We start from the raw sequence: 115994 nt of genomic DNA, 5'->3' as shown, positions 1-115994 counted from the left end.
CTCTGGACAATTCTTCGTGAAAGTGAGCTACCTTTTTTCTTACCTTTTTTCAGGAAACTGCTTTGCCTATGCTTGTTTCGCAAAGATAGTGCTTCTCACGATAGATCTTAGAAGGCTTTACATTTTTGTATTGGCAGACCTGAGCCCTCACAGAGAACCTCATTTCCATGTATCCATGTCTGAAAGGTCCATGGACTGTTAGTCTCTTCACTGCAATAATATTGTCAAAATGCTAATTTCCATTTCTCACAAAGGCTCCTTCTGCTAAGGCTCACGTGATCGCAGTGGCTTACAGCCTCTTCAGGGTTGCTGTGCACATTGTCGCTGGTACCGCAGGTAAGCACTCCACAGTTCTTAAAACACTCAGAATAGTATTGAACTTGAAGAAGGAGGGAATATTGCGGGGAAAAAAAAATTTACAACATTTCTTTTTTAACTTCTTCAGGCTGTGTTGTCAGTATGTACAGCATGCTCACAGCCCTCTCTTTTAAAGTCCAAATCTTCTGGTTCTTTGGTGAGGAGGATTCTCCAGAAGGGGAGGTGGGTGCTTTGCTCCCTTTATTGTTGCCGCGGTTGCATGCAGGAGGCTTGAAGTAAAATACTGAGGAAACTCTTACGGTAAAACTTACCTGAGTGCTTGCTTACAGATAATCTCAGTGTAACTGTATAAACAGGTAACACATTTTGAAGAAAAGTTCCAGGTAAGTAACCTGTCTTTGTTCATCATTCTGCTAGCCTTTGAGTTCTAACGCAAAAGAAAAATGACAGTTTAGGCTCTTAATGATTTCTTCCTTTGTAATGATGTGTTGCTGCATCCATTTTTCCAGTTTCCTGTAGCCAGATGTATGTTTTGTTGCTTCCTCTTCCAAAGATGTTGCATTCTGCAGCTGAAAATACTTTCAAATTGTTTTAAAAAGAATTTATGCTGAAGGCAGTATATTCAATACACTTATTTTAAATTAAAAACAGGCGGTTTCTTTAGACCATTTGAAACCTGGCTCAAGTTGAAGAAACTTCTTTAATATGTGGTTCTACTGATAAATGTTTAAGTACTACTGTTCTTCATGTCACGTCACTTTCATTTTTAGAAGGTGAATGACAGCTTGGCTCTTTTTTCATCCAGTGGATCTTCTCTGCTGGGAATAATTACATTCATATTTTTGTGTTGCATTTTGTGTGTATTTAGTGTTACAGTATGGAGAAAGATAATTCCAGCTCTCATCTTGCTTGCTTGCTTCCCCCCTCTTTTTTAGCTAATGCAAAATTCTGCTTGCTAGCATGTGTGTTGAGTCACTCATGCTCAGCTCACTCCCTGTCTCCCCACAGAAGAGACGGCACCAGTTGCGTTTCCTGCTCCGTCTGAGAAATCCACTTGGAAAGCTGGGGGGCAGTTAGTTTGTTTCAGTTCACTTGAAAAAGTAATCTTTTTCTGCGATTACTTGAGCAACTGTCTGGCTTTTCTTCCAGCCTGGCTCTTGGAGACTGTCTTCGTAAGCAACCTTTAGTGAGAAATTTTATCCCAGTAGTAGGTCTCCCTCTCCCTGCAGTCCTACTTTTATTGTTGATTGGTTTTGATTGGCATCAGCAGTTGCATTATAAAAGGACTTTGGCCTTTTGGCATAAAAAACAATGCTTTTTTTAAAAATAGAATGTAATTTTTAAAAGTAAATTCTCCCAGCTGAAATAGTCCCAGCTATTTTTCTCCAGGCCTTTTCAACCCAAAGGAAACGTCAGGCTGCACTTTCCAGCTGCCATGAATCTAACTGCTGCTTGCGCTGTTGGATGTTTGGTTAAGAACAGGTAATGTAGTCAATAATCGACACTGCCCTGCATCCGTTTCAGGACAAAATCTGTCCTCGTGTATGACAGCCCTCTAAAAATACGCTATACTGCCTTGGTGATAGTGATAAAGCAATGAAGCAGGGTTGCTTGGCTGCTTGTAAATGGGCATGCCTGTCAGGCTAGAGGGCTTTCCATCTGCCTGGATGCGGGGAGAAGAATTTTCACAAACCATTCATGACATGAGCTCCCTTACTTGTGCTCCCCTTCACACAGAACGCTTCACAGGTGATTGATTTTGCTTTGGCCCCTTACTGCTTGAAATTTACAGGATGAAACGTATGTATTGTGTGCTTGAAGTTTGCAGAATGAAATATCTCTGTTGGTATATACTGTAACACCAGTATCCTTAATGTTCAAAATCTCTCCTAGATTTGTATGCACAAAGCAGTTCAAAAGTATACAGCAAAATAGAGCAAACTTTAATGCTTTATTTCTTCTGTATTAATTTTCTGGTTGAAGTAAGTTGCAATTGCAAGATTTCAATGAGTGACTTACAGAAGTAGACTTCTGTAATGCTTTATGATATCATCCTGGGAAATATGAACTGAAATATGCCGGCTGAACATGAGCCGGCAGTGTGCCCAGGTGGCCAAGAAGGCCAATGGCATCCTGGCCTGTATCAGAAATAGTGTGGCCAGCAGGAGCAGGGAAGTGATTGTGCCCCTGTACTCGGCACTGGTGAGGCCGCACCTCGAATACTGTGTTCAGTTTTGGGCCCCTCACTACAAGAAGGACGTCGAGGTGCTGGAGCGTGTCCAGAGAAGGGCAACGAGGCTGGTGAGGGGTCTGGAGAACAAGTCTGATGAGGAGCAGCTGAGGGAACTGGGGTTGTTTAGCCTGCAGAAAAGGAGGCTGAGGGGAGACCTCATCGCTCTCTACAGCTACCTGAAAGGAGGTTGTAGCGAGATGGGTGTCAGTCTCTTCTCCCAAGTAACTAGCGATAGGACAAGAGGAGATGGCCTCAAGTTGCGCCAGGGGAGGTTCAGATTGGACGTGAGGAAAAATGTCTTTACTGAAAGAGTGGTGAAACATTGGACCAGGCTGCCCAGGGAAGTGGTTGAGTCCCCATCCCTGGAAGTATTTAAAAGACATGTAGATGAGGCGCTTAGGGACAGGGTTTAGTGGGCATGGTGGTGTTGGATTGATGGTTGGACTTGATGATCTTAGAGGTCTTTTCCAACCTTAATGATTCTATGATTCTATATCTAAACACTAGCTAGATATAATTTCTTTAATGAAATTGCTTGGGAGAAAAAGGAAGGAGGGTTACAAGACTAGAGATCGTTCAGTGTTATCTTGAGTGAAAGGACCATTATCATGTCATCTCTATTTTAACTGTAAAAAGATAGAAAGCCGTTCTGGTTGGAATTCTTAAAATCTATGCTTTAAAGAATACTTTGTTTACAACAGTCTTTAAAACCAAAAAGATAGAAAAAGAATCAAATCAAATGACCAGTGATGGCACTTTGAAGTACTAGCTTGTTAGCTTCAATATATATCAACATGAGTTTCCTTCAGTGTCCATCTGTTAGACATGATTAAGAAGGCAGCTGCACCCTGAGGTAAATGTAAAACCTATGAGATACTGTAATCTTTATAGATCTAAATTAGCTTGAGTTTCTCATTTAGAGGTTGATGCAGTCCTGGGTTACAGTAATACTTACACATGGCAACTGAGCTCCTGCAGATTCCGTATTTGATCAGAAGGCCAGGAGATTTAGAAGAAATTTGGAGATTATTTTTTTTTCTATACTGCTGAGGGTTTTAGTTGCATCCACATGCCTTATCTAAGCGGTATTGCAAAAACTAGCTGGTCTGCCCAAGGCATAGACAGACAAGCACTTCTGAAGCAGCAGTAGTGTTTAAGGAGCTTCCAAGACTAGCTCTATGTTACTCATTCCTTTCCTAAGACATAAGTGCTCAGGCAGTGGTCTAGTCACTGGGGTTTTCGTGTGTTTTGGTGTGTTTGTTTTTCCTTTATAGTCTTAAGCACTGTTGGAGGTGATTTATATAGGCCAAAGTTCAGGAAGCTGTCATCTTTTGAGATGATCTGTTTACCATGTCTAAGCTGGAATACAGTAACTTTATAAATGATTACAGATGTTTTACATATGAGTGACTGATGAGGTTATGAATCAGTCCCTCAAATACAGACTTGTGTGCTTTTTCTGGTTCCCTGGCAGCCTCTTTCAAACTGTCTCCCTACATGAATTCTGACACTCGGGAAGTAGGAGCTACAAGTCCTAGCAGTCTATGTGATTGTGGGCCTGAAAGAGGTGGCCAGGCTGAAGGGACTTGGGCTCCTCCAGTTTTCACAAAGGAAATACTTTGAAGAATTGATGGAAGAAATCAAAGCTTATTTTCAAACAAAGTTGTTCATGCCACTCAAAGAAATGCATTGGAAAGTTTCCATAAAAGCAAGGAAAGGGTATTTAAAATCAGAGATGATCACGGAGAGGAAAGGAGGTGAGATAGCTGGCCATCACTTGGTGTTGCTTAGGCACAATTTAGTATGGACCGATGGCTTTTTACCCAGGCAAGTATCTCCAATACCCTGTTCAAAACAACGCTGAGACAGCGACACACACACTGAGAAATGAAGTCATTTTCCTTGAGGAAGGCTTGGGAGTCACCTGACAAGCTAAAAATAATTACAGAAAGAAAAGCATCATAGCAAGGAACATAATGCAGGTATTTTTGAAGCTCTCAATAAAGAAATGGCTGTGCAAGACTACAAACATGATCTTATGCAATAAAAATTCAAAAGATGTGAAAATGATAAGTTAAATCAAGGATGAAAAATCAAGGCTAAGAAAGTGAGAAAGAAAGAAACCAAGCTGTATCTCTAGCAGTTCTCATGCCATCTGTGCATATGAGGAGGTGCTAGACAGAATTTTGCTGACGCATCCTATTTTGAAGGCGATATTGAAGGTAACGCAAGTATTGCATTGTCTGTACTGTTATTTTTGTTCTTTCATACAGAAAATCATCCCAGAATCAGTTTGTTTTCATATGGACTTTGAACAACAACAACGAAAAGATCCCAAAACATGGACTGTTGTAACCTAGGCAGCTAGAACACCGAGATACGGAGAAAGCATAGCTCTTCAGTAGAGAAAAGAGGAGTGAAACGATAACCAATGAAGGAAAACATGCTCCTTATGTAGGAGGAAAACCATGATTCTTTTTATATATCAGCCATCTCCAGTATAGCGAAAGGACATAAAGCAAGCTGGAAAATACTGATGTAGTAGATTATGTTTCTGCTGTGAATGTAGGGGATAAGTTATCCCTGATTATTCCATTCTGCAAAGGCCATCTTGCTGATGGCTTAAGGGAGCCAGAAAAAACAGTGAGCTTTGGCATCCTAGTCTGCGATGAGGCTTCTTCCCTTGCTTTCACAGAAAAGCAACTGATAGCTTTATCTTGTAGGAAGTACTCCCGAGCAGCTCCAACCTTTCTGCTAGCAGACATAGTCCATGTTTTAGTCCCTGACTGCATGCTGTGATTCACCCTGCAGTTACTTGGAAAAGGACCATAGTTAATTCATGTGTTACAAATGCACAGTGCAATTGTAGCCAAATAGCGTATCAGGGAATGTGAAGATCATTTCTGTAGGTAGGACAGAGATTCGCTGCAGTCGGGAAAATTCCAGCATTGCTGATGTTTCCAGACTGCCCACCGTAACAGTTGTATGTTCCTGACTGGAAAAAGTAGGTTTTCCATTCAGGTGTGTCTTTATGCATGTGCAGTCATGTCATGCTGCAGTTAGCAAAGCTACACTTGGATCTCTTGGGAAGGGGGAGCTTTTTCTGCCAGAAGCTCTACAACTACTAGAGTTTCCCTAGGTTTACAGCACAGTACTCTCCCGTCTTGTTCCAAGAGTCCAGGAATGATGATGCATTGAGAAATGGAAGTTTCTTTATTTTTCAGAAACTGTTGTGTTTTACTCATAGTCCCCTAGATTCAGCTGCAGGCATGCCTGATACCTCTTGCACATTTTTGCTCTTGTCTTCAAAGTCACCATTTTGTAAACAACATGGACATTCAGGATATTTTAATATATTCAAGTTCGTTACTGAAGCGATCTTCGAAAGCTAACTCTGGTGTTTCACTGTGACAGGAGAGCGTCTGGATTCTCCTTCCATTTTCAGACATTCATTTTCCACCGTTTCATATAGTTTGAGTCCACTTACAGAATTTAAGTACCGAAGTTATACATCTAGAGTAGGTTCAGTTGCCTAAACAAAGGCTTCAACTGCCATAATAATGTCCTGGGATATCCCGCACATTTACTTAAGCAGGCTGATATGATACAAAAGCGACAGAGACATGCGTCTTGCTGCAGTGACAGCTGGCATGCCCCGGAGTGTCTAAAATGACATTAACAGTTGTGTTTGGACTGAAACCTGTCCTTAGAGTGGGACGATGTGAATGTGTGTATGTATGAGATTATATACATAGATACTTGAAAGTAACCAACTGGCTTTTTTGTAATTGCAATAGAAGTTTATCAGTTTTGGTTTTAGTTATTGTTTTGTTTGCTTCATAGGCACCTTTTTTTTTTTCCTGTTTGAGCAAATGCCTAAAATGAGCCCAATGTTGTCATTATTCTGTATGCTTGCTTGACAATGTCAATTCCTGTTCATTACAACAAGAAATCGACCTATAATGCTGATCTCCTCTGATCTGCTGCTCTGTATATTATCTACGTTTGACTGTATGCTGCTCTACGGGTTTACTCCTTAAGTTGAAATAAAAATAGTAGGCTGTGGAATATCTTTTTTTAACAAAGATTAACTTTGGGGGCTCTTTCAGCTTCATTTTAATAGTAATTTTTAAATATTCTCTGCTTTGAAGATCAGTCTTGGACAAACGTGACTGGTCAGAATCAAGGCAGCAGGAAGCAGCTTTGGTTTTGTTCTGTTTTCCTTTAAGAGAAAATGAAATGCACTTCCACAGATGAACTGAACAGAATGACCTTTTGAATTAAGACTTCTGTCCGAAACAGTAAGCCCATCTTATGGGGAGAGCAAATCTACAGATCAGAAAATTACTTTCATCTTACTTGTGGTTAGACCGATGCTGTTATTTTAAGTTGCTCTCGTGCAGGGAAGAGCTGCTGATGTTGAATGTGAATACTTATATACTCGGTACAAGAAAGACATCAAACTATTCAAGTGTGTCCAGAGGAGGGCGACCAAGATGGTGAAAGTTCTCGAGGGCAAGACAAGAGGAGGGGCTGAGGTCACTTGGTTTGTTCAGCCTGGAGAAGAGAAGGCTGAGGGCTGACCTCATGGCAGTCTACACCTTCCTCAAGGGGGGCAGCGGAGGTGGAGGTGCTGATCTCCTCTCTCTGGTGACCAGCGACAGGACACGAGGAAATGGAATGAAGCTGCATCAGGGCAATTTCAGGTTGGACAGTAGGAAAAGGTTCTTCACTGGGAGGGTGGTCGCCCACTGGAACAGGCTACCTGGGGAAGTGGTCATGGCACCAAGCCTGTCAGAGTTCAAGGAGCATCTGGACAACGCTCTTAGTCAAATGGTTTAGTTTTAGGTAGTCCTGCGAGGAGCAGGAAGATGGTCCTTACGGGTCCCTTCCAACTCGAGATATTCTATGATTCTATGGTTCTACTTGTGGCACCCTTTTTGAAGCATGAGCACAAAAAGAGAGCAGTGAGGAGCTAGGTTGAAGACCTCTGTGCTCCTGCACTCACAAATATCTATAGTGTTTTAATTCAGTTTTCATTTTGTAAGGCTAGTAAGGACTAAGTTTTTAGTAGAATATGCAAGATAAAACCCATTTGTAATTTAATCAGCCTGTGCAAACTCTGCTGGTATATAGGTAGATATTTCCTGCTGGTATAAAGGTAGATATTTTTGCTTATAAAAGCTTGATGTGCATTTTTTCCACAGCTGAAGCTGTTAAATCCATCCTGTTTGAAGGCATTTGTGAGGTGAGTTCATGTGGTTGTCAGAATTGCTGCTTGGTTCAGCAGTATTTTGCTTTGGTGATCCTGAATGGCGATACATATGTCTTCCAGAAAAGATGTTTTATCCTTCTGGAATATGGAGAAACGACATGCAGAACTGCACCCTCAATAAGTCAGGTTGTTGCATGTTGTTATGGAAATCTCCATAACTGGAAGATCAGTGAAAAGCCATTACTTCCCAGGTACGAGTGTTTTAATTTCTGTTATTCTGGTTAATGTATTTAATAAACAGATTAGTAAATATGAAACTACTTTTCATATGTTTGTTGTGTAATTACAAATCTATCTGGATATGGTAAGCATTTTTACATGGTTACTATAAGATTTACTGCTTTTATGCTGTTGGAATTTTTTTGGTATTTGGATTCTGGTTTTGCTGCAACTCACTGTGCTATTTAGATCAAAATGGGATACTTCCTTGCCAAAAAACCTTATCTACAAAGACACAGAACTATTCTGTGCAGGGGATCACAAGCACTCAATTCTTGTAAGGTATTTTTATTAGTCTCAGTCTAGTTCTTCATTGCACTATACAGGCTTGAAGTTTGGCATTTCCCACACTCAGTTTTGTATGTGTCTTATTTACTGATATATTAAAAAAAAAAATTTATGGAGAAGGAGGACTTGCTTAACTGACCAAGAAATCAGGTTGTGGCTAAAAACCTTTTTCCTTTCTTTTCTTTTTTTTTTAAATGCCTTTATTCTCCTCACTGTGATACCTGTAATTTTCTTTTCTGTCAATGTACTTAGTAAAAAATTGGAACAATTTACATTTTCTTCTTTGACTGCCGTGTTCAGACAGCATGTATTTGTTGCCTCTGTTCTGTTTTATCTGTTTCCTTAGTTTCAAAGGCATGAGCTTGACAGTCCCGTAGGTAGATTGGTTTGGTACCTGGAAGGAACAAGACAGGCTGCTATGTAATGATGTCTGCCTCTGTTTTATGTGGCTACTTCATGTTAAAGTGCAATTAATCAGAGGCAATTAATTTCTTTGCAATAAGTTCTAAAGCTTCTACAAACCGTAATACCTTTATGGACCTGGCAGAAAATTTGAGTTAGGTGAAGTAAAAGCAGGTATGCAAACTGGTCATATGCGTTCTTTTTTTCAGTATCTGCTGCAATACAATCCAGTACTGATACTTTTCTTATTTGTCATAAGCCCTATTGTAGTGCTGCTAATTCTGTCATTTTTGGCTATCACAGCCTGTCACAAAATGGGTCAAACTCAAATGCATCAGTTATATGTGCACATTGATGCTGAACATGTAAAATAAAACATTTCTTTTCTAAATATTGCATTTAATACTCATTGCAAAATCTAGCTGATTTGGAAAATAAGATTTTCTTAATACTGAGGGGCAAGGAGGGGGCAATTTTAAGTGATGCCAGTCAAGAATTCTGAAACTCTTTATAAAAGCTACTCTTTATTGCAATAATTTCTTTGTTTTAACTGAAAAAAATCTCCCCCATGTTTAGGAATTGCTGAATTATTCTTGCACCTCAGGAAGTGGCTCTGCACTGCTATTTTTACTGCAAAATGCTAGTAGATGTGCATAGGTCAAGAGTTAATCATGTCTTACAGCAAAAATGTAAAAGCACCAAATCAAAACACTTTGTCAAAACTTACATTATACTTGTGAAGCATTCACATCTGAATTTAAAAACTTTACAAGTCTTGTTACATAAGATTATTCTACCTTTAAATAATTTGATACACATTTTCTTCATTGGAAGGACGGTTGGATTTGATAGTTACTCAGCTGTTGTTAGTGGTCTGCCTATGTATGGTACCAAAACAACCATGCTATTTCACATCTGAAGACAATGAATTGTAAAATTATAATGATAATTATTCTCCTGTCTTCCATATTCTTATGCATCTATACCACAGGTGAAGTAAAATGGTAATTTAGTGTTAGAAACCATCTCTGTTTCTCAAGTCATCTTCTAATTTTAAAGTATTCAATAGTGTATCGCTGTAGATACACTGGAGGGGATTACTAAAATTGCAATGCATTGCGTGATTGAGTTGTAATTAGTTCATTGAGATAGAAGGTGGAGCTAGTCTGGGTGATACTGTGCTTTCCATATACCAATGAAAGAGTTTTTCTGTTGGGCTTTTGGCTTGTTTGTTTTTCTCATCAACAAATAATGCATGTCATTTTTTCATTCTTTTGAGTCTGGTTAGGGAACCAGTCAACTCTTTTAGCTTCCTGTTTGGACCTATGAGAATAAGAATATATTTGCTGGAACCTCAATTAATTATTGTTCTGCTGCAATGGAATTAAAGATTTTGGGAAATATCAGCACTGTTGGAAGAGGGAGAATGAGAAAGAACAGTTGTCAGCTCTACTTTCCCTACTGATGATCAAAGACACAAGATAGCAATAAATTTTTTAACTTAGATTGGAAGTCTACTATCTTTATTCTTCCCCAAAACTGAACATTTTTGCTTTAGGCATCAGAGATACATCATTTCTTAAGAACTGAACGGCAGTGAATTTGTTTACAAAAACCTATTGCAATGTTGCGGGTAGATGGTCTACTATCCAGAAGACTCACTGCACCACTTTAAAATCCTGAGACTACCTCCCATCTTTAATCTTATTATAAATGCTAAAAAGTTGCAGAGAAAAACAACCAAAGTCATAAATACACATCTACTTAAACTGTGCCCAGCTCTGAAAAGAAATATGTATCATTATCAACAATTTGATATCTTTGTTTTTTAAGAAAAGGCCACAATGGAGAAGTCTGGAAAGCTCAGTGGCAAGGAGAGAATGTTGTTGTGAGAATCTTTTCATCAAGGGATAAAAAAAATCATGATTTAAAGAAGGTGCCATTTTTAGCTCCATACTACTTCAACATGAGTGTATACTGGTATCATTATTTCCAAGTAGAAAGGACTAATGTTTCATATATTTATCTCTTAATGAGAAAATCTTAGTCATGTCCTTTTAGGATCCTTTTGGGGGGGGCGGGAAAGGACCTATGTTGTACTTAATTTTTGTCCAAGTCTATAATTTACTTGAAATTTTTTATAGAGAAAAGAACTTTTGAAGTATCTGAATTATACAGCTTTGAAATATTTTTTTCTTACAACCCTGTAATTTTGCAGATAGTTATCTCTCTGGTTTTGTTTGTTGTTTCTTAAAGAGAGGTTAGAAAAGAACATGATCTATGTGATACAGAGGCTTTTAATTTCCTTTTTTCAAACTAAAGCAACAAACATTCAGGCTCTCTTATATGTTATGGGACTGGAGAAAAGTGTCCATTACGAATCTGTCTAAAATCATAATTTTCATCATTTATTCATTTACTTAAACCCTAATCAAAACCGATTTTACTTAGCAAGTTGGTGAAACAGAAAAGTAGTCTTTAGAATAAGACCTAGGAGGAATTGACCTCTTTTAATAGAATACAATTCTTACTGATCAGTGAGTTCATAGTCACTGACACAAAAAAGATGGTTTAATAAGAAACAAGGATTGTGTTTTGATTTTTTTTTCTTTAAAAAAAAAAAACACTGGAGTTAATTAGTAGCTCTACTGATAGATTTACTGATCCACTCCTGCCATATCAAATTATTTTCAAACGCAAGCATACTAACACAAGTTAATGAGAAGAATTTCCTTTTTGTTTTAGGGTTCATTGCATCAGACATGACATCACGAAATTCCGGTAGAAATTCAGCCTTGCTACCACAAAAATGAGTCACTGTAACTACCTGCAGTGACATACGGTTGATAATTTATGGTTGTTTAAATTTTATAGTTTTTGTTGCAAGTGGTCTTGTATATCTACATATTAAAATATTTGGGTCAGAAGGTAAACCAGCAACAGCATGTAGGCATTAAAAAGTAAAAATATCTTCGTTAAGAATTGTGCTGCTGCATTGCTGATATCGGTAAGGAATTTTCATTGTTTGAAAAATAATCTCTTTTATAACAAATTCTGGATCAAAAATAACCTGTTCTCCTTGTAGTTAGTAAATGTGCCATGTGTTTGAATGAGGAAAATGTAGCATTTATTGGACAACTTGTGTTGCATACAAAACACTATATGATATTTAGTCTCAGGAATAATATATCAATCTGGTCAGAAGTCCTACACTATTAATCCTAATACTTCGCAATTGATAAAATACAGGAATGTGTCACACAGAAAATGGATGGAACAGCATGCAACAAGGAGTTTGAACTTCGTGCTAGAAAGAGATGAAATCCGGGAGATTTTGAATGTGGGAGATGAGTCTCGACATTTAGAAAATGTTCTCAAATGCAGAATGTTTCCTAGAGATGAAACAGGTTTGTTTGTTGCTGTCTTTTGTGGTGATTAGGTCTTATTCTGAGGTTGAAAATGTAACTTTTGGTTTTTAATCCCCGGAAAGGCTGAAAAAGTTCAACAGCTTCCTTTGCTAGGTTTCTCTTCCAGAGCACGCTTACAGGCAGTCACTTACAAAGGTCCAGCGAGAACAAGGGTGCTTTAGGCTGCTTCAGGTTTGTTTATGAGCACCTTCAGAACTGCCCTTTACAGCCAAAAGCCCTTTACAGTAGTCTCTGCCCCGCTAGTGAAGGCCCCATTCTGGGGCCTGGAGGTCTGTGTGAAGAATCAGAGAAAAATAGGCCTGAAAAAGATTCTGGAAATCATCAAACCTTTCACACTCCTCCGAAGCCAGATAAACCATATCCATGCGCTTGGCAAACATTTGCCTAGACTATTTCTGAAAGATTTGCCGGACTCTTTCTGGTGGATATTCTACAACTTGCCTAGGCCATACATTTCATTACTTCACTAGCCTTATCTTTAGAAAGCTTTTTTTGATGTCCAACCTGAATTTTCCTTGTGTCAGTTGTTGCGAAGGGAAATAAGATACATTTGCTACAACTTGTTCATGGCAAAATGCATGTTGACTCTTGCTTGCTGTCATGGTGGTACTCAAAAATAATGTTGGATGATTCATTCCAGGGTGTTTTTTTCCCAATCAAAACAAAAACCAAAATAATTTCTTATCTCTTTCCTTTGTCCTTCTCCGAAAGAATCACTACCCACTATCCCAACCTTTTGGTACATTCCCAATCCTGCACAGTGAAAATAACACCAAGTCCCAACTTTGCTGCAACTGTTTCTTTAAACTCCTGTAATGAGCAAGTCACCTAGAATTAATTTGAAGGCAATACTCTACCTTTTTCACTTTTTCTCACTAAGGGATATAGTCAGCTAGCTAGCAACTTCCAGTAATTTCAGGGTTTAATGAGCATTGATGAAATAATCTGCCACTTCCTGTTAGAGCATTTCTGCTTTGCTGTAGCACTTCAGCCTTTCTATGTACCTGATTTGGTATTAAATAGATAATACTGATTTATTAAATGTGATAATGCTAACTTCAAATCTATATGAATTAAACTCTCATTTTGAAAGATTTTTTTTTCTTAATTTTAGGCCTTGCAGTAACGCATTCCTGGACAAAGAACTGATCAGATGTTGGAAACAGTCCTAGACTTGGCACAAAATGGTACATGGCACTAGAACTTCCTGATGACTCGATTTTGGTTGATGGCTTTGATGCCCGTAAGCATATTGACATGTGGGCATTTGTTCTTGTTCTATGGGCAATAACAAGAAGAACATTCAGTAATGGTAAGTCAAAAAAAAAGAGAAGAAAAATTAAAATTTGAGTTTTTCTAAACCTCTAAGTAGAATTAGGGATTCCTTATCAGAGAGTCAGTGTTTTAGTGACTAATTAGCAATATTAGAATTACACTACTAATATAAAATCCATTCTGTAGCAACAATAAACACAGAAAAAATAACAAATGTTATCTTAGCCAACCAGAAAATCAATATGCCAGAATGCACTTTTCCCTTACCTGCATTGCATTTGGAAGCATGTCCTCGATGCTTTCTAGAAAGAGTGAGTTTGCTCTGTTTGTTGCATACCACCTTTTTAGGAGCAAGATGGAGTCTTTAGGCATTTTGTAGAAATGGTACCTTCAAAATTGCACACTGTTGTTTAAGACGTCGTCTTTTGCTCACACGTAAGGTATTCAGTAGCTGCAGCATGCTTTACAGGGGTACATGAATGATGACAGGCTCCTCCGGGAAAAATTCAGGGAATGCAAGACGAAGGGCAAGGAACACATACAATTCCTGCAACAGTGTACTAGCTCTAGACATGTGGTCTGTTTTCAGCTGTTGTTTTTCCCATTCATTGGGGTTTTTTTCAACTTGTTTTACTTTCATTGTTGCATATTTTCTTCAATTTATATTCTGAGTGACTTCTAATAGGTATCATAATTTATTTTTCCCCATTTTGGTTTCCTAGCGCAACTGTTTGCCTTCACATCCTTTTCAAAGGAGAGGATCTCAGGCTGGTTATCATAAGGCTAGTGATCCAGAAACAGCTAGCTGATTATGTGTCCTGATTTTCTTTGGCTTGCAGATAACACATTAAGAGATCTAAAAGTGGATTGTATTATTTGGTTCAATGTTGGTTTATGTGATAAACAGCTCATCCCCACAAACACAAAGGAGCACAGAGGCACAGCGGCAGGTGGGCGACCCCCTGTAGACCAGTAAGAGGAATGGACACCCTGTCCCAGCCCGTCCCAAAGCTGTCCTGGGAGAGCCATCAGCCTCACTGTCCAGGTGTGAGATCCAGACAATGAACCTGCTGGAGAGGCTCTCTGGATCACCTTGCAGACTGAGGTAGGGTCAGTGCCAGCAGGGCTACGGCACATGGCATGGGATGCAGCTGAAGAGCATGTTGGGGTTGTGCTAGAGTTGCCATGGCGTGTTTAGGGGAGGAACCAAAGGTGGGGAAAGGGAGGGATCGAGGTGGTTTGGGGAGGAACAAGCATGGGAAAAGAGAGGGAAAAGGGGATAAAGGGGGCTGGTTGTGTATAAACAGGTGGCCGGTCATTACACTTAAGGTCATTATGCTTTGGTCATTACATTAAGGCTGCACCCTGTGCTGTAGCAGCACAGTCTGTCCTGTTGTCTCATGAAACTCCTTTTCATGGGGTGCACCAAGGTCCAAGTGTCAGCAGGTGGAGCTGGGCCACAGGTGACAGGGCACACGTGTCTGTGCTGCAGCAGCTGGAGCAAGGGAGGGTGCCCTACGTGAGTGCATGATCACTAGTGACGGTCAGGCTGGGTTTGTTGGCAAGTAGGTCAAGCGGCCTGAGAGCCAGGTATGTGCGTGCCTTTCTGCAGGTGGGACTCCTGGAGGACCTGGCGGCCAGAGCCAACCCCAGCAGGTCCAGGCCAGCTGCTGGAGAGAGCAGGTGTGGGGTTGACTGGGAGACCCGCTGGTATGTGTGTATCTGTGCAAGAGGCAACTGGGGAGAAAGAGTATGCAGGACCAGATACTGGATGCTCTGCGTGTCTAAGCCCAGTTACTGAAGGGATCTAGAGCACGTGTGCCTGTGCGCTGGTGTGTGTATGGGGTGGGAGGTCCTCTACCAGCAGCTGAAGTGGGGCTGCAGGCCGTGGGAACTCGCACGCCCAGGTGCTGGTGGCTGGGCAGGTGTGAGGATCCAGGGGCAGCTGCTGGATAGACTGCCTGAGCCCAGCTGCTGGAGGGATCTCCACTGTACATACGCATAGAGGTTTTCTACTAACAGACCTCCGTCCTGATCAGCCACAGAGGGGAGCAGGGTGAGGCTGCCGGTGCCGTTTGTGTGCGTGGCGAGTGCTTCTTGCTGTGTTGTTCCGTGTGCCCCTGCCCGTGCCCGCTGGGAAGAGGTGTTCAGCCCTGCGACTGGTGGGACCCCGGGGCATGGAGCTGCAGCAGCCTTGCCGCTGTTGGGCTGCCGCATTCTGCAGATCCCTGACGTGTTGTTCTCATGAGATTTTTTAATTTTTTTTAATGTTTTCCTCAGCTTTCAGCAAAATGACCATATTGGCATTTTGCAGACTTCCCTTCTGTTACTAACGCTATAGTTATGATGTTAATTTAATTTCAGTTGTTGGCTTAGCAATTTGTTGTTCTTACTATTGCTGGATAGGTGTAGTCATAGTTGTTGAATAAATAAGTAAACTAATTTAAAAATAGCTTTTTCTTTAGGAATTGCAGACGGATTTAAAGTACCATTTTAGGATTGTGTTCCACTATTTTTCTCATATCTTCAAAGTTAGGATGTAAAGAACAGCAAAAACCACACCAGATGACTTTCAGACCCCGTAAGTATTTTAAAGATAAAATTTTGGTTCTGTTTTTGAAAATATTTTTGCACCTCTAAACGCGCATGATGTATAATAAAATGCAGCTTGATGAAGTACACCGACAGTTCCCCCTTCCCCAGCTTTCATCTCATTATTGTGTCTTCCTTATTTGCTATTTACTGAGTTAAAACATAATTAGTTAGTAGTGCATGTAAGGTATATAGGTACGTATAAAGGACATAACTTATTTAATTTGTGACATTACTGAAGTATTACTTGACTTACCTATTGGGCACTAGTAAGAACATTTTTAAACCAAGCTACTTCTTCATTTTCTCCTTTTAAGACACTATGCGTAGGACTTCATTACATTTTTAAAAGTTTATTTATTCTCAGGCTTTCCCCGAGAAGAGTGTAGGCAACCCAGAAAGGTGAGGGGCTCGTAGGTTTTGTCTTAGATGTCGATACCCACATCCTGCCTCTGTTCCGCTGGAGGAGCTGAGATTTGGAGGATGGCAATCCACCAGGACACCTGAGGATTCAGGAAGAAGCAGGTGCCGAAGGAACCCAGCAAGCTGAAGCATGAAGTGTATACGATGTTTACATGCTTCCAAGTAGTCAATGTATTTTTTCCAATTTCAATTTTATTTTTATGTATCTATCTTCAGTCTTGATTTAGGTCACTAAATTTTACTTGGATCTTGCTGTGCTTTGTGTACATATACATATAATTTGGGTATCAGTTATGAGAGAGATCAGGTGCTTAGTGATTTTTAAGGTCTGGTTTAGTTTCACTACCCGAGAAAAGTAAATATGAGCATTAAAGGGGAAAGTAAGGTGGTTTTTTTTTCCAGTCTTATTTATCAAAGACAGTAAGAATTTAGGTATGAATTTTTGAATATATGGTGGGGGAGCTTTAAAATTATTCTTTAGGATCTGAATTCAGACCTATTGTATACGATCTCAAACTTAACACGTTATTTTGCTGTAGTGTATATTATTTAAAGCTGCCTAACAGAAGAAGTTTCATTTGATCCTCGTGTCCCTGTGTAGTGATGGTGAGGAGAGGACTGCTGCACATGGAGGACCCAGTGACCCACACCGCAGTGTGCCTGAGCAGGTGCGGGCTGGGCTGGGCTGTGCATGGCCCTTGGCCGCAGGATAACCTCAGCCAGCTCACAGCAAGCGAGGAGCCTGCGGGCAGCACTCGCTCTACCTAGCCCCGCTGCCTTGCCCCAGTGCACTACTCCTTGTTCTCGCCAAAAACCGTGACTCCCTCTCTCCGTTCTTCTCAGACGCGTGTGGCTTTTCCTTTCCTAGCAAAGACATCAGAGCTCTCTAATAACTTCCATCGCTGTTAAACCTAATGTGTAAATTATGCACATATATTTTTATTACAAAAAGTTACAGAAGTTAGAATAAATAAAGTACCTTTTGACATTTTTATTAAGGTATTTTGAGAAGTATTCAGGATAATGCAGACTAGCAAAATTCTACCCTAATTCACTCATGTCATTCAAGTGTAGGTACAAATGGGAATAGGCATTGATCTGTAATTCACATAATTATAATGTCATCTTGACAGAACTTGCTAGCTAACGTATGGAATAGCAAGAATAAAATAATTTTATTTTAGCTAAAACTGATTAGTTTTAGCGAGTTTAACTAAAACCAATTTAAATAGCGTGACACAAACTGGTTGCAAAAAATGGAATTTTATACCTTCCCCTTTCTTTTTTATTTTATCTGCCAGTCTACATTGATTTTTTTTCTGTCTGAAAATAGAAGCAACTGCATAATCGTCAATTAGCAGCGTAAATGATTTCATACTGCCCATACCCACTTTTGCAAAGCTTACAGACTGTGTTCATACGGAAATGTATGTATAGCAGTGAATGAATTCCACACAGTTCTTCAAAGATTACTAATTGAGAGAGTATTATAATTGCTAAAACGTGGAGGAAAACGTATAAAGCTCTTTGGGTGCTTTAAAATATCTCACTGTAGGTGCAAGTTATGATGTAATTTTTAACACAATTCCATAGTGCAGCAAAACATAAAAATAACCTTTGGAAAATATTCCAGCAGCAATTTCGTCCTTAAACACCATCTGGAGAAGTAACTAATCCTATACATGACTCGATGATTCAGTGGGATAATCCACAGAAGAACTTCCATATGGCATTCTCAGTGTTCTTCAACACATCCTTTTCTGTCTCCAATGCTTACGGTACACTGGCAGATGCACTGCTGATACTGAAGCCTGAGTTGAAAAGCAAAATGAATATCCATTTTAGCTGTATTCAAAGACATAGATGTGTCATCACTTTGCTAAATGCTGTTGTTTGTCCTCTTGGATGGTGAGCCAAGGCCAGAAAGAAGATAGGATTTCATCTGCCACAAGCACGGCCCGTCTCTACTATGTGGCAGACTTTATATTTACACACTTGAGTTTAGATTCGGATCTAGATCATTAGGATGGTTGAAGGATTCGACGGGACTGAACAATTCCATTTGAAATACTCTTTTTCCACATTTTGAAGGGATCAATTTTCTACTCCCCAAACTCCAGAATCTGCCAGTATAGTTTCCCTCATTTCCAATTTCTCAAACTGAAAAAATTTTTTTTCTTCTATCACTCCCTTAATATTACTCCAGAAATCAAGTTGAAATGATCTTCTGTCCCATTAGAGAGCCTTTTACGTGAAGGTACTCCACACACTCGCTAGCAACCCTGGCCTACGTATAGTAGTCTTGAAGGCAGCAAATTGATAGTTACATTAATACGTAACTCCATTATAAAGAGTATACAGTACAAAGACTATAGAGCATACAACACAGTATAGAGAGTACAAAGCATCTGACCAAATACCATAAATGTAAAAATGTATCTTGGTGCCTTTTTTTTTAGGCATTGTTTTTAGCATCACCTTCTTTAACATGGAAGGACGTGGTAACTAGGCTTTACTGACACAGTTTTTCTATGTCAAAGAGAATGACTGGTCTTGATGCTTCCATCAGTCCACAACCTGTTTTTAAGTTATCCATTTCATAAGCTCTGTTACCAAGAAGTGTATTTTATTTCACTCAGCATTCTCATTTGAAGAGAAGCAGACATGGCTCTAATCCCATAACTGATTTCAGGGCTTTAAAATTTAGAATGACAGGTGACTTCAGTTTCAGGTCATTTGCTCTGTTGAGAAAAGTTACACAATGTAAAGCAGAGCCAGATTTTTTATGGTACCTTTTATGAACATAAAAACTGCCTCTTTCAGCAAACATGAGATCTATTTCAAATTCCTCTCCAAAACTATAAAATATTTTCTTAACTTATGCTCACTGATGATGGCGACAGAATCTTATTTACTTCTTTATTACCTTCGTAGCAAATTGTAATTAATTATATACTCCACATTTAATCACTTTCAGTTGGCTATCCTTCCAGACTTGATGTATGCAACATTAATTATTTGCCTATAGCAAGATTTTATGAACTCTAATATGCACCACATGTTCAACTTGCTTAAAATTAACTGCAGACATTCTATTTACCATTAATGTACATCTTTATTGGCTTTAATTTCACATCTGTGTTGCTTTATATACAACTTTATCAGTGTAACTGCACGCTGCTTCTGATGTGTGTAATAGCAGCCACCAAACCTTGCTTTTCTACTTGTGTTTTACCTTTTGATATAATTGTTATAAAAACCCCTCACATTCTGCTTTTAAAAAAAGTGAAGTAATTTGAAAATAAATTCATCTTTCTTATTCATTATTTGGAAAGTCAGCTGCAAAATGCTGCCTGAGATCTAACGGAGAAAAAATAAAGTAGCTAAGGTTTGCCTGAACAAAAAGGTTTGCCTGTTTAAGAACAAAATCTCTTTGAAAGAGGCTTTGTTATGGCAATCCATCCTCAGCCTTGAAGAAACAGGCAACAGCCTCACTTACTAGCTAGCAGCTTGTTAGGGACAGTCCCACAACTGGTCCCACAATTCCCACCAGTTCGCACACAGATGTATTTGAGGCATCTGTAAAGCCCTGCCTCTTTCCAAGAGAGAGATGAAACAGAACAAGCCTCAGCACAGGAAAGCTATTCAACATGCGCTAGAAATCTGGCACTAGCTTATCATGCAGGTATCTAGTTGTTGATACACAGATTAGACAAATTAATGCTAATTAGGGTAAGTCTGCAAATGTTGTAGACTTTCCAGTTGTAAGGTGTAGATATCCTAAGAATTACAGCAAAGCAATTTTTTTTTTTAATATTCATAGCTAAAATACAATAGTTTTAGAAATTACCAAGAAGGAAAGTGCTACTGGCTTCCAGTAATGAGATAAAAACAGAAACAGAAGGTATACAAAGTGAAAATAGCCTTTTGTCTGATAAAGTACTGTATTGAGAGGGGTAGCTCTGTATATTCGTTCTTGAAGTTCTTAAAAGGTTGGGAAGCCAATTTTATGGTGCACAGAATGTATGTACATCTCAAACCAGATATAACAGTATGTTAAATTCAAATATAGGACAGTATATTTTCATTCCAGAGAGTATTCTGCTGAAACGTATAGAGATATGCCACATGGACAATATGGTTCTCTGGATTTAAGAAAAATGTGGCATCATTTTACTTTCTGAAGGGATCCTGATCAGGTCAGATCTCTTTCAGTAAAATGTGTGTTTGGACCAGTAATTCAGACCATGACTACGTCAGAATCTTCACCTATTGCTGAGGGAGACTTCAACATAAAATACGGAGTAACGTTCAAACCTTTTAACGTTTCAGCAATTTTTAGGATAAGGAAGCAGGATCAAACACTGCTCAGAACAAAATATAATGAACTAACTATTCAAGGTAATACAAAAAAATGTAGCTGAATGAGCAGATTTTATTATATCTAAGTAACAAGAAACACAGCATAAAGTATTCCTTCTCCCTTAGCAGTTAACAGGAAAACAGCAAAAACAGCAAAAAACAAGACATTTGCAGAAGGGTTTCTGTCTTACCACCAGATTTAAAAAGTATGCTGCCAGTATATTTGTAGCAAACTGCTTTACACTGAAGCATTTAATTATTTCAAGCCCCAATATTCCACTTCTCATTGTTAAATATTGGGTAGGAATCAATTTCAAATGGGTTCTGTTTTAAAGAGGCTGGTATTCATGGTTTAACAGGAAAACAGTAGTCTGCAGATTCAACATCCAAACTCCCAAGGAACAAAAGTCTTTGCTTTCTAGAACAATTAGGTTACAACTTATACTGTCCTTACTGAAAGCCAAATTTTAAAAGCTTATATTATTTCAAAGTTCAGTTTGCACCTTTAAAGTGAAGGAAATACTTTCAGTGGTCTCAGTTATTTCTTCTGGAACTGAAGCGGTGACTTGGAGTGACAATGCAGAGCCTTTAAATTACCAGACATAGTGGCATCTTTTCTCTGCCTGTTCACTTGTGGGGTAAATTATTGTTGATGGCTTCGCACATAAATGGCATTCAGGGGAAGCAGACTGCACAGCAGTTCACCCTCACCTAAAATCGAGCCAAATTAAACCACTTAGCATAAGTGGGGAAAATGCATCTAATCGGTTCAGGCCCCTTGTATTTTCAGAGAAACGAAACCAGCCAGCAAATTCGGCTAACTATCTGGCTAATTTTGCTTTTGGATCTGCTGCCACCTCGTGGGCCCATGATGAATTTTAAGTCCCGAATAGTAGGCAGAAAATTAACAAAAAAGTTAACCTTGGGTTTTGGGGGAAAAGCCCAGCTATTTCACTGACATGTAAGCCCACTTACATGTAAGCATCATTTCTGGTGTGAAAAGGTTTTTTTATAATCAGGTTACATTTGCCACTTTTCAGTTTCTTGAATTCACAATTACAGCAACAACCTCAATTTATTAAGACTTCAAATTAAAATACAACGAAATGTACTGTTATTTCTTATGGCTTTGCTCCATAAAGAAGTAGTACAATTTAATCACTCTATACTGGTGTATAGGCAGATAGACAAGATAGAGAACTTTTTCATCTCATTGGAGTGTTTTCCTGTACTGCCTTGGGTTTTTTTCTGGACCATTTATGAATTTGACACTGGAATTAAAGAGCAGTGGGTTCCTACAGATTCTCCAGGCTGTAGAAGACCATGGAGTCATTAATAGCTTGGTAGCTTGCCAGACTGTCTTTGGAGAAGGAATTCATTGGGATGACAGATCAGAAAAAGGATGTAAGCAGTTTGTGGGACACCGAACTGTTCTCGGTTCTTAAATTTTTTCCTCTTTTACTATTGCCAGAAAACCCAATAATGGCAAGCTAAGTTTGCTCATCCAAGAAGTCTGGAGCTGTCAGAAGGGGATCCATTCACCTTGGAATGGCCAGACTTTGAGGCAAAATAGTTACTAGCTACGAAATGAGCAGTAACTTCAGTTTGCTCTGACTTCGTTGGATAGCTTACATTTAATTTCTCTTGAATTCTAAAAAAGATGGGATAATTTGATCTCTACAGGGAAAAGAGACTGCAGCGGTAGCCCTACTGTACAGAGGTTTCTTCAGTTACAGACTCTTTTTCCAATTGTCTACACCGTGGACTGAATCTCCGCAGTTAGATTGCCTTCCTGCTGCCAGGGACAGGAACATCTCGCCACTGACCCAGGCTGCCGCATAGGCACAGGGAACTGACAAACGCCACACAACCTGAATGAAAGGTTAGAGAAGAGCAAAAGCGGTAGCAGGCCAGCGGAGCGTTCCAGGTTCCCTTCCCAAACTGAAGCCCATCACGGGCAACAACGTGAGCGAACGACAGGAACTGCACGGCTGCTGCACAGGCCGCGAGAAGGTACACTGTCACTGGGAAGCTGAGACAGCTTCCCCGCCTGCCACCTTCAACCTGGACACAAGCCACCCCCAGCTGCACGGTGGGCTCAAACCGTGTCAATACCTGCCTGAGCGCTTCTGGTAGCTCGACCCGGAGCAAGCGCTTGACACAGCGGCAAGAGCCGATGATGAATCAACGCGTTGCAGCCATGACGGCCTCCTCATCTCTGTACCTGGGGGGATGTCCTCCCAGCCTCAGGTGTCATTCCCATTCAGTAACCTACGCTCTGTGCTCTTCGGTTCATTTCTCCCCCCGCGGTCACTGGACACACAAAGTAGTTTCAAGCAGAAAACAGTGTTATACGATAGGCTTACAAGCAGTACTCTAGAAGTAATGTGTAGAAATATATTAATAATGCAATTATTACGTAAGAGAGGTCTCTGCCTCCTTCACAAAAAGCTTTCTCCTAAATAGTGTTTCTTCTCTCCTTAGCCCTCTTTTAAGCCATACCCGCCCGAGCCCTCCCTCCGGGCGCGCCCTTGCCGCTCCACGGGCCGAGGGGGTAAAGGAAGGCAGCGGGGTACCTGTGTGGGCGGCGGCGAAGGTCGGCACAGGCACCGCAGAACCGGTGCCCGCGGGCAGCCCGACCCGGGCCGAAGAAGAGCGAGCGCGGCGGCGGCAGGCGCAGGGCCACCGCCGGACACCGCTCTGCTGCGGGCCCCGCCCTCTTCTGTCCGCCGCCTCTCCCCGCCGGGCGGGGCGGGGCGGGGCCGGGGCGGGGCGGCCGGCGGCGCGGGACGCAGCTCCCCGCGGCGACGGCTCTCGCCCGCTGGAATGTCCGCGGCGGCCGGGCGGAGGGGGCGGGGCCTGGCGGGGGAGCCGCAGCCAATGGGGGTGGTGGGAGGCAGAGCGGGGCTGGGAGCGGGCGCGGGGGGAGGGGGCGCTGCCCGCGTCAGAGCCCGTCCGTCTGGCGGGCGGGGGTCGCGAGGCGGAGCCGCGCGGCGGACGCTCGGCGCGTCAGGGCACTGCGGGTTCGCGACCGGGCCATGGCGGTAGCGGCCGCTCGGTGGCCCTGGGCCCTGCTCTGCCTGGCGGCGGCTCTGCTGCTCTTCCCCGGGGCGGCCGGTGAGTAGCGAGCCGCGGAGCAGGGGAGGCGGCTCCGCGGGTCCCTCTTCAACAACATGGCGCAGGGGCGAGGCCGTCCGCGGGGTGCCGAAGCCTTGGGGCGGTGGCGTCGCCGGCGGGGATGGAGCGCGGCCCGGCGCCGTGGGTCCCTCCTGTCTCGCCGCAGCCGGGGGCGGGCTGTCTGCAGCCGGGGGAGAGGGGGGACGGCACCCCGGCACCCGCTGTCGTCCGCACCTGCCCCGCGGGAGCGGGAGGCCGGTGGGTGCGGGGCCGCAGCAGGTGAGGGTCGGCGGCGGGTGCCCGCGGGACGCTGCCAGGAAGGGGCAGCGTCGCCTTCCTGGTGTCGGTCGTCTTCCCGCTGCTGCTGTCTCGGTGTCCGCCCCCGCCCCCACCCCCCGCCTACCCGTGGAAAGCGCCCGCCTGAAACCCTGGTGCGAAGGCCGGCAGCCGGAGAGAGGGGGCTTAAATAGCTGAGGTAGCGAGGAGTGGGATGCAGGGGTACGGCCGTCTTTCCCACATCCCGCCTGGCAGTGTGATGGGGACAGACCCCTTCTTTTACCCCACCGAGTTACATGACTCGGGGCCAGGATTTGTGTCTTCGGCTGTCGTGCTGGCAATAGGTAAATTCCCAAGATTGTGGTTTGAAACAGAGAAGACCTGGTGTCTTGCTCCAGATGGGTAAAACCTGACTTGTGGATTGCCATATGAAATGTCAGAACAGCCCTTGTATTCCAGGGCTTGTATTCCTTGTGGTTTTGCTGACATTTTCAGTAAGAAGAATGGTATTGAACAAGATACTGAATTTTTAAAAAAGTAAAGGCAAGATGTTTAATAGAGAGAAGGGTAGTGATAAGATAGTTTCCCGCATTAAAGTTGGCTGTAAAAAGCTAGTGGAATGAAATACGACATACTCTAGCCCAACTTTCCCTTGGTAAACCTACTCATATTGCTGAGATAGCAGGTATTATCAAAGAAGGAAGTGTAGATACTTCATAGTTGGACGTGAATAAAATTTTGAAATGAAACTTGGAAATTTTTTAGTAAAACTAGAAAAAGTGGAAATGAGAAGGTAAGGGACTGACTGAAAGAGATGTCATAAGACATTTCAGAAGAGGTTAACTGGAAAGAGAACTGAGGAATTGTGTTTGGAATGGATATTGTTAATACCTTCTATTTCTGACTTAAGCACTAAAGATCACTCTGGGCCAGTTTAATTCGCTGCTAATTCAAGATACCATCAATTGATTACGATTTTGTATAAAAGGAATTAAATGACCATAAAGTTTAGTATATTGTTATTTCATTGTAACACTCTTTGGTATAATTGATAAGACTTGAAACTCAGCAGTGGAAGTGATTGAGAAGGAGAACTATCCTGGATGTGTGTTAACCCTCATAGGACGGTTGACAGCCACTGAAAACTAATGGATAAAAGACCACAGAGTATTCAATAATCTATGTGAAGGAGCGTTTAATAAAATGTTGCCTAAGATATTAATGAACTCAAATCATAGTGACATACGCAGTTAAACATATGCATTGTCACCTAAGCCAATGTAAATTTTCTTTATAGGTTGGGAACTGTGAATTCTTGGGTCTCTTAAATGTAGCAGTTACTCGCAATAAAAATTTATATAATGAAAAATTTCTAGGACTCACGGTGAAACAAAACAACAAAAACATGATTGAGTAGCCAGTATTTCTGTTTGTAAGTAAAGCCTATGTTTAAGTACGTTTGGTTGGATTTTGACAATTAATTTGCTGGATATCTTTTCATTGTGAACCTGAATGTTTTCTCCAGCGCTGTGTTAATTTGCTTGCAGACTGATTGCATGGGCACTGAAATTTAGAAACGTTTCTGAAAATAAGTGCAACTCTTGCCTTAAGAAAAACTGTCTGTTCTTCAAAGTTAATGGTTTTTATTGTTATATATTTCTAATACCATGGCTTTATAACAGGACTAATAAAGTGTAAAGCAAAGCTTTTCAGTTAAGTGAAATAATAACTGAAGTTTGAACATGGTGGAGCCTGCTAATGATGAAGTTGATTCTTGGCACAGATCGGCTTACTGAACATAGTGCAGGAAAACCTGCAGGATCCCATGTGTAGCCCTCAAATCGGAAAGATTTTTACGCCATTTGTGTCATATCTCAGTCCTTTTCTGCGATGGTAGAAAATTGGCAAAAAACATTAAAATCAATTGTACAATTTCATTCTTTCATTTCATCGTATTGTAAGCAGGATTTTGATGCTGTCCTAATTTATTACAGGCATTTTGCTGTGTTATTTCTAATTATTAATGAAAACATTCACCAGTTACAAGTCCTACTTTGGTTTCACGTCTTTCCTCTTCAGGAATGATAGATTTCTGCATTAAAATATAGCTCAATCCTGTAGTAGCCGTTTTAAATTGTGACTGTTTCAGAAAACCTTTTCAGTGATTTCCACTCCCCGCCCTCCCCCAGTTCCTCAACATTTTCAGGCTGAAATTTTCTTTTCTTTTTTAATGTCATTTCAATATTGGAGAATTTTGGTTTTGGTGGTGGTGGATTCTTTTGGTTTTTTTTTTTAAATTGGCTATCTTCTTGTAACAGCTGTAAGCTTTCAGATGAAAACACTTGTAAGCTGTGAAATTATCAAGGAATTCATGCCCAAGATCCCTCTTATTGGTTCGGTCAAAATCTATTTAGTAACTAGGTCTTGTGAAATACAACTTTATCTGTGTGGTATCATTGTACAGTATTGCTTCTATGTTGTATCGGTGTGATATGTAGTTCAGATACAGTTGAGCAGAAATCTGTAATCATTAAATGATCCTGTGTGTGAAGATGTGCGTGGAAGTAAAAGCTTTGAAGGAAATCTCTGTCTGTTTTCTAATACACTGTTCCAAACACCAGGCAGTGAGGATGAAAATGAATATCAAGGAGTTGTGCGATTCATTTTATATTGGCCGAGCTTAACACCGAATGAAGGAAATATTTGGATGGTAGGGGGACAAAGCACAACAAAGTATAATGTTAAAAAGGATGCTTTAAATCTTGGTGTTTCATGACTTCTCAGTGCTTCAGTCTCATTTGTTTTCCTGTTGATGTGTTCATATCTGTGTTTGCTTTATGACTTACATCTAGTCTTGCAAAACCACTCTTAATCATCCATCACTAGTGGAACAGCTTATAGCTCTGTTCCAAGTTTTTAAGAAACCAGAGTTCAATGAGCAGCTGTGTTCACCTCTGTGTGAAAAGGGGTTCCTGCTCTGATTTCTTTTTCCACCTGTTCTAACTGGTTCTTGCACTTTTCAGATTCTGTGAGACTATTCAATTTACAAAGGCATATAGTCTCTATGGAGTTTTTTGGTGGGATTTTTGTTCACATTTTATTATTCTAGTCTTTTTTTTTATTTCTCCTGGGTTAATAAATTGAATTGCCTTATGAAGGTATTTGGCAGGTGCCAAGTTAGTGCAAGTTAAGCAGCAGAAATGTGGCTAAAAGCAGAAGGAAGGGGAGTGAGATCTCCTTTTGGTGGCAGTGAGTGTTCAGCAGTAATTCTGTGAGACTCGATGAACAGATCTGCGTCAACTTCGGAACAAAAATTTCTCATCTTTTTTGCCTTCTGGGAAGGAAAAATTTCTGAGAGTCATCTGTGGACCAGACAAATCGTCCTGATAGGCCCCCAAGTGGTTGCTTCTGTTCAGAAGTGATAGTTAAGTGCTTCAAGTCTTTTAAATATCTTTCTCCCTCCCCCTGCTTTTCCATAGGCTTGTCTTGTTGTTACCATGCAAAGGACAACTTAATGTGCCGTGATGTCTGTGAACAGGTAAGTTGTTTTAAATTTGGTTTATCCCTCAGAGTTAAAATCATGCCTTTAGACAATGACATAGGAAGATTAGGGTTATAAGCAAATGATTTTCTGTGTGAATACTATGTGTGAATCATGAGATGTAATATTATTGTTATTTAAATGAGAACTTAAAGGTTTAAAGCTGTAGTCCTCTTTCATAGTGGAAAACAGGTTCTGCTGAAGTTGAAGAGAAATAGAGATACAAATCTGAGGTCAGGATTTGGTCAAGAAGTGATAAGTATGTTAGGAAATGGGAGGGGTGAAGGTATTTTACCCAGTTTCTGGATCTTGTGTGTTTCCAAGTTTTGGGGAATTTAAAAAGAAGAACAAGATGTTAGTACTGTTCTTTATTCCTGCCAGTTCTTGTTTCTTAGCCAAGCATCTGAGATACTTATTATGATATATGGCTTTGTGAATCCAGCAAAAACTGCTTACTTACTCTGTTCATAAGGTAATAACAAAGAGCTGTTTGTGCTAAATTCAAGCTTGGAAAATATTTTTCCAGTACCTTTGGATAGTATGTTGTACAGTTTTGTGTGTGTGTATTTATATAAATTTATATACATAAAAAATTTTATACCAGTAAAGCATATATACACGTATACACAATTTTTATATTAAATTAAATTAATTTTTTATATCAAAATTGTGTCCTTACATCATACCTGCTCCCTTTTCTTGTCTTCGTTACCCACTTTGGGGCTATTCAAGCACTAAACCTGGTTATGATTAAGTTTATATTTATCTGTGATTGTACTAACAAAACTTGTAGTTTAAATTGCACTTCTTCCTCCCTGATATATTTATAGAGTGCAACCAAATCCCCTTTCAGCTTTCCTATTGTTAGGCCAAACAAGGAAAAGTCTTGTAGTCTCTTTGCATAAGATATTCTCTCAATTCGTATAATTATTCTTGCAGCCCTTCCAGCATAAGTTTATCTCTTTGAATACAGGTAAGCAAAACTGTACATGGTATTATAAACAAAAGTATAGCACTCAGTCTCAAAAATTGTGTTAAAACTTATGGGTAAGTAAGAGAAAGATACCCATTCCTGTATATAAACAAATTTAATTGGCAGGTTTAGTAGCTGCATTGAGAGGGTATTTGGAATAATCTGTCCAATTCTTTCTTCAAACCAAACTTCATTGGTTTAAAGTTCCCAGTTTATCATGTGAATTCCTGTTAGCTGTTCATGAAGGGCCTTGAGCTTTTTACTGTCAAATTTCATCCCATTTCTGTTATATTGGTTCTAATTATTGTGTAGGGTTTTCTGTGGTTTTTGTAAGATATTCTGATCTTGCCTCATCTGGATGATCTCTTTCTACTCAGATAATCAGAATATTCAGAGTCTTTGTGGTGAGAGGTCTAGAACAAGTCTAAAGCAAGACTGGCGCCCCTCAAATTGTTCTACAAGGAGCTGTCTTAGTTACCTCACATCAGGCTGGTAGCATTATTTTCTGAATGACCCTTTGATATAGGCCAGGAAACTGACTGAAGGGGCTGTCTACTATTTTTCTACTGATTTTCGTGCTCTGTAACTTAACCATTTTGTGCAGCACGATTCAAATGCTTTGTCTTTGTTGAGTCCATTTTGGAATGTATTATTTGATACTTACCCCCTTGTCTTAAACATAAAATTTGTAGCATGAAAGTTTACATACATGGGAGGTGACTGTGTTGTGGTTTAACCCCAGTCAGCAACTGAGCACCACACAGCCGCTCGCTCACTCCCTCCCCGGTGGGATGGGAGAGAGAACTGGAAGAGTAAAAGTGAGAAAACTCGTGGGTTGAGATAAAAAGTTTAATAATTGAAATAGAATAAAATCCTAGTAATAATAATAATACGAATATACAAAGCAAGTGATGCACAATACAATTGCTCACCACCCGCCGACCGATGCCCAGCCAGTCCCTGAGCAGCGGCCCCCCCCGCCAGCTTCCCCCAGTTTATGTACTGAGCATGACGTCACATGGTATGGAATGTTTCTTTGGCCAGTTTGGCTGTGCCCCCTCCCAGCTTCTTGTGCGCCTCCAGCCTTCTCAGTCGGTAGAGCATGGGAACCTGAAAAGTCCTTGACTAGTGTAAGCACTACTTAGCAACAACTAAAACATCGGTGTGTTATCAACATTATTCTCATCCTAAATCCAAACCACAGCGCTGTACCAGCTCCTAGGAAGAAAATTAACTCAATCCCAGCTGAAACCAGGACAGTATCCACCCCTTATTCTGTACCATCTACATCATGCCTAGGTCCCCCACTTTCCAATACGTTTCCATTAATCACCACCCCTTTTCCTGTTTCTTGATACATATACACACAGATATCATTCCCTTAGTCTGTGGGCCATCCCTCTAAAATGGACATTGAGTTCATTTAGCCCATGACTTTGGGCTCCATCTGTCATAATAATCTTTCAGGGCAGGAAAGATGGGGATGGTATGTGGTGTTGGATTGTTTCATGTTGAAGTCAGTTCTGGTTCCATCATCACTGTGCTTTGCTCGGTTTCATTGAAGTTCATTCTTCATTAATCTGGGTGATTCTTATTGTAATAACATTAGTATGGCATATAATATTATGTAACAATTAGTATCATATAGTTCAGATCATTAGCTATTCTCACCCAAAATCAAATCCCCTTGAAGTACACATCGGACTTCCCCATCCTTCTGCATTATCCACCAAGTGCACCCAGGTCCTTGAGCAAAAGCAATCCCATGGATGGGTTTGCCTTTGCCCAAGGCAGGAATAACCCAGACTGTCTTTCCCAGCATATTCTGTATGTGCGCTACAAGGACTTTATCCCCGTCTACAGTACATAAAAGTTTTGACTGGGCAGGGACAGCTCGATTAGCAGATCCCCTCGTGTTGACTAACCAGGTGGCCTTGGCTAAATGTGTGTCCCAATGTTTGAATGTCCCGCCACCCATTGCTCTCAGTGTAGTCTTTAACAGTCCATTGTATCGTTCGATTATCCCAGAGGCTGGTGCATGATGGTGGATGTGATACGCCCACTCAATGCCGTGCTCTTTGGCCCAGATGTCTATGAGGTTGTTTCGGAAATGAGTCCCGTTGTCTGACTCAATTCTTTCTGGGGTGCCATGTCACCACAGGACTTGCTTTTCAAGGCCCAGGATAGCGTTCCGGGCAGTGGCATGGGGCACGGGATGTGTTTCCAGCCATCCGGCGCTTGCCTTGGCGGGTTTGTGGGAATGTGATATAATCGGTCTGCCAGGCCTCCCCATATTTCTATTTCAGCCGTCGTCCTCCATACCAGAGAGGCTTGAACCGCTTGGATTGCTTGATCACAGCGCATGTTTCACATTCATGGATAACCTGTGCCATAGTGTCTGTGGTCAAGTCCACCCGATCATGAGCCCATCTGTATGTTGCACCTCTTCCTTGATGGCCTGAGGTGTCACGGGCCCACTGAGCTATAAATAAGTCACCCTGATGTTGCCAGTCCAGATCCACCTGAGCCACTTCAATCTTAGCAGCCTGATCCACCTGCTGGTGGTTTTGATGTTCTGGAGTGGCCCGACTCTTGGGTACGTGAGCATCTACGTGACAGACTTTTACAACCAGGTTCTCCCCCCGGGCAGCAATATCTTGCCACAATGCGGCAGCCCAGATGCGTTTGCCTCTGCGCTGCCAGTTGCTCTGCTTCCATTGCTGCAACCACCCCCACAGGGCATTTGCCACCATCCATGAGTCAGTACAGAGATAGAGCACTGGCCACTTTTCTCAGTCAGCAATGTCTAAAGCCAGCTGGACGGCTTTCACCTCTGCAAACTGACTCAATTCACCTTCTCCTTCAGCAGTTTCTGGGACTTGTCGTATACCACTCCATACAGCAGCCTTCCTCCTCCAATGCCTTCCCACAATACAACAGGACCCATCAGTGAACAGGGCATATTGCTTCTCATTTTCTGGTACTTTATTATACATTGGAGCCTCCTCAACACGCGTCACCTCCTCCTCTGGCAATACTCCAAAATCTTTGTCTTCTGGCCAGTGCATAATCAATTCCAAGATATCTGGGCGACTGGGGTTTCTTATTCGAGCCTGTTGTGTGATCAGTGCGACCCACTTACTCCACGTGGCATCAGTTGCATGATGTGTACATGGGACCCTCCCTCTGAACATCCAGCCCAGCACTGGCAGTCGGGGTGCCAGGAGGAGCTGTGCTTCGGTACCAACCACTTCCGAAGCAGCTTGAACCCCTTCATATGCTGCTAATATCTCTTTTTCAGTTGGAGTGTAGCGGGCCTCGGATCCTCTGTATCCCGGACTCCAAAGCCCTAGGGGTCGACCTCGAGTCTCCCCTGGTGCTTTTTGCCAGAGGCTCCAGGTAGGGCCATTCTCCCCGGCTGCTGTGTGGAGCACTTGTTTTACATCTTGCCCTGCCCGGACTGGCCCAAGGGCTACTGCATGAACTATCTCCTCTTTAATTTATTCAAAGGCCTGTCGCTGCTCGGGGCCCCATTTGAAATCGTTCTTCTTCTGGGTCACTTGATAGAGAGGGTTTACAATCAGACTGTAATTTGGAATGTGCATTCTCCAAAAAACCACAACACCTAAAAAAGCTTGTGTTTCCATTTTGCTAGTTGGTGGAGATATGGCTGTTATTTTGTTGATCACATCCATTGGGATCTGACGACGTCCATCTTGCCATTTTATTCCTAAAAGCTGGATCTGCTGTGCAGGTCCCTTGACTTTACTTTGCTTTATGGCAAAACCGGCCTTCAGCAGGATTTGGACTATTTTCTTCCCTTTTTCAAAAACTTCTCCTGCTGTGTTGCCCCACACAATGATGTCATCAATGTATTGCAGGTGTTCTGGAGCCTCACCCTGTTCCAGTGCAGTCTGGATCAGTCCATGGCAAATGGACAATGGCTGTGTTTCCACCCCTGGGGCAGTCGGTTCCAGGTGTACTGGACGCCCCTCCAAGTGAAAGCAAACTGTGGCCTGCACTCCGCTGCCAAAGGGATTGAGAAAAACGCATTAGCAATATCAGTTGTGGCATACCACTTGGCTGCCTTTGACTCCAGTTCGTATTGAAGTTCTAGCATGTCTGGCACAGCAGCGCTCAGCGGTGGCGTGACTTCATTTAGGCCACGATAGTCTACCGTTAGTCTCCACTCTCCATTAGACTTTCACACTGGCCATACGGGACTGTTAAAGGGTGAGCGAGTCTTGCCGATGACTCCTTGGCTCTCCAGTCATTGAATCCGCTTATGGATGGGAATCAGGGAGTCTTGATTGGTGCGATATTGCCACCGATGCACCGTTGTGGTAGCGATTGGCACCTGTTGGTCTTTGACCCTCAGCAACCCCACAGCAGAAGGATCCTCCGAGAGACCAGGCAAGGTGGACAGCTGTTTAATTTCCTCCATCTCCAAGGCAGCTATACCAAAAGCCCACCGGTACCCTTTTGGATCCTTGAAATACCCTCTCCTGAGGTGGTCTATGCCCAGGATGCACGGAGCCTCTGGGCCAGTCACAATGGGGTGCTTTTGCCCCTCATTCCCAGTTGGGCTCCCTTTGGCTTCCAATAGTTAGCTGTTGGGATCCCCCTGTCACCCCAGAAATACAGATGGGTTCTGCCCCTGTTTGGCTTGATGGCATTAGGGTACACTGTGCACCGGTGTCCACTAGAGCCTTATACTCCTGTGGGTCTGATGTGCCAGGCCACCGAATCCACACAGTCCAGTAAACCCGGTTGTCCCTTTCCTCCCCCTGGCTGGAGGCAGGGCCCCTCCAGTCCTGGTCATAGTATTCATTTCTCATTTCCTGTAAATACGGGTCAGGAGTTCCTTCATTAAAATCAGGAGTAACATCAGCCCTTCTACTCTGTCTGGGGAACTGCCTGCTGGAAACTGGAGCAGCAATTTTCCTGGAAAATTGTGCTTTTGTGGTTGTGATTGTTTTTCCTTGCAATTCACGTACCCGCGCCTCTAGGGCTGAGGTAGGTTTTCCATCCCACTTCCTCATGTCCTCTCCGTTGTCACGCAGGTAAAACCACAGGGTGCCCCGTGGTGTGTACCCTTTATATTCTCTCTCTTGAGCAAAAGAACGCTGACTCCTAATAGCCGAGATACTGGTCCATACAGGTGAGGAGTAGGACCTGTCCTCTCTGAGTTGCTGGACCTCCCAGGACAGTTTCTCCACAGCTGAGATGAGGGAGGAAGAGAGACTTTCTTTGTATTGCTGAAGTTGGCCAGCCAATTCATCCACTGTTTGTCCCTCTCTGTCCTTCCAGGTCATCACTGCCAATGAGTTGGCATATGACGATGGGGAGCTCCTTACAAACTTCCGCCACATGGGTCGTGTGTCCTTGACTTCATCTGGATCTTTGGATAGCTGTTCATTGTTCAGGTCATCATAAATCACCTCCAGCACAGCTAATTCCCTCAGGTACTGGATACCCTTCTCATTGGTGGTCCACTTGCCTGGGTGACATAACATCTTCCTTGAAGGGATACCTTTCCTTCATGCTTGACAGCAGTTGCCTCCAGAGGCTGAGGAATCATGTCCCTTTTCCAATTGCTTTGTCAATGCCCCCTTCCCTAGAAAGGGATCCCAGCTGCTTGGCTTCTTTACCTTCTAATTCCAGGCTACTGGCCCCATTATCCCAGCATCGGAGCAGCCAGGTGACAATGTGTTCGCCTGGACGACGGCTGAAATCTTTTCGTGTATCTTGCAGCTCACTCAGGGATAGAGATCGGGTGGTTACTGCCTCTTTCATTAATTCTTCCTCTTCTTCCTCCCTGAGCAGTTGCCGGCCCTCCTCCTCCTGTTCTCATGATGACCCTTCTCCAGGGTAGTCTGCCTCGTACACTTCTTCCTCTGGCTCCCTTTTAGAAGCAGCTTCTTCCTCCCTTACTAAACGAGCCGACTTCGCATCCAAGATTTCTTTTGTGTACAGGGGCGACTGATACCGGCACAGGCTGGTTCTTTGGTTCAGCCACAGGGCCTGTCACCGGGGTCAGAGTGGCCGCAGGGCCTGTCATTTATCGTCAGATCCAGAGACCTTCTCTTCCCTTTGAGGGTACTGAGTAGTGTTGAACAGGGCTCGGTGGGCATGGGCCAGGCCCCAGCACGTTGCAGTGATCTGCGTCTCTCTGGAGTTGCCGGGGTGACAGCATACTTTGTCCAAATATTCTACTAACTTTTCAGGATTCTGCACTTGCTTAGGGGTGAAGTTCCAAAACAGTGGAGGTGCCCACTGGCCTAGGTACTTGCCCATGCTATCCCCCACACCCTGCCACTCATAACTATCCAGCCTTGGGGCAGATCTCTGGATGATATTCTTAAATTGCTTATTAACCTTAGACAAAACCAAAACAATATTCCCAAGAGATACCAATAGAAGTATCTTAACTACCCAAGGATGTTCAAGATACTGAAAAGTTACTGTAATGAAGGAGGAAACATCATAGAAGAAGGTAGTGACACTGCCATTCTGTATTTCCTCCGTAAAAAAACTCTCAGAGGAAGGACTGTAATTGCTAATTGTCTCCTTGAAGTGGTACCCGAAGTACAGTAATGGCTTCAGTACAAAGCTGAAATACCAGATTAAGCTCAAGGCCAGTGTTTTAATAACAAATCTCCCAGGCAAAACATCACTAATCACTGCAGACCACAGCAAACTGCAAAAACCAACACCAATCTCTAACATGTACAGCAAAAAACCGAGCACGATGCAGATTAGACAAATCAATATCGAGAACAGAGGAACCAACATTGTGACCCGCAACTGTTAACAGATATAAATTCCTTAATATGCTCCAGTTAATCTGTTACTATCTCAAACCCTTCGAGCCCCACGTTGGGTGCCAAAAAGGACTGTTGTGGTTTAACCTCAGTCAGCAACTGAGCACCACACAGCTGCTCGCTCACTCCCTCCCCCTCCCCGGTGGGATGGGAGAGAGAACTGGAAGAGTAAAAGTGGGAAAACTTGTGGGTTGAGATAAAAAGTTTAATAATTGAAATAGAATAAAATCCTAGTAATAATAATAATAATACAAATATACAAAGCAAGTGATGCACAATGCAGTTGCTCACCACCTGCCGACCAATGCCCAGCCAGTCCCTGAGCAGCGGCCCCTCCCTGCCAGCTTCCCCCAGCTTTATATACTGAGCATGACATCACATGGTATGGAATATCTCTTTGGCCAGTTTGGGTCAGCTGTCCTGGCTGTGCCCCCTCCCAGCTTCTTGTGCGCCTCCAGCCTTCTCAGTCGGTAGAGCATGGGAACCTGAAAAGTCCTTGACTAGTGTAAGCACTACTTAGCAACAACTAAAACATCGGTGTGTTATCAACATTATTCTCATCCTAAATCCAAACCACAGCGCTGTACCAGCTCCTAGGAAGAAAATTAACTCCATCCCAGCCAAAACCAGGACAGACTGTAAAGGAACAGAGTTGGCTGAATTGATTTGCCTTTTCCCATCTTTCCAAACACGTTTTCTAAAATATTTGCCATGCACTTGTTGCCTTGTCTGTACTACCACACTGTACCATCCTAACACGATAATTTATTTAATAATAATAATAAAAAAATCCTCCTCCTAGACTTGGTAGTTTGAGCCATAAAACATTGAAGTTGCTTGCCAGGGACGGCAGGGAAAGAGAGCAGGCTTGTGCTCCATATTTCTATTTAACTAATGCTTAGGGAATGCCAGCGACTAGGGTGCACAGACAGGAATTTGGGTGTTAACACAGCTGTTTCTTGTGGAGAGGGCCAGCAGGAGGTGCAGATGTACTGCTTGAGACTGTGTGCACCTATTGTGTCCAGCAGGACAGCCTCTGGCACTGGCTGGGCCAACCACTCATGACATGTTGGAGGTTTTGACCCAGAGTGAGCTCTTGAGAAAGAATGTGTCCATCCAAGTCTTGGTCTGCCGTGAAAGGATGGTGTCTCTCCTTGAGTCAGTGGCACTTAAACTGTGGGAGTCATGCTCTGGTCAGCTTCCTGAACTGTCAGATAAAGAAGCTGAGGATAGAAGCATTGCCTCAGTGTAAATGGGAGCTGGATGAGCTTTTCATGGAGAACCTGCAAGGGCAATAGCCTGAACTATGCATTGCATGGAAAGAAGGATGGCCAGAGGCTATGCTTCTTGGAGACTGGAATTTTGTGACTCCTGACAGCAGGAAGAAGTTTCTTGGCCCGTCTTTGGATACACACTTACAGAATAGATTTGGGGCCTTAGAACAGGTAAGGAGGAACAAGCTCCATCAGGGAGCCATCTTGGCCTTATCAACTGGTTGTAAACAGTGACACCAGGAGAAAGACTCCCTTCAGCAGGGGATGGAAGCACTCATCTGCAGATGAGACTTGCTGTCTAAGGTGGTTTGGTTTTTAGGGGCTCAGATCTAGGATGCTGCAGAAATTGCAAGGTTTTTTTGACCCTCAGACTATTACCCATTGGCTGCTCATCTACATGAACACCAGTGATACTACTGAGGGAGGCCTTGCGTGTGTAAAAGGTAACTACAGCCCAGGGGCTAGGGTGAAGGGCACAGGAGGTGGTGTTCTCCTTGATCCTGCCCGTAAAGGAAAAAGGCTTGATTAAGAATAAGGAATTCTGCTAACTTGTAATTCAGCTACTTTAAGTGAGCCCTTTGAAAAAGAAAACTTGGATTACAGATTTGTTTGTCAACTAACATGATTCAAACATCTAATTATTTTGCGTTCTTAGTAAGTATTATTCCAAGCTTAGTTTCAATATCATCTCCTTTTCATGATTATTTGATTAAGTCTGTCAGATACTGTAGCAAGGAATAAGTGGGGCTGTCTTTCTTTAATTGACATTTTTTTCTTAAGTTTATTTCTGGGAAGTTTCACAATGATAAGGTTCCTGGCAGCATTCGTCTCTGTACCACTCCAGAGATCTCTATCCAGATCCTCCTCCAAGCATAAGAACAGTCCATTCCAGTCCTCAGGAAAACATGTTAATGTTTCAAGACGCTGGCTTGGCTAAACAGAGAAGTCATGAACAAGCTTCAATGCAGAAAGGCAGTATAGAGAAGGTAGAAGCAGGGAAAGGTTATAAAAGAGGAATTTAGGCATGTAAGGTTATATTGGGAAAGAGAAGGTTCAACTGGAGTTGAGACTTGCAGAGGATGTCGGGGCAACAAGACATGCTATGGCACTAGTTAAAGGCTGAAGAAGGAAAAATGTGTGACTGTTGCTGAATGCAGCACGTGATTAGTGTTGGCAGACACAGATAAGGCAGAGGTACTGAATGCCTTCTTTCACAAGTCTTTGTTAACAAGATTTCTCAGTCCTCTGTGCATAGAGACAGGGTTCAAGGAGGAGTACCACCAGTAATAGGTGATGGTTGAGTTGGGAATTACTTGAGAAAATTTGACCCATACACGTCCATGGGACTAGATAGACTGCATCTGAGGGTGCTGAGACAGCTGGCTGGTGTCACTGCAAGGTTACTCTCTATCATCTTTAAAAGGTTGTGGAACTTGGGGGAGGTCCCCACTAACTGGAGAAGGACAAACAATGTACCCATCTTAAAAAAAAACAAAAACAAAAAACCCCCAAAGGACAGTTCCCAATCCAGCAAACTACAGACAAGTCATCTTCTCTTAATCCCTGCAAAAATCATGGGCAGAGTCCTCTCGGAACTCATTTCTGAGCATGCAAGGGGTAAATCATGCCTGGCAAACCTGATTGTCTTTGATAATAAGGCTGGATTTCTGGATGAGGGGAAAGGAGTGGATGTCATTTGTGTTGACTTTAGCAAGACTTGCAACACTGCCTCCCTCAATATTTTTGTACCCATTTTAGGATAATACGGTTTTGATGGATGAACAACTAGATGAGTAAAAAAATTGGTTGGATAATCAGGCTCAGAGATAGAGGTTAGTGGGTCCTACTCTGCCTGCAGGCTAATAAGAAGTGGAATACCAAAGGGGTCTGTCCTGGGACCTGTCCTTTTTAACATCTTTATTAATGACCTGGAGGAGGTGACAGATTCCACTCTTGTTGAGTTTTCAGGCAATACCAAGCTGGAAGGAAAAGTTGATATAATGGCAGGATTGTCATCCAGAGGGACCTGCCAACAGGAACTTTATGAAATTCAGCAAGGACAAATGCAAAGTCCTGCACCTGGGAAGAAAGAATCGCTTGCAACAATATGAGTTGGAGATTGATTCGCTAGGGAACAGATTTGCTGAAAAAGGATCCAGAGGTACTGGTATACAGACAGCAAGCTGAACATGAGCCAGCAGTGTGCCCCAACAATAAAGAAGGCATCCTGGCTTATATTAACAGGAGCATAGCCAGTAGGTCTAGAGAAATGATTCTCCCCATTTAGTCAGCACTTGCTGACCACATCTAGAATACTGTGTCCAGTTTTGTCCCCCCTGTTACAAGAATGACAACAGTTAACTGGAACAAGTTAGCAGAGAGTCACCAAGGTGATCAGGGGGCTGGAGCACATGCCTTCTCTGGAGAGGCTGAGGGAACTGCCTTTAGCCTGGGGAAGAAGCAGCACCTCAGAGCAGCCTTCCGATACCTGGGATAAGATTGCTCAGAAGAAAAAGCCAGGCTCTTCAGTGGTACATAGTGGGAGGACAAGTGAGAGCAGTCATAAATTGAAACTAGAGAGTTCCAGCTGGTTGTAAGGAGGAACTTTTCTACCATGAGAACACAGAGGCTGTGCATCCTCCATCCTCAGAGGTTTTCCTGACTGGTTAAAACCCTGAGCAACGTGGTCTGGCCTCATAGTTGACCCTGCTTTTAGCAGGAGGTTGAAATAAATGATCTTCTGAGATCCCTTCCAACCTGAATTATTTTATTATTCTATGACCCCAGAAGACCCCAAATACTACTGCAGTTCTTTTCTTGCTCTCATTTCTGAAACCAGTACTATTGTTCTCTTGGTTTTCTTTCCAGGATTTTATCGTGTTGCAAATTTAGAGTAGAACTGTAATGTATTTCTCCTTCTGGAAGATCTGAAAAGCATCCATGTTTCAGTTATTCCTGTAATTTCCAGTTTCATATCCCACATTAATAGGTCTGTTTCCATCATTTTGTTGCCCAGTTTCTTGTGTTAATTTATAAGTGTTTTACTTAATTGGTCTGCTAAAGGAACAAGAACTAAAAACATGATTAATGTGGGACCAGAAAACAATTTAAAATGTGCTGGGAGCTCAACTTACGTTAACACTTCCATGAAACTTTAAAAAACAAAAACAACAAAGCAACAATAACAACAAAAGCAACACCAAAAAGATTGATGAGGTAAAGGCATCTTATAATAAACTGTTAAAATATTGCTACTGTTGTAAGGAAATGAGATGAGCAACACTACAAAATGGTCTGAAAGACACCTGGGAAAAAAAGATAAATTTACATGATTCAAAATTGTGTATGAAAGTCAATAAGGTAAGGTAAGATTTCTTCCCAAGTATAGCTATGCAAAATAATTTAAGTTGGAAGAGTCATTTTGTCTAACCTCCTGCTCAGAGAGGTGCTAGCTTCAAAATTAAATCAGGTTGCTCAGGATCTTGTTAGTCAAGTTTTGAATATGCTCCAGGATGGGCTTTCCACAGCCTTTCTAGGGAATCTGTTCCAGCACTTAACTACTCTTATGGTGAAGGGTTTATTTTCCTTTGCATCCAGTCAGGATTTCTCTTGCTGCAACTTGTTACTTTTGCAGCTCATCCATCCACTGTGCAACTCTGAGAACAGTCTGACTTGTCTTTTCTATAATTCATCTTCAGGTACTGGAAGACAGGAATTTAGATCCCTCCTGCTCCCTCTTAACCCTTCTTCAGTTTGAACAGATTCCTTTACCGCGGCCTGTCTTGGTATGTTGTAAAGTCCAGCATCTTTTGTGGCCTTCTACTGGAGTCTCTGCAGTTCATCAATAATGTTCCTTGCACAGGGGTGGCACAAAACTGGGTTTGGTATTACATAGGTGGCCTCATCAGTGCCTAATAGAAGAGAATGGTTATCTTCCTTTAACCTGCTGGGAGTGCTGTTGCTAATGAAGTGCGATATGCCATTAGCTTTCAGTGCCACATTGGTGCACTGCTGACCCATGTTCAACTTGTCATTCACCAGGACCCAACACCCTTTTCTGCAAAGCTGCTTTCTAGGCAGTGAGCACCCAGCCTGTACTGTTGCATGGGGTTATTCCATTTCAGCTGCAAGATTCTGTGTTTGCTGCTGTGTTGAACTGCTTGAGTTTCCTGTCAGCCTGTTGAAATACATCTGAGTGGCAGCTCCACTCTCCGATATATTGATGACAGCTCCCAGTTTAGGCTCATCTGCGTACCTGCTGAGGATTTTTTCTGTCCCATTGTCCAGCTTGCTAATAAAGTAATTAACAGTATTGGTTTGAATCCTATATTACACCACTTCTAAGTGGCCAACACTTAGATATTGAACTGCTGACTGCTAATCTTTGAGCCCTACTGTCCAGGCAGTTTGTCACCCGCCTTGTAGCCCACCTGTCCCATCCACGTTTCACCTGTTTGGCTTGAAGATATGGTGGGAGACCATGCAAAAACCTTTTTAAAGTCAAGGTAGACAACATACACTGTTCCCCACTTTTTTACTAAACCAGTCTTTTCATTATGGAAAGCTATCAGACTAAATTTGCCCTTGGTATGCCTGTGCTGACTGTTCCCAGTCACCTTCTTGTCCTTCATGTGCCCTGACATGGCTTCTGTGAGGATTTGTTCCACGATCTTCCTGCACGGTGAGGTTAGGCTGAACAGCCTGTAATTCCCCAGATTATCCTTCTTGCCTTTCTAAAGGATATGCTGTTTGTCTTTTTTCAATCATCAGGAGCCTCATCCAATCACCATGATCTTTCAAAAATGATAGCAATGCCTTGTAGTGACAGTGGCTAGCTTCTCAACATCCTCAGTTGGCATCCCATCCACTCTCATGAACTTCTGGATGTTCAGTTTGCTTAGGTGGTGCTTAACTTGATCTTGCTCTGCTGTGGGTAGTATTCATTCCCCTGTTAGTTTTGATAGTCTCTTTAACTAATCTAGGTTTTGTTTGTCTTTGTTCCACAAAACGTATTTGTTTCAGGTTTTTTTGGAAGGAGTTTAGTTGCCTGAGGTCATGTAACATGTAGCAGAAGGTTAATTAAGTAAATAGAGTTGTATAATATTTTGATATGTGGGGCAGAAATCCTCTGTTTTTCACACTGCCTATTCAATAGAAACTTTTTGATTGAAGTGTTTGAGGAGGAAATTCTCATTCACTTCTAAATATAAAAATTCCTTCTTCATAAAAAGTGGAACATATTTGAAAAACTATAGATAGATAAAAGAAAATCTTAACTTTGCATTGTTTACATATTAACTGTTAGCCAAAGTTGTCGAAGGGTAGATAGTAGTGAAACTAAAAACGATGAAATCAATTGAAAAAAGTATTCATTGTGTAGTTACATTCTATATGTTTTAAGGTGTGTTTTGTTTCTAACAGATTTTGTCTTCTAAGAGTGATTCTCGTTTGAAGCACTTACTGCAGCGAGCACCTGAGTATTGTCCAGAATCAATGGTAAGGCTTGCTAGTTTTTAATTAAAGAAAACAAAACAACTAATCTTACATTAACAAAGTTTTGCTTGCAAAAATAAGGTTTTAAAATTACTTGTATTTTATTTACTCACTGAGTTTTGAGCTGGTAGAACATGTGTGTATGTCTTGAAGCTTTTTCTTCCTTGTTATGAGGACTAGAAAAATTCTTATTATGAGATTTGATCCTCAAAGTAGCATTTATTTTTTTGTAAAGCCATTATTACGCTACTTGCAATAAGACGGGACTTGACAATTTTGCTAGGTGTCCTGGTCGTGTAAGCTATGAAATGCAATGAAAATCTGACCTATGTTGTAAAAAATTGTGCTGGGTGATTGTCACTTGGATGTTGATGGCAGCGACTTAAATTAGGTCATGTGTTCCAGCTTGTGTATGGGACAAAGCTGTGAGGTCTTGGTTGGACTAAGGCAAGGAGACCCTCATAGCTGCTCTGAATGGTTTATGGCCACATCTGACAAACTGAAGTAATGATTTTATTGGATAGATAATTTTATGGTTTCCTAAAAGTTCTCTAGTGTATCACTAAAAAAATGAAGAATATAATCTGCTCCCTGTCTTAGAGATGATCTAACTGGGGAAGAGATAAGCACTATCATTCAGATTGTAAATTCTGGAGTCTTCTCTCTTGGCAACTTAGAATATCTCAACACATTTGCTATCAGAAAGGTCTGCTTTCTTCTTGTAATTTTTGTTACTTCTAAACAGTATCAATACTGTTTCCAGCTAGCCTAAAACATATACTCAGCTCAAATGGGTAATGTGTAGGAGTAGTAAATCTGAGAATAACATTTTATAAGCAACTTTGCAAGAGTGTGTTTGCTTATAGATCCTCTCCTCCAGCGTGTCAAAAGTATGTTTTTTTCAATGTTTAGTTCCTGTTGATCATCAGCTCTAAGGTCTTGGAAGGTGACAGATGGCTGATGTGAAACCTATGGCATGAAAACATATCAAAGTGGTGAATAGCGTTTGTTTTGGTACTGGTTTTCTTTATCTTTTATTCCCTGATAGGAAGAGTAGGATCTATCTGTATAGTAGAGGAGTGCATTTTCAGAAGACAGGATTGGAGAGTATCTGAAAGGGGGAAAATGATTGACACGATTTTTTTAACTCCGAATTACCATCTTTATAAATGGCAAGTTTACTGTGCAGTACGTATCTTAAATTAGTATTGCTTGTCTTTGTTGGAGAGGTGTTCTAGTGACATTCCACAGATGAGTGGATAGGTTATGAATTTAATCAGATGGTCTATTTTCTGGAGCACTGGTTACAGACATTGTGTTGTCTATATTCCTTCAGGTAATAGGATAGAAAGGGTATTGCCTGGTATTAAGTAATACAGTAACTGCCAACACAAGAGGCGACTTTATCTTAGAATCATAGAATCGTTTAGGTTGGAAAAGACCCTTAAGATCATTGAGTCCAACCGTCAACCTTCTCATGAAATAAAGGAAGTCAACTGAATCAATGGGGTGGAACTAGTAGAAGTAGCAGCTCTTTACCTTTTTCTTTTGAGCTGACTTTGACTCTTATCTAAGTGGGAAACTCCCACATATACAGAGGGGGACAGTTTTAGATCATTAGATACAGATCCATTGCAACTTTAGAAAGTCATTAATTCCTGTGATTACAGAATCATTGCATGACAATATGGGTGGCTGTTTCAGTGTGATTGAATTAAACTTTTCGTTTTGTCTTAAAGAACATGTTCAACACTCTTTCATTTAAAGCCCCTTGGGGTGGGTTAACCTTGGCTGCATGCCAGGTGCCTGCCGAGCCACGAGCCACTCTGTCACTCCCCCTCCTCAACTGGACAGAGGGAGAGAAAATCTGACAGAAGACTCGTGGGTGGAGATAAGCACGGGGAGATCACTCAGCAATTACCGTCACGGGCAAAACAGACTCGACTCAGGGAAATGAATTTAATTTATTGCCAATCAAAAGGTCAGAGCAGGATAATAAGAAATAAGAGGAAACCTAAAAACACGTTCCCCCCACCCCTCCCTTCTTCCCAGGCTCAACTTCACTCCTGACTTCTCTACCTCCTCTCCCCCAAGCAGTGCAGAGGGATGGGCAATGGGGGTTGTGGTCAGTTCATTGTGCATTGTCTCTGCCTCTCCTTCCTCCTCATGCTTTTCCACTGCTCCAGCGTGGGGTCCCTCCCATGAGAGACAGTCCTCCACGAGCTGCTCCAGCGTGGGTCCTTTCCACGGGGTGCAGTCCTTCAGGAACAAACTGCTCCATTGTGGGTCTCCCGCGGGGCCACAAGTCTTGCCAGGAAACCTGCTCCAATGTGGGCCGCTCTCCACAGGGCCACGGGTCCTGCCAGGAGCCTGCTCCAGCATGGGCTCTCCATGGGCTGCAGCTTCCTTCAGGGCACATCTGCCTGCTCTGGTGTGGGGTCCCCCATGAGCTGCAGTGTGGATATCTGCTCCACCGTGGACCTCCATGGGCTGCAGGGGGACAGCCTGCCTGACCATGGTCTTCACCACAGGCTGCAGGGGAATCTCTTCTCTGGCACCTGGAACACCTCCTCACCCTCCTTCTTCACTGACCTTGGTGTCTGCAGGGTTCTCTCTTTCACATATTCTCACTCCTCTCTCCCAGCTACAGTTTTTACCCTTTCTTAAATATCTTATCACAGAGGCGCTACTAACATCACTGATTGGCTCAGCCTTGGCCAGCAGCAGGTCCATCTTGGAGCCGGCTGGAGCTGGATTTGTCGGACATGGGGGAAGCTTCTCACGGAAGCCACCCCTGCAGCCCCCCTACTACCAAAACCTTGCCACGTAAACCCAATACACCCCTTAAGACTTGTCACTTGCCTTCTTACTCTGCAGAATTTTCCTCTGATTTCATCTAATTAAGGTTTTCCTAGTGCTTGCTTAAAAAATATTGACTTCAATAACATTGTATTAAAATACATGTCTTCAAGGCTTTTCTGTACTCTTGTCATTTTAAATACTATACTGTGATCATATTGTCTAAGTGTTGTAGGATGTTAAACATCTAGCGTACAATGCATGGCAACTCCCATTGCTTTTAATTCTTCAGGCTCCTAACACAGCGCACCCACTGTAACTGCAATAGGTACTTGTTTCTGATAGTTGAACTAAAATTCTTACCTTACATGGAATTCTTCCTCTGCTGCCGAAACCTCCTTCTTCCAGGACATTTGTAACTTTTATTGGGTGGGTAACATAAGTACCTGTGGCAGACCGGAGTCTGACCCGAGATTTCTTTTATACTAGCCCCAGTGTAAAGAATCCCCTGTAGTCAGCTTGGCTAGTAGTCTCAGTCATAACAGTAATGAAAGAGATAGGGACAGCAATTTGGTAAGCTGTTCACCTTTTTTTTTTCCTGCCTTTTGGCAGAAAACTATTTACAGAATTCTTCTGTCAAATACTATCAGCCACTGAGGTCATTTAGCAGAACCTGTGCTTAGGACCAGAAGTGCTTTGCAGTCAGGGTGAACCCAACAGATCCCAATTGTAACTTTTCATGTTAGTAAACTTCACTTACACAACTCTTTCTTCCATGTATCTATCTTTCCCTGAAGCTACATTTCTCTGGTCTCTGGGGTACCTTAAAACCTCTTTCTTTTGTTTTGTGTGTGGTTGTATGTGGTGTTTGGGGTTTTTTTTAAGCTGGTGGAAAGGAGTGCTAGGGCAATAAGCTTCTCCACAGGTCTTGGTCCTAGATAAATCTTTTTCTTTGTCTAAACAGTTGCTACTTAGTTCTCTAAACACTGGTGGAGAAAGTTGACTAGCTGGCATATTCCAGGTAATCACAGCATGTTCTGCACCTACAAAAACGCTGCTATTGATTCCATACTATGTAGATGGCAGCCTTCTCATCAAAGCAAGCGGTACTCAAATTATATTGCGTAGCGCTTCTTCAAAAGATGTTTTAGACGTAAGAATTCTTCCGATAGGGTATTTAAAAACCAGGATAAAAATGCTGAAAATGCTGGTTTGTGTCTGCTAGAAACTCTTTTATTCTGTAGACTTACTTTTGCTTAACTGCATTTTACTTTTCAGGGAGAAGTGTGGGGTTGTATAAATTCTTCTTTGCCAGGTAAGAAATACTAGTTTACTATTGAATTGTGTTGCTTTTTCACCATATGCATGTTTTGATGATGTTGCACCTATAGATTTCGTGATAATTTAACTTTCATTATGTTTCCATTATAAACTGTACTTGATGTCTAGTTTCCTTTAGTCTAAACTGGGTTACCTATGCTTTTTTTTTAACACTTCTTTTCTTTTCCTAGTTAGAAATTGTTTAATATGTTTCTGTGATTAAATGTGTGCTTCTGTGACACATCTAAGAAATATCAAAGTTTCCTTTAAAGAGTTTCTATTATTTTTAGTTTCAATATACTTTAGCCTGATCTATAAAATCATGGATTATTGCAACTTTGCTCTAGATGCGGTATAGTTTGGGAAAAAACTGAGTAACAGGGAGAAATAGTAAGAACTAGACAAACAATTTAAGAAGTGCAGAGGCTCATATCAAGAACCAAACTGCTTGGTACAGGTGGATTTAGAAAGTTAAAGCATAAATCACAAGACAGGACTGTTATGTTAAAAAGAGAGATCAAAAATATATGAAATTGGACTTAACTAGTACTATTGTATCATATGTCATTTCTAAAAGACTTGGAGTGAAATTAGCATACTATGGTTGAAAAGTGGTAGTGAGGAAAGAGGAGGCTGTAACAGTTTTATGGCATCTGCTCATACTTCCCCCCTGCGCCGCTTCAGAGGCAAACTGTTGATTCCAGTGCATGCAAAGAGATTTGCTGTCTTATATTTTACTAGTTTTACTTAACCAATAATGTCTTTTGGAGTTGCAGTGCTTCTCTCTCATCTAAAACCTGATAAATTTTTAGTTGGAGACAATACCTAATCTTCATTGAAGCTCACTAGCTATATAAAAATGAGTGGCAATGCTTTTACTGCAAGTGAGAAATACATATTTTATTTTCAATGTTAGGTTTGTGTAAGCAAGTGAAAAAGCATTGGAAATCTTTGTTAATGAACCACTTCCAAATTGTCTTCCTGTACTTTCTAAACTGGTGTGAGGCCTCTTCAGTGCCTTAATGGTAGGATTCTATTATCCTCTGATTTATGGAAAAAAAAGTCACTTCTTCAATGGTGCTGTAAATCATAGTTTAGTCCTGTGATAAAAGTGAAATATTCCTGTAGTATCCTGAGCTTGTATCCTGAACTTTGTACCTGCATGAAGTCAGTCACTTTTCATTCTTCTTGCATGTGAAGTTATGTTACTGTTTTCTTCTTTGATGTGAGCCACTTTTAAAATTCTTTTAAGTATTCTCCAGTAATTCCACGCACTGTAGGATTTTGTAAATTAATGGTGTGGTGTATATAGGACAGCATTATAGGGGAAGCTCTTACTCCCTTTCTGGGAAATCAGTACAACTGAGTGCCTCTGTGAGGTGCCTGTACGCTAGCGCACGCAGCATGGGGAGCAAACAGGAGGAGTTGGAAGTCTATGTGCAGTTACAGGGCTACGATTTTATTTGGGTCATAGAGACATAGCAAGAAGGCTCCTACAGTGGGAGTGCTGTGATGGACAGGTACAGGAAGGACCGGCCAGGAAGGTGAGGAGGGGGAGTTGCCCTTTATGTGAGAGTGTAACTGGCATGCATGGAGCTCTGCCTGGGGATGGATGATGAGCCAGCTGACGACAGCACATGGGCATATGAGTGGCATAGTATGGGCATATCAACATATTAGTGAGCAGTCCAACATGGGTGATGTTGTGGGTGTCAGCTACAGACTACCTGATCAGGAAGAAGTAGTAGATGAGGCCTTCTTCATACAACCGGACGAAGTCTCATGTTCACGTGCCCTGATGCTCATGGGCAACTATGATCACTCTGGTACCTTTTCAAGAGACAACACAGGAGGGCACAGGCAATCTGCTTGGAAGAATCCCATGGGATACGGCCCTGGAGAGAAGAGGGGTCCAAGAGAACTGGTTGATTTTCAAGGATCACCTTATCCAAGCTCCAGTTATGCATGATGGGGTTAGAAAAGCCAGAGCCTATCTGGAGTTGATCCTGGTGAGCTATGTGACGGGCAGCCAGAAAGCTGTCCTGTTTCTTTAACTACATCAGCAGTAAAAGGAAGACTAGGGAAAATGAGGGCCTGCTGCTGAATGGGGCAGGAAACCTGGTGACAAATGACATTAAAAAGGCCATGGCTTTCTTTGCCTCAGTCTTTACTGGTAAGATGAGCTTTCAGGAGTGCCAGATCCCCGAGATCAGTGGTAAAGTCCAGAGCAAGGAAGACTTGGACTTGACGGAGGAGGATCAGGTTAGGTAATATTTAAGCAAACTGAACACAAGTCTATGGGACCTGATGGATACCCTTACGAGTGCTGAGGGAGTTGGCTAATGTCATTGCAAGGTCACACTTAGTAATCTTTGAAAGGTCATGGCTATTGAGAGACAATGCTGAGGACTGGAAGAAAGCAAACATCACTCCTGCCTGTAGAAAGGGCAAGGAGGACCTGGGGAACTACAGGCTGGTCAGTCTCACCTCAAACCCTGGGAAGTTAATGGAGCAGATCTTCCTGCAAGCCATTTCCAAACACATCAAGGACAACAAGGTGATTGGTTATAATCAGCATGGATTTGTGAAGGGGAAATCATGCTTAACCAACCTGATAACCCTCTATGAGGAGATGCCTGGCTTGTTAGATGAAGGGAGAGCAGTGGATGTTGTCTATCTCAACTTTAGTAAGGCTTTCAGCACTGTTTTTTATAACATCCTTATAGACAAACTGATGAAGTGTGGGCTGGGTAAGCAGACAGTGGAGGTGGATTGAAAACTGTCTGAACTGCTGGGCTCAAAGGTGTGTGATCAGTGGCACAGAGTCCAGCTGGAGGCCAGTATCCTGGGGTTTGATGCTGGGTTTAATCCTATTTAACATCTTCATTAATGATGGGACAGAGTGCACCCCCAGTGTATTTGCAGATGATACAAAACCGGGAGGAGATGTTGCTAGACCAGATAGTTGTGCTGCCATTCAGAGGGATGTTGACAAGCCAGAGAAATAGGCAGACAGGAACCTCATGAAGTTCCAAAAAAGGAAATGCAAAGTCCTGCACCTGGTGAAGGCCCTGTGCTCCACAGCACACAGGAGGCTGACCGGCTGGAAAGCAGCTTTGTAGAAACATACCTGGGGATCCTGGTGGACAGCAAGTGGAACATGATCCAGCAATGTGCCCTTGTAGCAAAGGCGGCCTACAGCACCCAGGCTGCATTAGGGAAAGTGTTGCCAACAGATCAAGGGAGGTGATCCTTCCCCTCTACTCAGCATTGATGAGACCACATCAGGGATACTGTGTCCAGTTCTGGGTGTCTCGGTACAAGAAAGATGTGAACACACTGGAGCAAGTCCAGCAAAGAGCCACTTTAAGATGATTAAGGGACTGGAACATATATGAGGACAGGCTGAGAGAGCTGGGATTGGTTACCATTGCCAAGAAGAGAAAGCTGAGGGGGGTGGATCTTATCAATATGTATAATTATCTGATGGAAGTGTGTAAAGAAGATGGAGCCATACTCTTCTCAGTGGTATCCAGTGGCAGGACAAGAGGCAGTGAGCACAGATTGAACGACAGTAACTTCCATTTAAACATAAGAAAAAACTTTTTTACTGCAAGGATGATTGAACAGTGGAAGAGGTTGCTCAGAGAGGTTTTGGAGTCTCCATCTGTGGAGGTATTCAAAACCTTACTGGGCATGGTCCTGGGCAGTCTGCTCTAGCTGACCTTGCTTTGAGCAGGGAGGCTGGACTAAACAATCTCCACAGGTTCCTTCCAGCCTCAGTGATTCTGTGGTTTTCTTTCTGATTTTTCTCCCCTTTGACTACCCTCAGTACAGAAAGTATTTCATAACAGAGTTTAGAATGGGGCCACAAACTGAGTTTTGACTGGATCAGCATCTCTGATTTTTCATAGTACAGCATCCACAAAGTGTTTGCACACACACATGTGCACACACACACACAGTCTGTGATGAAACTGTACGCAGCCCTCCCGACATCGACGTTATCATGGACAGTTGCAGAATATTGACTGGATAAACAGATGACTTTAATAGCTGGACTTTCTTAACAGCTGTATGACATACCTGGCAGTTAAGTTAAGAATGCAGGTGGAAACCTGTTTTGCATGTGGGTTTCAATGGCATCCTGTCGTAACACAACATATATGCTAAATAATTTGGGACTCTGCCTTATAATTTGCTGCTTGATATATCCTTTGTGTATTTTCATTATAGTTTGTGTTTTCTCCTCTTCCATTCCTTCCCCACAGCAACTTGATATTACTGATCTGTGTTAAAATTTTGAAATTGTTTGATTTGCCAGTAACTTCATCACGATAGTTACCTTAAAGTGTTAATATTCTCACAGCTACCACTTGAGCTACCATTCCTTTTCACATTTGTTTCCACTTCCTTAAACCCACCATGATGGTCTTCTATTAACTTTCTTTTATGGCTCATCCTCACAAAACAACACTGTAAGTTGTGTTTTCTTGTCCTTGCCAAGACAGTGTTGTAAGCATTAGATACTTGGGACTAGATGTTCAGGAATGTAAGTATTCTCTGAAAGAAAATTACGAAGGCAAATATGGTTAGTTTGTCAATGTTTGTTTATTAAATCCAGTAGGCCTACAAAACATGTATTATTTTTTGGGACTTGTCTAGGAAATTAAAGTTTCTTTATGATCATGCACACACGATGCTGTTCAAGAAACTGCTTACAAAAGATGATTGAGGGACCCCCAGCTGGGGGGCGGGGAGAGGGAGAGCAAACACAGCAATCTGTAATCTAGATGATAATTATGTTCTGATTTTAAGCTTTATCATTTTCTGTAAGCAGACTGTAGAAGACTTCAAAGAGACAATAAAATTCTGATTTGGGCTTTCTTGCACCCTTCTTGAAACATGCAACTCTTGAACATGAGAAGCCTAGTTGTTTTTCACTTTCTTCTTTTTCCATCTTCCTTTTTGTTTTACTCCCCAGTTTCCTTAGGATCACAGTGATCCAGCTTTTCTCAGATATATTCAGAATGTAGAATGTTTCTCTCATCACAAAATAAAGGTATCAGAGATGACATTCTATTTTTTTATGTTTCTGCAGCTTTTTACCTCTGTTTCTGACTTCAATACTTTTGTGGAGAATGCAGTAAAATGTTTATAATAAGGAAGAAAAAATCTGTGTAAGTCATCTCACTAATGTGATGTGGCTTCTGGAAACTTTTTGGAGGAGATGTGGGACAAGAGCTGTGTTATGCAACTAGATGATCTTTTCTAGTTCAGGGATCTGTGTTGTACTTCTATCAGTTAATTTGGTGAATAATCGGAACTATGGACTCCAGTCAATTAATTGTGCACTGAAGGTGTATTTTCATCTAGAAATGCATGCATTTTAATTACCTTGACTACAAAATTAATTTATAAGTTGTTGCATTAAAATTGCAGTTCAATGGTTTTTGAAGATGTGACATCAATTTTTCCTCCGCAAGCTTGTCTGCTACTCATAAATATCCTGGGGAGAGGGCCACTTGCCAAGAAAATACTAACTATGGCTGAAGCTTATCAGCATTCTTAATTTGGCATGTAGCTTGCTTCATTCTTTTAGCACAGTTTAGTTCCAGTAAAAGTATGTCTGAAAACCACAGGCTCTGTATTGCACAAAATATGGATGCTTGATTATTCAGTGGTGATTCACTGGTGACTATTCAGTGGTGACATTGCCCCTAAAGCTGTACAGCTGTATTTATCATGTGTTTCTCCTGGATATAGCTGGTTATTGCAGCAGAGATTTCTGGAAATCTTGTTTTCATATTGCAGATGATATTTGTTTTATGTTTTTTGGATTGCTTATACCTTACAATATCAATCCTACTAATAAATATTCTACTGAGTGTTACTGTTATGATTGAAAGGAGTCCACAGTGTACCACATGTGAAAGTTATGCAGAAACAACTGCTACTTATTTTAGGCCCAAAATAGTGTTGTGGTTTAACCCGGCAAGCAGCTAAACCACACAGCCGTTCACTCATTCCCAAAAAAAAGTAAAATTCGTGGGTTGAGATAAAGACAGTTTAATAGGACAGAAAAGGAAGGGGAAATAATAATAATAATAATAATAATAATAATAATAATAATAATAATAATAATAATAATAATAATAATAATAGAATCCACAAAATAAGTGATGCACAATGCAATTGGTCACCACCTGCTGACCGATGCCCAGCCAGTCCCCGAGCAGCAGTCACTGCCTCCCGGCTAACTCCCCCCAGTTTATGTACTGAGCATGACGTCACATGGTATGGAATGTCCCTTGGGCCGGTTTGGCTGTGCCCCCTCCCAGCTTCTCAGTTGGTAGAGCATGGGAAGCTGAAAAGTCCTTGACTTAGTATAAGCACTGCTTAGCAACGATTAAAACATCGGTGTGTTATCAGCATTATTCTCATACTAAATCCAAACCACAGCACTATACCAGCTCCTAGGAAGAAAATTAACTCAATCCCAGCCGAAACCAGGACAGATAGAATGTAGTGGGTAGTTGATTTGGCAATTAACTGTACATATATAGTTAAATATACATGCATGACTTCCATGTAGACATGCATTTACTTTTGGAATTAGTTTAAAACAATGCATCAAATTCCGAATTTTTGAACGGTGATTACAAACTACTGATGTGTGCACAACAGCCATCTCTTTAACACTTTCAAAAAGATGCTCAATCTCTGAAAAACTAATTCCGTACCCCAATTATGGAAGTGGAAGGTGAGCTGAATTTGCAGTTGTTCATGGCCTTCACAGCTGCTTGGAACTAGTTTGAATTGGTAAGGTGAGCCAATACTCTGAAGAGATGTAAAGAGGATTTGGACAGTCTCTGAAAAGACCAGTAAATCAGTGGCCTACAGTGCTTCCAGAAGGTCTGGACCATTCAGATAGTACACGGCCACTTCAAACTGACAGAATGCAGGCTGCAGCCAAAAGCTGTTCTTCACCTTTGCCTCTCTGCTCCCTCCACCCGCTATGCAATCCTGCTACCTTGCTTGTGTTGAGCATTAAGGTTTTAATTTGCATTTTAATATAGGTAATTAATATTTTAATTTGCTGGGAAGATATGTTAATTTAGCTAAAGATTTTGCTCCTTCTTTATAAATTTACTCTTAGTGTGTTTTCTTAATTTGCCCATCCAAATGTCATGAAAGACTGATACTGGTAAGACTTTCTATGCCACCTGTGTTTGTAAAGCCAACAACGTGTATTTTAAAGGCGATTTTGTTCATGATAAATACCTACTGGTGATAGTTTTCCATTGATTGCAATGATTTTTAATGACCTTTTTTTCCAGTATTTTCTTAGCATTTGAATTTAAGCTCAATGGTCTCACTCCTAGCTCTTTCACTTCCCTTTTTTAAAGCTGGACATTCCATGTGGCTTTTCTGAATAGGCATTTCTACCAGGCTTAAGAGCATTTTTTTAAATTAAGTGCTTGATTCTTTTACTTCATACTTTTTATTTCTACATAAAGGATATAATTTATGCATGTCCTAAAATACTGCTTTATTTTTAAAATATTCCTAACAAAAATGAGTGGTTCATATGAGTGAAATAATTCCACCACGTGCCCTAAGAAAAAAGAGTGTAACAAATTTGCCACAGCTGCTGGGCAGCTGCATAGGTTAAACCTTCCCTTTAATTATTTCTGTCTTTAAAGTTATGTGAGAAATAGATACAGGAATGCATTCTTCTTTTGTTTGATTTCTGATGTCTTGAAAACATCAGAAAATCTATATTTGTGAATAGATTAAGAGGATGAAACAACTTATGGCAGCAATTTGCTTTTCTATGTAACTTTATGGTAAGAAATGAGGATAATGGGAATAGTGAAATAAATGGAAAAAGAGAGACAGGGAGATGGGAAACTTTTACTGAAGATAATTCCGGATATGAAAGCACGTTGTTGGGGGGGGATAAATTACAGAGGAAGTGTCGTGGTTTAACCCTGGTAGGCAGCTAAGCACCACACAGCCACTCGCTTACTCTCCCACCAATGGGATAGGGGGGAGAATCAGTAGGGTAACAGTGAGAAAACTTGTGAGTTGAGATAAAGACAGTTTAATAATTAAAAAATGGGACAAAAAACAACAACAAAAAGAAAGGGAAAAAAAAAAACCAAAACCAAGAAAAACAAATTATGCAAAAGAAAACAATTGCTTACCACCAACCGACCGATGCCCAGCCAGTCCCCAAGCAACGGCAGTCCCTGCCAACCTCCACCCCCCAGTTTTATTGCTGAGCATGATGTCATATGGTGTGGGGTATCCCTTTGGTCAGTTGGGGTCAGCTGTCCCGGCTGTGTCCCTTCCCAACTCCTTGTGCACCCCCAGCCTACTCGCTGGTGGGGTGGTGTGAGAAGCAGGAAAGGCCTTGACTCTGTGTCAGCCCTGCTCAGCAACAACTAAAACCCTCTGTTATCAACACTGGTTTCATCACAAATGCAAAACATAGCCCCATACCAGCTATTATGAAGTAATTTAATGCCATCCCAACCAAAACCAGTACAGGAAGCTTGAAGAAAAAGTAAGAAACATTCTGCGTTGACAAAGTTAGTAGAAAAATATGCTATTGAAACCAACAAGAGGATGTGTCTGTAGGAGATAATGTTGTTAATTTTAATTAGGTTTTTTTCCTGTTGGTTTCTGTTTGCTTATATTTCATATTAGATAAGTCAAATTATCAAACTCTGATATTTCCAGTGAACATATAAAATATGCATAAAGTGTCTTTAAACTCAGTGTATAGAAGGTGCTTCATAATTGCCAAGTTCGGCATTTATTAAGGCACAGACTTGCTCTTTTCTTGCTTAAAGTTGGTTTCAATGACTTCATAAATTCCAATAAAAATGTAATCTGTAAATAGGCTACTTGAATGAGAACAGGATTATCAAATTTGAAAAGTAACTGACACATGGGGAGGGAAGGGAAAATGATGGCATAGTTTCTCTTTCTACTGTAATATGTACTGTCATCTTATTTTCAAAGGAGTTTTGAAGAAGTCTGACGGGTGGGTTGGTTTAGGTTGCTGTGAGCTAGCTATTGCTGTGGAATGTCGGCAAGCATGTAAACAGGTAAGGCTTTCTAATTGTTTTTCTGTAGTTAATGTCAAATGACGCCATGTTGAATTCATTTATGTATTACTGTTTATGAACTTCGGTCTTAATGCATTTTTTACATCAAAATTAAATTATCACATAAACTCTTTTTAAAATTGCAAAATATGACTAGATACTTCCCAGGAAGTACTACTGGTGATAAATGTCAGCAACCAAATTCCAAAAACCAAAACAAAGAATTTACATTTGTAAAGTGAATTTTCAGTAAAAAAGTACAAGTTCAAGTCTACTGAGATGAAAACCTGGTTAAAATAAAGTGATGGGGTTTTGAGGAGGATGTTTTTGGGTATGTATTTTCAACTGTTCTGTAGGACTAGGCTGCTTCCTATGAATTGATGAGCCTGAAGAAGACATTTTAGACTTTAGGGTTAGCTGTGCCTTTTTTGTACATTCTGATGCCACATTTAATTGCTCAGTAATGAAGATACAGTTAAGATGAAATCTTACTGTGTTTATAACTTTGACACCACAGAAATTCCAGTGTGAGAGCCGGTGAGCTGGCTGCAGGCATGTCCTAGCACCATTGCACTTGGCGAATGGAGCTAATCCACCTAGTTTTGCTTTGCAAACAGTAGGCACGTGATTATTGCTGATCTGCTCTAGTTTGTTACTTTGTAGTAATTTATTGACTGAATCCATAAAGATTCTGAAGCTCTCTTTGGTTATACTAAACTTAATTTCTTGAATTTTTTTTGTCACAATCTCTACATGAAAGTTGTTATTTTAAAATGATGCTGAGTGGAAAGCAACCTGTGGCTGTTTCTAAGCTCTCTTTTTTTGCAGTGTGATGTTTAGTGATGCAACATTGTGGTTACAGCCCCAAATAGATTTTTGTGCCTCTTCAAAGACATTTTTGTTCATCAGATGGAAGAAAGTTGTTTCTGGTGTTACTATATCACTATTTTTGTCAAGTGACAATTTTAAGTATAATACATAAATTCAGCAATGACCTTTTTATTAAAAATCTGTGAAGCATTTTGTGATTATTTCTTTTTCCAAGTATATGCTTGTGACCTTAAAAACATTTTCAAAGTCAAAATGTGTATAATTATTTATCATCATCCTTGTAACTCAGTTCTGGAGCACAAATGTACTTAATATTCACTGCAGTATCTTGCATGTTACCTGTGTAATCTTAATCTTGGACCAGCAGCCTACTGCAAATTGTTGTCATGCCAAAAAAAAGATGCTACCTTCACCCAAAAGCATATAGTTTAGACCATTTGACAAGAGATGAGCAGTGAGTACACAAACTGAGTGGTGTGGAAAAGAGATGAGGAGTGAGTAAACAAACTGGGTACTTTTGATCTTCTGAAAAGAAGATCATGTGTCTGTTCCCAAATGCATTTCTTAGCAAAGTTTTCAAATTTAGCCTAATGTTTAAGTGTTTTCCAAACCTGGTAAAAACAATTCCGTTTATTGCAGTGTCGTATTAAATTCTGTTAATTTAATTTTATGATTGTTACATAATTTCTCATTATTCTCAGAATCAGATGCTGTATTGTTTGATTGACGACTCTGCTGTCTCAGAATCTTGGCTCTATTTTGTACTTTAGCTGACTCTGGTTGATACATTTCATATGATTTTCATTTAAACTAAAACATAGATACCTGCCAAACGTAGGGATAACGGGAAATATTTGGATTTTAATTTTGATTCTTGAAACTTGAGGGGGTTTTGGAGGCATTTTGAAGAAGGTCATATGATAGGTCCAAGGTCAGATTTACCCTGGTATTCTAAATTACTGGAGGGGGAAATAACTAATGTTAGTAGTAAGAATAATTCTGAATATCTGTGACGTGAAAAAGGAGCAAGAGGTATTCTACAGAAGAAACTGATCTGCAGTTTGAAGGAGAATTTCTGCAAATCGATTTGACAATATAGGACTGTACATACAAGAGGGAGGAGGAGGGAAAGAGGCACACAAGTGGTACTGAGCGTGCAAAATAGGGAGATTTTTATGCTCAAGTTCTTCCATTTCTGGTAAACCTTTCACAAAAACAAAGTTGCTTTGTGTGCTTCTGGTATCAGCTAACTTGGTGCAGAAATATGAGGGTTTGGTTTTTAATTAAATGTAATATTGACAGTCATGGTTTCTGCTTTTTTTCTTAAAGCTTTACATGGATTCTTTAGGTTCTTAAAAAGGAACATTTAAACAGATCATGAATCCATGGTTATCACAGTTAATATAAAGGTAGAATCGTCTTTATTTTGCAACATGATTTTATTATTTTCTACTACAAATGGAGAAATTTATCTGTCTTTCAGGCTTCTGCAAAGAATGATGTTTTAAAGGTCTGCAGGAAGGAATACGAGGTATGTGTATATGTGTCTGGATAGATCTTATTAAAAATCAACTTTTTTAAATTTTATAAATTCTGTAATAAGTATCCTATAGAAGAGGGAAAGTCCAGTCTTCTTATAGTCATATTTCTGGATATACTCATTTTTATCCAAATGTAAGTTACCTCTCTCTACAGTTTTTGTAAAAATACAATCGTTTTCTGTAAAAAGGGCTTGTCTTTTTCTAGACTTGCATATATCTTAATTTGAATAAAAAGACGCAACTTTCAAAATGGAGACATGGATTCCAAAAAGTTTGTTTCATAGGAGTTCTGAGGAAAGTTGGCATTCATTGTGAGCATTCATTCCGTCAGAAACATTTCCGCTTCTATAGTGGGAGAGTCAGCTTAAAAGTGACCTAAAGAAACAAACTCAGGAAAGAATAACCTTTTAAGTATCCTATTCTAATGTAAATCATTTCAGATGAATAATTTTTTGTAACATCAGTGAAACTATGAATGCTTGCAATTATTTTTACTGTTCTGCTCTTAAAATTAATCATCAGGATATTTTCAGAAATCTGCCTTTACCTATATCCTTTTTAACACAGTTTGTAGAAATGCTCTTCTGCTAGGACTTCTTTTCTTTCGATCTGTTTCTTAATTAAAAGCCAGATTCCTCCTCCCCGCTTTCATCTCATTTCCTCCTGCCCTGAATTAGGCAGTCCTGCATAAATTCTGCTCAGAATCAACAGTTCAGATTATCAGACAATTCTCTGTTCTCTTGATTTGGGCAGAAGTGTAGCAAGTTTCCTGTTTTTCCAGGAAACATTCAATTCCCCCACCACCACCACCTTTGGTCCTTTTATCTAAACAATCTATGGAGTATTTTCCTAGACTCTTCACTGTTAAAGTTACCATAGCTTGTTCTCTTAAAAATGAATTTTCATTTTAAGTTGTTCTGTCTCCTTTCATGCTATGATATGCTATACTGTCAGCATCTGTAAGCTTCTCCTCTATTATGCTGGTCTGTTTCCTTCTTTTTTTCTGGATTTCTGCATTGCTGTAGGAGGTTGGCCAATATGGGTTGAAGGAGAACGGGAGAGGAAAGGTAAGAGATTAAAGAATGACTACAAAATGGTGATAGTCATCTTATTTACTTTTCCTAGTTCTTCTTTTTCCAGTTTTTATCTGGAATTTTGGAAAGTGGGTCCCTCACTCTTATTCAAGAGTGATCTTGCTGTTATCGTACAGAAAACCTTAACTTGTTCTATCTGTGCAACACTAAAAGAGAAGGAGAGGGAGAAAAGTGATGGAAGGAGGAATCGGTCTTCTGGTTGGTGAAGAACGGAGGAGAACTTTTTTACTGGGCACTAGGAGTAGTAGATATAGATACTGTGTTAGGGAGAGAAATTAAGTATCTTACATGGTAGATCTTCAGTTATTACAGAATTTTGTATGACAGTGGGTTTTCCTATGTATTTAGGCTTACAGGTACTCATGAAAAATAGTACTTACAGTGCTCTCCAGAGACCCATTGATGTATAAAATTCAAGGAACTTTTGCCTAAGATAGGAGATTCCAAAAAATATTTCTGGAGGGAACCTGCACTTTTTCACACCCTAGTCATTCTTTCTCCTTTTCTTAAAAAAAAATTTTTCTTGGTGCCTTGGTGAATGTGTCCTGCTCCCTCTGTAGTTTGTAAGTAGCTTCTGTGTCTGTGACCAGTACCATACTTTTGTATTCAGTTGGGTTGGCTGGGGAAGAAACTGAACAACTGGGAAGGGAGTGGCTAGTTAAAACTGAAAGAGGTGACGTAAGATCAGAAACAGCCTGTGACTCACATAAATGCAATGTCATACATACTGTGTTTGCCTTTGTGTTTAAGAATTCATATTTCATTCACTAAAAATGAGGATCCAATTTGAGAATTAGTTTACAATATAGATCATAGTGCTTGTTCATGAGCTCTCAAGTCTGTTATTGAGGTATTGAATATATAAGTACATGACATGTAAGTGAAAACTAGCTGAATTAAGACTATAAAAGTATAATTCCCTTTTTGTAAACACTGTCATAGCTTTCTTACATACTCACGTAAGGATTTCCTGAGGATTTTCACAAGCTTCTTACAATAGTTGACTGAACTGTGCATAGTACTTTTCTGTAATCTTTTGAGATTAGGGAAGCAAGTTCATGAGTTACCCTTCAGCTTCCCACTAAGTTAGTGAGCATGAAAAATGAGGTAAGTCTTCAAGGGTAAGGCATAGGGTTTAGAGCAGTGAAAAACCCCCAAACTCCAAGCAGGATGTGTCACAAAGTTTGAAGTTGCTAAGCGGAGTCTCAGGTTGTACAGTAGCAGAATCACTTTAGCATTGATGTGCCAGCTTTTCACAAGATTAATTGAAGATGCTTTTTCTGCTGATCATATGTTTCTGGATCACTTTTACTGTAAATATTTATGAAGCTTGTGATTCTTCTAATTTGGAGATTTTACACATTTTAGAAATGAATCATGTTGTAATAAGCTATTAGTTTTTGATCAGTGCATTGACAATTGCGTGTCCTATTAAACACTTTTTATTTTCAAGTAGCACTGCATACAGAAATTAAAAAATTTAACACAGCTTGATGAATATTTTTGAGTGTTACTGAAATGTACTTTATTTGCCTTCTTTTGAAAGATTTTATTGTGGTAGTCCTTTTTCCAATCTTCTGCTTCTCAGACACTCATTTTGTCATCTTCATTTTTTCTCTAGTTCTATGCATCTCAACTCTTTTATCTTTCACTACTTCTTCGAGCTTTCTGCTATCCTGTTCATCTTCCTCTAAAAAGAAGGTAGGTAATAGTCAAAGGAAGAAGAAAAAAAGAAGTGGAGACTGTATGGATTGTATGTAGGATTTTATGATTTTCCTATTTTTAAAAGTTTTGTGTAAAGTTGAGGTTCACTTTTTGAAGAGACCACATGGAATACATGCTTGGAAGAGTAACTGAAAATAGTTTATAAAGCTTGAAATAAGCTGTAAAGGCTTTATTATTGCATTTAAGATCACTTTTCTTTCTGCTGTGTATGGAAAGGGTGGTACTAAAATTTCCATTAGATTGCAGCTCTTGAGTCTCTACACTTCATACTGTGAGTTCACCTCTCCGCACATTAAGAACTCCAGTTCTTATTTCATGTGTACTAAATATGACATTCAAACTTCTTTAGTTAATTGGCATTATGAGAGCTTTGCTGCAGCTGAGCACTATTAACGTCTGCCATGCGGTCGAAATATAATTGGAAATGTTGCCAGTTATTTAGCTTCTGCTCTTAAAAATATTTTTGACACACAGTAGTAAATACTTTTGATGTCCTTGGACTGTTTAAAGGTATTTTTGCTCTCACAGATTTGAGCACTGTTTAGCTTAATCTGACTTTATTTTCTTACAGTTTTTAAATACAGAAACTTCAAATGCAGTGCCTGCAGCTTCAAGTGCTGTAGTAGGGATTCAGAAAAGTATTCACTGTGCTACAGTATTGGCTTGTTTTGTCTTCTAGGGTCATCTGATCCTGCTTTATGCTGAGGTTTTAGTGAATGCTGGCTACTAATTACCCCTTCTGAAAAATGCAGTTAGCAGTTTTTAGTTCTTATCTAATTGTTTGTGTGGCTTGCTCAGAGACAACAGATTATAACTCAAGGGGCTGTTTAGGACATCGTTTAGGAAAAGGTTGCAAAACAGTTTTAATTAACTCCTAAGGCATATGGCTGTGTGTGGCCTCTGGAAGTACTACTTAACGAATTCAGGGTGGACTCTGACCATATACTACACATTGTAGCTGATACTATTGTCATCTTATCTTCTGGTGCTTTTTGTCTATTCTCTACTGTTCAAAGAAGGTTGATAGAACACTCAATGATCTTGCCAAAATTCAAGTTCTAGTGATTTTGTTCTACCTTACTGTACAAGTGTTCTCACTTCTTTACTGGTTTACATAATTGAGGAAAATCTTGGTCTTACTTGTTAATTACTGCAAGTTTTTAAAGTTCTTAACAGATGTGCACCATCATTTGGAACTTCAGCTGACTCCACTAAACCTTAGTATGTTACCTTCTGACTTTATCTTCTGTTGATACATTCAAAGATTAAATGAAGTCAAGGAGAGATTAACAGGACTTTCATTGCTGTTCTCATACAGTAAAGCATTTTGTTTCCTAGTGTATTTGTTAACTGTAGGTAATACTTCTAAATTAAGATGGCTTTAATTGGATAGGAGCTATATTCAAATATTTAACATGGTTAGGTTGCCAAAGACAACAGTACTAAACTTATTTTTCTGCCAGAGATAGCAGAATACAGATACCATGATAATTTTTAGGGAGGAAAATAATCTTTGATTTTTAGCAAAATACTCTTGATTTCTGGTGTGAAAGAACAGCTTCACTGTCACTTTTCATTCAAGACACTAGAGGCAGCTATTTAGAAAAAATGTGCTTACAAAAGCATGCCTTACAATGCAGAAGACTTATTCCTTTAGCAAAATGTTCTCCTCTGTATGTGTTTGTGTGCATGCATTTTGTTTTTTGAGCCGTTACCTGCAGCTGATGAGCTCCAAAAAGAGCGAAACCAGTTAGGTCCTGCAGTACTGGCTAAAATCTTTCTTCAAGGAGCTTCTGGTGAGGAAGACTGGACAGTGTTCTCTGCTGGATAAACTTCAATTGCCTTTTTCAATTTCCATAACACTAAAAGATCTTTGAGACTGTTTTCTTTGAGGCATACATGGTTGTGTGGCCTGTGTCTGCCTGCCACTTTCCATTCCTTCTGCTTATAGTTTCACTGGCTTTAGTCACCAGTTTCAGAAACATTTGGTTTTAAAAAAAGAGAAGTCTGAAAGATGAGATTAATGCACAAATAAAACAAATTATTATGTTTGTGTTTTATAAATTTCAATATTGCTATCTTTGTTCACTTAATATTTTATTCACAAGTTGAAAATGGAGTATCAGACTCTGTGTGTGTACACAGTATTGCCTTTTCATCCTCATTTTCCCAGATCTTGATGACTTAGTTCTTCCTTTAAAGAGAACATCCTTTTCTGCTCTTTTGTTTTTTGTGTTTTTTTGTTTTGTTTTTCCTTACCTATATCTGTGTTTTATGTTTTGCTTTGTTTTCTCAGTCTTTCTCTTCTGACAGTTCACTAGCAGATTCAGAAGGAAGCTTGAGTGGGCAGAAAAGCTGCTGATTTCTTAAATATGAGTGCTACTTTACTGGAGATGGGCATTAATCCTGTGTTCTGTAATGAAGTTATGGTTAGTAATTCAAATCAGACTGACTGTTAATGCTGTTATCAGCTTTATTTATGAGCAGGTGACTACACCCTAATTTTTTATATTTTTTTTTAAGATTCTCTCATGTCTGTATAGCACTCCCCACATGTGTACCTGTACTTTCTGGGAAACTGAACAATTATCCAGACCTACAAAAAGAGCAAAGTCAGCACCCTAACTAGCACTGTATTCTGTGGTGGCTACAGGCACTATGGTTTCATGAAATATGGTGAGTTGCTTTAACAACTCAGTGCAACTGAAGTTCTTCCTGTTCCTTCCTGCAACTGCCCTTTTTCCACACACATTCCCTCCCAGTGCTAGCCATACAAATATACTTCTCCTTACCTTACTCTGCCTCTGGCATCTGGCAGGTTCTTCTAAAAGATGATATCTAAAAGATGATTCTATCCTGTTCTAACTTAGCATTATACCTGTTGAAATTGCCAATTTAAATTCCTGGGAGATGAGAAAAAGGAGATTTCAGCAGGGTTACTAAGAAAAATCAGGTCATGAGAAGATGGTTAGTGCCAGAGCTGGTGTAAAGGCATACACAAGACTATACAATGGGGAACAGGGAGAGGAGAGTTGAAAAGGTGGTGGAAAAGAGAAGTAAGACTACCTCCTCTAAACAGAAATACGAGCATCGTTACAGTGATTCAGCAGTCTGTGAAACTACAGTTTCAAAGTACAGAAGGAAGATTTATTATGTGGTTAGGGCATCCTGCCTGTATAAAATTGGTGTGTAAAATTGCTATAAGAAGATAGTTTTGTCTCAACTTGAGCCCTTCTTTAGAGGAGGAATGTTGGTAGACATCATAATCTTCTCAACATTCTTCTCGGTTTTGTGTGTAGTTATAAACTGCAATCTGAGCTAAGAGGGCCAGTGACACTGTTATCCCTGAACTGCTTTTTAATAACTTTTTTGTAACATTCAACTTTTAAATAACATGACAGTTTTTAGCTGAGTTTATAGCAGCATTACATCATGATTCTAAGTATTGTTTGTGCTAACAGTATGGTCAAGTACTTAGGTAAAGCCGTGACAGACAGACTTCAGCCTTTTCAGGAGCCTCTACTGTCCCAGTGCATTAATTAATAAAGTTACAATGTTGCTTTCTGTCCAGCGGGTTAGTATGCTACCTTCCAGTGCTCGATACAGGGTGGGTGTGGAGAAGTCTAATTTCAGCAGCTTCTGCAGACGGTCAGTTCTGTGTCTGAGCGATGTTGCGTATGGCAATTCCTATCTGACAGTTGTTTCTTTTTTCATACACAGAAGGTCCCAAAGAAACGAGGTGGCCACACTGAAACAGTGACTTTCTGATAACCATTGTCTGGCATCCATAAAGATGTATGGTGCTATAAAAATGACATGAGCCTTTAGGCAACGGTGTAAATCTGTTCTTTACAGATGTAGGATGGTGACTCTGTCTACATGTTCTGTTCCCATGAGTTCTCTTGTCCCTCATCCGTGTTACACAGATGAATGGGTGACAGGATTTGCTTTATGGGTCGTAAAGAGGGAAAATCTGAAGTGAATCAGATGAAAACTTGCTGCTGGGATGAGGGATGTTGCTACAAATTCATTCTCAGTCTCAGAGAAATTATGCAGTATCTGTGCTCTTGGGAGAAAAGATCTAAAATTTGGTAGAGGATATTAGAAGAATGAAAATACAATGTCTGAATTGTTACTTTGTGAGGTTTTGGGCGTTGTTTTATGTAGGCAGACTTTTGACTTTTTGTGTGAGGTGTTCACAATAGATCTGTGCTTTTATTCACGATCAGTAAAATTATAAGTAGCTGGTGTTCATGGAAAACTAACTTACATTGTCAAGTTAGATTTGTGTTTATTCTCTTAGGGTCATTATTTCAGTGCCACATCTGCCATGGTTTACCCATGGTTTAAATTAATTCCTGACTGTAAATAGAAGAAAACGACACTGCTCACTACAGTATTGGGACTAACCTCTTTAAAATCTTGTGTTTGACTGTTAACATATCTCACTATCCAAAAATATATTATCCAAAAGATTATATAATTGTGAGACTGTAGAAAACAGGATTGTGGCACTGTGATTTACATGGCATAAAGAGTAATTGGCAAGTTGGAACTTGTGCTTTAAATTACAGCATAAAATAAAATCATTAATGGTATGATACAAACAAACATCAAGGCTTGAGGCTTTTCAAATCTAAGTTAAAATGTGAGTCTTCCATCTTTTGATACAGTAAATAATTCTTTTGGCTCTTAGATTTTCATCAGAACTGTCTATGCAGGAATGCTAATTCATGCATAGAGAGCCCATCTGTGTTCTGAAGTGCTTACTCTTAAATGAACAACAGAAAAGAGGATGAAGATAGCTCTGAAAATTAAGAACAACATTTAAAAAAGAATCATGTTTTTACTTGGGTACTTACAAAACTTTCATGAGGAAAAAAAAATTTTAAAAAGGGAAAGTGGGATTGTAGACTTCTCCGGTTCTCTAGTGGAATACATGTGCTTAATGAGTAGCACTTCAACAAAGTTGGGACTCTCTAATATTTACTGATTCTGGTGTCAGAATTTAAGATGTCTCTGAAGGTGAGTAGGTAAGGGAAAGGGTGCAGAAAGTGTGGGTTATACACTGAAGCTGTCTAGCAGAGATGAGACTGCCTGTTTGTGCCGCTCCTGTGAACAGAGATATGTTCTGTATTTACCCTTCCCTGTGCAACATAACTGAACATGAGCAAGCTGCTTGAAAGGAAATCCTCAGCATTCAGGTGTTGTAGTTACTGGTATTTTTAGGAGTTAGCCACTGGGAGATTTGATCACTTTGATATTTACTTTGCTTTTCTCTGTAATCCTACCTAGACTGTAGAGGGGGAAATAAGGATGCTGCCAAAACAGATTAATTGACTCAAATGATCTCTGAGAAGAAAGCAAGTAGAGAATATGAATTGAAAAACAAACTCCTGCACTCTAAACAATCTCTAAGACAAAAAGAAAAATAAAAACATCAAGATGATTCCTAACATGTTTGTATTTTCTTCACTTTAAAAATGTGACACTTCCATCTGTTTGCAGCAGTACAAATTTTCACAAAAATACCCCAAAGATCATTGGGGATACCCACTTCTCTGCAATGCAGTGAATACTAGTAACTAACATAGATGAAGAATCTAGTGAACTACTGAGCTTAAGTTAGGTCTGCATTTTGAGGTCTCTTCCTTTTCTTAGGTAGAGGTAGTAGCACATCTGATGTTTTGCTGCACTAAAGCAAGATTTTAATCCCACAATATGTTTATGGATCCGTATGACGGTGTTTCTGTTTCCTTCTCTAGATGCTGTGTAAAATACAAATTTGTTTAATGATGGGGATAGGGGAAATGACGGAGATCAAGAACTTTATGAAGATGGGGATTGTGTTTTGTCACTATGTTAATGTATTTGATCACTTTTTACAATCTGGTGTTCTAACAAGTGTGGAGGTCAGGTGTGAAGGGGGTTCAAATTTATCTTCTTTTTCACAATCATGTAATTTTAAAGTCTGATAATTGGCAACTACATTTTGGAATTTCAATGTCATTACTTCATCTTTTCACAGAGTTCTGGAAAGCTTATATGCAGTATCTATTTTTTTAAGAAGAAATGTGCTTTTTCAGTGTGGGGAAGACTGTGGTAGTTTTGGGCAAGAGTTCAATAGTCTCGAGGGAGGTGATTCTGCCCCTCTGCTCTGCTCTGGTGAGACCCCACCTGGAGTACTGCGTCCAGCTCTGGAGCCCTCAGCATAAGAAAGACATGGACCTGTCGGAGCGGGTCCAGAGGCGGGCCACAAAAATAATCAGAGGGATAGAACACCTCTCCTGTGAAGAAAGGCTGAGAGAGTTGGTGTTGTTCAGCCTGGAGAAGAGAAGGCTCTGGGGAGACCTTATTGCAGCCTTTCAGTACTTAAAGGGGGCTTATAAAAAAGATGGTGGCAAACTTTTTAGCAAGGCCTGTTGCAATAGGACAAGGGGTAATGGTTTTAAACTAAAAGAGGGTAGATTTAGGCTAGATATAAGGAAGAAATTTTTTACGCTGAGGGTGGTGAAACACTGGAACAGGTTGCCCAGAGAGGTGGTGGATGCCCCATCCCTGGAAACATTCAAGGTCAGGCTGGACGGGGCTCTGAGCAACCTGATCTAGTTGAAAATGTCCCTGCTCATTGCCAGGGGGTGGCGGGGAGGGTGTGGGTGTGTGGGATGGTTGACTAGATGACCTCTAAAGGTCCCTTCCAAGCCAAACTATTCTATGATTGCTCTGTGGAGTCCCCTGAAACAAAACAGCAGGGTATATGTTTCCCTTCTTCTGCCATTTAACGTGTTGTATATCCCCCAACTGTACCTTTTGGCTGCAGTTTGAGGGAGTTGATAGCATGCTTTAGCTTTTAAGGTATATTGTTGTTGAGTTAGTTTGTTGAGATTTTCTGTTTGATTGTGTGCATCTGTGCAGAGTGCTTTTTTTCACATAGAATCTTTAGAATTGTTGTCATTAAAAAAAAATTTTGGGACATCCTATTATAGCATGCTGCTTCTAAGGTCATCCAGGAAAGTCTTCCTGTTTACTTGCTTGAATATTTATTTTATTACGAGTGCACACAGAACTCAGGTGACCCCTGATCTTTTAATTTCCTACTTTCAGTGTTTTTATATAGTGTTTTTGTTTTAATCCAATCTAATTGGAACAAACAATAACAAAGTTAGATTTATTAGCTCATTATAAGAAATGACTGGACACTTAGGTATTTATTTGAAGTTTTCTGGCTTGTAACACTATTTTTGTTTTGATTTCAGAATGCTCTGTTTAGTTGTATTAACAGAAATGAAAGTAAGTATGTAATGAATAGTTTGTCTCTTTTGTTTTTCTTTTCTATCGTTCTATCCTTTTTTCTCTAAAATGTAAGAAATTCTGTGGGTGTACATATACACAAATCATATGGATTCAGTTCCGTAAAAGTACAAACCACATGCATAAATTTTCTTGCTCAAGTGATAAGGGGATTGGGCTGTTCATATAATTTATAACAGTTTTTAATTTGTGTATCTGGATTTGTTTTTTCTGTCCTATTTTGACGATTGCTTAGAAGCTCATTTTTTCCTTCTGCTTTGTTCATTTGATGAGTGTTAAGTAACAAAATTAAATGCACAGATGAAGTCTTGCACCATGCAAGTGTTTTGTTGCCTGATGTCTGTCTATATAAAATGAAATCAGTGTCTCAGAATTAATTCTAGTAAAAGTATTTCTCAAGAACTGTATATTTAATAACGTATCAAAAATGGGTGAATCATGATACCATCTGTATTTTTTTTAATGAGTTTTAGGACACTACTCTCATATTTATTTGTTTACTATTAATATTTGTCTAACAATTCAATTATAGGACAAGTCTGGTTACCTTAAATAAGAACAAAACAGCTGAAGCTAAAATTCAGGTGGCTGGCTGGTGTCTTGAACTTGAGTTCAAGACGGCTTTAGGGACTTTTTTCTCCAGCCAAACAAACAAATGTAATTTGGCTACTTACAGATATTCCTAGTCATTCTGTAGACGGAGATTATTTTAATAGAGCATAGAAGAATTTCTTCATTTTTTTTCACAGTAATACTTTGAGCATCATTGTGTGTGGTACAGACATGCTCATTTCTTCATTTCTCTGTATAGGAACCCATAGATTTTCTGTTGTTTGTTTGTTTGTTTCCTCAGTGGGGTCAGTCTGTTGCAGTTATGCAGGTCATCATACAAACTGCCGGGAATATTGTCAAGCAATTTTTCGGACAGACTCTTCTCCTGGTCCTTCACAAATTAAAGCAGTTGAAAATTACTGTGCCTCTATTAGCCCTCAGCTTATACACTGTGTGAACAACTATACACAGTCATATCCAATGAGAAATCCTACAGATAGTAAGTGTAAAAAATCCTTCTTTACTGAAAGTTATAAAAAATACTGAAAATGTTTGAGGATTGTATGCACTTTTTATATAAAATGTGTTATTGTATAAGTCTTTTGTATAAATTGTATTAATGTAATTCTATATTATAATTGTAATTATATGAATTTATATAATGATAACTTTTGTTTGTAGGTGCATTTTTTATTTTTATTTATTTTTTTAATTCTACATATTGTTTTTTTTCCAGAGTTGCTTCTGTTTGCATTTAAAAGAAGCAATGTTATTTGAGATTATTTGGGGAGGAAAAAAGCCTCCTTATAGCACTTCTTCTCTAAGGGCTATTATGTTACACATCTTGGTGGTTGTTGTATGCTTGATAATTAACTATTTTTAATTTTTTTAACAGGTTTGTATTGCTGTGATAGAGCAGAAGACTATGCATGTCAGACTGCTTGTAAAAGAATTCTAATGTCAATGAAAACAGAGCTTGAAATTGTTGATGGACTTATAGAAGGCTGTAAAACAATGCCTCTCCCTCAGGATCCACTTTGGCAATGTTTTCTTGAGAGTTCAAGATCTGTTCACCCAGGAGTCACTGTGCACCCTCCACCTTCAACAGGCCTCGATGGAGCTAAGCTCCATTGCTGTTCGAAAGCAAATTCTTCCACATGTAGGTCAGTATCTCTCTACCCTCATTTCCAATTGTGAAAATGCGTCAGAAGTTGTCTCATATCAGGCCTTTGCCCGAATCCTGCTATGTACATCAAATAAATAGTTCTGTGAATTCTTAGAAAAAATACAGGTTTAGGTAATCAGATGGGTGTCACATGCTGTCCAATACTTACTTTGTATCTCAAAAAATACTGTTCCATAAGAGGAATCACACTTTTCTCACTTTTAGCACTGGCTTATTATAGCAGACACACTAAGTTAATGAAACCTACACCTTACTTGTGGTCATAATAGCCAATATTGCAACAAGATGAAGAGGCCTTAACCAGGTGCTAAAGAGAGCCAAGGGGACAATGAACTGCACAAATTCTCAAGTATCTAGTTGCTGCATGTTAAAACCTTAGCAGTATTCCTTACTAGATGCTATTCAGATTTTTGTCAATGAAAAATAACTTAGGTTATTTAATAATTAAATAATGGAACTAACTATTCTGACATTTAAAAATAAAAAAGGTTTTCAGCAAATAGTTGCATGCTTGCAAATAACTGTAATTGGAGCATTTTTAGTTTAGAGTGGTTATCTGTCCACTTTAAAAATACATCATTATTGCATTTTAAATGCATCAGTATGTCAAAATAAGTTGCAAGCATTGATTTTTTGAGCTGTTACTTCCTTTCATATCAAAGTTTCCAGTAAAAAAACAACAGATCCTGAATGCAGCCTGATCTTCTAATGAGTTTAGTAGTAGAGCCCTGGAGTTGTGTTATTTCTTAGAACATTGTAGCGTAGGGCAGTTGATATAGTATCTTTTAGTTGCTTGCTTTGACAATGCGTTCTAAAAATCATAGAATAGTTTGGGTTGGAAGGGACCTCTGAAGGTCATCTAGTCCAACCCCCCTGCAACGAGCAGGGACATCTTCAACTAGATGAGGTTGCTCAGAGCCCCGTCCAGCCTGACCTTGAATGTTTCCAGGGATGGGGCATCCACCACCTCTCTGGGCAACCTGTGCCAGTGTTTCACCACCCTCAGTGTAAAAAATTTCTTCCTTATATCTAGCCTAAATCTACCCCCCCTTTAGTTTAAAGCCATTCCCCCTTGTCCTGTCACAACAGGCCCTGCTAAAAAGTTTGCCACCATCTTTCTTTTAAGCCCCCTTTAAGTACTGAAAGGCTGCAGTAACGTCTCCCCGAATGGATACTTCCCTTATGCTTTCAATATGCAGTAGACTTTAATAGTACAGTGAAGTTCTGTACCTTCAGTTGGGATGGGGACAGTTTGTAGGATATTGCTGTGAACAAAATGGCTTGGGTATTGCTGACACCAGGAAGCATCTCAAACACAAGCAACAAACAGTACACCTATTTCAAACATCAGGGCAAAAGAAGAAATGTATTTTGCTTGCCAATCATTTCTGTAGGAGAAGGTGTGATTTGAAGTTGAAGGATGGGATTAGAAGTTGTTCATTATCATGTCAACCTAGATTTATTACAAATAAAATTAGCTGGGATAGTTCTCACCTCAAAGTCATTAGTTCAGGTTTACAGCTATTACATTTTTATTGGATATTGCAGTTTTATATTCTGAAGTCTTTCAGTCTTACTAGCTTAAAGATTTGCTAGCATTCTTAAGCGAAACTGGAAAACTTAGGAAACAGTGAAGTGGGGTTATTTGCTTTGAGCACAACATTGGATACTGCAGACTTTGTGGGCACTAACACAATCTTCCACAGTGAGTGTAAGCTGTTGTGATCAGCAAAGAAATGACAGGCTCTGCTATATCTGAACAACTGCTGTTCTTTTAATTTTATCTTTTTCATCTTTTTTTTTTTTTTCAGAGAGCTCTGCACTAAACTTTATAGCACGAGCTGGGGCAATTCACAGAGCTGGCAAGAATTTGATCGCTTTTGTGAGTATAATGCAGTTGAAGTTTCCATGTTGACCTGTTTAGCAGATGTACGAGAACCTTGTCAGCTGGGCTGTAGAAATCTTACTTACTGCACTAATTTTAATAACAGGTAGGAGAGAGACACTGAATATTTTATAAAGGAATTCCTGTGCTTTGATTTATAAAATAAAATAACATAAAATGTTTTTCAGGCTTATTTTGAGATTGTATGTAGCTGTCTTTCTGCAAATATTTTTTTAGATAATTTAAAAATAAATAGTTTTTCTTTAGAATAAACTTTTGGAAATGTATCTAACAAGAGACATAACAAAGCTTATAAGAATAAAAGCTAACCCATGAACTTGTAAAATGTCATTATGTATTAGCAGCATATTCCTCTTACTGTATAGACAAGTAAGCCATGATTACTGGAATGTTGTGTATTATAAATAAGGTAAAAATTCTTGTTAAATTTACATGTTACTCTTTTTCAAAATTCCTTTTCTTTCAGAGGTATTTCTGTGGTTTTACACTCTGTAGGGCAAAATGCATGATTTAAAAGTGGTGTCCGAATTAGTAATTGCAAGGTTACAAATGAAATAGTTTGAGTTTCAAAAACCATTTAAAATTTTGTTAGCTATTAGAGATCGCTGGCTTATCTTTGAAATAGTATACAGTGGCATGAGTGTTATATGAGTAGTAGAATCATGTGTGATAGATGCAGCCTATATATAAATATAAATGATAAATCAACTTGCATTAGTGATTCACCAGGAAACATTCGCACAGATATTCGGGATATCTAAGATACTTGCTTTTAAGTCAACTTTCTTCAGGTAAGAAAAAATTTAATTGATATTTGAACTAAGAGGTAGAGGTGAGAAGGGAGTTTTAGCCTTGAGTCTTAAAGAGCTTATTTTCCTTAAAGACAGAATTCAAATTGATTTTGATCTTGCTTAACTGTGGAAGGGATTCATTTCTTTTATACCACAAAAAGCAAGCCATATCAAGGTTGTAGAATTCATATGGTGAAAGGTAAAATGTGTGGTGTTTTCTTTTGCTTGTCTACATGCCATATCTTAACTTCTTCTTTTAAGACCAACAGAACTTTTTAGGAGCTGCAATACTCAGTCAGACCAGGGAGCCATGAATGACATGAAGCTATGGGAAAAAGGGAGTATTAAGATGCCATTTATAAATATTCCCGTGCTTGATATTAAAAAATGCCAACCAGAAATGTGGAAGGCAATTGCCTGTTCACTGCAGATTAAACCTTGCCACAGCAAATCTAGAGGAAGTATTATCTGCAAGTAAGTACTGGGGAGGGGGGAACAGTTTAGAGGTTCTGCTAAGGATTTTAATGAGAACTAAAAAGCTGCTGTGGGACTGTGTTTGACTTATGTTAGGAAAACATGGCAAGGCAAACACGGAAGGAATATGAGCTTGCGTAGTTGCCATTGCTTGAATCTCCACACTAAATGGAAGATGCTTGCCTGTTAATGAGATGGATGTATATGCTTCCATTGTAAAGTTGATTTATTGTTGGGGGTTTTTTGGTTCTCTGTGGTGTCTATAAAATCTTTCCTCTTTTTCGTTTGGGGACCTACTGGTGATTTTCAGCTGAGAGAAAGGTCTGAAAAAAATGAAATTTATTTTTTAAAAAAATAAATTTTGAAAGTAGGTGATTGGGTAGAAAAGAGACCGGTTAATAGTATAGGTAGTGAGATAGAGTTCAACCCATATTAGACATTAGTAAATCAAGGAAATGCTTGGTCTTGAAAGATACATGCATATGATGCCATAGAAAATAAAGATCACCAACTCCAAAGTAGAGGAAGAGTAGTGTAAGCAATAGTTCCTGTCTTTGTGTCAAAAATTTGTTTCTCCCCCTGTATGTAAACGTAGCATATACATATATATGTGTAGATATATATGTAAAAAAAACGTTCTGTTGTGAGGCAGAACGGGAAAGTTGTGGATTCAGGGAAGGGAAGAATGGAAAGAAATCTTTTTCATACAAGACTTTTTGTCTTCAAGTAGTGTTCATGAAGTTCTGTTTCTTTATTTATCTGAAGATCAGATTGTGTGGAAATACTGAAGAAATGTGGAGATCATAATAAATTCCCTGAAGGCCACTCAGCTGAAAGTATTTGTGAGCTCTTGTCTCCAACAGATGACTTGGAGAACTGTATCCCTTTGGATACGTACCTGAGTAAGTATCAACATACCTATGCAACAAAATTAGAAACCAAGATACTTTGAATGCTTATCATTGCTTTTAATAACTTTCATTATTTCTTTTAAAGAAAATTGTATTGAATTTGAGACTTTTTATTTAGCGTATTAGAGAAAATTGGATTTTTTAAATTGCCATAGCTCATTAAGTTTATTCCTTCTTGTATTGGGTGTATATGGCAAGGTTGTTTTGGTAGCGGTGGAGGCTGCAGGGGCTGTATGGGAAGATGTCAGGGACTGCACTGCGCCAGACACAGCCAGTTCAGCAATGGGCCCACTATAGGCCAAAGGTGAGCCACTTAGCAAAGTTTGTGGTCCCTCTGTGAAAACCTGTTTAAGAAAGGGCAAAAAGAGCCAGACAGGTGGAGGAGAAGGGAACAGGAAGAGTGAGAAACAGAGGTAGCACCAAGGTCAGAGGTGCAGGTGGAGAGGAGGTGCTCCATGGCAGAGCAGATATCCACAAGGCAGCCTGTGGAGGACCCCATGCCACAGCAGGTGGGTGTACCCTGAAGGAAGCTGCATCCCGTGGAGAGCCCATGCTGGAGCAGAGGAAAGGTGTGACAAGGAATGAGTGGCAGAGAGAAACTGCTATGTACTGACCATAGTCACCATCATCCCCCCCTTCCCAATCCCCACTGCATCACTTGGGGCAGGGGCAGAGAAATCTGGAGTGAAGGAGTGAAGGTGAGCCTGGGAAAGGGAGGAAGAAAGAAGTTGCTTTAGTGTTTGTCTTTTTGTTCCCATTGCCTGAATCTGTAATTAGATATTTATTCTAATTGGCAATAAATTTAGTTAATTTTCCCCAAGTCAAGTCAGTTTTGCCCGTGATGGTAATTCTACGCAATCCCCCTGTCTTTATCTCAACCCATGAGCTTTTCTGTTCCTATTCTACCTATTTTCTACCCCATCCCATTTGGGGAGCGGGGACTGGATGGGAGTTTGGCTGTTAGCCAAGGCTAACCCACCACACTTCTCTTTTGGGGACTTGATATATTCAGTGCAAGTACACTAATCTGTATCATCTAATAATCTGGCTTGTTGAATTTCAATGATTTTTACCTAGTTGAAAATGAACTAGTTAATCTTACTTTAAGAAAACTCTGTTCTTCAAGAAGTCATCTCACATGCCAAAGAAGTACTATAATAATAAAACCACTAGCACTATTTATTTACAGGGCAAAAGCTGGATCATGCCTGGGAGGACTGATCTCAAATAAATGTCACTTAAACAATAGGATGATTTAGAGCACAACTTCTTGATGTACAAAATTACACTTCTGCCTGATGCATAAACTCTATTCTTTAACTGCGCAATTAGAATAACCAAAAACCAAATTAACTCTTGGGGCAAGAGAACATGAGTTTAGTAGGTGTATGGAAGAATGAAGTTTTTGTGATTTTGTTTTCTTCTAGAATGTCTTATCCCTTATTGTATTAGTAAAATTTCTTCTTGGTTCTAGATTTCATTTAAATGCGTCTTTTTACATTATTTTCCAAATCTGCTCTACTATTACTACTTCCTATTGCATATTTATCTCTGTAGAATTTAGACCTTTTTAGCTTTATAGAATTTATCCATTTTAGACCTTCTTCCAAATTAAATTGTTATATTTCTTTCTCAGAATCCCAGGAACTTTGAAAATAGTAAAATTTTGGTTAGTAAGAGCTGCAGCTGAAAGCACGCCTCAACAAATTGTTCCCAGAGAGACAATGTATTGAAGTTTTGGGTGGTTCTTTTCATTCAGTTGCTGCTTTTCCATGTTGTCTTCCCTTTCCTTAATCTTGTAACAGGAGAACATTACTAGTGAGTTAAAGGGAAAGCAGAAACAAAAGTTTATCAATGATAGCAAACTTGGTTAAACATCAAGTGTACTTTAAACCTCCAGTTTGTTAATCACTGACTATGGGACTTCTCTTGATTAAACTGCTGGTCATTGTCAGTTTGTATTTTTGTCATATAGAGAAAATTATTGGGGAAACAAGAAAGAGGAAATATATTTTGCTTCTGAAGAATCATCTGGGTCATTATTTCCAGGACTGAGGACTAAACTTTTGAAATAAGTTAACTACCTTGTCATGTCAAGTTTCTACAAGTACAGTTAAAAAAATAAAAAATATTCCACAGAATAGTCAAAAACATTATTTTACTGAATGTAAGAAATGCTGTGCTTTACTGAAGAAAATAAACCTCATTTAAATCAATATAGATGCTGTACATTTGGTTTTCAGGCCCAAGTTCTTTAGGTAACATTGTAGAAGATGTTACACATCCATGTAATCCGAATCCATGTGCAGCTAATCAGTTATGTGAAGTAAATAGAAAAGGATGTCAATCTGGAGAACTGTGTCTTCCGTATTTGTGTGTGCCAGGTAAGGGTTTTTGGACTTCTGTTTACCTGAATTTTGCTGATAAATATATGTTACTGAAATGTTGTTGAAAGTTTTAAAGTGAATTGCTGATATTCCAAAAGGACTATTAATCACAATTATCTTGTGTTTTCAAAAACTGTAGCCTACCTTCTAGCTCTTTTCATTTCTCAATGTGTTTCTGTTTTTATTGTCCACTGAAACATAAAATCTTATTAGAAGATATATTACTTATTTTGCTTCAGAAGAAATAAATGTCCATACATGGTCTTCAAGCAGCCTGCCTGCTATTTAAAATTACAAGCATGCAATACTGCAAATACAGCGCAGCTCACTGCTTCTGCAGACACCATGACATGTATTGCCCTGTATTTCCATACATCGTTAGCCATATCCGCATTATTTTCCTTACTGGTGAAATAAATGGGCATTATGTCTTGCCTTGAAATTAATGAAAATCAGGCTATCAGTCTTGGGAGGACATTTTGAGAGCTCTGAGAATCTGATCAAATGCAGGGTGCCCTGGGATGTACGTCTGCATTGGCAGCAATTCTGGTATTATATTAAAGTTCAAGATGGTATCTTACATGGAATTGTCCAAATCCTCCTTCGTAGGCCAGGTCAACTTCTCAAAATCTCTCCAGCAGTTCATGGGTAACTAGTTCTGGTCTGAGTAAATTAATACTCAGACTTTTTCTTAAGAGCTTCGCTGTTGCTGCTTCACTGGATTCAGAGTGCCCAGGTTTAGGGCTTGGGAAGGAAGTGACATGGCACATAATTTATTTGCCTCTCCTTTCTTCTCTCTACTACTTGAGCTCGCAGCACTGATGCAACATCTCTGCATTTCATCTTTAATCACTGACAGCACTGTGAGTTCATTGACTGGAGAAAAAGGCAGAACCACAAGGCAGATTAGCTCTGTGTCTCTCCCAAATCTGTATGTAGGCTTGTAGTTTGGAGGAAAAAGGCACAACAAAAATATGAATAATGGATCTTGTGCTGCCTTGTCCTTCCACGAGACCCACAGTACTGCTTCTCGTTAAACATGATGTCTGGAGATGCAGCAGTACACAGCTGACTGCATTTCTGCTGCTGCTACATTGAGTGATACTTTTAATGTAGGTGCACCTCACTAGAAAGGTATTCGTGGTCATTTGGGAACTACTTCTTTAGAACACAGGTGTTGTCTAACTTCTGCACCATGAGTAAATGTGAGCTGATTGGGGAGAGAGCCTCATGTAGAATGAGTTTCAGCTCTATAACTTTGAAATGGTAGGCTTGGATGGTGTTGATAACAAGGGTCAAACCTACAAAAGGAGGCAGGAGACTGTACAATGTCCAACTTCTACAGCCCCTTCATTGTTCTACCTTAGACACCAGTAGTGCGTGCCACAATTTTTCCCCTTCCTTTAAAGCAAAAGATATCATTCAGTGACATGAGGGATCATCTATGGTTCTTGAAGCAAACAGGAGAGCTTGCATTTGGTGACCGCTTGAACGCATGTGTTGAGAGAGACTGAGCGACAGAGCGACACTGATTTTCAAACTGAATTGCATGAAGCAGCCTCCTTTCTAGAGGAAGTGATAGAGAACATTGCTGTAACTGTCTCACATCAGTTCCCTGAGCCTCTTTTGTTCCAGCAGTTCTGTGGCTGATCAGCAGTTTCTCCAGTGATTTTTAATTACAAAGAGAAAAACTGGGTTTTACTTCACTCGTACATCTGCTACACTTGTGCTCTTCTAAAATTTAGGATAGACTTCAGCTCATTCTTTTTGTGAGCCTAGGGACATTGTTTTGGTTATGTTTCTGTGACCCTTAAAAATACTTATGTTTTTCTGAAAAGCTGAGCTTTATTACTATAGAGGTTGTATTGTCTTCACTTGCTGCAAAAGTCATTCAAAGTGATCTGAAAACAAGCTCACCCAGAGATTTTGAAGAGACAATTTACTTCCTCTAGAGGTGGGAAGGTGACTTTTATGTTTGAATTCAGTCTTTTTATTGGTTGAAAGTTTTGGGGGATTTGCTGCAGTTCATTACTTCTAGGGTAATTTTAATCTACTATTTCTTTTATTATTGTTTCCTTGCAATTTTTAAAACCATTTTTCTTCTTTTCCATTCTTTTTTTTTTAAATCCAGTTGTCCTGCTTTTTCTCCCTTTCTCCTCTCTTCACGTCTACCTACAAGAGTCCTTCAGTGTTCACGTAAGAGGTACAAGTAGGGAAGGAAGACACAATAAAATACGTGAGAGAGGGGAAATGACTGGGTTTTGCTTGTGAGACCCTTTAATTCAGTTTGTGATTTGGAGAGTGAAGCGTATGTGGTATTTGTTATATCACATACATTTCATAATACTACAGAACTGTGGTAAATGAGATTACTTGAGAATTGTTGGAATTACCAGTCTTTGTCTCTGAAGTGACATTTCTACAGGTACTTCAGAACATTGTCTCAAGGAAGTATCTTCTATTTCTGCTACTTGCTGCCTCTATGACATGAGTGAATTTGTCTAAAGGGCGAGAGCAAGGCTGCTTTAGGAACACCTTAGCTTTTTCACAAGTCAAAGAGTAGTAGTTATTTTTGGTAGCGACACTTGCCAAAGTATATACTAAATATGAGCTAAAATTTCTCCTTGCATATAGGTTGCAAACTGGGAGAAGCTTCAGATTTTATTGTCCGTCAAGGTACACTTATTCAGGTTCCATCCTCAGCTGGTGATGTTGGTTGTTACAAGATTTGTACCTGTGGACACAGTGGATTGCTAGAAAACTGCATGGAAATGCATTGTGTTGACCTCCAAAAATCATGCATTGTTGGAGGACAAAGAAAAAGTAAGTATTAGAACAGCAATTATATCTTTATACGGTACCTGTTCCATAAGTAATGAATTTTGAGGTATATATGAAGACCCAGAGGATCTGAATGCAGAGTTTATTGGAAAATAGAAAAGTTAATGTTTGCATCCCTATATATAATACTTGTTTAATTCTTACATATGCTGGAGGGTTCCATTATTTAAATCACTGCTGAACTGTGTCTGTCTCAACCAACGAAAGTCCTGTGTGAAGCATGTTCTTAGTACACCATTTTTCAACCAAAAGGTCACTGACGTGCCTCATGTCACCTGTTATTTTATAGTACTTGATAATAGGTAGCTTCCTTTCCAGTAGAAGAACTGGCTGGTGGGAGTTCTGAGGATTGAGGAGGGAAAAAGTTCTGAGAGGAGCCAGTAGGCAGCAGGGATGAAGCAACAACAGCAAAACAAAGTGATCTGCTGTAAGCATGCTGTAGTTCTGAGGTTTAAGCACAGTATAACTGACTATAAGTGGCTGCCCATTTCCTGGATTCCAACTTTGCGGGTACTCTCAGTCTACTTTTAACAGTATTGGATAACCAGTGACCAATAGAGGTGTCTGAGGAAGAATATGAGGAAAGGCAGAGGATTTAATCATACTTTCCATGAATATTCTACCAGAATCTGTTCTGTGCTTCAAACCACAGACCCCTTGAGCAGGGGGTGGTTTCTTTACTAGCCCCAAATGGTTTTGGGGTTTTTGGTTTTCGCTGTTGTTTTTTTTTTTTCCCATGGATTTTAAATATGGGTTAAAAAAAAGTCGGAAACTTTTATCATGAGCTATAACCTCTGGCAAGAAGTTTCACATGTTAAGATATGTGTGCCTAAAAACCCTTAGAAGAATTATAGTTTAACATACTAATCTAACTATATGCTAACATATGCTTAAAAATGAACATGTAAGCAGATACATTATGATAACAAAGGCATATTGAACACTGTGATTCTTTAAAGTCTTCCTCAGCATGGTGGGGCTAGACCACATGCTGATTTCCTTCTGCCAGGTAACTGTTAAGATGAACATCTTTTTATTTTAACAATAAAAGAATGCTAACTATCTCTTTCTTGTCTTAGGTTTAAATTATTAATTTTCTAAAATAACTTCACTGTTACTGTTCAGAGATTAAATTGGCATGGGTAACAACCGTTAATTGGGTTCTGCCTAATCTGACAAAGTAGTTGAAAGAGACTTGACAAATTATGCTTCTTGAAAGATGATATTGGTTTATTTTCTGATTTATTCATTGCTTGAGAGCTTTAAAGGTGTATTTTTGTCATGCAAACCATCACTGTGCTTTTTGAAAAGGAAAACAAAATAAAAAGCTACTACTACAATACGGAAAATCTTACAAAATGTCTTGAATATAAAATGGGGTCTGTGCTGAGCTGTAACCCGTCTGAAGCTGATGTCTTTGAACCAGTCGGCAAGCAAGAGCTTTTCTGCTCGTGAACAGTTGCATATTTCAGCACTGGACATTGTTTAGTGTCTGTAAATCAGCCCTTTTAAAATACTGTAAGACTGAAGTCCAAGCATAATTAAAGCAAGTCAAAGATACCTAATAAGTCCAAAATAACTAAGTCACTTTTTTTACCATGTAATAAGAAAGAGTTATTTTCACATTAAGTAAATCTTAAGAAGCAAGGTGCTTGTTATAGTTACATTTGTCACAAACATAATTTTCCAATTGTGAACCAAACCCTGAATTCATGAAAGAGTAGGTAATTGGGGTATTTCTTTCTCTTACAAGATACCAAGCAGATCTAAATAATCAATTGTACAATTATTTTCATCATTCAGCAAAGTCTTCCTGTAATGTTCCATGCATTTACAGCTTGTAATGTGGTTTGTTTTTTTTTTTTATTCATCCAAAGAGGATAAAAGTCAGCCAAACACACTTAAAACTTATTTTGTATTGCCAAATTGGTACTATTTGTTCATGGAAGCAGAACACTGAAAACATCTTAACCTTAATGATATATTTGATGGGCAGTTATAGAAAGGATCTGGTGAAAGTAGATGCTTTTAAAATACAGTCATTAGCAAATACATTATTTAAATGGTGACTGAAACCTTTTATGGACCATTCTGTCCAAAGAAATTTGCACTTTTTCAGATTATTGGTGAAAATAATCACAAAAATGTCTGAAGTTGTATTTGTGGTTTATGTTTGCACAGTGTACAGCTGTCACTTGTTGTGGTAACTGTAACAACAATATGTGTAGCTGGTACATATTTGGTATTCAGTAAGTGCTGTCCATTTAAAAAAAAAAACAAACCACCACAAACCCAAAACCAGACGGCTTCCTCTCTTTTTCCATAATTACTCATTAAGTGTCTGTGGTGATTAAAACTCTAGGTGTTATATAATAAAAGATAAAAATTACTAAATTCCAAATTTGCTATGTGATGTATTGAAAACAAATAATTAAAAATTTACGGTCACCATATGAACTTTTTATAGTTACTATATTTAATTGGTTTATGTGTCAGTTGCAAAAAGCTAGGGTTTAGTTATAAAATCCGAACTGTGTTTTTTAAAATGGTCCTTTATAAATGGAACAATGCTGCGTGCACTCTTTGATAGTGAAAGCCAGCAGTCTTGCAAAGTTTCCAAGTGGATCCTAAGTCGTAACTGACTTAGGATTTTTTACTCTGAAGAATCACCTAAGAGATCCTGTGTTTGGCATTACCTTCAAATCTTGGAAACTTTTCTTACTCCCTGCTGATAAATTCCTTCTTCCTTGGGTATTACTGTGGTTTAAACAGAGCTTTTTGTGCTACAGAGGCTTTCTCTTCCATCCCCTCTTGTTCTGCCATCATTTGTCTAGGAGTACCTCTTCCGAATGGCTCAAATGCTGAGGATTTTCCTTGTGCTCCTGTAATATTTTTCAAAAATTCTAATCCTTAATCTCAACACTTTGAAAAGAGAGAGAATTGCCTTGTTTTGTAAGGCACAGTTACTCTTATGTTTTCCTGAAGAGCTGTGTATTTGTTGGTAGTCTTTAATAACCGTCCTGGTGATGGATAGATTGGCTGTCACCAACATGAATTGATTTTACATAAAACATACAACACAGTGAAAGGCAGTCATATAGACAGTTCACAAAACCCAACTGGAATTGCTAAATTGAAGAGAAATTCCCGAAGTTTGCAGTTATATTCTTAAATTCAGGTGTGAAAAAGTTACTGACTTACAAAATGCAAAAATTGGGCAAATTGCTCCATCCTCAGAAACCAGCTGTGATGGTGTCAGTTGCATTATTAAGGGCTCCTTTCTGAAAGCCAGTGGGTGAACATAGACCTCTGTATTTATGTATGTCTTGTGCTGAATCTAGATCTGGGTTTCCGTTCAGCTTTGCTACAATCTTTCTTGTTCCCTGCTTTGGACAAAGCTGCATTGTAACTTGTACTGCTTGTTGAGGCTGAAATTACAACTATAATGGATGTTGCAAAACAATGAAGACTGGAATGAAGCATTGGCACTTTTTGACAAAAAAGTACACACAAAGGAAAGAAATGAGCATTGAGTTTTGCATTGTGTATGAGACTATGGCTGAAAGTTTAGCAGTCTTACGTAAAATTAATTTAGGAGAAGAATGTAACTTTACAAAAGCTTTGCCTTTTAAAATATGGAGCTTGCTAGCCAGAATTTATAGAAGTACTACTTACTATGCTCCCACTTCTTCTGTTTTCTGAGTGTATTTCTTTTTGCAGCTTTAAATTGTTCTTAAAGAAAAAAAAACAACTAACTTATACAGGCTTTGAAAGGATAAAGTGCTTGCTTCCTTGTTTAACTAATTAATCAAAAACACATGTGAACAGACTTTAAATGAATAAAGCAAAACTTGAAACCTAACAAAAGAAATTTCAACGGGAAAAGAAACTCAATAAGGGAAATTACAGGAACAATTAATATTGAAAATGTAATATCTATGTAATGTCTATACATATGAGTATATAGTCTTCTGGTATATTTGCATTAATTGTACGCATTTACTTAATTTATTTTAAGGCCATGGAACATCCTTTAATATAGATTGTAATGTCTGTTCATGTTTTGCTGGAAACTTGATATGTTCTACACGTCAGTGTCTAACTGAGCATAGTTCAGAAGATGAACGTCGGAAGTTTACAGGTAACTTTCCAAACTATGGAAACGATAAGCTTAATATTCTTAGAGCAAAGATTAGCTTCTAAATTCTTTCTACAGTATTAATGGAAAATACCTGATAATTTGTTATTAATATGTTCTTTTAATTATTTATTTTTCTCATGTCCAACCTGCACTTCAGAAAAAACACACACCTTTAAAAAAAAAATCAGTACTGAAAAATAAAACCTCAGGTAATATGTAAAAATAGGTAAAGACAGGGTAGTGCCACTGGGGACAAGAGATAAGGAGTTCAGGGAAAAAATGGAGAAAGCTGAGTAGAATTAGCAAGGAGGCAGGGCACAAACTTCCCTTCCTACTACTTACAAGTGCATACATGCTACAGTATTGCTAAATTACAGGAGGGATGAAGTGGCTGAAGATACGGCACATACTTGCATTTAGTGGAAGGCAAAGATATCTTAGTGTCCCCTTGTGTATCTTATGTCATAGAAAGTAAGTGTGCACCAAATTCCTGTTCTGTGTGTTGCTTTTACAGGTTTACCATGTAACTGTGTAGATCAGTTTGTACCAGTATGTGGTCAAAATGGACGCACTTATCCAAGTGCATGTATAGCTCGTTGCGTTGGGCTCCAGGACAATCAATTTGAATTTGGATCATGCATTTCCAAGGATCCTTGTAACCCTAACCCTTGTAATAAAAATCAGAGGTAAAAGCAGAATATGTTTTTAAGCTTTTCTTTGGCATCATCTACTCGTGAAGCAGGTTTACTTTTTCTTTGAATGTGTTGTGTATTGTAGTTACATTCTACTTTTGGGGTACTCCAATAAAAATAACTGTTTGAAGTAGCTACTTTTTATTTATCATAGTAAAGGGCTGTAATAACCGCCAATTCTTGGTTCTGTTTATGTAGTATTGTATCGTTTAAATTCATTATGCAGATCTCAGTTTTAGCAATAAAAGAGAGCTGATGTATACTTTCAAAAAAAAGAAAATCAAATTTTGTTGAAATGGCAATAAGTGTCATTTTACTACTTGTTTACTACTTGTTTCACACCTTCTTCTAGTAGTTAAAAAAAACCCAGCTGAATTCAAGACTTGGATTCAGTCTTGCTTATTCAGTCAATAATCTGTGCTTTTTATCTCTAAAATAGGAAAATATCGATCACTGTGGAAGACCTGAGTTTCTCTTAATTAGATTGGTATCTTGTGAAAACCCTGTCTGTACAATCTCTGTTTTTCCAATGTCAGAAAAAACAAAATCTGTGTAGATGAACATATTAAAACAATAATCTGCTCTGTACTAGTGTCAGAAGAAAAGAAAATCTGACCTCTATTGCAGAAATCAAAGTCTGTGACTCATAATATTGGTCTCTGTCTTCAATTTTCTCAGTGTTGTGCAATACTGCAGTCTTCTTCGAATTTGTACATTTTTCTGTTTTGAAAGAAAGCCACCATAAGAAGTTGTGTAATACTGTGCTTTCATGAAAACTGATTGTAGCAATTTTATTTTTTTCCTTTTTCTGCACTTCAAATGCCTGGATGCAGAAAACTGCAGAGAAAACACTGTAATAGCCGTTTTGGCATTGAAAACTGGAATTTCAAAGCTGTATTGTGGATATACACTTTTTACCTTTTATATTTTTAATTTGGAAAGTATAGAGAGGTTTTTCAGCTTTACAGAATAACCATTATGCTTAGAACCTCAACTTGTAGTTTCAGTAAAGGACTGTACACAATACATTTTCCTGGGTCAGTTTGATAATGTAGCATAAACTAAACATGCTCATTTTAAAACATCTCTGAAGTGCTTAGAGTCTATTTAAGATCTTATATTCCACTTGTAAAGTGTTTAAATCTCAGAATTTCTGAGTCTTCCCTAATATAAAAGGAAAATGTGTAATGCATAGGACAGCAGCACTCAGAGAGAATAAGGAAGTATTGTACATAATCCAGTGGTAGCATTGTTGTCATTTATAGAAGGAGGAGATTGTTAAAGAAGCCATTTGACCTTTCATCAGTCTATTCATCAAACTCTATTGGCTGGCATTTCTCTAGCAGAGGGATGTCTTGCAGGGCATATGGCAAATGTTTTGCAGATAAGACCATGGAAGGTACATATTTAATATAAAGGGGAAAGGATTTCTGCTGTTTATTGCTCTTTACTTCTTATCTGTGAAGGCTTGAGGGGGATGACATGCCAAAAAAGGAAATTGTGTTAATACTAGATTTTTCCATTTGTTTGCAGTCATCCCCAAGATTGGATGTGATATAATATACTGAAGCTACAAAGCTAGAATCCAATTAGATATTTGTAATTGAAACCATATAATCTTGTAAGTTTGTTTTCACTACCTTCTCAAGGAAGGGTGAGGCTAGACCTCTGCTATATATAATCTTCTTCTCTTGCAGTTCACTGTTTCCGTGTTTTCTCTAGTTTTCCTTAAATATGTATTTATGCAATGAAGCTTGGGAGTAGGTTAGAAGTTTATCCAAGCCTTTTTCGAAAATCCATTGAAAAATGCTTGGTAAAAGATTAATTTTAGTGGAAACTGTAGTTGTGTTCACATACATTGACTAAACATGGTGTGAACCAGTTTCAGGTTTGTGATGATGCCTGAAATTGGCTATTCAGAATGTTTTATCACATGTACTTCCTGCAGCTCTGCTGAACCATAGTTAGCTCTAAAGCACTGGAAAAGATTTCACTGAAAATATTTTCCCTGAATATTTTGAGACTTAAAAAAAAAATCCTATGACATGATATGAAATTATTATTACTTTATGCAGGTGCATACCAAAGAAACAAGTTTGCTTGACTAGTTTTGGAAAGTTCGAATGTAGCCAGCATGAATGTGTGCCAAGGCAGTTAAATTGTGACCAGACACGGGATCCTGTTTGTGACACAGACAATGTGGAATACAGTAACTTGTGTACTTTGTACCAAAAAGGAAAAAGTTTAGCATACCGAGGACCATGCCAGGTAGGAAGTGGTTCTAGCAATAAATATCAAATCTTCTTTGTTCTTTAATGTTCAACTTTCCAATATTGTGGTTTTTATAGCTTACAAAATGTTCTCATTGAAAGTAATCCTTTAAAAATGTAATTTTCACTAGTATAAAAAATACACAAAATTATATTCAGAATTTTGTCAAGTGTTTCTCTGCTTTAGTTAACGGTTGTCTCAAAACCAATCAAAAGCTTTACTTATGCTTTCTTGGGGATAATACTCTGATATTTGTATTAAGCCCTCCTATATTTTTCACTGTTAAAGCTTGCACTGAGGTATGTTTGCAGTAATCAGTGCAGTTCCTTGGTGAGTTAAATGCTAGTTTTCACCAATTTGAACTTGTTTTAAATAAATATTAATGCCCGGTCATAGAAAATCTTTAGCGTTTTGTGTGAGGTGCTCCAGGTTTACCAAGTTCGTTGTTCAGGATCTATTTACACCTAAGTTTTGTTGGAGACTAGGCAGTCTGTAATATTTTCTTTAGTTAGTCTGGATTGGATTAGTCTTCATATTAATCCCTGAGAAGGATTAGGATTAGGTTTCGTTCTTCCATCCCACTGCTCCCTAGATTGTTGGTAGACAAGCTATTTCTATCACTTTACAAGAAAAGTCTGGAGCTACTCTTCTCAAAGTTGCTGGCTTTACTGTTGATAGGCCGTTCACCTCCAGGTTTTTCTCAAATGATGAAGATTAATTTGAGACCTCCTCTTGGTTGCAACTGATGGATATTCTTAGAAGTACAGAACATTTTTTGAGGATTTTTCTGTATTATAAATGCTTTTGCTCTTTTAACCCACTTTTAGTTTCTGCCTTTCTGTCTTTATACCTTCTTTTTCTTGCCCTGTTTGAGCAACCTCATTAAGTACAGATAATTCTTCTCATTGCACATCAGATATCTCATGAGATACTCAGAGAATGTTCAGCTGTTGAACAGTAAGGTTCAAAGGAATATTGCATGGCTGTTTTTTTTCTCCAGCAGTTGTATGTCTGGTTGTATCCAGGTTCACGAAGTCTTTGACACTGGTAGCTTTAAGTTTTCGCTCTTCCTTTTATAGGGAGGATGACTGCAAGATACAAAACTATTTGGGGTGCTCACATTTACTTGTCCTTTATCTGTTTTGTTGTTAGCTTAGGTGTGTAACATATAAACTGTAATTGTCTTGCTATTTTAGAGTATATACAGTGATCATATAGCTATGGTGACTTGAAATATTAGTTAGTTTAATAAAATATTTGGACCTCAGCAAGAAATTATGGAATGAGTAGTGTCATTTCACAAGACTTTGGACAAAAGTATTAGTCATACCTTGTCAGCAAAGAGTCAGCAATTCCATTTGCTTCTGTCCATATTCAGAAGCTTAAGTTTATTGGCATTTGACTTCTTGAATGTGTTGGACTAATATAAGTGCACAGGCAGGATAGGAAGAAACTATATTACAATTTTCTTTGATTTTTACATGTGTTTGAATTAAATGACACACTAGACATGTTTTTCTGAGAGAAAATGGACACAAATGTATTTTTATAGATGTAAAGATCTCAACAATAAATATATTTTTGACAGAGGTGTCTAGTAATGGATTTTATTCTTCTGAAGTGAATGTATACATTTAGCTTCTCAAATAATGTGTTAGAAATACATAGAATCATAGAATCATTTAGGTTGGAAAAGACCTTTAAGATCATCGAGTCCAACTGTAAACCTAACCCTGCCAAGTCCACTACTAAACCATGTCCTTAAGTGCCACATCTACACATCTTTTAAACACCTCCACGGATAGTGACTCAACGTGCGTACACACACTAAATTTTAAGAACACAAAAACACACTGAGATGAATGAATAAATAAATTATTAGTAAGTCATTAAAATATTAATAAATAAATCAATAGCAAACGTTTTCTTAATTTTATTAATACTTTATTACATGATAAAAATACAATAATCTTAAATGAATTAATTTAATACGTAAGTTAATTTAAATGACATGGTCATTTTATTTAAGCATTAGCACAGAACAAAAATTGTTGTTTCCCAAAACATGTCTTCTTGTACATTTCTCAGATTCCAACTTACATTTTTCTGTCACCTTCTTTAAGTGCTTGTTCTTTGCATTTATTACCCATTCATAAACTGGCAGGTTATTTATTCTAGATTTCCTACTTTTTTGAATGTTTGACAGTATTAGCAATGAATTCCCATTAACTTTGGTTTTCCTAATGTTAAAACTACTCTGAAGTTTTGTCTGTAGCATGAATAAATTGTTGGTCTTTGAAACATTTCTATGTGTTTCAGCCGTTTTGCAAATCAGTGGAACCTGTATGTGGACATAACGGGGAAACCTACAGCAGCGTCTGTGCTGCCTATTCCGACCGTGTGGCTGTTGACTATTACGGACAGTGTCAGGCTGTAGGTGTTCTCTCAGACTACGGTTTTCATATAGAGTGTGCCTTTGTTAAATGTCCCCGGCTTTCTGCTACTGGCTGCAAACCGGTTATTGCACCAGGTATGTTAACTCGTTGTTGAAGTTTACTGCAGATAGGAGAGAGTCTCCAGGCTATGTGTATAAAGAGGTGTATATTTGGAAAAAAACTTATGCTTTAAAATATTGTCTTCCATAATGTCTTTGAGACACCTAAGAGAAAGGATGAAGTAGAGATCTTTACTTAGGGCTAGAACAAGCCAGTATCAGGACTCAGCCAAGTAATTCTGAAGTGGAAAGGCCTTGGCTTTTAGGAGTCACGCTCCTTCAGTCTTTAGAAACTTGCAGCTGTCCCCATAGGACTGGTTTGGGAGAAACGAATGAGGTCTGTGGTGTCTAGGGTAGAATGTCACTGGGAATCGGACGAGTAATTTTTCGGAAGTGGCAGCACAGATACCACACTGGAATGCCAAACTGTCGTCAAAGTAGAGTTCCCAGAAGAACAAAGATTATATTTAATTAGAAGACAGAGTAAGATACCATATGTATTTACAGTACTGTGAAAGAGGAAGACAGTAGGAGTAGTTTTGCAGTTGTGCTGTTTTGAACTGGTTTTTTATTGTTTTCACAAATACTTCCTTTATGAAACAGTCAGTAACTAATCACAGGTAATACACAGAGCAAGGAAAGTTCAGTTTTTAAAAAGAAACAGTTTTATGCATTTTTCTCATTCACTGGTTTGGAAAAGGGTCTTTGTGCTTTGGTATTACATTTAGTATTGTAAAAGTCACTGTGAATGTGAATTATATATAAGTTGGAGGGGTGAATTAAATATACAATAATGGGTAGAAAGTTGAAATATTAGCCCTTTGGTTTCTGAGAAAAACAGTAGGAGAAATATGACATGCTTCTGTGTTAAACATGAATCTGTCAGACAAGTCCTTTTTTCCCCCTTTACTGTATAAAGAGTCTAAGCTCCAACACGGTATAACTGCGTAAATTAATGTTTGCAGTGTGCATAATTGCTTCTGTCATGTCCTAGCTATTTCAGATCTTGAAATTAATCATTTCTGGAGTTGCATATGCATGCATCCATACAAAACCTTGGCTTGTAGTACACAAAGTGCCTGTGGTTTTTAGCTTAATATAAAGTATTATCTTGAAACAGATGAAAATTCATCCTGTTGCTTCATGTTGATAGTAGTAAATGTGTGTTGAAAGGTGACTGTTTTTGCATTATAAATGTTTTCAACATTAAAAAGTCTTAGAAATTGTGCAATTCTGCTATCAAATTGAAAGATTTACTTTGCTTTGGTCGTTTTGCTATTTTCATTCTCAGCTAACGTTCAACTTTTGACCTCTGCTTACTTAAAAGTGAAAAGACTATTTGCTTTTATTTCTGAGATTTTTTTATTCACATAGGAGCCTGCTGTCCACTATGTGCTGGAATGCTGAGAATCTTATATGACAAAGACAAGCTGGATACTTTTGCGAGGGTAAACAGTTTAATCATGCCTTATGTTAAATGGTACACGGAAAAGTCAAGTCACTGTATACTCTCTCCTGAAAAGTTAACACATTATAAAGCCAATTATTTTTCAGTAGATAGTGTGTGATTTGATATTTTTCTTTATACTGTTTATACTTTCCTTTATTTCTTAATATCAGGTATAGAAATTGAATTACAATGCAAAGCAAAACAGAATTAGAGTAGGCACAAACAAGCACATTCAGCTTTGCAGTTTAAATTACTTGTAATAGTAAAGACCAATGATACGGGAACTGCATATATCTCATGGTAGTAATACAGTGCATATTGGTTATTTATGGCCGTTTTGTTAAGATTACTCTGCTAGCTCACTTTCCTAATGTAGGTAACTTAGTTCTGACATTGTCTTATGTTTAAATTGGATTGTTTTACACTCTTTGGGTTATCTAGATAGTGATCACTGATTTTGTTGCTCATCAGCTAAAATGTTGGGTTTTAATTTAACATCTCTAAGTTAGACACCAGCATCCTTCATTGCTGCTCTTTGGAAACCTCCAGTGTAAGATGGATCTTCTGATGTTGATTGTCTATCACTGAACACAACATACTAGGCCCGGACTCCCCGTGTGGTGTATAAAAGGGATTTGCACTTTATTGACCCCTGCTTTTATGCTTCAGTACATGAAACAGAGCAGAACGCTTGATTTTTGGCACGACATCACAACAAAATAGAGTAATATGACAATCATGCCTAGTGAAGCAAAACAATTCATGTTTGCATCTGCACATGTTTTTTATTTTTTTAAATATCAAGAAGAAAGAGAATTTCCCCAAAACAGTATAAAATTACATTAACCCATTTATATGTTTAGAAGTAGAGAGAATTAACTATTATTGTAAAAGCACAGAAAAATTTAGCTTGAACAGGACCCCTGGAGGGGTCTAGTACAACCCCCCTGCTCAAAGCAAGGTTAACTCTGGTTCGACCAGCTTGGCCAGCTGAGTTTTTAAAACCTCCAGGAGTGGAGATTCCACAAGCTGAACACTGCTGGACTCTCTCCAGTTCGTCAGTGTGGCCGGGGCGGGGAGGGGGCGTAAATGAAGGAGGACGATGACTTTTGCTGGCTTTGTTCTTGCTGTTGCAGCCCAGTGTGTGGTTGGCCATCATCTCAAGGATGTGCTGCTGATTGATGTTCTACTGATTTCCTCTCAGAGATTTTGTGTGTGTGTGTGTGTGCGCGCGCGCATTGACCAATTTTGCTGAGTAACAGTGTCTATTAGGTCATGACTGCATCCTGGAAGGTCTTCCAGTTGTCATCTGTAATGGGACCAGGGACACGGTGACCACTGCAGCTTCTCAATTCATACATTACAACATGTGGCTGTGAAGAAGAATTTTTAGTTTTAGTTAGAAGAAATTTATTGGACTTACTCAAGTAGTTATTCAAGTAGTTGGTGATAACTTAACTACTCTCCTCTCACCTACTAACTACCCTAATACCTGGATTAGGGTACTTAGTAGTTGCTTTTTTTCTTCTTTTTTCCTCTCTCTTTTTTCTTCCCTTTGTCACCACAATGTTGCTGACTTTCTCTTCTCTTGCTCACCTAACGCCACAATACACAGTCTTCAAGTTTTCAGAACTCATATATATAAATACATATATGTCTCTTTACATTTAAAATATGTGATCTCTCAAACATTCAAGTCAGCATTCTCTTAGCACATACTAGAAATTACAGAAGTTTGACTGAAGCTCTCTCCTTCAGAAACTTCAGTCAGGAGTCATCCAATAAGCCCCCAGAGATGATCTCTAACTGGTCACAGCCACCTGGAGACTGTGCATGGTGTGACACTACCCTGAGCATAGAGAGTTAGAAGCTCTGTGCCTTTGTTACTCCAGTGTGAGTCAGAGGCCAGCTAATATCTCCTAATAATATAATAGAAGATGCCCACCTCTGTATTTGAGTAGATTTGATACTTTTGTCATCTACATGAAATTATTGTTAATAGCATTGATCTCCTCTGATTCCATCAATAAAGCTATAGGATTGGTGTGCAGCTCTTGCTTTTGACAGTGTACGTATACATATAGTGTATACATCCATTGTACTGGAGATGGTGAAGTCTCAGATAGATGGAACCGTGGCTAGAAATGCTAGCATACACTTTAACCAACCCAAGAGGGCAAGGAGTAGTAATGTATGCCTATTTTAGTTCAGACAGGTGGTTCATATGAGAAAAAACTTCTTCAATTACTGAAGAGTTCTATAAATCGGACTTTTTTTTTTTCTTCCCCCACCCCTCTGGCCTTTTTTGTAAAGATAGCAGGAAACAAAAGTCAGCATCTATGCAGAGCAAAGAAACATTAGAGATCTGCTAAGATTCTAATCTAATCTACTAGATTTCTAATCTAAGACATTAAAATCCAAGTTTGACACTATTGGTCATCCTTCAAGTATCCATGTGCTTCTGTTTTAAGACTGTTAGAACAGGGTTTGCTGATCAGACAGCATGTCAGACTACATTTTAAATGGAGCTATGGCAAGGAAATCCCTCAAAGATCTGGTAAAAGAAGTGTTGCGTGACACCTTGCGAATTTGATTCATGTAGTCTACTTGGATTTCCCAGATTTCCATTTGTTAAGGTCCTGTACCAGTGGTCTTAAAAGAAACGAAGCTACAGTAGGATAAGGATGGATGGATCTCTTGCAGCTAAAGCTAGAAAACAGAACACAACAGAATGACCAGAAGTCACAAGTGAAGTATTTGTGTTGGTGTCTATACTGTTCAACACATCCAGAGGTGACCTGGAAAAAAGGTGAAAAACCTTGAAGGTGTGGCAGTCCTTAAATAGACTTGAGCATCTACAATCAAATTATTTTTTGTCAGATACAGACAGCAGAACAGAGATAAGAATTTTAAGAGAAAAATAGATTTACCTGGTAGTTACGTAGTCATCTTGAAATGTCACATGTTCCCATATATACAGACATGTATCTGTCTTCACAAAGCCATAGCTCTTCATTGCTGGTGGCTCTTGGAACAGGTTCTGTGGTGGTGGTAAAGGAGTGCCAGCTGGTAGGGCTGCTCTGCCTCTTGTTTCTCAGCATGGGAGTACAAGCCGCTGTAACAAATAACCATTTACATTATTTTGACGTACATGATACATATACACACTAACCATGAAGGTGGATGTTGTGGTTTAACCCGGCAGGCAGCTAAACACCACACAGCCGTTCGCTCACCCCGCCCCAGTGGGATAGGGGAGAGAATCAGGAAAAAAAAAGTAAAATTAGTGGATTGAGATAAAGGCAGTTTAATAGGACAAAAAAGGAAGGGAAAATAATAATAATGATAAAAGAATACACAAAATAAGTGATGCACAATGCAATTGCTCACCACCCACCAACTGATGCCCAGCCAGTCCCCGAGCAGCAGTCACCGCCCCCCGGCCAGCTTTCCCCAGTTTAGGTACTGAGCATGACCTCACATGGTATGGAATGTCCCTTTGGCCAGCCTGGGTCAGCTGTCCTGGCTGTGCCCCCTCCCAGCTCCTCGCTGGCAGGGCATGGGAAGCTGAAAGGTCCTTGACTAGTGTAAGCACTACTCAGCAACAACTAAAACATCGGTGTGTTATCAACATTATTCTCATCCTAAATCCAAACCACAGCGCTGTACCAGCTACTAGGAAGAAAATTAACTCTATCCCAGCCGAAAGCAGGACAGTGGAGAACACCACATATCAAAACCATGGTTAATTTTAGAAGTAAAACATTTTTTTCCTTCCTTCCTTTCACTTTTTTAATGTTTTTTGGGGAGTTGGTTTTGGGTTTTTTTTGCTAGAGATTACAACTGCGTAGTTTAATGGCTGAAACAGATTGTCTGGCATGACATAAATTTATTAAAACTAAAGAGGAGAAATGTAATTTTGCATAATATCACATCATCCACGAAGTTCTTTGTTTTCTTCCAGGTAACAAATAAAAAGCCTATAACAGTACTTGACATACTTGAAAAAATCCGCCTGCATGTCTCAGTGCCACAGTGTGATGTGTTTGGATACTTAAGCATAGAATCCGAAATTGTGATTCTCATCATCCCTGTGGATCAGAACCCCAAACCACTGCAGGTAGACTATGTTATTATTTTGTTTACCCAGCATGGATTTACTTCATTTTTATATGTGTACACTTTACTATTTTCAATATAGCAGTTTTGAAATTGTGCATTTTCCTGTGTACTGAGTACATGGGGATTTCTCTAGTGACTCAAATCTGAATAGCTAGTATTATGGATGGTAAAATATGTCTTGAGAATCCTGCTTTTCTGATAAGAGGCTTTTGAGTGTGGGTAATTAGAGGGGGGAGGTGAAGGAAGGGCAAGGATAGAGTAGTATGATTTTTGTTTTAAAATAAATAAATGCAGAATCATCAACTTTCTATGGCTAAAATAACAGAAAATATAAACTGATTAAAATAAATAAATTACTGAATGACCTCGTAATATTAATTGTATATTAAATGCATACCTGCATATGAAACAGTACTCCTTTGTCTCCGGTGTAATGTTTAAAAGTAGATTGAAGTGTATGTGATATTAGGCTAAAGCACATCATACGTATTGATATCATATTAATACATTGTGTGTGTCTTGATGTTAAGCGGTAGTTCATACCAAAGAGGATCTGTTGATACTATTCTGAGACCATCCTGGTTTTGATACTCCTTTCCACCTTATGGTAAAAAGTGCTGGGAGATCCCAAAATGCTATTATGACCTTAAAAAGGAAATAACATTCCAATAAGCTGCCCAGCTTGCTGTGTCATAGCTAGTTCATGCTAGCAAACAAGAACCTAACGGTCACAGTACTAAACTCTAAAGGTCAACCAACAAATGCAGCTCCAAGTTCTTACAGTATTTTCTTAGGAGCAGTTCAGAGCAATAGAAGCAAGGCTTTGGCTATGTATCGCATTATTATTATTGTCTTGGAGCTGCTGCTTCATTTTCACTTTCTGCTTGTTAACCTGTGCAAGACCAGTGGGGATATCTTCTTCCTATTAAAAGGAACATAATTCCTTGCCATTTTATAGTTGTTTCTAATAGTCTTGCCTGGCCCTGCTGACAACACTTTATAATGAAGTCCCTTTGGAGATTAAGTGCTCTGACTGGTTCATTCTGTTACCTGACATGTTGATGCGTACCAGTGTAAAATGAAGGATTTAGCTTTGAAAAGGAAGGGGAGAGAAAACCTGCCCACAATCTCTCTCTTACCTTTTACAATACAAACAGAATTCAGGCAGGTTCATTTCCTTGCTGTTTATTTTATATTGATGGCTACTTCCTAGTTCCATTTTATTTCTACAGTCTAATTTTGCATGCTCAGTATTGCTTCTGGGATGGGCTAAAGTTATGGCATAGTGTGAGGGAATAGAATCACTGCCATAAACTTCGCAGCCTGCAGTATCTAATAGGGTAGTTGTTTCTCAGGCAGATACATTGTGTGTATTTTGCTTGCCCATGCTACTGGAGCAACTCTGTTACGGCCAACTCAGCTCCAACTTACGTCTCCTTCTTTAGCAGAAATAGCCCAAAATGCTACCAGGACTTAGGAAACAAGGTCTTGAGCCTTGCCAATCCTGGTCAGCTCTCACTCCATCTGCAGCAGGTGCTGTCAGACTCCTGGGGAGAGGAGGACTGTCTGAAATCAGAGGGGTCACCTGAAACCAGGGAGGAGCTGCTCATCTCACTGGTGACACTCGTTGCTGAGCTAGTAGTTCCTCAACTTTCAAAGCTTTGGGCATCCAGATATTAAGTTTGTCAAGTTAAAACTTCACCAGAGGCAGCTTCCAAAGCTGTTAAAGACACATAGTACTAAATTGATTCCTGGGTTGCAGTAGAAGGTAAGGTGGAAAAAATTTATGTTCTAACATAAATTCATAATTATCATCATGTCAGTGGGGGAATGGAAACCTGGGGTTTCTCAGGTTTTCCTGTTACTTCCATGCTTCTTTTCCCTTCCCATAAAAGAAATCAGTTTTCCCGGATTTGGAAGAAAAAGCCCAATAAGTAGAAAATCCTGATTTTCCCACTGTTGCAGACTTCCAGGCAGTATCTTGGTCAATCAGGAAGGAAGTCCTCAGTTTTAGACGTACTTACTTTAGTTATAATTTACTGTGAGCTTTTTGGCATCAACATTCAAAACACATCACCCACGATAACTTGTATGTAGCTTCCTTCCTTCCCTTTTGATACTACTCAGGGCTTCCACAGTAGTTTTCATAGTACCAAAGCCTATGGTAAGAGCTCAAATATGTTTTCTAAGAAATACTCCCAAAAATTATATAAATCTTATGTGCTGATGGGAATAACTCAGATTTTCTTTCCTGAATTTTGCTATCTAGCAATATTCTTGCATTGGCATTTTACATGGCAAGAAGATAAATAACTTGTTTATTTTTTTTTCTTAGATTGAAGCCTGCAATAAAGAAGCGGAAAAGATAGAGTCACTGATAAATTCAGACAGTCCAACATTAGCATCACATGTACCGCTGTCAGCTCTAATTGCATCTCAAGTACAAGTTTCGTTTAGCATTTCTTCTCCTTCTGTTAAAGTGGTGCCTGTTCTGCACTCCCTGTTCATAAGCCTTTTATTCACCTTGTCAGGATTAATATGTAATAATTGTATGTATGTAATAATGTAACTGCTTAGAAAACATGCATGAGTATTGCGGTGTTTTATATTGTGAAGGACATTCAGAACTGTTGATCACTGAACCAGAAAACAAAAATTGTAGAAGATTTGATGAACTAATATTTTTCAATGAAGAACTAAAGGTGTTTGGAATAATGTGAAAAGATGATTCTTTTATTCATTACTAGTCAGATGACTGTTTCAGCACAATTAGATTGTTTTCCATTGATCTTGGAAACATAAAAATACTCCGGGAGGTTCTGACATTATGGATTTATGATTTTTGCAAGAAGGGATCTTACAGGGTTTTTTCAGCAATGAACAAAATAGTGGTTTGAGTTTATTGAAGAATGTTAATTTTATATTATTCAGATGCGTATCAGTGACAACGAAAAGCATGCACCTATTTTAAACATCATTTTTGGAAGAAACAAATTGCTGCTACTTAATTACCTTACCAAAAATTTAAGAGTTTATTCTCATGTAAATATGTTTTCATATTTTATTATGAAGAAAACTAACTAGCCCTGGGCCTATTTCAGTAGACGTCTTTACTTGGACTAGTGAAGATTTGCAGGACGTTGGGCTCAATGCTTGTAAAATGACAATCAAGCTCTATACTAGTACCTGACTTCAGTGAAGAAATATGTTCTTTTTATAGTTTTGTACATTTCAGAATCTCATATTGGATGCAAAATTATAAAGAATCTCAGTATCTATATTTAAGTGCCATTTAAAATATTGCAGTATTTGCATGTTATCTAATGAAATTTATACTTTAAATTTTTATACAAACAGTATGTTTTATTACTTATTGTATTTTATGCACCTGACCTTAGTCTACATGAAGTATTTTATATCAGTATTATGATAGCCAACTCTTGAAGTATATACAGAAAAACTTATTTTTGCCAAAATGCTGAACTTTGAAAGAAAGCACTGAAAACTTTTTGAACATGTATGTTGTTGTAGCATGTTTGTAGCAATTATTTTCTGCTAAATCTTTTAAATGCAAAAGTATTAAAGCTTTTTATTTTAATAAAACACTTTGTCATGTGTCCTTGTATACGAATGCATGTAATTTTATAGAATTCTGCAATACAGCATATATTTTTCTTTCTCGCTCAAATCAACACTTAAAACCAACTGCAATTACATACATTCGTGACTCACACAGTTTAATGATTCCAAATAAAGTACATTTCAAGGGGGCTTTGGGGGTGGGGGTTTTTCTACCAAATCTGTGTCACATGCATGTAAGTTTATGCTATGAGTGTCAGACTCGATTAACTACAGAAGAAGAATGTAGATGTCTTTATGGGACCCTCTTGGGTAAGGTTACAGTCATCCTCAGTTTTGATTTGGAAGAGACTTCTCTCACCTGCACCTGGAAATCTGCACAAATGTTAAGGACAGAATTACTACCTTATTTGTACCTAAACTTTAAGGCTCAACCTCCTCCAAATCAAACTGAGTGACTAGATGTGTATACTTGCAAGCCGACAGAGTGAGTTTCTTTGAAACCTCCATCAGTTGCTTTTCTAAGCATCTCTCTGTTGTTTGTTGTCTCTTAATGAGTGAAGAGCACTTTTATATTTTAAGTGCAGTTGTACTCTGTATGTAGTTTCTGAGTACTTTTGGTAGATGAGTACAAATGCAGATAATCTTTGGAAGTGTTCTTGCCTGGAGTTCCAGGAAGACTCATCATGCACATAATCGTCAAAGTCTGGATACAAAAAACTTGTTGAATGTGTTGATAATCCATCTGTTTCTGAAATTCCTTCTGTGGATTCTTTAGAAACTTGGACGCAAGCGCATAATGAATGCATTTGAAAAGCTTTTTGAACTGAAATGGCTTAGATGATCTCCCCAGAAACTGCAAGCAATTCAGACGGGTTATTGAATTCCTTATTTTTTCCAAATCATTAGCAAGTATCTCTTCAACATGTAGCCTGTTAGCTTGCTTAGCATTTAGCTGAAGCAATCCTATGCCTACTAAAATGAAAGGAATTATAAATGTCTTAATATATATATATATGTGCCACACTGGAAAAATTAGTTAAGAGCTTAAAAACATACCTTTTGTGAAACAGAATATATAGTGATTTTTTTTTTTTTTTTTTTTACAGCTGTGAAGATTTTCTTCAAGGAAAGATAATACCAAAAAGTTGCCTCAATTTGTATGATGAATCTGGAAAAAGCAGAATTTAAGCCCAGAGATCTTTGAATTCACATGTGAGTGTCCAGTACTTGCTAGAAAAGAGTGAAGATTTTGAGTGGTTATGTTAAATATGTACAGAACCAATGAGATTTCATATAATCCTGAATTCTTGAGCATAAGTCCAGCATCTTATGTATGTATAGGGCTCAGGTTCTTTTTGCTGGATGAACAAAAGTACTTAAGTATTTTCTAGTTTTCTCAAGACCTCGGACTACCTCAAAGGAATGAAGAAACTATTTACTTACAGTTTTGAATTCAAATGAACTAGGAGAAAAGATGGAAGAAACCAAGCCCAGTTTTACTTGCAAATTATGAAATTTGAACCTCATGGGGACAAATTTGATACGGGTTTCAGATGAGTTTTCCATATAAGTGCTAATGATGTTCTGTCACCATCTGTGTGGAAATTTGGGTTTGCTTAAGAAGGAACAGAGACAGCCCAAGGGCACTTCAAAGCAGCACAAGCCTGTTTGTTGCTTTTATAACAGGACTTAGCTGAAACATTTACAAAACATTATTTTCTTGTCTGCTGAAAACCAGAGTTAATGTCAATAATTGGTTCTGGAGAGATGCTTCAGTTCTGTTTCAGTTTGTTTGGTTTGGCTCTTCTCAACAGGGTGGCAGCAAAGCGGAGATGCCAGCAGTGCCTGTTTGTACACCCCTAGGAGTGGATCAACCACAGGGGCAAATATCAGAGCAAGTAAGAGCAAGGGATTTCTGGCTTACACTTTCTGCTGAGTTTTGAGTCCAGCAGGAGCTGGGATCTCTGAATTTCAGAGAAGGTAATCGTCAGTTCTGTGAGCGGCTGCTGTGAGAGGGCGTGAAATCGGCACTTAGAACCGCAGTGTCACTTCATAGCCCCGCTCTTCTTTCATGCTCTAGTTTTATGCTACTTTAACCAGTGTTATAACTTGGAGATTGTCTTGATTGAAAGGTAAAGTGTTATTTATACATCCTTACTGAGTTTTATGACATTTTTCCAGGTCTTCCTTTCACACTTAACAAAGTATATTTCAAAACTTTTCAGCACCACTACTATTTCTAGGAAGCCCTTGGGAGTGTTTACATGAGCAAATATAAATACGTGAGTGCTTTGTAAGATTGTGGCCTAGCTGTTTCATATTTGAAGTCTGGACTGTAAGATGACCCTCTAGTCAAATGAATCCCAAAACGAAAAAAGTAGTATTGGTTAAAAAAAGATTTTTCTGCCACGGTTGTGCTAGACTTGGCTGCAACTTCCTGCATATTCTTTGAACTGGTGCTTTTATACAATGAGACCAGTAGCTCCCGCTGTTCCATGTGGAGCACAAATGACGGTAACAACTTCACCTCCAGCAGTGGCTGCACCTGCCACTTCTAAGGCATTCTGCCTTCCGTGTAAATGGTTGTGCACGGCTTGTTTTGCGCTCTTTCTCCCACTCCTCTCTGGGCTACAAGCTTTTGCAGAGCCCATTGCATAAGCCAAAGAGACTCTGAGCTTAAAAACAAACAAAAACACTCTTTGAGAAAAATGTTTCCAAGCCCTAGCAGGTTTGTTTGTCTCAAGTTATCACACTACAGTAAAAAGGATACGCTTTTAGCATTAAGTAGTACATCAACTTTGGCTAACTAATACCATGAAGCTGAAGGTTTCAGTTATTATATTTGAAGCTGATCAATTCTATACAAATTCGATGCTGTCAACGTTTGCATTATTTGAGGCTGATTGTGTATGACCAATATGGTATTTAAAGCAAAGGTGATTACTTTGAAAATTGAGGAAACATCAGTTGTCCAAAACCATTCTTAATTTTAATGGGCTTTGTACATACACTGCTAAATGGAAAAAAGTATGCGCATTTCATCTCAATGTAAGAAAGCAATTTTTTACAGTGAGAACAATCAATCACTGGAACAACTTCCCCAGGGACGTGGTGGAGTCCCCACAACTGGAGGTTTTCAAGATGCAACTGGACACGGTGCTAGATAGAGCACCGAAAGGTTGGACCAGAAGATCTTATGAGGTCCCTTCCAACCTGGGCTGTTCTATGGTTCTATGACTAAAGAAATACTTTCAGTTGCAATACATAGAAATTTTTGGCTTATTAAATCATTTTCAGATCTTATCTTATGAACACTGTTAGGATTCATTTATCATTGTTTTCAAAATGACATATAAAATAACTAATATTTCCTACTTTAGACAGCCTTTTTCACAATATATACATTAAAGCCTTTAGCATCTATTTAAATACTTTACACTAAGTTTTATTTAAATTATGAATGATAAGCTAGACTTCTACAAGCATAACATAGCAACAGCTTTTATGATCAGTAAGTAAGTTCTTTATCTTCTACTTGGACTCTCTAGTGCTATTGGGCAGGAGGAAAAACAAATCAAACCTGTACATTAGTCCATTGTTCTCAAACTACTGGCTACTGTTATTTAGAAATAGATCCATGTATTTTAAGTACAGCTAGTTTTAGCACATAACTGCTACAAAATCCTATGCACTGACACCCACCCCCCCTTCTGCATTCTTCAACATGAACAAAGTTACGGTCAAAAACATATTCATTCTAGACATTTTGAAGGAGACTTACCCAAAGGGAAACAGTAAAATGTTTAAAAAAGTAAAAGCTCTTGTAAAAGCGTGGGTTTTTTCCTTGCGGTTCCTAGGACATAAAGGAGAATAAAAAATAGAGGATAGCCTTTCCTGAGGATGCAAGAACTCATGAAATAATGCAGTAACCTTATCATCAGTTATATAAAGAAAGGTTGTTAACCTTAAATTTTTCATTAGATGATCAGAACTGTGCTCTTCAATATATATATGAGAGCACAGTTCTGATGATTGATTGTTATATGTAAGTATATATAACGTATCTATGAACCTATAAATGACTTTCCAATTTGTTTTATTAACAGATAGATAGATACCTGTTAATCAGAACTCAGTCCATTCTTAAAACAGAATAAATCTATTCTTCCCCCAAAGTATTCTCTGATTTGCTTTCCTCAAAGCTGCTTTCTGCTTCGTTTGGCCAGGTCCAGTAAGGAGAGTAACCTGAGCCACAGGGTGTTGTTGATGGTTCTGTAACTCTTGACAGTACTTAATAATCCTATAGATACTTGCTGTAAAGAGCCATCCTTGCGTTTTGGCAAATGCTTTCTGTTGTATTTGGCAAGGTTTCTCAGTTTACTACTTTGTGCTTGGATCTCAGCATCAGCTGCAATATATGCAATGGTTTTCAATCTCTTTTTTCAGTTCTGATTTTCCTTCTAAGGAGAATTCTTCTCCATTCTTCTAAAGCACTTCTAAATAATCCTAGAGGGTTAAATGATTAATTAGCAGGTTAGGATATACAGCAGAACAGGACTTCTAAGTCCTGTTCCTTCTTAGAAGTAAGTAGCTGTTCCTTCTAAGTAAGAGCAGCTTCCGAGTACCAGTGCAGGTGCTGACATTAGTCAGGAGCAGCTACCAACCGCCGACCACCAGCAGAAGTTCAGTTCCTCTGGCAGAAGAAAGTAACTTGAGATATTTGCAGCCATTAATTCCTTGCAGAAACTGAGCTGTTGCCAGCGAGGCTGGGGTTGTATTGTCATTAGCAATGGCTGTGTGCACCACCAGCTCATCTGAGTGCTAACTTCAGATCAGAAGTGGGCACATGACTACGTGCTCCTGACTTGGCCAGAACACAAGATCCAGTGAGCACCCTGTCTGGGTTTTATGCTGGAAAACAAATGCTGTCATAAACACGTTCTCTGTGCACATGTTAAATCTGTCAGGTTGTGCGTTTTGCTTTTTTAACAGACTTGAAGTGGCAATGTAAACGCTGGATCAGCAGCTCATGGCTGTGGTGTTTTCTTAAGTGCCGCTCAGGCCCATAAGGCTGGACTTACTGTGTCCCTGAACCACAGCTTTAAGAGCTCACTGAAGACTTGGATAAGTCCAAGAAGAAGATGTGAGAAATGCAAATACACATTTCAAAACTAGGAGGGGAGGGAAAAAAAAAGCTATGGTATTTTTAACTCAGTTTAGCTAAGTCAGGTTAGAACAGCCATGAAGACAAAGTAACTTAGGTTTTAACTTTCCCAAGCAATATGGAGAGGACATGTGTCTTTTTGATCTCGGAACGCTTCTAGTATGGTCTAAGACAACATGGAGCCTTAATTCCAGTGCTGTGCTACACAGGTTTTATCAATAGTTCTCTGCAGTTCTCAGCATGGAAATTGTCAGTGTCTGGTCAAGTAACTGTAGTGTTGGATAGAATAATGTATTTTAAAAAATTATCAGATATGGCCTTCTCTGTGCAATGGAAAACCAGTAGGTTTAGATTCCCTGTTTTCATAAATCTCATCTGATTGAAATTTGATTTTCCTAAAGGCACAGGATACCACCACAAAACCATAAGTTGGCATTTACAAAGCTTTTATAACTGAATTTTCTAGGGTTTTTGGGTTTTTTTTACTCCCCAAAAGAAAAATGTTATTGGGAATTGCTGATTGTTTCTTCAGCTTATGGTTAACATAAGGTACTACTTAAAAGTAAATTATATGCCACGTCCCTTAATCGCTCCTCCTTCTTGCTGTGTGCTTTGTTGCAGCATAGCGAAGACTATGGGCACAGCTGGAAAAGTTTAGAGAGTTGCTCATAGGGTTCGTTACAGTCATTTTAAGAATATGAAAATAGATAGACATCTCTTTTTCCGTATTCTTGGAATCTTTCCACAATTTCTATCATCATGTAGCTCCCCACCATCATTTCCAGCTTATTTTTTTTCTTCCATTAGCTGGAGTAGCTGTGACTTGAACATTTACTTGCCAGTACGAACGAACCTTTCTTACACAGCACTTTTACAAAATTTCAAAAAACTTTGGCTATGTGGTTTTTACAGCAATTTAGAGAAGCCGGTTCTCTAAAAACAGAAATAAATTTTTGATCTCCTCTTCAGCAGCGTGCACTCCTCTGATGACAATACAACTGTGTGTGCTCCATTCCTTTGTCTTACATCAGTTAACTAACCTGATGTTACAGTATAAATAATGGCTATCCCCTATGTGTCATCTGGCATGTGTGAGCGCTACCTTTTTTAATTGGGTGCACACTAGTGTGTACAGAAATGTTTTATTACCACAGCAGCTCTTTTCCTGTGTCCCGTTAAATTGATTGAAAATTGCAGAATATTTAACTAAATGTAAAATACCTAGCTTACCTCCAAACCGCGGTGTAAGCTTGTGTGTTAGCATTGCTAGTGTATCTGCGGTTGCGTGGCACGGCATATTCCGCTGTTGAATCCCACATTGCAAGTCACGAATTAAGTCCTCCAAGTCTTTTTTTTTTTTAGGGTTTTTTTTTTTTCCCCTCCAAATGAAACAACTGCCGTCGTTTCACAACTTTCTGTTTGAATTCTGTTCCCAGCTGTAGACTTCCCCTGCTTATGATACGCTGTAAAAAAAAGGAATTCAGTTAGCTATCCGAACTCTCTTCCAGTGTTTATCTCAACCCAGCTAGCAATTCATAATGTATTTAGAACATGGTATCACAGCAACAGACAGATACCTACTTCTGTGTAGTACCAGGTTTGCTCTCATTATTTTACAATTAATGACCTCCGTGGTATTAACAGGGTATATAGAGTTGTGACTCTGTCTAAACACCCCAGTCACAATCATCTCACCTACGTTTAGCTCTTCAGTCAAAGCCAGCGAAATTATTGTCTCTAATCATATCACAAAATGTATTAATTATGAAGTATCGCCTTTCTAGCTTTAGAAGGTTGCAACAGGAAAAACTGTACAGGCAGAACAAGTCAGAGGAATGAAACCATATAACAGAATGCTTATTATGAAGGCTAACAGAAAAGAGAGGTGGTGTAATGGGGATGCGCCATCACCAGCAAGCTCAAGCACGGGTTTCTCAGCCCTGCTCTGGGAGACAGAAGAGCGAGGCAGTGCTGATGACAACAGCAGAAGTTTGTAGCTGTAGTAACAGGGCAGGCAACGGAGAGCTACGTTACAAGTCTCCCAGGTTAGTTAGTTAGTTAGTTGTGATGCCAAAACAGCTAACACAGTCTTGATTGTAACAATACTGAATTATGTTACTTTTCTTTCATAATGGTTGCCATGTTGCAAGTCTGAGGTGAACTTCTCTTCTTAATCATCAAATGCTTTCTAGTAGCAGAGCTGAACCTGAAGTTGGGATAACCTGCCTACCATTTAGATACTCAAACCATAGAGGTCTGTGGCTGAACTAGCCATCTAGGGGTCCTATATTGCCAGGATGCATTTCATTATTCTTAGAACAATTTTTAGCCAGGTTTAAGCGTACTCAAAAATACGCAAGGGCCTGATTACAATCTGGTAATAGGCATCTGTCATGTTGATGGAGAGAAGTTTCTCTTGGCAAGTGTTTAAAAAACTTCAGAGGCAAACAACATGGGTGTGGGCAAGGGCCTGAGACGCAGACATTCTCTTTGAACTTTACACATCATTGTTATTGCATCAAGGATATGTGTAGTACAGAAGCACTGCCTGAAGCACAAGATGTTACCGTTACTGTGACCCTTCTTGCTCTGATGGTGTAACTCATGATCCATTGTACCTCATATTCATTTTCTGTTACGCAGTTAGAAGAGGCACACTCACACTTGCACTCAACAAGTAAATAAAATAGAAAATACCCACATTAGTAAGCAGACTGAGTTAACGTCACTGGAACAAATTCTGGAAATGAACTAATTATTCTGTACTTGTTCTCAATGCCATAATAAATTTCCAAAACTGAATTGTTCACCTGAGTTTCCTTTGTACAGCACTGTTCTATGTCAGACATGGACTGACCCAGATGAAGATAAAGGCACTGGCAGCATGCATGTAGCAACTGTGTCATACCATGATACTCCGATTTTTAACATCAGAGTAGACGTTTCATACCAGACCGTGGCAGAAACATTTATTCTTAGTAAATGCATGTGCAGCTGCTGCTGATCTTTCTTTGATAAAGTTTTACTGCCTCCTGCAATAGACTTTTAATTACATTGTTATTGATAGATGCCAGTTTTCCAAGGACACATCCATAATCTGGCAAGGGGTGTGAAGGGCAGCCAAAAAGGTTTCTACAAGTACATAAAGAGCAAAAGGAAGACTAGGGAAAATGTGGCCCCTCTGCTTAATGCAGCGGAGTGGCTGGTGACACAGGACACAGACAAGGCCGAGGTGCTCAAGGCCTTCTTCACCTCAGACTTTACTGGTAAGACTGGGCTCCAGAAATCCCCGGTGCCCGAGACCAGAGGGGATCTGTAGCAGGGAAGATGTACTCCTCCTTGGTGGAGGAGGACCCTGTTAGGGCGCATTTAAACACAGTTGACATACATATGACCATGGGCCTGGAGGGGTTGCACGCACGAGCAGGGAGGGAGCTGGCAGATGTCAGTGTGATGAAGGGGCTGGAGCATCTCACATATGAGGAAAAGCTGAGAGAGCAGGGACTGTTCAGCCTGGAGAAGACAAGGCTCAGGGGGGGAATCGCATCAATGTGTATGGAGGCCTGAAGGGAGGGAATGGAGAAGCCAGGCTCATCTCAGCAGAGCCTGCTGATAGGACAAGAGGCCATGGGCACAAATGAGAAACCTCAAATTCCATCTGAATGCAAGAAAACACTTTTACTGCGAGACTGGTCAAACACTGGCACAGGTTGCCCAGAGAGGCTGAATATATCTTCCATCCTTGAAGATACTCAACACGTGATTGGACACAGTCCTGGGCTCTAGGTGGCCCTGCTTTGAGCAGGGGGTTGCATTAGATGATCTGAAGAGGTCTCTTCTCACCTCAACCGTTCCATGATTCTGTAATAAAGCTTTGAGTAACTGAAAAGTAGCACTATACATGCTAACCATCTTGGTGGTCTCCTCGCTTATTTTGCATTTTTAAAATGTGGCTATTATTTCCAGTATTTGAAGCTCTAATCCATGCCATATTTTCTCTTTGCAAGTTAATTCCAGATCAACAATTCCATTGCAGCAACACATATCACGTAACAAATATCAAATATCTTTGAAATGTTTTACTTCGTGCATCCAACCCACCTGTAGCCATTCCACAGCACTGTGCTGCATCCCCCAGGCAGGTATTTGACACCTTAGAAAAAAAATGGCACTGACTCAGCAAGAAGGTTGACTTTGCCCAATCCCTACCTGTCAGAATAAAGGTGGCTAAACATCCAGCAGCCCTCTTGACTTGAACAAAAGCTCTCTGTATTACTTGGGGAATTCAAGCCACAATTTGGTAAAAATAGTTCTGTGGTTGAAGAGTCAAGTGAGTTGAAAATGCATTGCATACGTATTACATATTTCTCAAAGGTACATATTTTTCCTCATATATTATGGCTTTTCCTGCATTGTGAAACAAAAGGTCTTGCCTCAAATTCACAGGTTAGTGAAAGACTCACAGCCATAACCCAGATGCCTCTACTTCGAACATTTAACACCCAGATCACTTGTCTAGGGTTTAGGATGTTCACTTTGGACTACTTGTGTTAAAGCTTTGGATATATTTTTTAAGGTTTGTTTTTATTTATGGCTTCAAAATGCTAATCTTTTAATACAGAAATCCTCTACTCTCCAAAACACGTATCAATTTCACAGGTTCAAAACCACTGCTGTTATGTCTTGAGTAACTCAAGATTTTTCGTAGATTGCATTACTTCGATGATTTTTTTACAAGACAGATCTAGTATGTGCTAAGGGTCTTTTTAGAAATGCTTCTGTAGACTGTAACAGGAACTGAAAGCAGTTCATAAGTTGTATGAGGCGTTTGGCTCAGATTTTGTATTTGCTGAAGGCAGTATACCAAAGTTTCTGAGAAGGAATATAACTTTCCTTGAATTAAATACAGAAATAGATAGGTACAGTGTGGGAAACATTTATTTTGATAAACTCAGGGGGACATCATGCTTTTGTGGTTTTAAAACAAAACTTCAACCCTAAGATTAAAAATATAAACACTGTGGCCAGGGTTGAGTTCCCCACAGAAATCCCGTAGGTGGCATCACAGTGCAAGTTTAATGACATTTGAGCTGCTTTTAATTTAGAAGGAATGCAACTGGTTTGGGATTTTTTTTCAATTTTTTTTTTAAAAGCTAGCGCTTTTCTACAGCTTCAGCTCTATCTTCTGTGCCACCTCATTCTCAAAATTAAATCTGCACAGGCCTGATAAGACTCTCTCGCTTTACATAAATTTACTTTCTCCTGCAGATGCCCATCGGGAAGTATTCAGGACTGCCCCGAGAATGTAATTCTCCAGTACATAAACTGGCATGTCGCTTTTGAATGTTTTTTGAGAAGCATGCCTGACGTCAAGGACATGTATGGATGTATTAAATTGTTGGCATGGAAATGAGCCAAATCCGTAATGATAATTTTTGTCACTAGCAATCTACAAAGTTCATTTAACTGGGTATTTCAAGAGGCTAATCAGACATAGATATATATACACACTCACACACTCTCAACCCTTGTGAGCGAAGAAGTGAATATTTTTAAGATTCTTGCAAAACCCTGGTTGTTCAAGGAACTCGTGTGCACAGACATGAAAATATCACAAATTACAGTAAATTCAGCGTTATTGCCTTAATTCAGAAGAGGGAAAACCAGCAAATGAGGAAACCAGGTTATAGCTGAAGATGCCACCAGAGAAGACCAGAAAGGACAAGAGAAGCTAAACCTTCCACAGCGTGTTTGGCGACGTTGTGAGCTGCTGGACCATTTATCTATCATTCAGAAAGAACGTTATATATTACTAGTACATTAACATCTGAATAATAACCAGTTGATGTCAGCAACATTTTTTCTCTGATAGCAGGGGCCTCCGCAAGGGGAGGACTGGGAAGATTGGCGAGGAGCCAAGGTGCACGCGATCCAGCCCCAGCTCACGAAGCGAACATCCCGCCCCCACCGATGACCACTGGCTCCAATAATGGCAACGTTGAATTGTTTGATGTGCAACCACCTGGGCACAATGTACATAATCTGCTGTTGAAAAGAAAAAGGATGTAAGTTGAGGCAGGGACATCCTTGGGCTGAGCCTCGACTACATGCTTGACCCGACCCTATGCTTCTCCCTTGCAGCCCTCCGTGTGGTTTCTGGGCTCCCTGCACTGGTTGCAGTGTGAGTGGACCACTATCTGTTGTGCTGGCTCTGAAACCCCCCCAGCTACATGCACATTGAGTCTCGGATTAAAACAGCGCCCGGTATTGCTCCCACCCGTTCTTCAGGTACGTTCTCCAGAAAAGGTCTCTCCTCTCAGGGACCTCTGACCCAGCTTCTGGAAGCCTCAGACTGCACACCTCCCGTGTTATGGACTGCAGCTCAGACCCCTCATGGACATGGGATAGGTGAGCGGAAGCTGACTTGTCATACAAGCACAAATAGTTTATTTTTATTTAGCAGTATGGAAGGAAGGGAAGGAAAAAAAAAAAAAAGAAAAGAAAAAAAAATCAGCCTTGCAGGGTTTACTGCCCTGCTCAGCGCTCGTCACCAACATAGTATTTCCAGCACAGCTCATCCCTCCTATCTCAGCTGGGTCTGCTTACAGGGTTTGTAAATTCCTCTGTCTAAAACTGCCTGTGTAAATCTTTGGCTTTCTAACTCCTTTAAAAATCCACCTCCTCCCACCCACGGAGAGGGAACAGGGCTGGCCCCACCAGCTAAACATCTTCTAATAGTAACGTCACCGTAATCGAAAGTTTTATGGCTGCAGATTTCCCAAAGAGAAACCCTTATTTCTCAGCATGATGCAAATACTCCATCTACAGCATGAAAATCTGGCCAGCAAAAACAAGTAGATCTAACAATGTTCGGCAACAAGGTAGTACAAAGCAAAAGTTACGCAAATAACAGGTATCTCACGAACAGTTACCACTTCTCTTCCACCTACTCCAAAAGCAGACAGAAAGTGGATAGAAGGTGCTCCTCTTCGCACTCCTCACTTCTGCAGGGACCTGCTTGAACCTATCTCTGGTCAAGGCCACGGTCAGCAAAATCCAGGCCCTTCCAAACACATCCCAGAAAGAGAAAGCAAGTGCGAGGTGCAGCCCCCTGCCCTCAAAGACAGATGTTTTGGAAATTCGCCCACAGTAGCCATCCCTCACGCAGTTTTGAACGGGGAGCTCCCGCTCCCCTGCAAAACACCACTCCAGCTGAGGTGAAATGAGCCTGCCTGTCCTGACCACAGCAAACACCCTGCCCTCGTTAGCTGGACTTTCAGCCTGTCACCAGGCTAAGTCTTTTTGCAGGACTCGGCGGGTAATCGTTCCCATGGAGGCCGCCCAGCACAGCGCTACGCTTGCTACCGGCTCATTTCTCTCATTACTTTCTGGCACTTGGGCTCAAGACATCCTCTGCAGATTCCCAGAGGCGCATACTAGCACCCGAAATGCACGGAGTGAGGCCTCTGGAGGCCTGGCAGCGGGTGGCACAGCCGCTTAGCCCGGTAGCAACCCTCCAAAGATGGTGGACGGAGCAGCTTGGTTGGCAGGAAAGGCCCTCGCCTGCCCACACTGGGAGGAAGGGCTCACGCCCCCGCCGGTGCTGCTGCCGAGAACCCTCACCCACTGAAACGTGGGAAGCCAGGTCCCGAGCCTGGGCAGCCACCCCCTTTCTACCTGGTGCAGCCACCTCACGCACCTCCCCTCAGCTAAAGCGCTCGTGTTCATCTCAAAGCCGGCTTTCTGCCCAAACCGCACTCGTTGCTTCTGAATCTCACGGCCCTGACCCAAGCACTGGTTTTGTATGACCCCACGCTGAATGCACAGGTGGTCACATTTCAACCTCCGTTTGTGCCAAGGTTACCACTGGCCTTGAGCAGCAGCAGCCAAGTAGGTGAATCTATGCCGGCTAACCTTTACGCACGCGTGTTTATAAATCATGATGTTGTTGTATTAAGTCCCAGCCCTCAAGTTCTTCAAATACGATACTGGCTCTTCTCTACACCAATGCTGCCGGACAGCTTTTCTTCCATTAACAAGTTTGGTTAATAGACTTCCACTTTTCACATCATTAATAACATTAATAAGACCAGTCTCAACAGCTACCTTGAAATGAGCTCTTACTCCAAAATAAGCAAGCCAAGACAGAGTAGATTCAGCTGTACTGCTCATGCGCCGCCTTCCACCTCTGCTAACGCACCGTGCTACTTGTAGGATCGTTGTTGACCAGCCCACCTTACGCTTTTAGCTCCATCGAGGATCATGTGCAGCCACTGTAGCATTAATCAGACAGAATTTGATCACATGCATGGTCACACATAGAGCAGACTGCCAATGCTTGCAGAGGTTTTGGGATAAGTAATGCCCTTGTAACCCTAATTCTCTGCCCAGATCAGGAGAAGAGACTGTTCTGAGAGCTCTGAAAAGCTTGCAATTCAGTCCTCAGTCTCTAGCATAGTGTGTGATGCCAGTCCTGTGGCAGATGGATGATGTTGCGTGTATTTGCTACGCAAGATGACTTAATAAATGAAGTTGTTAAGGGCGCTTGTCCTTCGTGACCTAGAAATGATTTCACAATGCATGTTCCAGAACTAGGTCCTTATGTGCCAAAGAGAGTATCTCACAGAGGCTCCAATAGCATCCTTTCTGCATCACCTGTTCGAAAAGGTGATGCTGCTGGCATACCATGTGCGTGACAGCACAGCTAACAAGCCCAGTCCATAAGAGACAGTCTTCCACATCTCTCAGTGGAGACTGGAAACTGCCAGGTTAGTAAACTTCTCACCCCTTTCACTGTTTTTCTGCAAATAACGACTAAAAATCTACAGTGCTTCTCTGTAATCTCTCTTCTGCTACTCATTTATTAATGCTACTTGACTGTGCTTGGGTTGGTGTCTCGGCATTTTTCCATCCATCCGTAACTGTGCATTCTTCCTCAGTTATTCATACAACAGTTGCTCTAACGCCAGCTAGATGTAGGCCAGTCGAGAACCACTGAGCAGCAAAGACTACAGCAATCACACCAGGAAGACTGCTACACCCCAAATCTCACTATAGCCCTTTCATTCACGATACATCTGCGCTCTACGCCATGCTGAGTACAGCTGAGTTACCTATAGCCACAGATGTCTTCCTTAGCAAGTCTGTCTCATACCCATGCAGCAGATGGATAGCAATACTGCTTTATAGACTTCTCACTTTGTTCAAAATTTAGTAGCTTTTTCACTTCCAAACGGATTGTAAGCCAAAATGATGCTGACTCCGATAATACAATTAATCAGATCTTTCTCCAGAAGTGTCCGTGCCTGGTGGCTTTCAATCATACATACGCACTGTCAGCTGTTCCATACTTAGCTTACTTGGTGCAGCTCGATGCATAAAATACCTACCGGTCTCATAGGCTTTAAGATACTCACCCACATTATATGCTAGGATGGCAAGAACTGCTATCACTCCCATTTAACAGACAAGCAGCCAAAATAAAGTAAGAACAATACTTGCAAAGACACTTGAGGCTTCTACCTTCCCCTAGTTTTATTATAAGGTGCTCTTCAACATACTACTAGGTAAAACACTCTGTTAGTAAATAGTAGTTTATGTGGAATTAGAAGATGGGCACCCAGCCCACGTTCGTGTTATCTGGTATCTGCAAACCTACACTCTTCTCAAACACGCAGGGCAGTACTGTAAGCACACACCGCATACGCCCCCCCTAACTCAGCATGTTAAACTCGGAGAAATTCAAAGCAAAAAGAATTATGTCATACGTGTTTTGGGAGCTGGTACCTAAGTAAAAAGAGAAACGGTCACAACTGCGGCTTGACTGTCAAGTCAGGACAGCTGAAATGGGGTATGTAGGCACTAAAGCAAGGTGTTAGGTCAGACTTTAAATGCAGCACCACAAAGTTCTCTTTCACTCATGAACACCCTCAGTTTGTCCTTTTCACAACCGTTTTGCAGAGGAAGGGGTGAAAATTCTTCTGACCTTTAAAACAAGCCATGCACATTTTCTGAAGGTTCTTTTGGTCTTTTTTTCCCCTTGCTATTAGACTACAGCTTTTTTCTCTGTGTATCTGTACTTTGCTACTTAGCATCAAGTATATTTCCTAGAAAAATGTGCCCACAGTTCAGTTTGACAAATACATGTTTGAAAATGGCACAGCCAGCTGCAGTAGAATTATAGTTTTATAGAGATATTCGTTGGGAATTGCACACCCAACATTGTATTTAACAGCTACTTAAATAAGTCCCTAAGCTTTCCTGAACAACTTAAAACAGTGAAGGGAAAAAAAGGTTTGCTGCGATGGTGAACTGTAGTATTCTACGCAAGAATACAGTACTGAAAACCAATCACAAGGGTGTTTCAGTTTTTGTCCCCTTCCAAAACGTGAGTTTACCAAACAATATTAACTTAACTCCCAGCACATGAACGTAAACAGGAGAAACATGACCAAGTCACATTATAATAATAATCCTTCCTACTACATATTCAAATAATAAGTTATCACACTATTTCACAAGCAAAATTTTTCTGCTCAAAAACTCAAGACACCGCAACAAAATATTTCTCGAACACAGACTTCTCCAGACCAATACGTTTCAGAAGCAGAATACATGCAGGGGTTTTTTTTTATTCCCATAAGGAACAAGTACTTGCTATAATCATCCTGCAAACCAACCAGTATTCTTCCCAACTGGACTTCTTTTACAGCGGACCAGAGCTTCACCCACGTGCTTTAAGGACTTGCATTCAGGAAGTCTGCTGCAGAGGGCAGCTCCTTTGGTAGATTTGTTTCCGCCAACAGCGTATACCAGGAGTGTTAGGCTCTGTCCGTAGAAAAGCGCCAGAGGCATTTACCACACCGCCCACACGTAGCCCCAGACAGGGGCAGCAGTATCTTTACAGACTAACGCTTCCTAACCGAATGACTTCACACATGGGAAGCCTACAGCAAAAGCCTAATTTAGTTAAAGCCACTGATTTAACTTGGCTGTTTTCAGGTTCCTTGGCTTTTCTGAAAACCATGACCATACTGTGGCTCAGCCACTACTTTCACATTTCAAAATTCATCTGTTTTTTGTTTCTACAGTCCTCATTTAATGACAGCAGGAGCATTTAGTGAGAGCAAATTAGTACCAAGATTTAAGAACATCAGTCTCTAGGAAAATATGCAGCTGACAGTATCTGAGGTAATGAAAGATAGTACTATAATGCACTAAGGTCTACCTAAAGCATCTAGATCCAAGTTCTAGGTCTTACTTTCCTTTTGTGTCTTTTAACAGCTATTTTGCACCAAAAGAAACTTTCACATCAAGTTCCCTGAATATATTAAAAGGTGGGGGGGGGGGGGGAATAGGTAATCATTTGCACACACACCTAAGAGAAAGTTAGAAAGCTGGTTTATTTGAAAGTGTGAAATCAAAGTCCAATAGATAAAATGCTTAACATCACCACTGGACACTATGTAGGAAAACTCTGGTAAGACTGGACTGCCCCCTTAGTGCTCCAAGGACGGATGAACCCTGAAATGACTTCCCAGCTCCCCACTCCAAGCCACGCTGTTATCTCAAGAACAATCTTTAACTGTTCATGGCAAGCCTTCCCCAGATGCACGCGGCCAAATTCCTCGCTGCTGGAGTTCCACCGATACTACAGAACTGTAGCAGATACTGTAGCAGAACTACACCCAAAGGCGACAGGGCTCACAGTATCAACGTTTTAAGAGTGAAAATGAGTGCCTAGATTTCAGAACTTCTATAGACCATCCCTCTTCCTCACTCAAGAGCCCTTCAAACTGGTTCATGAACTGTGCTATGCCCAAGTACAATTTTTTTTTATTTTTAATGAGCTATTATTAGGCTATAAGAACACACTGCTTCTTACTCACTGTCAGTCTTTGGGGTGGGGTGTGCGGACAATCCCATAAATGGTGCTTATGTTTGTTCAACACTGCTATTAAATGACTAGGTTTTTCCAAATAGCAGATTCTCTCAGTTGAAGTTAACTGTATGTTACATATACATTAAAATTCTTTGAAGTTATCAATATGAAAATATCAAGATTGTATCCAAAATAGAATTTCAAACAGCTTACAGAACCTCAGGTGGACAGTCACCAAATTCTGCTAAAAATGTCATGCCCTTTTAGAAACAGCACAAAAACAATTCTGTATCTGCTTTAAAAACTATCGCACAGGGCAAAAGTATGCTTACTACTTAAAAAAATAGAAATAAGCTTGGGCATACGACCCTTTCCTTGTAACACCGGCACAAGTGAACTGACAGAAGAGCCTGCTCTTTTTTTTTCTTCTGGGAAAGAAGGGTGGGGAGAGGGGGATGAAGAGGAGGAAGAAAAAATAATGCATATCATAGGTTATTTATTATATAACTGGCTATTAATGAATATTGGAGGCACTGTTTGACAAGCCAGATGAAACCGAGCATATCCAGAAAGAAAGGACAGTACTAAACAAGGCCTCAACGTGGCCACCAGTACTATCGTTTGTTCTTCAACTCAAGCGAACCTTCCCAACAGCTTTTCTGTAATAGGGATGCTAGTTCATCTTGAATAAGACGGTCTGTTTGGGTTTTATACTATTCTTATGCTCTCTATAGGACAATAAAAAACAACCACTACGTGAGTATCATTGGTTCAGGTACTCAGCAGTTTAAAGTCCTGATGCTACCAATTCACCCAGTTTCAGTTTGTGCAATTTCTGACTCAAAGGACTTCAAGCCATGTATCTAATTTGCTGGGGAGGAGGCACTGCTCAGCTACTACCTCATGCAACAGCAATTTAAAATAAAAATCAGATTTTCCACCAAACTTCGGTGGTATTTGGATAAGGCTTCTACAGATAAGTGATGTGCACAGAAGTCACATACTCCACGTACCAAAGCAATCTGACTCTCCAAAGCAGTTCTGCTTTTTGAAAAAGGGAAGAAACCAAATGCTGCTACCAGGCTTTGCACAACAG

The 115994-nt window shown here is 39.7% G+C and overlaps 1 protein-coding gene across 1 annotated transcript; it reads left to right on the top strand.

Annotated features, from left to right (window-relative positions):
* The first annotated feature begins 23853 nt into the window (after nucleotides 1-23853).
* Nucleotides 23854-97868, top strand: RECK (reversion inducing cysteine rich protein with kazal motifs). The gene is given in 24 exon segments (XM_076330679.1): nucleotides 23854-23932; nucleotides 27688-27746; nucleotides 42242-42316; nucleotides 46391-46427; nucleotides 55466-55551; nucleotides 57866-57913; nucleotides 58949-58990; nucleotides 60639-60653; nucleotides 60656-60718; nucleotides 67999-68032; nucleotides 68907-69104; nucleotides 69501-69768; nucleotides 71603-71782; nucleotides 72750-72962; nucleotides 73728-73864; nucleotides 76117-76257; nucleotides 78895-79083; nucleotides 83120-83242; nucleotides 83757-83928; nucleotides 86010-86202; nucleotides 88525-88735; nucleotides 90074-90147; nucleotides 94114-94269; nucleotides 96607-97868. Coding segments are annotated over 24 exon segments (3027 nt in total). The 3' UTR covers nucleotides 96841-97868.
* The last annotated feature ends 18126 nt before the right edge of the window (nucleotides 97869-115994 follow it).

This window comes from Aptenodytes patagonicus, chromosome 2 (genome assembly GCF_965638725.1).
Source record: "Aptenodytes patagonicus chromosome 2, bAptPat1.pri.cur, whole genome shotgun sequence".
Taxonomy (NCBI): Eukaryota; Metazoa; Chordata; class Aves; order Sphenisciformes; family Spheniscidae; genus Aptenodytes; species Aptenodytes patagonicus.
This window is presented reverse-complemented; position numbering and strand designations above follow the sequence as displayed.